This window comes from Denticeps clupeoides, chromosome 3 (genome assembly GCF_900700375.1).
Source record: "Denticeps clupeoides chromosome 3, fDenClu1.1, whole genome shotgun sequence".
NCBI lineage: Eukaryota > Metazoa > Chordata > Actinopteri > Clupeiformes > Denticipitidae > Denticeps > Denticeps clupeoides.
Window position 1 is genome coordinate 24,929,748 of NC_041709.1, and position 138,156 is coordinate 25,067,903.

Sequence of the window (138,156 nt, forward strand, 5' to 3'; positions counted from 1 at the left end):
ATCCATCAGAACTAAGCTATTTGGTACTGTATTTGTGGTTATGGCTCTTATGTCAAACTCTGCTGCCAGTCCTCACTCATGCAAAGTGGGTGAGCATTAAGATTCATCTCTTGGACCGCCAGATCTGTCTTCATCAGGGTGCCAGCATGTGGCAGACTGTGGCTGGACTCGGAGCCTTTTCGTCTCAATGAGCCTGACGGGTCACCCCATCATCTCTGCATGAGAAGGGGAGGGGTCCGGAAGCAGCGACCGTTAGACTGGCACTTATGCCAAACATGTAATGCCTTTTTATCCATCTGAAACATGTAGCAACACTAATGGATCTCCATTATTTGAAAAAGTGTGCGGACTGCATTAAGAGAAACCCACTAAATGCTGAAGAGATACTTCCAGTTCTCCCACTGATAGTGTAGAGAGCTCCAGCTCAAATAAAAACAAGGAGGGGGGGGGGGGGGGGTGGTATTTAATAGGCCATGGATGCTGTGTATCATCGGCCACACAATATCGATTAAAGGGACAGACTTGCATTAGTGAACGCGCCATTCCACTTGGACTCAACACTAATTGTTGCTGATTCTTGGCCTCTCTACATTTTTGCAGCTATTCCATTCATTAGCAGCCATTTTCAGTGCCTCCTTCAAGTAAGGTCAACATTATGGCCATCACAGTACAAAAGTGGAGACTTTTTTTTCTTGCTAAGACACTATGCCCATTTTGTCCCTGAACACATCTAGAGTTCTTTTGGGACCCTGTTGTGTTTTTATGGACTTTGTGACACCTCAAGCTTTGGGCTTTTTTCTTTAACTTCATCAACAGTGATCTTGGGAGCTTTTTACAAGAGGAAAATTTTGGGGACTTTATGTAAAAAATAAATGGAACTATGTCAGGAACTGTGTTTAACAAATGGCATTAATAATCCAAAAACACAGACTGTTCACATAATCACATACAGTATGTCTCAATTGGCTTTGACGGGCCCTACAGTTGACACCCCACACTTGTCCCTTCTGCACACAAGGAAAACGTTTACTGCAACCGGCAGAGATCTTGTAAAATGTAAAAAAATTGTATTCAAATGAATACATTCAGATTCAGCGTGAACAATTCAAATTGAAATATATTTCAGTCAAATTCAGTGTCTACTGGCACAAATCTCAGCCCATAGGTGTGTTCATGGCTTTGAATATCTGGGTGTCTCCTCCCTCAGTGGGGCTCGTTTAGCTGGAGAAAGTAAAGATGCCACCTCAGCAGAAGGGGTGGCCCAATTTCCAGCCCTGGCCGCTGTAGTCTGGCCGAGATTGCTGCTTGCTGGAGCTCAGCACTTAGCCAGCTGATTAAAGTAATGAGTTTCACAATGTTCCCTCACCTTGTCTGAGCTGCTGTCGACTGTGTGGCAGGAGCCAAGGGTTCTGTTTCCCGAAAGCACGATTGCTTCGTTGTTGGATGCGTGCAACTGAATCGGCTTCGGGAAACGTGCCGCAGACCCAATCCGCAAACCCAATCCCATACGGGGCTTTTTGAAATATGCAGAACAAATGGAAAACAACGGTTCTAGCACATATTAACGCATTTTGAATGTAAGCCCTCACCATTGAGATCCTGTATAAACTGGGCTAATCTAAATTAAATTTCTGAAATTTCTTTTTTTTCCCTGCATGGGCGAAAATGAGCCATAATAACATAGCACGTTAACGGAATCTGGGGATTTGTCCTCACCAGGAATAAACAGCGGCCAGATGTAGGGTCATTGTTTTTAAAATGAGATCACTTCATCACTGCCATTTTTATTGCATAATTCGCTACAGTTATTTGACTGCTTTATCATACTTCAAGGATCTCAAAGTTATATTAGTAATATTAAAAGTAATTGTTCCAATTTGTACAGCTTGTGTAAAGTTAACATGTACAGTTAAAATGTTAATAACACTAATGATTTGATTGCCATTTTTTTTTTGTGATTACACACCTTTTAAAGTATATGCATGTGCTCGTGCAACACAACTTAATCATGATTCATAGTTCTGCTATGTTATTTAGGTAAATGTATTAACATTTGATTAATAGACCCACTAGACCGTTTTGGAATGTAGTATATGTGTAATGATTTAATAACAAGGAAGGATCTAAGTGATATACTGGACTGGTTATATATGGTAACATATGGTTACTATTGTCAATACTGTATATGTTAAAGTGCCCAGAACCATAGTGTCAGAAAGAGTTACACACCAAAACAAAGGGTATTTACCTCCTCTTCTCCAACATACAGAGAATTAGCAGACCATCACTATCTGTTTCTATCTGTTTGTTTTATGTAAATCCAGAACACATTCTTGATTTGACATTAGTTGACACTGACCATGTGTTACATCCTTGTAGTGGCGCTTTAGCGGATATCTCCTAATTCCAAGCTGTTAACTACCATAAAAAGTCAGTGATGGAAAAACTCCAACTGCAAATAAACACCAGACTGGTGTCTATCAAAGGGTGACATTTCTCTTGCATTGCTTACTGTGTAAATAAAGAGGGATGGATCAGAGCTGTTTGAAAGGGCTTGGGGCGATATGAAACGATCTTCACAGGGCTCCCTGCCACCCCCTACATGTCACATCAGATGGCCTGGAGAAGCACAGCGGGGCTGGCTTAATCAGAGGGTGGGGGCTCGCCGCAGAGAGCTTCAACCGATTAGCATCGAGCAGAGCATCAAAAGCCACCGAGGCAGACGGTGCTGTTTGGGCTGAAATGCCAACCTGGAAGCAAGAAAATGGCCTCTCCTCCTGTACGCAAATGCCAGCGCTTTATTAGCTGTAATCGGGGGTTGCAATCGAGCGAGTTAAGGTGCCATCGGTTTCATCTGTTGTTCTCCATCTCTGAATCATGTCTTTCTTTTTTATGACTCGCCTTCATTCACCACCTGTGAAAAGTTCACTTCCTTTTCCCCTGACTGTGCTTTATATTTATCTCAACAAGTACATCGCAGGGTTTCTTAAAAAAGAAGGGCTTCCCAAGGTCTGATCTCAGTCTAAATGCCTGGGCTCACCAGGTATGAAGTCCTCTTCCAAATGAAATCCTCATCTTCCACATATATGAGCACTATTTATTCTAGGATGAGCTGTTTGATAGGTAGGGAGGTGATAATATATGGAAAAGAGTCTGGACGATTGTGATATGTTGGAGAAATCCTCCCAGGCTTTCACCAGACCGTGAAAGCAGAAGAAAAGAGAGTGAGTGAGAGGAGTATTTGGCCACTTCTGGATGGGTGGCATTGGACTCGGTAGGGTGGCAGGAGGCAGGATTCATCATTATGGGTGGCCTGGCATTTTAAATATGTCGTATCGACTTTACTTTCACCTGGTATGCACTGGAATAGAAATCACTACCTGTAGGAATGGTTCTAAGGTGAGTGATTCACATCCAAATGGGGGTGCCGTCCTGGGTGACACCCCCAATGGTGTAAAAAAATGGGTTTCAGAAATAGAAATGTGGCACGCGACCATCCAACTAACTGCCGTAAAAAATCATAGGCAACAAAATGCCAACCTGTGGCCTCATAGAAAACGTATGTATCATTATTATTATTACTACTGCTATGTAATAGGCTGTGCTACGCAGGTAAATTCATGTGGTCTTGTTTTGTTTTTTTTCGTATTAAGACACATTAATACCAACTAGTTTTAAGAAACCCAGTTTGTGGCGCCTACTGTATGCAGATTTCTGCGGATCCTTAAAAAGTCTTCAATTGGATTTTCCAATTAAGGTCTTAAATATCATTAAAAATGACTAGTAATCCTTTAAATAATAATTTAAAACTAAATCAAATGGAACAAAGCTTCAGTCTGTCTGCACTTCCGAGTTTACTAAGCACAGCGCACGCATGGACGTAGCCTGTTTGGTGACCTGTGTGACATAAGCCCTCCCCCACCCACATGGTTATAACCGCCCCGGCCCGACAAGGCTTCGTGGGCGGATGGCACAGAGGTTGTGCCTCCCACTGCACTGATGAGCCTAAACAGCGCCCACGTGGACTGGGAAGACTCTGCTGATGACGTCAGCAATGACGATGCTGAGTGGGGGTTGGGGGTGAAGCAGAGTATGCGCTCCCCACCGAGCATGCTCTGACACATCAAAGGCCCTGCGTCATTCCCCCCTGCTCGGACGTCCCCCAGAAGGACGGTAGTAACAGCGCCCGAGAAGATGGCTTGCTTGTCCCAACGGACGCAGTGGGGCTGAGCCAAGAGGGGTCCAGCAATGCCTTGTACCTCCAGAGACAGAAAAAGGGGTGTGCCCCCAGACATGTCCACCCTGTGTTATGTGTATCAGTCCCCTGGCAGTCCGGGACCGCCATGGAGGGTTGGAGTGCTGGAGTGCTGGAGGCAGCAGAAGGGCCATGGAGGGGCAGGGGCTGTACGCGCCCGGAATGTGTGCAGGTTGCCAGATGGGCCAGAGCCGCCGCTATGCTGGTTGATGTCAGGTGGCCAACTTGAGGGTCAAGGTCCTCTAGAGCCAAGTAGGACCAGAGATGCCTGCAGTATCGGAGCCCTGTGGATGCTCTCCACCACCCCACCGCCTCCACCATTGTATGTGCCTGTGCTCTGCGGACGGGTCCTTGGAGGGTGGGCTTTGTCACGGCTGGGTGCCGCTGGTCTCCCGGCCTGCTCCAATCAGCCTGACAACAGGAACAGATGCCGCTGATTAGGTGTCCATGATTAGGATCCTGTTAAAAGGAAAGAGAATGCAGCAGCACAACACTGCTGCATTAAAGTGGGCTTTTCCCTTAGCTCAGGGTCGTCACACACCTTTGGATTGTTTTCTGTTCCCTTTGCACTTCTTTATCCCTTGTTAGCCTTCGTTCTGTGTTTACAACATAAAAACTCTAAAAAAAACTCTGGCTCTTGGACAAATGTAGTTGATGACCTCAATGTAAGTTCTTAAATTTGATGAAAGTGGCCTTAAAAAGGTCTTTAAAAGTCTTAGATTTGGCTTCCTTAAACCTGCAGAAACACTATGGATGGGTGGCACCCTTGGCATTTGCTTATACTGCCTATGCCCTGATAAACTGCCTATCTTCCCTTGGCACAGATGGCACGCATATTCCTTTACAGTTATCATTAGAGTAAGTGGTTTTGCATACAACACCATAATCAGTCATATAATTACATGAACAAAGTGGTACACGTAGGGATGATACAACCTAAAGGGTAGCTTGTACAATTTAAAGAGTTCAACAATGACAGCGGTTGAGGCACAGAGGAATTCTGAACTCATAAAAAAAATGCAAAGAACTGACAGTAAAACACTTTCAACTTCAACACAGCAATAAAAATTTGAAAGCATTTGACATCAGCAATGTGATTTTTTTTATTTTTTAACAATGGTTTCATATCAACTGCAGTGTTTGCAGATTCAAACACTCAAAATGAAAATATTTTTTATAATGAACCCCCCCTTCTTTTGTCTATTTACTGATAATATGTCTTTTCACGTTATGATTACATTCACATTTTACATTTCACATTCTGATTACAGTTTTTTTTTGTGTACCTTCTATGGTGCTACACTCAGCTTCAAACACACTGAGAAAAGTGCAAGCACATTGCACTGGTATGTTCTTTGTACATTCCCACCTCAGATGACACTTGCCAGTTGTCTATTTGATATGTAAGCTGATTTTAAAACATGCATGACTCTATAAACATTGATTATCATTACTTGCCCATCAAAAATGTATGTACCAGTATTATTTGATGAAACATCTGATGTTCAAGATAAACTGATTATTTTGTCCTCATTGTCCTCATAGTCTTGTACAAATAGCCAAGTTATTGTAATATACTCATATATATTCATACTTTATAACCATACACTTTATTAAGCTTGATTAATAATTTAACATAAACTCTCTGTTTGACTCTCAACATGAACGCCATATCATTGCTACAATGAGGTGGTGCAAAGTTCCACAAGTAAGCCACTTAAACTATACAAATGAAAAGGAGCAAAAAGACAACTGAGGTGCTTATTGAAAATCTTTGATTATGAAATGCATGAGGCCTGATGTGAGAGTCAAGGTTGTGTCTGTTTATTCCACACCATGATATATTCTCGGATTAATTCCAAAACCATGAATCTGACAGGGAAGTCACTGCAAAGATGGAAATGAAATTCTAATTTACCTACCTTGATTTATGGAACATCTTTACAGCTCCTGTTTTGATTCTCACGTTTGTGCTCTGACGCCATTACCGGCCTTTCTATACTTTAGATCAATAGCAAACCCAGCTACCATCAGACTGTGGTCAATATTACATAGAGACATATTTGCTATGGGTGGAACACTCTCTCTCTCACTCATAAACACACTGTTTCTATCGCTTTGTGTAAAACAGAGCACTACTACTTTACAAGATTCTAAATTTAAATCCAATCCTAAACATACCCATAAGAATTTTTGGTACGGAAGAATTTTTACTTACAGGGACCTGAAAAAAAGGTTCTCACATCTACGGTTGGTCCCCATAAGATATAAGTACAAGGCTCTAATCAGAAAACTCAATAACACAAAAACACAGTTGTAACATATGTCACAGTCATCGACAATTCAGCATTGATTATTAATGGCCATGTGGCTTTTCTATTGCTAAATTCTCGCTAACTGTCCACAAGCAAACAGTTTGATTGTGAGTATGAGGACAGTGGTCTGACGTACATGTCTTGTCAGTACTGTGTCTGGTCAGTGGGCTGGCAGACCCCGCGCGGACCTCACCAACAAGGCATTTCAGAGTCGGTTGGACTCTGGAGTTCGGGTGAGTGTAGGTGAATCGAGTGTGTGTTCCCCATGTGAGTGAGCTTTTAATTTCTAATTTGTGTTCTTTGATCTTGGTTTCAGAAGCATGGTTGATTAGTCTGCCTGTTTGCATCCCATATAAAAATCTTGTTATGGGACAGGAATTGACTGTGTGTACATTTGTATGTTTTGGGAATGTCTATTCTGTAAGATACATACCTTAAAAACAGATCCGTTTCCTCAGAAAAAAGACATGCACGGAAGAAGACAATCTTCTGCCAGTCTCCTGTGGTCCATTGAATACCTTCAAACTTTTTCTTCTACCATGAGCCAATGTTTTATGCTTTCCTTTGATTAAACAAAGACATAGTCGCCTTGGCAACCTGGACACACAGGACACAGCGGTGGGATATAAAAATAGTCTGAGGCACGACGGCACATCTCCCTACGTTCTTCCAGCCTGCGTTCCTCAGCTCCCGGCTACCTTGAGAAGAAATTCTGAGGAGGTGTTTATTGCTTTGAGATGGAGAAGGAAGGCTACGTTGCAGCCACTTCATTACGTGTAATTGTTTTTGCTGGAGCGGAATGCATATGGGATTGATGAAGGCAATTAAAGATCTTTTGTCTTCCACATCAGTGCAAATAGCCAAAGCATTCTTCATGGTTTTTTACTTTTTTTATTTATTTTTTATTAATGTATTCCTCTATTACGAGCAGTCGCTAGAGCCCATTAGTGCTAGTTGACAGAAAATGGGGCAATACTGCATGGAACATGTCAGGGTCAACTGTAAGAAAGGATTCGGAATATCTTTCCATATAAATCAATGTCTGTGAAAGGAAGTGATCACATGTCCAGACATTTAGTGTGACCATCCCACCACCGCCACTCCAATGAATTCTGAAAAAAAAAGCTGCAGCTCGATTGCCATCTTTTCTGACTTCGGCCATGTTGACAGTGTTGTCAAAAAAAGACTGTCAATCTTACCATTCACAAATATTGCAACAACTTACATTTAAACACATATTAGGGTCAGAGAATAAAATGTATATATTAGACACCCATGCATTATGCCAAGGTTGCCACAAACAAAAGAGGAAAAAAGTGTAATATTACACTATACTTAAAATTAGTTGGAATTAATGTGTCTAAAAATGAAAAGAACAAGCCCACACAAATTTACCTGCTTCGCAAAGCGTATTAAACAGCAGGCCTCCGCCATTTTTCCCTCACTCCCGGTCCTGCATTGTTGGTGAAAGTCTGAGATAAGCACGTAACATCCTTGTGTTACTTTTGTGTGTATGTTCGGCCATCGCGCCAGTTTTCAATTTTGTTGCAGCTGGATTCCCAATTTGTTCACTGTTGTGCTTTTGTGCAAAGTTTTTTCATGACACACTGATGAGATCCAGCTATTCCTATTTTCATCTAATGTCATCCTATTTTCACTACCAGTCAAAAGTTTGTTCACACCGACTAATTTATGGGTCTTGCTTTATTTTTTTAACTATCGAACAAAACTGACTATGAAAAAACAGACGTGAGGTTACGTGATAATTTTTTCAAAAAAGCAAGCAAGACAAAACGTTTTTGCGTCTCTCCAAATCAGGGAGCTTTTGCTGGGTTGGCAGCATTTCACACTCTTTTCTTCTCTCCACAACTTTAAGTTGGACAACAGGGACAGTTTCCAACAGTCCTGAAAGTTCATGCTGAACACTTTATCATTCCCTCATGTTAATGAGCATCTCATGAAGTGGCAATAGTGATCAAAGCAGCCAAGAAGGTAAAAAGAGGCGACACTGATAAAACAGATTAATCAAACATATTTTACTTTATTCTACCACCAAAAAATACTATATAAAAAGAGTCTCCATAACTGCCGCAGAGTAGGTGTGTCCATCCTTTTGACTGGTAGTGCAAATCCTGGCAACATGATTTCAGCTAAATTCTTGATACCAGTATAGCTGAATCTCTGTCTAATAGGGGTTATATGCAAAATAAAATATAGACCTAACACCTTAAATTTCATTAGAAAATGTTAATTAAAATCTGACCTTGAAACCGCTGCATTTTACTGGTCAGTAGGCTGCAGCTGGCCATTGACCTCTGTCTGTAATCTTCCCAGTAGCATGTGTGCAAGCTGAGTCTGAATCTGTTTGTATAATCCTGTTTAAGACTAATTAGCCATTATCTCCTGGCTGTAAATTTTAACATGCAACCACAGACAGAATTCCGATGCGGTAGTCTACTCACTGCGTTCAGGACAGATTTACTCAACAAATTACTCAACAGACCATTAGAGACTGATCAGCCTTGGGTAAAGTGCACATTAATTTGTGTGTGTGCCTGCGATTTTGTGTTTTTTGCTTTTCTCTTTGGACCCAGAATGTGCATTGCAAAAAAATTTTATTTGAATTCTAAAAACTGAATTTGATTTTGGAGAAGGAAATTTGCTTTACATTACATAGGGATGTAAAATGCAGTTTCAATTTCCTTGGAATTCAGATGAAATTTAATACATTCAGATTCAGTTCGTACAATTCAATTTCAGTTTGTGCAATTCTGATTCAAATATATTCACTCCAATTTTTGTTTCTACTGCCAAAAATCTCTGCCCATACAAAACATGTAACATATTAATAGTACACCACATTTGGCATATTCTCTTATCCAGAGTGACTTACATAAGTGCTTTAAAATATCCATCATCGAAATCCCTCATTTGGTTCACTAGGACCTGCTCAGAACCCAAACCCATTTTTAATTTTTTTATTATAAGTGTATGCAAGGGCCCTTTTTCGTTTTTCTCAAAAAGGAAGGTTGTTGCGTTTGAAGAGCTCAGCTGCTCAGTATACAAGGCCTTGTGCATTGCATACACGCTGCAGAATGTATTGTTGCTTGAGCGACACCAACGGCAAGAACCATTGGGGTGTTTGTGTGTTAACCAACTTGACCAATAAACGTGATTCAGATTCTGTCTTGAAGCATTTCTTTATGGACACAGTAGCAGGTCTACACAACAGAGAGGATTATGTCAATTGTCTAAAATCGTCCCAGTTTTTTTTTTCATTAGTTCATTGGTGTGAATGTTTGTAAGTTTGCAAATTTGGAAAGAAAACGCATTTATGTATTAAATTAATTCAAGCAGAATTTAAAGTAAAAGACTTTTCTGCCACCTGCTGTTCAAGTGAATACAGTGCAGGACAGGATACTGATCAACAACCAATCAACATGCAGGTCTAGTTTGTCCAGGTGTGTGCAACACAAAGGTTAAAAACCCACATGGACACTTTGTTTGGCAGCACTGGCAGTGATGGAGCAGTGGTCCTCCGAGCATGAGACAGGAGGCTACACTCACTCTGGGTCTGACTCATTAGGGCAGGCGAGGCTGGGTGCGGGGCGTAGGGCTTCGTTGCCAGTGATGGATTGGGTGAAGGACTGGTTCTGAAGTAGAAGCTGCTGCAGGAATCTGATTAAAGAACACAGCTATGCGCTGAATGAGGCTCCCGGGTCTCTCTGGCCACTGATTTTAACTGTTCCAGACAACTGTTGCCAGTTCGCCTACCACCATTGACCACCTTCTGTTTTATATAGGCCCATGAACAAATGGAGGTCATATTGAAATTGATTTGTCAGTATTTCCTGATAGAAATAAATAAATGACCTTAATCCTCCACATTGTGAAGGCTCATCTGTATCATATAAGGAATCACCACTAGATGGAGGTGTCTGTGAACATGGAAGTCAGTTGTCAGCTCATCAAGTGTAGACACAAACACTATTGATTTTAGATCAAAAGCTATTATTTAAAGAAAACATATTTAATGGAAGATTAACTAATTGAATTGGAAAATTTGTATATAAACCTTCTAACTAACATTTTGGCAAATTTAAATGCATAAATTAGTATTTCTATTGTTGGTCCGCCCTCACGCCCAACGGGATGCAGCCACTTTCAGAACGAACGCGACATGCGCTGGGCTTTGCTCTGAAACCCATTGTTTTTAATGGCTTGGGAGGTTCAAGAGACGTTGTCAGTGCTGAATTCATACCACTTGCCTGATCAGTTCCACGCATGCGTGTGCATTCACAATGGTTAGGGTTTTGCACTGCGGCGAGCACAGAACAAGCGGCCTTTTGACATTCGTGACGCATTATTGTGCGACCAATCGAATGAAAGCATCAAAGCCGGCTAGTGTTCAGTCTTCCCTTTAGAAACGCACACACACAAACCGGGAATAGAAGAAAAGCTGGACAGTCCAGAGATTTAAAACACAACATTATCATCTTACCAGGAGTTTAGAAAACTACGTCTATTTAATTGTACTGAGCCCCACAGCAAGCACATGCCACGTTCGGTATGGAAACGGCTTACTGCGAAGAGGACAGAACTTCGTTTTACTGTCTGGACTGTTGGACTGTTGCATGCCCTTTCTAAAGGACAGATCATTGTCTGTCGAATAGGGATGTGCGTATCGATCCTAAATATCGATTCTATCCATACCAAGTTGGTATCAGTATTGGATCAATACTAGCACAATGGTATCAATATTTTCGCTCTTCTATTTTCGTGTCACGTTCCAACTGAGAGTAAAAGTGCTGGTAGAAATACTCCTCACTCTTCAACCTGACTCAGTGACATCACAGAAAGGAGCGGCCCCAGCCTGTTTAGTACCTTGGGTGAGGGCAAACCCCGTCCACCAGCAGCTCAGTACCCAAGATTAACACCCACTTACTTTCCAATCACATTTCCAATCGACTAGTTGTTGTATAAAGTATTAGTATCGTCAATACAAACCTGAATTTTAAGGAAATCTGAAAAGGAAATCTGTTGCATACTGCCGACACTTCGCCTATTCAGCTGCATTTGCCTGCTCCCGTTCTCCCCACCGTGGTGTCACTGCAACTGCCTCACTTCTGCCTGCCTCCCCAACACTCATGCATCTCACTCACCGATTGTCTCCAGCATCTTCCCGCAGCAACCCTCCCCGGACGCTTGTCATGGCTGCCCACTGCTCACTCAGGGTGATGGGTTAAATGCAGAGGACAAATTTCACTGTGTGCACCGTGTGCTGTGCTGCTGTGTATCACATGTGACAATCACTTCACTTTATCACTTTACAGTTGACCCTGACATGTTCCATGCAGTATTGCCCCATTTTCTGTCAACTAGCACTAATGGGCTCTAGCGACTGCTCGTAATAGAGGAATACATTAATAAAAAATAAATTAAAAAAAGTAAAAAACCATGAAGAATGCTTTGGCTATTTGCACTGATGTGGAAGACAAAAGATCTTTAATTGCCTTCATCAATCCCATATGCATTCCGCTCCAGCAAAAACAATTACACGTAAGTTTGGAGTTGCAAAATCATAGTTGTTGTGATTTATAAAATGTATTTATAAAACTGGGGTGGTACTAGCCTAGTGGGTAACACACTCGCCTATGAACCAGAAGACCCAGGTTCAAATCCCACTTACTACCACTGTGTCCCTGAGCAAGACACTTAACCCTAAATTGCTCCAGGGGGGGACTGTCCCTGAACTACTGATTGTAAGTCGCTCTGGATAAGGGCGTCTGACAAAAGCTGTAAATGTAAATGCATTTATTCAAATCGCGATTTCGGCATGAATTGGAAATGAGATGTTTAGCCCTAGATCTATGTTAATCCTAGTTTACATGTTAGTCTTCCAGCCTTCCTGTGTTAATGTAAAATATATAAAAATTTGTAATGTTTCAGTCCCTAGTATCTTCAAAAGCTGGAAAGGTATAGCATGCCGAAGGTCATAATCTGCCCTTTGTGGCATTGCTGGGTCCGCCCTTTCAAGACGACTGATGGTCAATTATGTCTTCTAGGCTGGATTCTACATTACAAATTTATCTTTGCAAGACAAAAGGAACAGGGAACATACATCATCAAGAATTACACCGAAAGGAGCTTTCTATTGTAAACGCAGTTGGAAACGCAATTTTTAAATAACACACACATACAGTTTTCCAGGGCTGCTGCCATCCCGGGCATTAGCTGATTAGCATATAAGTGATTATTGACTGCCTCTCACCTACCGAGCTCCCCAGCACCCTCCCTCCACTGTTTTAATAATTCATGCGAGGGAAATGAATAGCACAGCGCGCCTGTGCTAGACCTTTCCCTTGGGGAGCACTTTTGATTAGCTCTGGTTTTCCTCAAGCTGTTTTCAGTCGGCCGACTCCCGAGACCGCCACTTCATGCACCAGCCCCGCCCCCACTTGCACACCTCTCCGTTTCAAGATCCATAAATATTTGTGTTTTTTCTGTGAGGGATTTTGAATGTTCTTCTCGACTGCTTCAGCGTTCCTGGCCTTAATGCAAAATGCCACACAAGGTTGGAACAGGACAGCTTAGGTAAGCGGAATAATGCGGTAAAATGTTTACCAATCAGAATGTATTGGTTGCATTTGAGTCCCTTTTGGGTGATTCTTGATGGAGGACGAGAAAAAAATGAGCCCATGGCGACCCATCACTCTTGCTCCTATCCCAAGACATTAAATAATTCATGTCATTATGTTCTAATTAAGGATACTAAAGTAGGTTCATTTGTACTGGGCAAATGTGTTATTTGGGGATGCAAGTTCCATGACAAGTCCCTGTTGATGTGGACTTGCAAATACCTCTGATTGAGGCATCGGAGCTTCTTAGAGATGGAGGGAGGTAGGAAGTCTGTGTGTGTGTGTGTGTGTGTGTGTGTGTTTGTGTGTGTAGTAGTGGGTAACACTTGCCTATGAACCAGAACTCCACAAGTTCACAATCTTAAAACCCCATTTACGACCGTTGTGTCGCTGAGCAAGACACTTAACCCTGAGTGTCTCCAGGGGGGACTGTCCCCGAGTGTAAGTCACTCTGGATAAGGGCCGTAAATGTAAATGTGTGTTGTTGTTGAATGTGTGTTCCTGCGGAGCTAAAGATATCTGATTATTGTTTGATGTGTTTTGATCGCTGCACCACACTGTATGTGTGATGCATATGTGCCATCAAATGTGTGTGTTGCTGCAGTTTTACTAGTGGCATATTTGTTTGTGTTACACCTAGGTGCCCATGGCACCGAATCACAGGCGTGAACGGGTTCTAATCATGCGTTCGAATGTGTTTGGTGTGGGTGATCAGACTGGGGGAAGGAAAGGGTGTCGTGCATTGTTTGTGTGTAGACCCCGTTTGCTGCTTGTTTTGGGGTTTTTTTGTTTGAGTCCTGTTTTCAGGCCACCGTGCCATTGATTCTTTTGTTAATTAAAACTCATTTCATTTGCACACGTCAAGCGTTTGTGCTTCGTCTCCCTTTTCACCCGGTGGCATTTCAGTGTGTTTATGGTGTGTGTGAACGCCAGATGTGCCCTCTTCCCAATTTACACATTAGGCACTGGCCCGGCACGCATGGCAAGGAAGATAAACATGGCACTTGGTGGGGCCTGGCACTGCATTCTCAGAGGACAGGGACATAAAGCAGCAGTGTATTCCCTCATTGTGCCAATCCTGTCTACTAAATGAAGAGGACTGACTCCTAGTAACCCTCTAATAAAACTCTAAACATCTCCTGACAACCTTCTAGCATCTGTGTGGTCAGTGAAGCAATGCCGCATGCCTTCAGCCAAGTATCTGTCTAATCTATCTTCTCTGTCTATCTCTATCCTTTTTGCTTCAACAGTTTTTTCATATTTGCAAGGGGTCCATGTGCTATGTACTTTCAGGTGTGTAGTCTAGATGGATATGAAATGAACACGAGAAAGGGTACAGATTATTAGTTCCACTGGTTAGGTCATGTCGCTCAGAGATGAATGAATTAGCCAGCCCAGGTCCTCCAGTATTCCCTTCACTGTAGCCGACATTGCCACCACAAGAGCTTGGAACACCCACAACTCATAATTAGAATCACTGGTGCACAGCATTGACCAGTGTTGCTGACTAACTCCTACAGTTAATAGCTGAACTTCACTAGATGTCACTGGGTCGTGTAATTCACAAATTTGGATACACATCATGTCGTAACACCAGCATTCTGACAAGACACCCTGTCTGCCTGTGTTAGTCCAGAGAATATTACTTCTGTTTCGAACATTACAACAGTGGGTGCCCTTTATAATGGTGACACAACTAAATGTGTCTTCTACATTTAACCCATCACCCTTGGTAAGCAGTGTGTGGGGACGTTGTCTTGATCAAGGGGACCTCAGTGGCATGGCTACGCATGTGCTACCTTAACCACTAGACTGTGGGGGTGCCTGTATATACCAGCTGGGGACCAGTTTAACACCACTGTTATACCCCCTTTTAAAGCACAACTCTGCTTATCTTTTTATTTTTATTAAATCTCCAGCACTCCCTCAGCCACTCAAAACCCCCTAAAGACATAAAAATGTATTTATTTAAGTGAAGTAGTCAAGCAAATATACAGTTCATTTACTCCACTGTACACACACTTGGTTTGCACTGGACTACCCAATCCAAGCAAGGTTACTCAGGCACTATATGGTGAGAGCCAACACCAGAAACACATATCCAGGATCATTACCTACCCCTTTCCCCTTAAATCTTGGTGACGGACAGTGGAGACAGGGAAGCAATGCACTTCGTGCCAAGAAAATAATGACTTGGCCTCATGGGCCTTGCCCTGGATTGGGTTGAAAATGTTGATGACAAAATGGTTGTTTCCATTGTGAACTATAGGAGCGGGAATTATGAGTGTTGCCATGGTCCAACAATAAAAAAAAAGTAAGCTCCACCCTTGTCATGTCACCTGTCCAGTCATAGATTTTCATCAGTTTTGGACAACAATGTGTGTGCAAGCAAATACCCAAGCAATTCCTTGACAAGGAAAGCTATTTTTTTTCCATATATGCCGCACGTCATAGTGATTCCAGATATGGGCTGTTTGTCGGTTTGAAAAATGCGCAAATTTTCTATTATACTAATTTAGTTATGTTCACAATAAATACCTTTTTATAATGGTGTTAAAACTAATACTCAGATTAACTTATTGTAGAATGAAACTTATTGTAGAGTAAAGATTCAGTCAAACTGAATATCTACAGATCAGCAGTGGCCATTCAACACATGACAGCAGACCAATAGCATTATTGGAAATATTGTTATTTGTACAAATTCTAAAATTATTAAAGTAAAATTATTGGCCCTAAATGTATTTTTAATGACACTTTCCATGAAACATGAATAATACCGCTTTTTCCTCAAAATTAACATTTCAAATGATCATCTCTCTCTGCCCCATTAATCTTCTTTTCTCTCTTGTATACATACCCACTCACACTCACACACACACACACACACACACACACTTTATCATGGAGACTTTATGTATTTAGCATAGATTCGCACATCACACCACACTAATCCCCTGCTTTGATCAGACCTAATTACACCCATCAGCATTGCCTGAGGGGGCTCTGGCTTGGTGCCCGTCACCGCGGGGCATGTTTTTTATCAGCGCATCTTAATGAGTCGACACTGGTGTGTCAGGGTCAAAGGACGTATTAACCCATATATAAATGTGCCTGGCACTCCTTCATCTTGTGTCTGGATTTTGGCCATTGTGATTTAACTTAAACCCTCTTACGCAATATAAAACTACATTACAAACAGCAAAAGGATTAGCGAATAGTACCGGCTCAGTTTTGGATGGTACATGGTAATAGAATTAGAATTAGTATTAATATTTGAATGTTGGCTAGCCATTTAGCCAGCTCTCTCACATATTATGCAGCCTATATTCTATGTTATAGATTGATCGTATTTAGAAGGTTCCCTGTTTGCTGATAAAACAGCGCTGTAGACGTTTCAAGGTATGCTGTGGAATCTAGAACCAAGGGTCAGTAGCAGATGGTGTGATAATACTGATGATAATAAATGTTGTTCTAATAAAGATTCAAAACGTATTTGCAAGTTTTAAAAGTTTGAATTTGAATTCTAATGGAATGTTCCAAGAATAGCATAATACCCCCAAAATAAATGAATAAAATTCAAATTCAAATTTTATTTGTCACATACACAGTCATACACGGTATGATGTGCAGTGAAATGCTTTCTGCAACTGCTACAGACCACAGTATTGCAAATGTTGCAAGTAAACAATGAACCAATATGCAAATATTGCAAACATAACCAAGTATTACACTTTTACGTCTTTAACATAAAATATGTGTAACTGGTAGGGTGAAGGTGTGCAAATGAGTTACAGTTTTTACAATGTTTAAAGAAGGAGAGAAAGAGCCATAAAAGAAAGAGCAGTAAGGACCTAAAAAGTTCAGAGTCATTTTGTGCAAAGTGATTTTGTGCAAAGTGGTTTTGTGCAAAAGAGTTCGGAGTGATTGGAGGTGAAAGTGCATGAGTTCTATGTACTGTTGTTGAGAGCTTGGACAGCCTGCGGGAAGAACACCGTAATACCTAGTCTTGGTATAAAATTTACATTACATACATTGGATTACATTTGGTATAACATACAGTGTCGCAGAAATCATAGGGCCCTTAATGCACCCATTGATAAACTAGCACAAGGGATGGAATGTTTGTTTTAGAAGGGGCTTGATTTTGACTGTTTTTATTTCAGGGGTGATGACATCCCCCTCATCCCACCTCAACTCCAGTACTGGGTACAGGTAACTCTGGACACTGTATGGACCTAACTTTCTGGGCAGAGTTCACCCTTGGGATGGAGCTTGGCTCGTTCCTTTGCGAGAGAAGAGATGACTGAAGCGTAATCCCTTTCATCACTGTGCCTGCAGTCAATTAGGTGCCAACAAATTGAGTAGAGGGCAGCTGAAGGGGAAAAATGGGATCTACTGATGAGAAGAAGCAGTTTGCTTAATTGGCATGCTGTGCAGGAATGTGCAAGAAATCCCAGTCTGATGGAAGAAATCAATAAATGAAAGAATAAATCAATCTATATCTGTTTTGGCACATTGTAAATTGCTTCCAGGTCGTGAATTGAATTTCATTTCACCATTGATACTCTACAGGAACATCTTGCATCCCACAACCGCACTAGACAAATGAGTAGGAATATATTTGGCAAAGTTTTCCCCAGCCTTGATGCATAATAGATATTTCATCTCTGTAATATTAAAATTAGAGATGCCTCCAGGTGGTTGCAGGACTGCTGCTGAATGGCATCCATTACTGAGATGCCAGACACAGAGATGGGATTAAACCACCCAGGAAAAGTAAAGTGGCTTCATGACCTGGCATGAGACAACAAGACTCTGCCCAGTTTAACACGATGCCAAAAGATAATCAAGACATGAGACATGGCCAGCTCTGTCTGTTTTCCATGCACTCCAACCTGAAATGAAAAAGATCTAAACTGCATTTCGTAGAAGAAATGATATGGGATGCAGGTAAACATTGCTCCATGGAAAACCATACCATTCTCAAATGTTTTTTTATATTATTTTTTAAATGTGTTTTAATGCAATTGTCAATGTGCGAGTTTGGTGACGCACTTGCAGACATGCTTAGAGCGGGGGGGCAAGTCATCGTACAGGGAGTGGATACAGGAACGAGGGGACGAGGACCGGAGGCGCTTGGCCAGTGAGGGGGAGGCAGAAGGTGAGTGGGAGTGGAGCAGTGGTGGGGAGGAGCTCTGGCTCCGTGGGGAGCAGTGGGGAAGGAGGCGAGGGGATGAGGCAGGGGTGGACCGGGGCAGAGGAGAACAGGAAGATGGCTGGCTTCAGGATGGCCCGTGAACATGGGTTGGATGGGAGGGCGTCGTGGGTGGCAGGAACTTGGGGTAACAAATACGTATCATCGTAGCAAAAGGGGCAGGCAAACTCAAGGTCGAGGATAGGCAACGATCGTGGTCAAAACGCAGATTCAGGCATTTGTAAAGAAGGCTAGCATCTCTGGGAATTAAATTCAACAAAGAGGGGGTAGCGCCCCCCCTTGGCCACCTGACTTTTTTTTTTTTTTTACTTTGTTTATTGGAATTAGAGCATGAGCAATAACAATATTCTCAAAAGTTAACAAAAAAAGAGATCACAGAATCAGAGATCACAGAATCAGCTTTCTGAGAAAAAGACTGAGGCAGAAATATTGGTATGAGTAGTGAAAACATCTAGGTTTTTTGTAGAGACAAATTACGCCTATACCTGTTATAAACAGTTTAGCTGTTTGTGATACACCAGTTGCGGCAAAAAGGAGAAGGCCTCGACCCTTGGTGAAATCTCTTCAGAACCCTGGTGGATGTGAAGAATATGAATCTGATGGTCGTGTCGACGGTTAACCATTAAAAAAGCAGAACAGACCCAACAAAAGCCACTGACTGATCACAGATCCTGTTGAGCCGTGGCTGTAACACTGAATAGAGCACCCGGTGCTTATGAAGACGGCGGCTGGATCGATGTCTGGGGGTGCAGAATTTGACATACAAACCTGGACTGTCAGTAGACATCCCACCGCTGCAAACCTCTGATGAGAAGGCCCCAGCGGCTGCGGCACATTCGTGCGATGCCTAAAACCTGTGGGCTGACGACAAATTGGATTGTTCAGCACTAAAGACTTTTAAACTCATAAAGGCTTGCACATGCAGAATCCTCCAAAACATCGTTGGTCGATTGCAACGGGAGACCTGTTACGGTTGCATGGTGGACATCCGAGACACAGCATCCATGTCTCTATGAGCCGGAGGGGTATTTCTAAATGGCCAACATGGACAAAATAAAATAGAGACTTTTCCAGCCGGAGACACATCACCTCAATGGAGCCGTGGGGGTGTTCGCCTACGAGTTCAAAGACGACACCTACATACTTGTGAAGTTGGACGAGATGTCTGAGAAGCTTGCAGGTAAGTAGATGTGACAGCCCCGCCCTAGCAGCTCCCTTTAAGCGGGTCGTTAAATGTGGCCAACCTGGTGAACGTGTGAATTGGGCCTGATTTTTCTGGGGATGGATGAATGGGCAGCTAAGTAGGTTGGAGATAGGATGTGTCTGAGGCCTCCTCCTCTGTTGAGTGAGGGTTTGATGATTTGCACATGCAAAGCTTCCCTCACTCCTCTCTCAAACCACCTATCTTCTCTGTCCAATATTTCAACATTCTCGTCCAAAAATGAGTGTCCTTTGTCCTTAAGGTGAAAGTACACAGCTGATTCTGGCCCTGAGGTGTTGCTCCGTCTGTGCTGGGCCATCCTCCTTCTGTGCTGGGCCATCCTGTACAGCTCGGAGCACTCTTCACCGCACTGGACAGCATACACAACATTGCTCTTCTTCTGTTTTGGTGTCCGTCTTTGGCATGGACGAGTCTTTGTCTCAGAGAGTTTGCAGGTTTGAAATGGACTGGTATGGGGTGTTTCCCGAAACTCCTTTTCATGTCATCAATCATTTTTGACATAAAGTATATTATACCACTATTGGTATGCAATGAAATAAGTAAGAAAAACATATTAAAATATTCATTTTCACCGTATTAACACGTGCAGTCAGGGACAGATTAAGAATGGACCACCAATCACAATCCTCTCGAACCTTAGACAGCAAGGAAACAAAAAAGATCCTTATATTTAGTGGTGACACAGATACCAAAATATGTAAGTTATGATGGGCAATTTTGAAGGGTAAGCTATAAACAGGGTAATTCTTAGCAGCAGTACTAATGGGGAAATAATTCACTTTTATTCAAATTCTATTTATAACCAGAAATCTGAGAAAACGATTGAAGGGTAGTAAGAGCAGCCGGGATTGAGACCGGTAGGTTAGAGATATATAACAAGAGATCATCTGCATAAAGGGACACACTCACCTCCCGCCCATTCCTAACAATTCCAGTAATCTGAGTGTTAGACCTAAATGCAATTGAAAGAGGTTCAACTGCAAGCGCAAATAATAATGGGTTTAAGGGGCAACCCTGACTAGTCGAATGATAGAGGGGGAAATATTCCGATTGAGTACTATTTGTTCTAACAGATGCTTGCGGTGAGCAGTAAAGTATCTTAATCCATGAAATGTTTGTTGTATGTGTATGAAAAAGATAGGGCCTTTCCACTCTATCAAAAGCCTTTTCAGCATCCAGTGATATGAGGGCCTCCTGAGATTCAGGATCTGGAGTGTTATAAATTGTATTAAACAGTATTAAACATCTAAGGTTAGAGAAAGAGTGTCTGTTTCAGATAAATCCTGTCTTGTCTGCAGAAATGATTCTCGGAAGGGTAGATTCCAGTCTTACAGCCAACAATTTTGATAGCCGTATAAAATCAGCATTCAACAAGCTGATTGGGCAGTAGGACGAACAACACAAAGTATCTTTTTTTTAAAAGCAGTGAGATGGTGGCTTGTGAAAGGGTTTGAGGAAGGCAGCCAGAGTCAAAAGATTCATTATACATATCTAGTAATAATGGGGGCAGTTTATCCCAGAACTTTCTGTAAAATTCACAAGGAAATCCGTCAGGTCCAGGACATTTTACGCTTTGTTGAAACATCAGTGCCGATGTTCTACAATAGTAATCGGTTTCTCTAAATCCTCAGCAATGGATTGGTCTATGGAGGGAATATGCAGTTTGTCAAAAAAATGATCAAACTCAGAAGGAGATGATGTAAGATAAGAGGAGTAAAGAGACATATAAAATTCCTTAAAGGCTTTGTTAATTTTCAGGGGATCAGAAGTTTTGCCCGATACTGTTTGAATCTGTAGTATTTGACGGGATGCTGCTGTTTGACATATCTGGTGTGCCAATAACTTGCTGGCCTTGTCTCCATGTTCATAATAATTAGCACTGTATTGAAGTATAATTTCTGTAGCTTGATGTGTCAGAAGAGCGTCATACTCTGCTTGCACAGAAAGACGCATGTATAAGTCTGGGGATTGATTGATGGCATATTCATTATCCAAATGAGAAATATGTTGCATCGACTCAGTCTGTTTGCGCTTTCTAAGTTTTTTCTCATAGCCTAAGTAAGAGATAATCTCCCCCTTAAATAAGCCTTCATGGTTTCCCACAACAGAGATGCTGAGATATCAGGGGTTTTATTGAAGTTAACAAATGAGTCAATCTGTCGTGAAAAAAATTTATTAAACTCTTCGTTCAAAAGAAGCCAAGTATTAAGTTGCCATGGTGCTCGACTGTAATTAAATTTATTTTAAAATATATTCATTGAGATTGATGCATGGCCTGATAAGGCAATGGCATCATATTTACAGTCTGATATTGATGCGAGTAATCTATTAATAATCTATAACCTTATCTGACCTAGAAGGAGCACAAACTGCAGAAGAAGAGCGGTCCAAGTTGGGATTAAGCCAGCAATTGAAGTCACCCCCTAATATAAGATAATGTGTAGACAGATCGGGAATCATTGAAAAGAGACGTTTGAAGAAACCCTCATCATCGTAATTGGGGGCATATATATTAATTATTTGGCCAGTACCTCCCATTAGGGTCAGATACACCTGTATGTACAAAAGGAACAGATTTCTGCAGTAGTATGGCTACTCCTCTTGCTTTCTCTGAAAAGGAAGAGTGGTAGGTTTGATTGATTCAACCCTTCTTAAGTCTGACATGGTTTCTTGTAACAATATTACATGGTCACCTACGTGATGAAGATAATGAAAAATCTTACTACGTTTTATAGGATTGTTGAGCCCCGTACAATTGAGACTAGTGAATAAAATGTTACCCCCTGTTACGTCCTGTTATTTTGGGTGTGTTTCTGTTCTGTGTTTTGTGCTGTTTGCAGGTGCCTGGTGATTGTAAATTGAGCCCACCTGTACCTGCTGTGGGACAGACAGAATAAAAGGAGCCTCAGTCTCCTTTTTCGGGGCTGCGCTTGCCGTGCCATCCACCCACCTGCCTTCCTACCCTTTCCCTTTGACATCACTTCCGGTTTCCCCTGCGCTTCCCCTAGGAGGCGACGCAACTTGTTGTGTCGGCCTGCTTCGGTGTTTGTTTTTCTCTGTTTTCCTGTCTTGTTTGCTGTTATTCGTTGTAATTCGTTTTGTATGTATTTCTTTATTTATATATTTAGTAGTTAATAAAATACTTGTTAAAATTATCCGTTTCGTCACAGTAGGGTTACGTTTGTGTCCTTTCTTTTGTTACGGGCCGGAGCCCCTAGACTGGTTCGTAACACCCCACCTAGGATCGATACAGAATTACCCCCGGTCATAAATTTAAAAAAAAGAGGAATGTCATCTCAAAGTAGAACTCTGCAATAAAGTGGGAAGTGCAGTAATCTGAGTGGGAAAAAAAAAACTTTTAAAAAAGCAAAATGAAAGCAAAAAGGAAAAATAAATATCTGTAATAAAAAACAAGGCCCCACCCCACCTAACCTAGCGGAAGCATCTCCCAAAACTGGAGGCGCGCCACCCACCCCATAACACCCCATCTTCTTGGCACGTCCATGGATGGTGCAGGTAAGCAACTGCCCATCACTACAAGACGTTCCTAATGAAGAGTGACAAATTGTAAATCCAATAACCGTGCACAAAAAATATATATTAAAACTAACCCTGAATAACAAATTTCACTAACCCTCAGGAAAACAGGATTAGTAAAGGAAACTTAAACCTACAACTTGAAGACACCGGCCATTTTAATTCACATTCATAACATAGAAGATATCTACTCACAAAATCAAAATTTCAATATTTATAAAGTTAGCACAAAAAAAAGTGAAGATCGATGTCATAGCTCTATTAGAGTGCATAACCAGATATTCTAAAAGTAGAAAAGAACAAAGCTCACCTTGTGAGAAAGTTTGAGTACAACACCGGGAACATTAGCATCCGCGATATTAACTAGTCACAAAAATGGCAAGTTAGCTAATTAGCTAGAGGGAGTCTGGAACCACCCCTTTTCTCACATTCTTCTCAATAAAGTCCAGCGCCAAAGTGGGATCCTCAAACCTGTGGGTCTGACCATTTGCCAGTGTAATACACAGTGTAGGCGAATAGAGAAGTCCAAAATTAATGTTGTTAGCGGATGTCGCTCTTTTCTTCGCCATCGGCGCTGTAAAGCCGGTAAAATAGAAATCTTCTTGCCCATGTAGAGAAGAAGAGACATTTCTCCAGCTCTTCGCAGGATCTGGTTCCGAACCTGGAACAGGTTCACTCTAATAATGAGTGGACGCGGAGGTTCGCCATCTTTGGTCCTGGGACGTAAGGTACGGTGGGCACGATCCAGTACCGTTTTCTCATCCAGCCCAAGTAGGTCTTGCAGGAACTGAGCCACAAACTCTGTTGGTCGTGGGCCCTCCAGACCCTCGGGAAGTCACACCAAGCAAACATTATTCAATCTCAATTATTCTTCCAAGTCTTCACATTTCCTGGACAGGTAATGTGCGGTTTAATGTTTAAGTTGGACCATACCATTCAGAATTTGGCATTTTTGTGGCCAACTGTGCTTAAAGGTCCCATAGCATGAAAATGTTACTATTCTCTAACATTAATACGAGTTCCTCTAGTCAGTCTATTGTCCTGCAATGAAATGGTGATAGGTGTAAAGAGTGGTTTGGGAGTTCAGAGAGTAGCAGCTCAGATGGTCGGATCTGGAATTTGTCCCCTTGAGTTTTAGTCTTTTTCCTATACAATTAGTTCCAAAAATATATATATTACAAATTCTGGAAAAACACTTTCCGTCTGGTTGGTGAATGGTGTGGATGATACCATGCAAATGCCTCCTCACTTACGCTCTCCTCCCTTGTCCTGCATCTCTCCATCTTCATTAGCATTTAAGGCTACAGATATGAAATGGTGCATCCTTCAGAAATCTCATCGTGGGACTGGCTCAAAGTTCATGGGACCTTTTTTATGGGGTAGTCTGAACATAGTTTGTACATTTTACTGCCTTAAAGTTGAAAAGTTTTTTTTACTTTAATACATTTTTAGATGGGTACTTTTACTTAAGTTGAATTTAAGCAGAGTAAAGCTACTTTTAACGTAATTAGATTTTTAAGTTTTTGTTTTAGGTCTTCCAGTTTAAAAATCACTGTTTCTGAATGACCACTGAGGTTATGAGGCAGACCAACACGTCCTGGATCTTAAGGGCTTTGAGATGAAGAAACCTGAGTCACATACAGGGAGTGCAGAATTATTAGGCAAGTTGTATTTTTGAGGAATAATTTTATTATTGAACAACCATGTTCTCAATGAACCCAAAAAAACTCATTAATATCAAAGCTGAATGTTTTTGGAAGTAGTTTTTTGTTTGTTTTTATTTTTAGCTATTTTAGGGGGATATCTGTGTGTGCAGGTGACTATTACTGTGCATAATTATTAGGCAACTTAACAAAAAACAAATATATACCCATTTCAATTATTTATTTTTACCAGTGAAACCAATTTAACATCTCCACATTCACAAATATACATTTCTGACATTCAAAACAAAACAAAAACAAATCAGCGACCAATATAGCCACCTTTCTTTGCAAGGACACTCAAAAGCCTGCCATCCATGGATTCTGTCAGTGTTTTGATCTGTTCACCATCAACATTGCGTGCAGCAGCAACCACAGCCTCCCAGACACTGTTCAGAGAGGTGTACTCTTTTCCCTCCTTGTAAATCTCACATTTGATGATGGACCACAGGTTCTCAATGGGGTTCAGATCAGGTGAACAAGGAGGCCATGTCATTGGTTTTTCTTCTTTTATACCCTTTCTTGCCAGCCACGCTGTGGAGTACTTGGACGCGTGTGATGGAGCATTGTCCTGCATGAAAATCATGTTTTTCTTGAAGGATGCAGACTTCTTCCTGTACCAGAAACTGGCAGTAGGACTGGGAGTTGAGCTTGACTCCATCCTCAACCCGAAAAGGCCTCACAAGCTCATCTTTGATGATACCAGCCCAAACCAGTACTCCACCTCCACCTTGCTGGCGTCTGAGTCGGACTGGAGCTCTCTGCCCTTTACCAATTCAGCCACGGGCCCATCCATCTGCCCCATCAAGACTCACTCTCATTTAATCAGTCCATAAAACCTTAGAAAAGCCCAGTCTTGACGTTTCAGCTTGTGTGTCTTGTTCAGTGGTGGTCGTGCTTTTGAGCACTCCAGTGATGTTGCAGCTCTAAAATATGGCCAAACTGGTGGCAAGTGGCATCTTGGCAGCTGCACGCTTGACTTTTCTCAGTTCATGGGCAGTTATTTTGCGCCTTGGTTTTTCCAAACACTTCTTGCGACCCTGTTGACTATTTTGAATGAAACGCTTGATTGTTCGATGATCACGCTTCAGAAGCTTTGCAATTTTAAGAGTGCTGCATCCCTCTGCAAGATATCTCACTATTTTTGACTTTTCTGAGCCTGTCAAGTCCTTCTTTTGACCCATTTTGCCAAAGGAAAGGAAGTTGCCTAATAATTATGCACACCTGATATAGGGTGTTGATGTCATTAGACCACACCCCTTCTCATTACAGAGATGCACATCACCTAATATGCTTAATTGGTAGTAGGCTTTCGAGCCTATACAGCTTGGAGTAAGACAACATGCATGAAGAGGATGATGTGGACAAAATACTCATTTGCCTAATAATTCTGCACTCCCTGTAGGTCTTATATCCATTTCTGAACACATGCATCTACAGTTATTAAGATCATCTTATTAGTGCTGCTCATTTAGGAGGTGGTAACTACAAATTATTGTTAACATGTAGATTCCACATTAGACATAACAGTAACTAAATCGTAGATGAATATAGTAATTTCCAAAAATTGCATTTAAAAAATGAAACCCAAAAACAAGCACTTGTTATGTCACATGAGCAACAAATAGTATAGAAATTGATGAGACAAAGCTCAGTGTAGCCAAATGGTTGCCCTGCCTAAAACTAAACTCTTTCCCCACAGCACAGGCAAAGGAAGTGCAGATAAAAACATGTGACTTTGAGATTGCAAGACTTATTTGTCGCCTTGATGGGAAATAGATGACTTTTTCAAAATACAAAAAAACATTTAGTATGATGCACAATCAAAGGAAGTCTGCAGATGAAATTTTCAGCAGTGACAGCCACCAATGGGAGCAAAAGTGAGACAAAGACAAGACAATACTTGGCCGGGCTGAAATGACCTTTTTCCTTTTTTTCCCCTTATTCTAATTTTTAAAATGCAGCAGCATACTGTCATTTGGAAGTATTGTGCAGAAGTAGAAGCTGCTCTCCAGCAATCACTCTAATTAGGTAAGATTTGTTTTAACGTGAAACAGCAGAAGGTAAAGTGAAACGAATCAGAATGGGGGAAGATGAAACAAAATGCTGGCAGAGAGGGAAATAAAGGCCGACGGACAGATGCTGTCATACACATCCCGGCAATCAGCCACTAAGACTGCCTCTCAATGGTATGTGTGTGTGTGTTTTAAGTGGTTTATGGGGGGTTGTGCTCAGTGTGTTTGTGGTGCATGTCTGATGGACCCATCCCGAACGCTGATTACCAGCATTAGATGCACCCATCAACTCCCATCACACTTGATTGCGAGTGCAAAACAGACTCTCTGGACCACAATTATAGGCTTGAGGCGTGTGGACTCGTTCTCCGTGGATTTCAGCTCCTGCTGGTCACGTCCCTTCCCTCTCGGGAGAATGTGCAGAAGGCAGAGGCATTCTTTCACAGAAACCTTCAGTGTCAAGTGTTAACAAAAGAGAGCTGAGCAAATAGTGATAGCAAAATTACACGGTTGTCAACTTGAATCAATTTGATAGATTAGGCATGGACACTTATTTCTATATAGGTTTTTTAATTCTTATTGGCTTTTTTTTCTATCCTCTTATATATCCTGTTTTATTGTTGATTTATTTTTGGGTTGAGCTACACTGAAAAAAAAACACTGGTGAACCTAAAAAAAATGTATAAATCTGTCACACCTAATCTTTTAGAATTGCTATAGTGACATCAGCAGAAGGTGACTCTGCTGTGCTTATATTCTAATTTCAGTCTACAAGGAGCCTAAGCCCAGTAAATATTAACTGTTGAAGGGCAGAAATACGTGATGGTTGGGTACGCTTCTTTTTATTCTTTCCTGCCGACTCATTTTCCACTCGATGTCTGAATGGATGTTATTGATATTTGTAATTAGGAAAAATATGTGAAATAAAGTCACTGGTATCTTAATATATCTGAATTAATTCTGCTTATGTAGATGTGAACACATTACACACAACAGGTAACAGTGACAGGCATGTAGGTAATTACTATTACTTTAGCAATGACATATATCAATAAATCAATCAAACCTGTTGTAACCTGTTTCGTTACGTCAATGCTAAAATATTAGGTGTGAGAGATTACTCTGATTTTAAGTTTAGCCAGTGTTCACTTTTTCAGTGTAAATGAACCAGATCGTTTCTTCTCCAGGGTGTGTAGAATAGAATAGACTCATGAACATGTTTCCCATTGCGTGTGTACCATGTATTAAACCCCTGTTTCATGGCGTTGTATGCGTCCTTCTTCCTCGCCATGTCCAGCCATCATGACAAACTCCTTCTACGACAATTATATAGTCTTTTTATGTAACTTTTTTTTTTTATTCTTACTAATGCTATTGTACCACTTTTGTTTCTGTATGAAGCACTTTGAGCTGCAAAGAATGCATGAATTAAAGAATTACGATTCTGTAACGGGAGGGACATGGACATGTGCAGAAATGGTTGAGCGGGACGGGGCTGCAGCACACGGTGGAGAAAAAAAGGCAGTCTCTGCCGTGGCCGTGAGGCGCTGCATGGGGGCATCAGCGTTAAGGGTCAGTACCAGCAAGATCCAACCGGTGGATTCGCGTCAGGGGGCAGGTCTGTATCATCGGAGAGGGCAATCCAAAAAAAAAAAAAAGGCAAGCGGAGAAAACTGGACGAACCACAGCGACGAGCGAGCAAAAAAAACAACATGGCGGCTGGACGCCAACCCCGGCCTCGTCTACATATAAATGGGGACGTATCAGAATGTGGCAGCTACTGTTCTCACTGGGTAAATTCACTTCGTGTTCTTTAACGATCAGCCCAATTAAGAAATTACTGTGTTATGTAAATACAATAATGAAGGTAGTGTTATTAATGCTCAGCATGTCTTTCTTAGTCTGACCATTAAATGTAGAAATTAAACATGTGCTATTTCACCAGGTTACCCTTTTAGGGATCAGAGTAGAAACACAGAGGGACCCATTAAGCATTTAATCAGCCAAGTCGGAAAGACTCGCAGTGTCATTACAGCCGAATCGGCCGTTACCGGAAACGCTAACGATTCCACACAATTACCTCAGCACCCACCCTGTAGGCTGAGCAAATTGCACGGCTTTCGCACATAAGCCCTGCCATTAGTCCCTTAATAATATTAGAGGGCTAATCATCCGCTGGCAGCGTGGCGCCAGTCGTTGGGAAGGAGTGGCCATCTGGAGCAGCTTTCCTCGCCCACTGCATGAGGGAGATGCACTTTTGTTGTCCAGGGCTTTCATGTTTCTCTGCCGTTTCCCCACGGAAATCCTCCTTACGTCGCTGTTAGTGGGCGCTTCCATGGCAACACTGTCTACTTCCCAAGTCTGGTAGGGCTTGTTTTTTCCCCATCGGTGAGCAAGTCAGAGGTGCAAGCCGGAGCCAGTTCGACCACAGCAACACAACAAGTGCAATGGAGGACCAGGTGTTGAGATGTCAAGTTCTGGTTGACAAACGTCAATTTCTACATTTTACACCTACGTACCATGTACAGAGACTTCAGGTTCAGGTAACATCGCATCTTCACCATGCCGATAGCACTCAACACAAATGTCTGATCCCCTGAATGAAAATTGGAAAAGAAATGATATATCACAGTGATTCCAAATGCTTCTGAATTTCTCGCTTTGTTTAGTTTTTGTTATTAGTTTTATAGTTTTTTAACTCTTTGTGATGCACCTGGACAACCTCACAGTTTTTTTCAGCATCATTCTCTTCCTCCAGAGACGCTCGGTGACAGCGAGCGCATTGCCATGCCGATCAAGTCGTTTCTGTGTTTGTTTACCTCCGCACACCATCAGCCCTGACAGAGGGAGACGGACCATGTGGCAGAAGAGGTCAAAGGGCAGGTGCTATCTCTCTCTGTCTCCAACCCGTCAAAGGAGGGGGGCGCCGGGGGCAAACATCTTCCACACGGGCCCATAAATGATAGAGTGAGCAGGGGTCATGTGTCACTGTTCTATTTCTGCCCAGAGATGAAGGCAGCCACAAAGGTTCCTGGCGCTGACTCACTCCATTGCTTTCAGGCTTCCTCCATCGACGTTCCTTTTCATCCCACTTTGCATTAAAACGTTTTCCCGAAGCCCACGTTCATTCACGGATGTCATCAGAAATTCATCTACACTGCGGCAAGTCTGCGAAAAGGGACTTGCATTATTGTCCCCTCACGTTTGCAAGGCTCACCTCATTATGCTGCCGCCGTGGCTGCTGACTCCACGCCATTGATTTCTCCAGATATGATCCGCGGAGGATCTCCGGCCACGAGGGCTGACTGGCAGCTCTGAAGGAAGATTATTCACCCCGTCCCCCTACTGCTCCCATACCCCCTCCGTCAGAAATGCGCTGCTGCAATTTGACACCTCCGATCCAGGGTTGTTCTGCTGTTTTCTTCGATCTCTCACCTCGGCTCCTGTGTACATCAAAGCAAGCGGGCTCTGGAGCGCAGAACAATGCAGTCAACCCTCTAATGATGCTTCACCAGTGTGGATCAAGCTTTGATTTAAGTAAAAAATACTCACGAGCTGTACTGAGGTTGCAGCCCAGTGACTTCATCTGTCACATGACAGAGGAATTGCTCAGTTATCTGATACAACGGCTGGTTCTACTGCATAACTGTGAAAATAAACGAATAAAAATCTCCTTTCGTGGTTGTAGTGTCTCAGCGGCAACATCTATTGATGCACCGTGGACATTTTTCTCTCTGGCATCTGCACAGCGCATCTCAGAGGCCAGCCAGGACCTCTTCAGACAGGCCATCAGGCTTCTGAAGGGCCTTCTCTTCTCCTCTCCCCCTGGACCCTACAATGTCACTCTAAACTGTCACAGCCTCGCAAACATATGCTGGAAACATGTATATACTTTTTATTATGCGTACTACAGACCATTTCTCTGACTTTTCTGGTAACATTTTTTATTATTCTATTTATTTACACTTAATATGTAAATCTGAGGGGGCTCTGCATCTAATACTAATATACATGTCACCTGTAAGTGTCAATAAAATCTTAAACTCGAATCTACCTTTAAAACAACATACTATTTTCTTTTATTCAGTGTTAAGAGTAAAATACAGGGCACACACTAAACTGTGGGGCTTGTTCCCTGGTGTCGTTTACATATATAAATAGATTAAACTGATGTTTGTGCATGAGACATTTTGATGGGGTTGGGTTTTGAAGCCTCCTGAACAAAGAAGTAGCATGAATGAGAACTGTCAGTCATCTGGCTCCTCCCATTTTAAACAAACATGCTCAGGGTGACAGGGGCAGTGGGGGCCTAGTGGTTAAGGCAGCTGGTTGCTTGTTCGAATCCCGAACCGACAAGGTGCCACTGAGGTGCCACTGAGCAAAGCGCCGTCCCCACACACTGCTCCCCAGGCGCCTGTCATGGCTGCCCACTGCTCAGAAGCATTGTTTCACAATGTCTGGGGTGTATGCACAAAAGCAGAGCATTGTTTCTCAAATAAGTGAATCCACACAGTGCCCAAAATAATGGCTTTTGTAACTATTGTACCTGTTACATTTTATCACAGCAGAAAATAATGATGGTGGCAGGCTTTATCTTGCAGTGAATGCAACAGGAAATGCTTGAATGGTTTTATTTGTTTGCTGAGCCCTCCAGTCACCATCTAGAATGCAGAGTACTGTAAATGGCAGAAGGGTGTGTGCCATTACAACAACATTTTGTTTTCAACGGGCACAAAGTAACATGCCCACAGTTACTTTGTGCCCAAGCTACATGAGACCCCCATAATGCCAGGCAAACAAGAGGAATGGTTGTTGGGAGCCACAAACACTGCAAAGCTACACGATTACAGAGGGGAGTTAAAAAAAACTGTCATTGTACCCGTTCTGGAGAAAGTAGTCCATTCTCTGTTCTGGTACTACAGAAATCCCCACTTGCAGTCCCAACAATGACGGCCCAGTCACTGCAGAGTAAAAGCCGTGACATTGTGAGGCATCTTTTCATTGTGAGGACAGCATTAGTTACCGCTGAGGAGTATTAAAGACTCGGTCAAATAGGATGAACTGGTCGCTGGCTCCTAATGAGGAGGGTAAAAGAGTTACGGTTCCCCACCGGTGAGATGCACAGAGTACAAGACTCCATTAAACCACTTAGGATGGATGGATGAATGGAGGCCTTTTCATCAGCTTTCACACATGCTGCAGAGTTGGCAACAGAAAAAAAGACAGAAACATAAAAGATGATTAAGTTCTAAAAGAAACTCATGCAGGTTTACCACACGCACGTTGTGTCTTATGTCCCATGTGTTTTTCTACTATTTCTGCCTTCACACCACTTGGCTAAGAATAACAAGGCATCAACCAGAATGTATTTAAAAATACAGACAAATTAACAGAGCTGCACAAAAAATTGCAATGTGAGAATACATGACTAGCATGACCTGAAAATCCACTAAAATGAACTAAAATGACATTAAACACAAAAGTTACAAAGTAGAATAACTTTCAGAAACTGACCACAAACCCAATGTTTTGAGAGAATGCGATGACTAAAGAGAAAGAGTAATTGTTCGGCCGATTTTGCATGTATGTCTGATTTCTTTTTCCCATAATGCAACTTGCCACCAAATCCTGATTCATCAGTTCAGGACATGGGCATTCTTCTTCTGCGTCCATGTGTCTTGGTATCCATGAGCCAGGTACTGGTTCACTTTTGAGGTCCTGACCATTGCAAGATCTCTTCCAGCATCAAAATAATAAACCGCCAAGGTGCCACTAAGGTGCCGCTGAGCAAAGAATTATTCCCACACATTGGTCCCTGGGCGTCTGTCATGGCTGCATACTGCTCACTAAGGTGGTGATTTAATGCTGTATATCACAATGACAATCACTTCACTTTCACTTTTTCACTTTCCTTCATGTCGCCTGTCAGTGGTGTTATTTTTGTGGCTGTTCTCTGGTTTTAGAGTTACTCTCTGTAAGGAATATGACCTAACGAAAGTCATGGATACCACAGAGGAGAAACAACCCCGTGGTGTTACTAACTCAAACTCAAACCCCGTAAATCGTGAATTGATGATGAAGCTGTTGACAATCTGTTATGCCCAGCTATGATTCTAAGTAATGATCTGGCCTAACACATTATAAATGAAGGTATATTTGGCATGGAGATGTGATCGAGGTTGACTTACTTTGTAGTAAGATAATACAGATTGTTGACAGCCACGTTATCAAGAGAGAACCTACACACTCATTCCACCAACATTTGCTGCACATGGATCATGATGGATCACGGTTGTGCTATTGCTTGCCTCTTCCGTTGGAGGATGTTAGATCTTGGTGATCAGGATATAGGGCAGATATTAGGATTGAAATTCACTTTGTAATAAAGGTCAGGCTTCAGTCAATGTTTTTGCAAAAATACAATAAAAGCTGAACATTCGGGGTGATTAGGGAGAAATTTACACATTTGTCGGCAGAGGCTAGACACATTTGAGCATCTTTAGCACATTTGGCTAAGCAACCCGGTCACGGTGAACCAGACCCGCTGATCTGCTGACGGGAGCAGCCTAGAGCACGTTTGGCTAAACATTTCTGCAATCTGAATTTAACATGTCCACGCATGTCTAGTACTTTATAAAATCTGGTGTCTCAGTTGCGCTGTACAATATAGATAGAAAAATTGTGTTGTCTGAGACTGAAACCGAGGACGTCTTTGACAATGGGAGGCCTTTAGACTTCATGCATGTTGTAGCAGATGACCCGTGCTGAAGTTAATAGACGTGACACTGGGTAATGATAAGAGCTCTTATTTCTCTGAAGCTCTGAAGCCCCCTGGATATGCACCTTGTAAAAGCAGCATGGCTCCTTGAGAATTCCTATTACTGGAGCATGAAAGGGGTAAGGAAAGCACGACTGGGAAATGGAAAAAGAGACATTTGTCTTCATCAAACAACCCCCCACCCCTTCCCACTCCCCGGTTTCATAAAAGAAGCCAGAATGGGCAGAGAGGCGGAGTCGGCGGGTCATCTATAAATTGTTCAGATGGCATCTAAGGTCCAGGCAAGCTGCAGAGCCATGTCAGCTCAAAAAGATGACTGTATTAAATTCTCCTGGAGACCGAACGAGGGGCCGAGGAGAGAATGGAAAGACGAGCTCTCACAGATGTGTTTACGTCTCCATCCCAGCCCCGATTCTCTTCCTTTAGCTCCTTCCCATAAATCACAGAAACGTGTCCTTTCTCTCCTTTCTGCTCTTATCTGCTGTCTTAGTACAGACAGGACAATTTTTCTTAAGCTTAAGGGGCTCTTATGGAACTCAGTGAAGATGTAAACAACAAAGAGTGGAATAAGACCATTCTAATCCAGTACACGTTAAAAAGCGGCGACATAATTAAACAACACCTTTGCTAATAGGGGTGACCAGGCGGCTCGTTCGCCTTTAATTGCATCGGCCCTGTACGGCCTCATCTTGCACCAGGTGCCAGGGCAGGGTTTTCTAATGGGGACAATAGCATGTTCCGAATGAAAAGGAGATCAAAGAGTCAACACTCTTTATCCTGATATTCGTCTCCTCGATCCCCACCCACGGCTGCCACGAACACAAACGGGCTTGATAAACCCCGGCGAGCTTAATGATAACACTTTAATTAAAGATTTAGATTGAATTGAAGCAATGCGGGAGCCTCCTGCACAATAGCGCTAAAGCGATTTCCTCAAGGGAACAAAGGAGTTTTGATTAGTATTTGTGAGCAAATAAAGCTCAGGGAGAAAATATCACAATTTTTTATAATTAAAGGGAATTATTCACACTGGTCAGAGGAAGGACTGACTATCATACATCTGGCTTATTCTTCAGCCATTGTGGTCCATTGTGCGTTGTGAATGTTTAACATACAAAATATAAATGGCTGTTTTATTTCACCATTCTACCTAAAATGACTAATTAATTAAACAATATCAATTAAATAATTTTGAAATGACTGTGGTGGAAATTAAAAAACGTATGTGGTATCTAAGCATGTATTTTTAAAATCATATCATTTGTTTGGAAGAGTTATTTGGAATGTTATTCAACAAACATCATTTTTTCACTCATTTCTCCATCCATGCTCTTCCATTTGAGTCACTGTTGCTATGGTTACCAAGCATACAAATCCTAACCCAATGATCCCAGAATAAAGTTTTATACAGTGTGGTGGAAATGTCAGTAACCCCAAAGGATATAAGTCTTTTAATTAAAAATTCACAAAAATGTGAATATTATGATACATATTAAACCATTATTATAATATTTGAGTTCATATAATTGATATCAAGTACAAATTGTAGTATTACATTTTAAAAGTGAGAAAATGAAGTGATTGTCACTTGTGATACACAGCATCACAACATATGGTGCACACAGTGAAATTTGTCACTCTGCATTTAACCCATCACCCTTAGTGAGCAGTGGGCAGCCATGACAGGCGCCGGGGAGCAGTGTGTGGGGACGGTGCTTTGCTCAGTGCCACCTCAGTGGCACCTTGGCGGATCGGGATTCGAATCGGCAACCTTCTGATTACTGGGTCAATTCCTTAACCATTAGGCCACCACTGCCCCAAACGTTGTTCATAAAGGCCTCTTATTTTAAGATAGAAAAGAATAGTTGACCTTTAAGTTTTTTCTTGTTGGTGTTGGGTTTCTTATTTCTTCCAGTGACGTGAAAGTTCTGTAAACTACATTACAAGGTGAGTAACTTCAAAAAGCATTCACAGAGTTTGCCTTTCTGTAGGCTATATTTTTCTTTTGGTTATGTCTCCATCTACTGGTCTGTGTCATTTTCTAAAACGCAGATTTTTTTTCAATCTTGGGTTTTTCAACGTGTAGCAAGATTTTTGTTTACGTTGTTATTGAAATCGTGAAATTGAATACATTAAAAAACATATTGATTAGAAAATTAATAACCACATGTAAAATGCGGAAAGTATGTCAAGGCTAAACGATTTACATTTTGACATCCATTGAAGGGCCAGTTTCTTAGTCTATGATGCATCTAGAATATTTAAACAGAAACAATATTTGTTGCAATTTCATTATTAGAAATGGTGTTCTTCTGCAGGGTAAACGTCATTACCCAGAAACCACTTGTAACACGTGACTTAAACGATGCCCTTTGATTGGTGGGCAGTGCAATAAAAGACATGTGACCTTTATGGCGTTAAACTTTTTCCTCAGGCACGTCGTTCTTGAACAGAAATGGCTTGTACTGTGCAGCCTGTTTTAGGGGCGAGCGCCGTAATATTTGGGTGAGTAATTAGTAACCATTAGTAAGATGTAACCAGACATTTTTTTACTGCGCGTGATGTTGACGATAGGTGCTAGCTGGCTAGTCGAGCTAATCGAGCTAATCTCGATGCTATGTGCTTGTGTGTTTGGTTTATAATTGTCTTTTTTTTTTTTTTTTAACTTTGTTGGGTTGCGGGACAGTGTTATGTTATGTTATTATAACCAGACCTCAGTCCGAGAATTTTCTTTTTACAATAAAAATCAGTTTCGTAGTCGCCTTCCAGACCACATGAGCAACCCATTTAGTCATCTAGTCTTTGCATTTGGCACAGATGTTTATAATAAGTGTTGCAGTGCTCAAATCCTGATTCTAGCGCCTCTTGTATAGAATTTTTTTTTTTTTTTTATATATACCATTCCAATGGTCTCCTGATCAGCTGTATGATTTCACCCTTTTGTTTACAGGTCTGTGCAATCTTGCTTGAAGTGAAGGATGTGAGTACTTTGCTTAATCCCCCTTGACTGGATTTGGCAGTAAGTAACTTGTTGGGACTGATTTGGTTCTTTAATGTGGTCCTGGGTGTGAGCTGCAGTGTTGTGCGGTATGCTGGAGATCACCCCGCGCGACCTAGATTATAACAAGGTAGGGCCCAGAAGCCCCACCTTGGCGGTTGCAGGTGTGAGCATTCATACAGCTGTTTGATGTTCATGTATGATACTGCAGACAACACTAATGTTCTCTTTGCTTGAGTAGCATTTCTAACATGCCACTGTTTTTTCCCCTCCCTTCCAGATGAGACTTAATGCAGAAAAACTGAGGATGTGTTCCATGTCTGGAGAGCAGACTGGGACACTGAAGCCTGCTTGTTAACACAATACCCAAATCCTTGTGACTGCACAACCTTTTCAGATTTCTAAGTACTGATCACCTAAATGCCTATCTCTTAGGGGTGTTTAACATCCCACAATGCAGCACACTCCCTCTGATTGTCTAGAACTGCTTGCCTGGTCCCACCTTTGCTGCAGATCCAAGGAATGTGCATCTACACTTCTCTGTGCCAAAGCATAGAAGTGACTTTTGAATCAATTGTTTGGACGTTAAAGTGGCATTGTACAAATGCTAAAATGAAATAAATCTAATTTTAATGTCTCCTTTTTATTTACTGCGTTTATTTTATTTATTTATTTTTTAATGAAGTAGCAGATACCAGGCCCTGTGTGTTAAAGGTTAGCAACCTGTAGTTCTGTCATATGGTCACTAAGCTTGATGTCCCAGAGAACCAAATGCTTTTTCTTAATGAGAATAGTAATCAGGTAGTTTTAGACTTATCTTTAGTGTGTGTATAATTTTACGTTTTCTGGATGGGGAAAAGTATTTGATCAAAATTAAACAATATTAATATGCTTACTGTTACAACGCAAGTTCATTATCTTAGTTGAATGCAGGAAAAATGGTGACGTATGGATTATTTGGGCAGTGGTTGCCTAGCAGGTAAGGAAATGGACCCATAATTGGAAGGGTCACCAAGGGTTAGGGTTTATTAGTTAAAAACAGAGGACCTATTTTGTTGTCACCATGTGCTGTGCTTTTTTTACAATGACAATCCACTTAAAAATCGCATTTGTCAAAGGCTAGATTGTGATTGTCCTGTGGACATGCCAATATGTGCAATAATATATATATATATGGGGGGCTTTTATTAGCCTTTGGATTGTCAGTGTTGGCAATTCCAACCTCTCAGCATCAATGTTTGTTCACTGCCATGATGATGCATATTTGTAGTATATTAGGGCTGTGTGTGTCTATACAGGGTGCGGACAACAGCTGATATGTAAAAATAAATATGAAGGCAATTAAAAGCATTGAGCAGATTAATGAAAGCTCACACTTTGTTACCTGATTGTGTTATAAAAGGTTAGGTAAAGTGGGATACTAGACAAATGTGTTCTACAGAGTTCCCCACCGGATGCCGAGCTCCACTTCTGTAATGACTGGTTCCAAACAAAGGAGGGCAGTGGCACCTCAGACCTCCCTTTACAGCCCAGAACGTGTGGCAAGCCAGATAGCCCTTTAATCCTCTCGGATCCGTTTTGGATTTACCTTCCGATTCAGTTTCGGTCACCACCCAGTTTTTCAATTAGTGGAACAGTGAAAGAACTACGGTCTGCACAGTAGTAAATAGTGTATTTGCACTAATATTGATGGTAATAATTCACGTAACAGAACAGTTACCTGAATATCATTTACCATATCAGGCTACAGATGATGATAAATTAAGAGGCCGAAAGAGCCGGTTCTTCTTCGTATGCTGTTTCGATCTGTAAGAACTTCCCATCACTATTGGGCTCAAGGAGGCCGACTCTAATAACCTTCGAAGAGCGTGCGTGGTTGCATTAAAGGCCGCTCCGGCTTGCCGCAGTCCATGTGGCAAACTGCGTCTGGAAAAACACAGCGGGCGAAAACGCAGCGAGGGGCGGAGCGACGCGGAAATTTATCAACGAGCGGGCGGAGGAGTCGGTCTCCGCAGACAGCTGACCTCGTCCCGGGCTGGAGTCCTGCCTCGGGAGCGACATGAGAGGTGTACGGGGCGTCCCCGCTTCCGCGGCATAAACGTCACCCTAAAGCGCCCAGTATGTTTTGACAAACGTTATCATATTAACAGCAGCAATAATATTTAACAATAATTAATAACAATAACAAGAGTAGTACCGTTGGTCGTTGGAGAACCTGGAATACGCCACTTTTTTTCTGCTGGTAAGTAAACGCTTTTCTGCCGCAACGCTGCCTGAACACACGGTGTAGCCTCGTTAGCTTCGCTGTTTTAACCCCCCTACGCGGCCACTGGTGTAATTCACTGCGGACGCGGCTACTATTCTTCTATCAAATCGCCGGCTTCCCCGCACATTTCCTCTCGTTAATCCGCCGGCGGCCGACTAATCGCCCGGCGCCGTGCCGGTTCGGCTAGGTGGCTAGCATGCGCTAACTAGCCGGCTGTTCGCCTTGACTAGTTTCTGCTTCAACACACACGCGACCATTAACAAGTGTGTGGACGTTGAGGACTTCTGTGATCCCTAACCTTCTTCCTGCCTGTTTCAGGTGTTTCACAAACTAACCATGCTGGTAAAACGGCCATTTTTTATTTGCTGTGTAGATTCTAGAGACCTAGAAGTAATGTAGAGATTAGCCTTGCCAGCAGCAGTGCCATTTTTGTCCGAGTTTAGTTTGTATTTTCCCCCGTAGCGCCTTCGTACCTAATGATGTTGTTCGGCGCAGTGAGAATGCAACATGTTTCGTCCTGTACGAGGTGGGGGAAAAATCACGCCATCGGTGCAGTCCAGAGCAAAACAACATTCCTGAAAAGCTGCAGATGTTTCTGAAACTCCACATCTGTTTACTCAGCCAGGTTCCTCCCCAGAGGGATGATCACCCTCCTTTACTGTTAATGTGTACAAATTGTGGCACATCATTGGTACATTTAGGTACATTTACGGTATTTATCAGATGCCGTACAGGGACAGTCTCCCCCCTGGAGCAACTTAGGGTTAAGTGGGATTTGAACCTGCGTCTTCTGGTTCACAGGCGAGTGTGTTACCCACTAGGCTACTACCTCCCTGGCATCATGGTTCACTCAACGTTAAACAACATAAACAGCAGAACGGATCCATAACAAGGCAATGAAATCTGTGTGCTGGAGTAAATAGATTTTATAAATAAATGTAATATAAATAAATTTATGAGTATTATTCTGACACAAATGGGCAATATTTCTACTGTGCAATAACATGTAACTTACACACTATAAATATTAAACAGCGTACATAAAACAATACTCCATTGTTTATTCTTCCTACATGTATATAGCGCATGGGAAGAATATAACGCTGTGTATAGCGCTGTCACTTCACTTGTTATTCCTGCCCCTTATTGTATTGTATTTTTCTATATTTGTATTTTCTGCTCTATTCGCTACTTTGAGGTCTGCACTGAATGAGCTGCTTTTAATGTTATTGTATAGTAACATGTTAGAACATTGATTTTTTTTATTTTTTTTTTCTTGCATCCAGCGCCCAACCCTGCCAGTAGTCTAGTGTTAGTGCCCATGCACCACTGCAGCGAATGAATCACTGCCGCTGCGTTTATCAATGGCAGGGCCGGCGCCTTCACCCGAGACGGCTCTGAATGGCCAGTCGCAGTATTTCTCAGCCGACTGGTGCATTCAGCTGGCAGCCTTGCCGCGGCCATTCAGGCTGTCTTTTTAAAAGTCTGGTCACTTCACTCCGCCATGTCCTTGGTGGTGCCCAGGACAGTGAACATTCCTGTGGCTGCAGGCCCCGGTGAAAGCATGGAATATCACTTGCAGGATTGGATGTGAATATTGAAGATATTCAACGCGTATGAATTTGGAATAAAAAAAAAAACAAAAAAAAAAAACGGTTAACTTGAATTATTTAATGAAAACATCAACATTAATCAAAAACCTGGGTGGCTTTGCATCATCGTAGGCATCCTTTTTCCAAACTGCTTTATTGTTATATGAGTGTAACACTTCTGTTTTTTTTTTTTTTAAACAGGTTGTGGGCATCCCTGAGACTTGTGCCATGGTGCAAAAATACCAGTCTCCCGTAAGGGTCTACAAGTACCCTTTTGAGCTGGTCATGGCGGTAAGTGTTGTCATGGTAACGCCTACTTTGTTCCAGGACCTCCTGAACATTTTTTTTTGGTCTTTTTAAAACATCTGTTTAGCTTCAGATGTGGTTATCTCTCTGGCTTTTCGGGTTGTCCGCACAAACGCACAGGATGGTTCGGGTGAATGACTTCAGTGCAAATTAATATGCTAAACACATTCAAATAACATTGGACTGCACTGTATCACCCTTCAGGCTTGTCGAGCAAAAATGCGGTGGCTTGAGAATATGCAGCGCTCTTAAACCACTGCAGTGAGCCTCGACTGTCAAAAAAATGTACAGTGGGCAGTTTGGAAAAAAATGAAGCATGCAGGTCCACCTGAGCTATGCGACACTGTCATGTGTTTAAAGTGCCTCTTGGCTTTTATAATCGTTGGTTGTCATGGTGTGAGGGAGGCGGGGGTTGTCTGAAAAGCACGCGGTGACTGTACTGGTTCGATGACTGATTTTTTATTTTTTTTATTGTTATTATTATTAATTTAGCACAATTAACTGGGGCGTTGCCAGAACCTCACATGCATTAGGATTGGTCTAAATGTTTGGTAATATTTGGATGCTAACACTGAAATAAAGCTGGGGCAAATTGCCAAATGTATCTATTGGGATTTTTGTGATAGATTTCTGCATTTTACCCTTTTTTTTTTTTTCCCTCTGAGATCATGATCATACCAGTCATTTGTGTCATAATGGTAACTGTTAATCTTCATGGACATACTGCACAATTTGTGCAGGCTCTAATCTTTTTATGTAAGAGAACTGTGGCAGAAATCTCTGGCCACGAGTTCATATTTGTAGACATATGGACAGTTTGTCAAGGACTTTCTGCAGTCTGGACTTTTACAACAAATCGTCTTTACATTCTCACTATTACTTCGTCTGGCACTTGGTGGTAATAAATCTACAAACCAGAATTTCTCCGGCTCCTAGCAACCTATATAATATCTCTATAAACACACACACACACACACACACAGTGGGATTCCTCTAAACCTGCCGCTAACAATAATCACAGCGGGTCTCTGGAATGTTCTGGTCATTTCCAACTTCTTTTTTCTTCCCTCCTCCTCCCCCACAGTACACATCGACATATCCATCTGCTGAGTTTGGTTGTGTTTTCTGGATGTCAGATTCTGATCAATTTTTTAGAAATGTTTTTGTGGCGTTTCTTAGCAACGGGTAGACTGCAGCATTCTGAGTAAATGCAGCAGGTTATTGGTCTGCAACGTTATTGCGTGGAAATAAAATACAAAAGGGCCATCATGAAACCTGTAGTGACCGGACTGCCGTACCATGTTTTGCCGATGTTGTCTGTAGGTTTCACACTGAACTGGGGAACTTGTACTTCCTCTTTTCACCAGTTTTTTTCCACCCTCTACAGAGAAAAGCTTTTCCTTCAAGGCGTTCCTTTTCGAGGGAGACGAGGACACTCTTGGTCTCACAATAACAGGAAGTGGGTCAGATACTGTTGTTGCGGTTACAGTGCTCGTACAGTTCATTCAGCGACGCCTCCCGGGAGACACGAGGAATGTTCGGCCGGAGCTTTCCCCGGTTCTCGCCCCAGGCCCGTTCGGCCTTGTCGGCAAGTTGCGCCTGCAGTGTCCATCACTGCAGAGGGGCATTAGCGCGCCGTAAGCCTGCTTTGTCCATTGAAATGAGGGCTGCGCTAATCTGCTCCACACAAAAGCGCCATTGGCTCCGGTATTAATGCTCCCGGGGACACGATGTGCTGGAACGTTCCTGTACACACCAGGGTCCCGTCAGCAGGAGGGGGGCTGTATTTGACCATTTTAGACAAATACCCCCACACGACAAGGGCACATCTGCTTTGATGCCGCTCCAGTAACCACATGTGCTGAAAATGTGCCAGGGCAGATCTTTTCCAGGAACTCCGACTGCCAGGGAGTAGATTCTAGGCATAGTCCTGTCATGATTCATACTGGTTTTTATTTCCTTCATCAAAATGGCAGTGTGATGGGGCAAATACATATTCACAAATGCATTGGTGGCGAGTGGTGACGGAGGCGAGGGCAGTGAAAGGGCTGCTTGACGTGACTTGGCGTTGTGGCGCCAGTTGTGTGGTGATTTGTTTGGTTATGGTACCGGTTAAAAACGCTAAGCTGAAGAAAATAGTGATTTTTAAAATCCGTATGTCAATTTAGAAAACCTTTATGTGATCTGTGATTTGTTTTTACAATATCGCCCAGCCATGCTTCATGCTTAGTTAAACCTAGCAGGCGTTAGTTGCGTTAGCTCTAGTTTAAAGACTTTATTGTCATTGCACAGACGTACTTAATACAACAGTACAACAAAACTGAGGTCCAGTGCAGAATTCCATGAAAGAAAAGAAAGATTAAAAGGTAGTAACATCAAATAAATACAAATCTTGAATGAGTGAGGTAGCGTACTGGTGTGAACTGTATTATAATGTAATATAGTGACATCTGAGCAGATGCAGTGTGTATGTTTCCAGTTTGTGTTTTAGTGCTATTGCCTGGTTGTAAAATCTGTCCTCTGCGCCCCAAACCTCCTGCCAGAGGGCAGCATCTGAAACACCCCATGTCCCGGGTGTGTGTAGTCTCTAGTGATGCCGCGGGGCGTCCTTTAGGGAAGGAAGCGAGTGACCAATGGTTTTCCCTGCGGTGCTGATGACCACCTGTAGTGACTGTCATCGTGCAGCTCGAGTACCACACAGAGCTGCAATATGTCAGCGCGCCCTCAATGGAGCATCGGTAGAAGACGGTCAGCAGCTCCTTCCCCATGTTAACTCTCCTGAGGATCCTCAGAAAATGGAGTCACTGTTAGGCCTTCTTTACCACCACCACCAAGGTGCTGGAGCTGCATTTCAGATCTGGAATCAAGAACTTCTTTTGTAGATGGGTTGAAGGTTAGCTGTTGCTAATAACAGCTCTCTGCACCCAACAATGTAATTTCGGCTGCCACATGGTGACCAGTGTTCAACACGGTGCCACCTTCATCCCCTGTAATGAGTATTTGCGCTCAAGGTCCACAATTATGACTAGTGCCATCTGCTCTGTGCGCACGGGCCGGGGATGAAAATGGTACCTTCCCTGGATTATTTCCCACCGCTTCAAGATAAAGTCTCAGCCGGCGCTTTTCAACCGTCCTGACCCATTTTGATGCCCTCACATAATCCACCAGGCACTGCAGCAACACTGCAGTGTTTTTTTTTTTTTTTTTTTTTTTTTTTTTTGGGTTCTTGCTCCTATTGAAAAGGGTCTCATTTTGTAATTTTCACCATTTTACTTACTGCTGGAAAATACTGTCGTCTTTGGCTTCAATATCAATTTCAGGTCCAATATGGTGTGGATTGTGAATCTGATGTATGCATTTACATGTGTTTTACATATGAATGATTACCTCCAGTTCTCTTGTTCTCTGTATACAAACTGTCCCAGAAGAAGCATGACTGTCTTTAAAGGCGTATTTATCAGTTCGAAACAACGCAGGTCCAGCTTCCAAATAGCTTGGAGGCAAAACGAAGGAATACCAGTACATGCGATAAAATTTCTGTGTCGAGGCAGCAGAGGTGTAACAAAATTTAAGTATGATTATTCATCGTACAGTCTACACAACTTTATTCCCAAATGCTTTCGATCCATTTTACACCGTGTGATTTTTGTAGTGATCTGATGAGATCGTGCAGTGCCTGTGACGAGGAGGTAAAGTAAAAATGAGCAGGCATTTGTGGAAATGATGTAAACAACACCATTCACTAACCACAATTTGGCACAGACAGGAAGTAGTGTCTGCATTTTTCCAGAAAAAATAAAATGAATTCCCCCAATGGTTCCCCCACAAACATTTGTGCTCATTTTTACATTGAATCACCGAGCAACTGCAATGATTCACAATTTCGGACGCCACAGTCGGTGGAGTTACTTTTTTAGGGGAGTGGTGGGAAAATTCTCTGGGCGGAAAAATCATGAGAAACGGGAGGTAACCTTTCCCTTAATGATGTCATAAGAGGACAAATTCCAGATCTTACCGTCTGAGCTGCCACTCTCTGAACGGTGAATGACCAAAGCTATCTTTTAAAAGACTAAAGACATGGTTTTATTCACTAGCCTTTTTTGGACCATTCATTTTTCAATCTGTTGTCATGTATAGCTACACTGCAAAAAAAGCTTTTCTTACCTAGTAATTTTGTCTCGTTTCCAGTCCAAATATCTAAAAAATCTTAAATCAAGATTACTAGACAAGAAAAATGGCATGAGAAAATTAAGTGATGCTTAAAACTTCTGTTTTAATATTATATCTCATTAAGATTAGTTTTCTTACCCCATTGGCAGATAATTTTGCTTGTTTTAAACAAGCAATCTCTTAATTTTGAGATGTTTTATCAGAAAACAAGACATCATTTCTTATGCTATTTCATGTGTCTAGTAAATGTATCTTGATTTAAGATTTTTTAGAGATTTGGACTGAAATCAGGACAAAACTACTAAGTTAGAAAAGCATTTTTTTGCTGTGTGTGTGTCAGTGTGAGTTTGTGTGTGTGCATCTGCAGTGTAGTGTAGTTCTGACATTCAAACAAATCCTGTTAAATTTTCTGATTTGTATTGTTCTTTGTTTTTTTTATTAATTATTTATCGTTTTGGCAGCTCAGATGGCACTTTATTTAAAAAAAAAAAAAAGTATATTTGGCAGATGTAAAGCATACACGTGTATGTTTTTTGTGTTTATTTTATTATTATTATTATTATTATTATTAACAGCTCAAGGAGCAACATGTTTGTGCACTTTCGAAAGATTTTGGTTCTGTTTTTGAATAAAGGATTGGAATAGAATGCTTTTCTTGTTTTGTTTTGATCCGATTATACGATTAATAAAAAATATTTGACAGATTAATCGATTATTAAAATAATCGTTAGTTGCAGCCCTAGTGTGTACTGTAGTGTTTGACCATAAACATGTCCCACATGTACTCAATTGCACTCTCTCTCTCTTTTTTTTTTTTTTTTTTTTTTTGTTTTGTTTGTCTGTATGTCATGTGACACGAGCTGGCATCATGCGCTCTTTGCAGTCGCCAGTTTCATCTTTCATGTTTTTTATCTGCAAAGCTTCCAGGAACTTGTGCCCTGTCAACAGACTCAGTGTAATATAACTTTAAATTTTTATTCATAACTTATATAATATTTACAGCCCCCTCACCTTTTTATTTCTAACATTTAAAAAAAAAAAAAAAATGATTGTAAGCAACTTTTCAGCAATAAAGGCATCATCCTTGTAACTGAGTTGGTTTATGTTGTGTTGAATAAGACCATCCTCAGACGGCTTTCTAAACTCGCAGCTTCTCACGCGCCACACTTCCTGTTTTGGTTGTGGAGACAGTCTGTGTCTGTTGACTGAGTACTTTCATCCTGTGTTGCGGAGCCAAGCCTCCCCAGCCCCGGGTTGGGAAGGGAAGGAACCAGTTACTTGATCTTCCTGAAACTGGTGCCATGTTTAACTCCATGTAAGGAAATATATTGATGGCAAATGAGCGTGTTTCCTTAATATCATATTTCTCAATAATCTGTAGAACGTGAAGAACCCTTTTTTTTTTTTTTTTTTTTTCTCCAAATGACCTACTTCTGTTCGTGGTATTTGTATCAAATTACAATACATGCGACTCTGGGGACGGTTGGGGATTTATTATACTCGCAGATTTTTCTGGTTGTGTAACCACGCGTCAGCAGGGTCATTTCATGACTAATACCCGTTTCCATGAATGGACAGGGAACTGTGCCACGTTTAATGGGCTCTTATGGAGACGCGGTGCTAAAGTGGTCGGGGTGGGACGACGACGACAAGTTGATCCTATTGATTGACGCGTGCCTCGCCTCCGGCGACGAGTGCCCCCTTAAATACATGACGCGCCAGTTCGAGCGAATAAAAAAAAAAAAAAAAAAAAAAAACACGTTCTGGCACCTTCTTTTTCCCCTCTGGTAATTACAAAGACAAACACAGAAAGCCAGTTTTAACAATGTTCTTATATGCACTAACCGGTCTTTTTTTGCTGTGGACCGAATTTCTCAAATGAAATGTGGGTTTTGTGTTTTGTTGAATGTGTAGGGTCTGAATTTTTCTTTCCTACTCCTTTGAACATGTAATATAATCAAAACAATCATAATCAGGCATTGATGAAAAATGGCTTTTTCATAATAAGGCAGCTAAGTTCAAATACATAATATTTCTGTAATATTTAAGAGATTGAAGAGACCGCAATGGATGCTGCAGTCAGAGGAGAAAAAAAAAAAAATGTTACAGAGGCAAGGTATTCCCACCCCAAAAGATTTGAGGTAAAAGTGGAATAAACCACGAGAGGAATTTTGATACACTGTCCTGTGATCAAGTACCAGTGTTTTAGGATACCCTAGGTACAAAAAGCATACTGGTTCAAATGTAGGTCAAAAATGGGTAAGGGATCCAGTAAACCAGAGCCAAAAGAAAAACTAAAATGTAAAAACTGGAAATATGTAGAGCAGGGTTACTACCCTGTAACAAATGTTTACAGGGTAAACCCCATTTACTACCTGAGCTGGACTGTCCCTGTAACTACTGATTGTAACCCGCTCTGGATAAGGGCGTCTGATGTAATAATGAAGGAAGTGTTACATGCGCTCAGTGGGACAAGAAGCAAGTGTCCTGCAGGAATTTACTTTTTAAATCTTTGATAAACTGCCCGCCATTATCATCACTGCTTTGTCCCTGCTTGGTTTACCATGTGACCTTCATGCAATTTTTTTCCCCCTCAATGTTTTAATGTTGTTCCCACAAAAGCAAACAAGGTAAACGCAAGGTAAAAAGTTCACACGAGTTATATGCTGGGAACTGTAAGAACGAACATGATTACGTAAAAAGACGTTAATAGAATGTGTACTTGTGAGCTTGTCTCCCGCACTTATTAATAAAGTCATTTAAGCGTTATGTTCCAGAATTCATTGGAACAAATAGATTCAGTTGAATACCCACCCCGATTCTCTACATTTTATATCTTAAGTGCCGTTTGTTCCTGATGCCGGGCAGGGCTTTATTAATAGCCTCTGACCTTCCCTCGGGCTTATTACACAACGGCCACTTCAGAGGCACTGCTAAGCTTTCTGTTATCAACGGGTCCAGATGACTTGCGCTGGAGGTCAACTGATTACCATTTGCCTACCCACAATTATGTGTTATTTCTGTTCTACACAATACCTTCTTATCCAGACCATTATGGGTCACAAAGATGCTGGGTCGTCCCCGTAGGTTATTGTTTTCACCACAAGTCTACTTGTGGTAGGTAATCAGACAGAGCCCAAAAATAGCCTACGTCACATACATATGACCTTTCATGTTTACAAAAAAATACACTGTTATCTGAGCGCTTCATCTATTCATGAATTTGGAAAAAAACTGGTGAATCTTATGACTAATTTGTGAAATGTCTCTTTCTTATGATATCATAAACCGATATGAGTTTGTCTATTTGTGACTAAATTACTGCCTCTGTCTGTACTTAAGTATTAACTTCTGCACATATTGACACCAGCATTTACCAGACACCCTTATACAGAGCAACTTACAACCAGTAGTTACAGGGACATTCCCCCCCTGGAGACACGCAGTGTCTTGCATTTCGTATAATTATAAATTTGTATGATTACTAATATTGGTTTATTTCCAGATCTAGTCACGCTTCATAAACATTTATATCAACCTGGCTGTTTCATTGGTGCAGATGCTTAGCCATCTCGTTTTTGTTGTTAGTGAATATCAAGGGTTATTTTGCTGCAGTGGGTGAAGTAAATCTCAATTTGTGGCGAGTACCATTGGAAATACCAAACTGCTGGGATAACAATGATTTACAGGTCATCTGTAATTTTGCTGTCAAAAAAAGCTTGTTTCTGGAGACCAGTGGCATCCTTTCATCTGAAGTGGTTATCTTTATTGCTTAATTCAATTTTGTTTGCATCTGATAATCTCATTAGATCATTACATAGTCTCGTCATAGAATCTCGTCAGCCTAATTGACTCCATGGGGTGTTTTTGAGCCCTTCCCCGAACTTGTGCGTCAGCGTAGAGCAGTTTTAGTCACCAATGGCCGATGGTGACGTTAGCTCGCAGACTCAATCCATTCCAGGCATACCAGCTGATCTCTGATCAGTTTAAATTACAAAAATCATGGGTGGGTTGTTCAAAAATGGGTGCATTATTGCACATTTTATTGGTCTTTAACATTGTAAAACACTTCAGAAAGTGTGGAGATGACGCATGGCCACCATTTGTGCACGTGGATGTAGACTGTGTCTGTGGCTTCTTTGCTTGCGTGTGTGTTTAGGCTCTGATTGGGTCGTATTGATTCACGATAGTGGCACAGAAGAGAGGAGCGCCCGCGGCATCGACACCGCAGTCAGGCGTCAGCGGGGACCGTGTGACCTTGATGGGGCTTTTTAATTAGCGCCGCTTGCGCTCGACGATCACATGATCACACAAGCCTTTTTGAATGTAATTTCCATAGAAAGCCACGCCGATTTTGGAATCATTCTTTATTGTACATGATCAGCGATGCAGGAACCCACACAAGTCTCCCTCTCACCACATCTGACCAGAAGCAGCATTCAAGCATTCACCACCCCTCCAACCTCCCGCCAACAGATCTAACGCCATTGAAGGACTTGCCTTGTTTGAGTGTCTAGAACAACCGACGTCAGGCATTTTTGCATTGGATCCCGCTCGTGGCCAAAAACCCAATGTATGTTGTGCCAGATTTTGCTTATGTCTGCACACTAGATGTTTCTGTGTGTGAATTCCAGTTTATTTGTTAACTTGTTTATGGGTAGGGATGCACCGATTCCAGTATCAGGTTCTGGCCTGAGACCAGGCTCACTTGCGGAAATTCCTGCATAGCTAAAACTGACACTAAGCCGTATCTGATGTGTCAAAGGCGGGGCTTGCTTTGTGATTTTGCTTGGAGTCTGGAGTAGACTTCTTGCCCAAGACACAAGATTATTAATTAATACGCACCTCTCTGAGAAGTTCCACCAATGTCCCGCAGGTTGATGGTGGATTGATCTCGGATCCTGGGATGTTTTATACCATCTCCTTGACCTAGCATTGATGCATTTAATAGGACTTCAGATCTATCTATGTAACTGAATATTCTGAATATTGGGCTTTAATTCTTTGGAATGGGAAGGTAAAATTTGACAATTTTATTTTTTGAGCCTGAAAATAAGTCCATCTCAACAGTCCAACCCCAAACAGGAAATATACAAAACACGTCTGCATTCCTTTGTTTTTATGTGTTTTATACTTTTTTTTTTACTTCATTAAACCTCTTAAGTCTAATAATTCATGCCTGTATCTAAAAGCAGCTTTGCATTTAGCGGCCTTACCGTTTGGCTGTGTTCTCAGCTTTACGTTAGTGTTTATGCTAAGTGGCGAAATTCGCAATGCTGCAAATAAATTGGAAGGAGATTGAAATGTAATTCCGCAGCAGCATAGGCCAGCAAGGCCCGATTACAAGATTACATGTGCCTTCCTGCCCTCTGATCCCACCCCATTAGCTCCTCAGGAGGCCCGAGTTGCGTAAGTGCGGCCATCAGATTGAGCTTGCGGAGCAGTTAGCGGTGAAGTCTGCTGCCCCTGTGGTTAAATATCTGGCACTGATTAGCGACAGCCAATGAGCGCGTAGGATGCAGGATGATGTAAAATGCCATGCAGAGCAGATCAAGGACCCGATCAAGCAAATCGTGGCGCATCCAAAATATGTTTATGCACGAGCTCTTAAAAAGAAAAATCCAGTGTTTATTTGCCATAATAATTCCACATGTGAAAAGATTCATTTGTTTTAGTCTGTAGTGACTTGCTTGCTGAGACTTTGTGGGTCTGTCATCGCTGGAAACCCCCTCTCAAGTCAGTCTTCAGCAGTTGGTTTTTAAACTGCATTTTGAGGCATTTTGACCAAAACAGTACGCTTGCAACCTGGACACAAAACATCAGGTAGACGTTGTGGTCCAGCATCTGTAGAAGAAGTCTGAAGAGAATCTGTTCTGTGCGCCTCCTTCCAGGCATATGAGCGGCGGTTTCCCACCTGTCCGCTGATCCCCATGTTCGTGGGCAGCGACGTGATGAACGAGGAGGCGAGCGAAGATGGCTGCAGCCACAACGTCGAGAGGCGATGCAAGCTGGACGTGGACGCCCCACGCCTTCTCAAAAGGGTGCGTTTGTTATGATGAGCCTTTTAAGGGACCGTGTTCCATTGTGAGGGAGCAGTGAGTTCAGAACTGAGAGGCGGTGGCCCGTTCCGTTCTGTGTTCTGTCTGCAGATTGCGGGGGTGGACTACGTCTACTTCATTCAGAAGAACTCCCTGAACCGACACGATAGAACGCTGCACATCGAGTCCCACAACGAGACCTTCTCCAGCCGAATCATCGTCCACGAGCTCTGCTGTTATTCGGTGAGCCCACAAAACCACACACACCAAATCTTTAACACATTTGAGGTATGACCTGAATGTCAACAGTTTCCTGTGTGTGCTGGAAATATTTTTGCCCGCCACGATTGGTGATGAAAGGTCTCGTTATCTCCACGCTGGACCTTTCAGTCAGCCCCACATAAATCACGCTGGACCTCTGCTGACTGCTCTCACGTGCCAGCGGTTCAGGCATCCCGACGCGTCTGGGTCTCGGGTTTTTGGAGTGAACGGGGTCAGCCACGGGCTACAAGCGGTGCAGCGTTCCAGCGGAGTTGAGTCAGAGGTCAGCCTGGAGACTGCAGTATCTGGGCATGAGTCCACAAGGGCGTCTGTGCTGATTATATTGGGCCCTGAAGATGTCATATAAGGGAAACAATCCTCAATCTGCGGTGCACACATGAAGTTCTTGTGTTCTGATAGCCATTAAAAGTTCTGACACACTGTATATCAGAGCTTGGTCTTGTTAGAAGGGTGACCAGATGCAATCTGAACAAGTTGGGGACTATTTGGCACGGGTCACCAATGTAAATGAGTCACGTTTTTGAGTCACCTTGAGCATTGTTCCTTTCTGTTGTTGAAAGCATCCTGCACACAGATCTGAACTGGCAGGTTTCAGATTTATCCATCCAAGAGTTATATTCTCATTTTACCCGCAAAGTCGCAGCAGTTTGACCAATCTGTGAATTCTGCACAACCTTACAACATTGTCCATTCAAATATGAAACTTCAGCTACACTTCCTACCACAATTTAAACCTTGAAGAAATTGGTTAAAAGCATTGCAATGTCCATTACAATTTATTGTTTCTGTAGAAAAGATGTATTTTATGCACATGTTTTACACACCCACACATACACAAGCTTGTGAGCTTCTGTTTACCGGAATTGATTGAGGGTAATAAAGGGCTGTTGAAGCCGCTGCTCTCGTCATACTCTCCAAGCTGATGTCAGGATGGGATTTTATGTTTATTAGAAATGTTGCCTTGTCCGTATTGGTCTACTCTTACTTCAACGTAGACCGTGCGAGTAACTTAGCTAAGGTCGTGTCCAAGGCCTTCATAGTCCCGCCTCCTGAGGCACTAGGAACAGGTCAGATGGCCCAGCATTGGCCACTGAGCACCTGAGCAGCCGTATGGAAAGATCATGGTCTCACTTTACATGAATTATGCTCGGTGTGGCGAACGCACAGTGGATGTAGAAAAATAAATGAAAATTCGGGTTGTGCCTGCAGGTGTCCGTCTGGCATGCAAATAGAACAATTTTTATGAGAAGTGCGGCCTTGCATGGATTTCATCTGCTGAATGCGGTTGAGATGCAAAGCAACATTCAAACCTGCTGTGGATTGCTGAGCAAACACGGAAATATGTGCTGCTTTGAATGAGTTCCCTCCTCTCCCACCGGTTATGTAAGTGTTTCCATAGTGACCATGTGTTCTATACGGCCGGTGACAGGTGCACCCGGAGAATGAGGACTGGACATGTTTCGAGCAGACGGCCAGCCTGGACATCAAGTCTTTCTTCGGCTTCGAGAGCACAGTGGAGAAGATCGCCATGAAGCAGTACGCCAGCAGTATCAAGAAGGTGGGCGTGGCCAGTCACTGTGCATTACAACAATCCCTACGGATCTTAGTTCTAATCACAGTCAGTGTTTTTCGATATTGTGCAAGCAGGCAGTTGGCAATTTTAATATTAGAAATAATAAATCACAACAACAATAAATCACAAGCTAGAAGGACAACAGTGACATCCTCCATGCATCAAAAAAAATTGATGAGGCGTAACCAACCCTGGAAGGCACTTTATATTACACATTTTTGGGTTTAACATTGGTTTTAACATTTTCTGCATATATGATTTTATATATACATTAGGAGTTGTTTTTGGCTAATATTAGCAAAAAAAATTATTTATTTTTCTTTAAAATGCTCCTGTTACTGTAGCGTCCTCAGTAATTGTTAAAAGCGGAAAAACTGCTTCATGTCTACTGCTGCAGAGGTTCTTCTATGAAATAAATATAGTGGTCCTGACATGATCACATTTTGTTCTAGGTCATCCACTTGGATTTGTGTAAATTACTATCAGGATTTTGTACAACGTGTGCAGAGTAAAAGAAGAACAGTTGGGGTGTGGCGTGTTGTGACTTGTCATGCCGGGTCTTGTTCCTGATGGTAATTAGGTAAACGATCGCTACACGCACACTCACTCACACTCTCTGCCTCCCTCATGTCCCACAGGGCAAAGAGATCATAGAGTTCTACTTGAAGGAGTTGGAGGACGAAGGGATCACCTTCATCCCCCGCTGGGCTCCTGCCACTGCCTCCCCAGTTAAGGCGGTCGTCACGGCGGCCCTGCCCTACCTGCCACTCACCCCGGCCATCTCGATCACCGCCCCCACTGACGGCGCCAACGACAGCTACGCCTGCAAGGAGGGCAGCAGCCCACCCAGCAGCCTGAACGAGGCCGGGGCTTCCACCCCAGATGGTGAGGAGGTGGTTGGTCTTTGTAGAAAAGGCCGTTATTCCCGTTCTCGTTAGATTTGCTTCACTTTTAATGCAAACGGACCAAAATAGGCACTGAAGTTGAGAATCGTTCATATTAGTTCCTGCTTTTTCCACCTCGGCATCATGGGACATTCCTGTTTTCCATAAAGTACAACTGCTGTAGAAGCACCGCTTGAGCTGTTTGACTTACAAGTGAGTTTGTCGGGTAAACATGACCTATAGATTTATCACCCATAAAGTTATAATTCCAGACAATATTAGCAGATAATGTTTGAATCATTTTGTAGGTGTACATATTGTATAGATATTGTTTATAAACTCCTAAAGCTTGGCAATTTATACGATCTCGGTTAATGATCGTGAAAAAATATGGCCATTAATGTGTGAATGCAGCATAAAGCCACTGCTCAGAATATTTTGTACAGTTGATCGTGTTTTTTGGTTCATAGTTGTGAAGACTGAATAATTTGTGTGGCAGATAAACTGGATGCAGACTATATCAAGCGCTACCTCGGAGACCTGACACCTTTGCAGGAAAGCTGCCTGATCCGCCTCCGCTGCTGGCTCCAGGAGACGCACAAGGGCAAAGTAGGATGTGATTGTATACACACACACGCACACACACTTTTCCGGCTTCATTGCTCACACACCCAGAAGCTTTACACCGCTTTATGCATGGCTGATATTTGTCAATATTTGTATATGCAGGCTATTGCAGATAACTGCTGCCTGGTGGAAGACCTGTGCTCTATGTGTCTTTTAAAAAATGGATTTTAGATTTTTGTTGTTCTAAAACTGAAGTAATCATGGTCAGGTAAAAAGTTATTGCATGTTTATTTAATTAGTTTAGGCTCTTGCTAATGGCAAGTGACACGTAATTGAAAATTGCATATTTGAAGATGCATCCTCGGTACACACTAACTCACTACTACTGCGGCTTTTCCCTCAGATCCCTAAAGATGAGCACATCCTCCGTTTCCTGCGAGCTCGAGACTTCAACGTGGATAAGGCGCGGGAGATCCTGTGCCAGTCCCTGACCTGGAGGAAGCAGCACCAGGTGGACTACCTCCTGGACACGTGGAGCTGCCCTCAAGTCCTGCACGACTACTACACAGGGGGCTGGCACCACCATGACAAGGGTGAGGCTGCAGGCGCAGTCACATGCCATAATGCATGTTACGATAATGCAACACAACACATCTTTGTAAAAACAGAGATGCATATAATTAAGTGTCATTGTGAAACACTGCAGCACAGCACACTCTGCAGTGGGCAGCCATGACAGGCGCCCGGGGAGCAGTGTGTGAGGATGGAACCTTGATCAGTGGCACCCTGGTGGTTCAGGATTTAAACATGCCTATATAAATAGGCATGAATGAATCATTGTATATTCAGTGTTTTATGAGCTACCAGGTTAACATACAGACAGGTTGTCAGGTGATTCAGGTATTTTGGGATTTAGAAACATGAAACAAAAACCATGAATTTAAGATCATGCCTTCATGGACTCCAAAAGCTGTTATTCTATCCAGCAGAACTTTGGATAGTACTCAATTTTAATTTTTAATATAGTGATTTTTCTAAAAGAAAGTACCATTTATGATGATTTATTGACAGATGTTGTAGAGCATTTGTAGTATCTAGAATTCGGGTTGTTATTTATAAACTGACGTATTAAAGTAGATTGACAGGACGTGTGTTTGTATAACCTGCTGTAACCTCAGCAGTAAAGAATTAGCGTTTGCTGTTTAATCCTCTCAGCACCTGCAGCCCGAATGGACTCTTTCTTTTACGTAACGTATCCGTGTTCTTGATCAGCCTCCGCTGCACGTTTTGTACTGGCGCCTCCGCTGCCAAGGACACGGCGTCTCATATCAGAGCGCCATCTGTGTGGCTCTGTGTGTCGTCTCCATCGACGAGAATCTATCACAACACACATAAAAAACACACACACACACACCAGCATGTCAACCCTCACTCACGCACTGACATATCCAGTTAGCGGCACCTCTAATTATCAGTAGTGTGGCTAAATTTAGCGGAGCCCCATGAGCCTGTGTGTGTGCCTGTGTGTGTGACCATGCACACACACACACGCAGATACACATCTCATACACAGGTATTGTTTCTTTTGATAGAATTTGATACACACATGACTTCAGTATATCGTTTTTCAGTTTATTCACACAGTGATACTCAAAGATATAAAATATTTATTTTTATATTAATCCAGTATTATTCATTTGTTAATGATAAACGAAAGTGAAACAAATCATCTGAGGACAAATACACGAAACCTTGACAGCTTAGTGGTCCCAAAAAAAAAAATAATAATAAAGGGCCTGTGACCGACCTCCTTTTAAGGAATCTACTATGACGTTTTTAATAATGTTTCTTTATTCTGCAGTTTAATAATGTGTGCTGAACTGTCTTTTGAGAGTAATATGATCTGCTTCCACCTAGATGGACGTCCCCTCTACATCCTGCGCTTGGGTCAGATGGACACTAAAGGCCTGGTCCGTGCCCTGGGAGAGGAGTCGTTGCTCCGACATGTAAGAGCTGCGCCTATTTTGTCTCCCAGAATGCATTCTTAGCGTTTAATGTCGATGATGATGAGATGTAACTGTCGTGTGTTCTTATCTAGGTGCTGTCCATCAACGAGGAAGGCCTGAGGCGCTGCGAGGAGAACACCAAGGTATTCGGCAGACCGATCAGGTAAAAGGTTCTTTTTATGTTCCGCGGCATCTTCTCTCACCACAAAATGTGCCTCGTATCGAACCCTGCTTTTTAGTTTAAAATTTTATCAGCTGTTTTATCTTAACTGATGTTTGAAATACACTGGCGAATGTTTTTTTTTTAATGAAATATACACCCACTCAGCTGCTGGACATGTCTCGTGGATCTGGAGGGTTTAAACATGCGCCACCTCTGGAGACCTGGCGTGAAAGCCCTGTTGAGGATCATCGAGGTGGTGGAGGCCAACTACCCCGAGACCCTGGGCCGCCTGCTGATCCTGAGGGCTCCCAGAGTCTTCCCTGTGCTCTGGACCCTGGTGGGTTAAAAAAATGAAATGAAGGAAATAAGTCTCATATTTAGCTGGTAATTAGGATCAGATTTCCCTTCACACAAGTGAGGGGGAAAAGCTTATTTACAAATGTTTTAATAAAAAGTGAGCATGAAGGGATAGGTCAGTCTTATTAGATGCTTTTTTCTCCAGGGTTTGAGACATACAGAGATGTATAGTGTATATGTTACATATTAGTTACACTAGGTGTTTGGAAAGTTACAACGACAGATGTCTGTCTGTGCGTTTATGGTTTATGCACTTGTCTGGAAAAGCCTGCAATATTTTGTTTGGGTGCAGAAGCGTCTCCCGGGGAAACTGAAGACTGAAATGTTCATAATTCATTCAGCAGCAAATGTATGTGCATAAAGAGCATAAAATGTCATAATGATAGCAAAATAAATGATTGCATCCATGTGCCCTGCCTGGTAGTAAAGTGAGTGTTTCAAATGAAAAAAGAAATCTAGTTTTGGTTGGAAGTGTGGAGAATGGTAAATGGAAGAGAGAAAGATTTAAGAGTAGCCCACTGTGTATGAGTCTACTGTGGGCTTAGAATGTGTGTGAATTGGTTTCTAAATCTGTATGTGCATGTGTGAAAGAAAGCGTTAGTCTGTTTAATAAATATATGGACTATGGTTTTGTCACGTTGCTGATTTGTTCTTATTGTTCCTCAATTGTAGGTCAGCCCGTTCATTGATGAAAACACCAGGAAGAAATTCCTCATCTACGCAGGGAACGACTACCAGGGCCCGGGCGGTCTGGTGGACTACATAGATAAAGAGATCATCCCTGACTTCCTGGGAGGCGAGTGCATGGTGAGGACAAAAGCGAGTCGTTATTTTCTGAACCAACCCTGCAGTCGTCTGCGTGTTTTGTTTAAACTGTTCTGCCTCCGGTGTAACGAACTTGAGGTTTGAGTGGATGAGGGAGAACAATAAAGGCAGAAGGGTGAGATATGCTGACATGTCCTGAAAGTTCAGGCACACATGCAGGCATAACTTCAGCCAAGTGCATGTATATTGGCCACAAATGAAGTGAAAGTGAAGTGATTGTCATTGTGAAACACTGCAGCACAGCACACGGTGACACAACGAAATGTGTCCTCTGCTTTTAACCATCACCCTTGGTGAGCAGTGGGCAGCCATGACTGGCGCCCGGGGAACAGTGTGTGGGGACTGTATACAAGTTATCTACCCTTCTACCCAAATCTAGGTTGTTGGTCTGCATTACCATTAGGTCTACATTTTTGCTTGAAATTCATATATGCACCTTTCTACTAGCAAAGGGATAATAAGATATTTTAATCGTTGTAGAGTTATTATACAAAGCAAAAATACTTACTAGAACTACAAAAGACTTGATATTTAGAATTTAGGGAGATTTGTTTTCAATAGAATATTGTTCATTGTGTATATTCAGTTTTACTCTGAAAGTTTGCACCACAAATAAATAAATAAATGAATAAATAAATAAATAAATAATCAAGGGGTGTTTTAATTTGTCAATGGAGTTTAGTTGAGAAGGAATATAGCGCATGGTGCTTTGCTCAGTGGCACCTTAACCACTAGGGCCCCACTGCCCGCTATGTGTGCTGTGGACTTCACCTAATGGAACCTGTAGAGACAGCTTGTAATGAATTTACACCAGTTACACTTGTTGATGTGGAGTGGTCTGTCTCACTGCTCTTCCAATCAGTGCGAGGTTCCGGAGGGAGGACTGGTGCCCAAGTCTCTGTACCGCACACCAGAGGAGCTGGAGAACGAGGACCTCCGCCTGTGGACCGAGACCATCTACCAGAGCGCCAGCGTCTTCAAGGGCGCGCCACACGAGGTGAGGACGCCCCCACCCCACTGGAGCCCACTCTCAATCCACGTCTTGAAGTGGAAAGTTTCCGACCAGCGTCCTACAGCTGTGGAACGTTGGCGCCTCCCACTGGTGGCAAATGCAAACACGGTTACTGCAGTTTTTTTTACCGCAGTGAGAGTCACGTGAATCGAATCATGATTTCTTTCCCCCAAAAAAAATGTCCTCATTTTGAAATGATTATCTTGTGTTAAGTCTGCGGCTCCCCGTCCACAGGTCCACATCGAGATCATCGACGCCTCCTCTGTCATCACCTGGGACTTTGATGTGTGCAAGGGCAACGTGATGTTCAACATCTACCACTCCAAGCGCGCCCCGCAGCTGCCCAAGAAGGAGCCGCTTGCGGCCCACACGATCACATCGCCCGGGGGCAACAACGTGCAGCTCATCGACAAATCCTGGCAGCTGGGCCAGGACTACAGCATGGTGGAGTCGCCGCTCACGTGCAAGGAGGGCGAGAGCGTGCAGGTCCGTGTGGGGCGGGGTCAACCGGTGTCACATGAAGCAGTCTTTTTCTTGGTGTGTTGACAGTGCGCTACTTGATCCTCACAGACTGGAATTAAAGGCGGCTTTCCAAGGATCACCTGACAGTATCCCACAATAACACATCATGTATTTAATTTCAGGATTTTATTGCGCTAGGCCTGTTTATCTCTAATTATATAATCTATTAAATAATCTAATTATGAAAATTGGGACGCTGCATTTTAAAATCAATTAAAATTTTAATGGATACAGTTAATGGCCTGGGCCTCTTTGCCACCCACACCTTGTTAATATAAAAAATGTCAATCTTTAGTCTTTTTCTAAATGCTTTATAACATCCATTCTAGGTGTGAAACAACATGAGGTGTGGTGAGGTTTTAATTCACCTAATTTCCTGACTTTTGTTCTTCTGTATTTTTTAATACATTTTCCTTTTATTACTGTTTTTATTGTTCCTTTTTAATAGACCTCAACCCCTCTATTTGTCTCTGGCTTCTGCAGGGCTCCCACGTGACTCGGTGGCCGGGTTTCTACATCCTCCAGTGGAAGTTCCACAGCATGCCAGCCTGCGCCGCCACCAACCTGCCGCGAGTGGACGACGTCCTTGCCACCCTGCAGGTCTCCTCGCACAAGTGCAAGGTCATGTACTACACAGAGGTGCTGCGCTCAGAGGACTTCAGGTATGAGAATCAAGTCCACCTCATCAAGTCAGTATCCCGCTCCTCATTAACTGAAACTGTGCAGGACATAAATTCTGTTTTCCCATCATTCTGATCCACTATAATCCTCCCATAATGTCACAGCATGTATGAAATAAGACACAGTAAGCAGTCCTCTTTGTTCCCTGTGTTGGAGACAAGAAACTAACTCCCTGCCCAGCCCTTTTTGATTGTGTGATTTATTTCTGGAAGATAAAGTTTTGAATTATTGTAATGATTATTCAGGATCATTTAAACCTCCTCCTATCAATATGTCCATGTCCAGGTGTCCTTCTCCCTTCCTTAGTTTCCCTCTCTTCTCTAGACTCCTAATACCCTTTGTACACAGGGTTTATCAAGGACCCACAACCAACATGCAGGTTATCAATTCTTTCAGTGGTGAGGCAGTGGTGGCAGTTGGCACTATGTGCTGTGCTGCAGTGTTTCACAATGACAATCACTTAATTTTCATTCAAGCGTCCTGGTGGGGGAACTAGTGAATGTGATGTTGGTGAACATGACCCACATGCTTAAGTAGGGAAAGTGAAATATCAAATACAAGAATACAGACAGTTGAAAAAGCATCTTGTCTCTCACACACACACAATGTTAACATACAACAAATGCAGCAGTTATTATTAAAATAAATGTATAAATATTTATTTAGATCTAAGTTCAGAAGGTTTTGGTGCCAGTTTTATTTCAATAAGATGAAATAATTTTCCAAGTTTTGTGTTCCTGTGTTCTAGATGTATCCCTGGTGTGTGTAATTTCAGTGTGTATTGAAATATTACAGATTACTCTGTTTAGAAACTGCTAGTTATTACATTTTTCCATAACCTTTTTTTTTATGTAATCTGTACCAGAGCCAGGCCGCATTGGCATATTTTCTTTCAGGTTAACGTCAGCCAGGGTTCAGCGAGGCGAGTTAGTGCAGTGAAGCCATGTCTGCAGCTGCTGCTTCACCTTTCTTTTCCCACCTCTCTCTCTCTCTCTCTCTCCCTCTATGTTCTGTTGACCGGCCCGTTGTTCTCTTGTCCCTCCTCCCCCACCGCAAAGAACGGCTTGCTGTGATGTGCACAGTTTGTAAGTGGACTCGTGTTTGCCGTTAGCTTATCTCCCCAGCGCCATGCTCTGCTTGCTGTAATATTGTCCTTGCGCCACAGTCACTGTACGGTACACATCCGATTCACGATACATGATCGACAATAAGGACAATATTTAGTTCCTTTTCTTCCTGCCGGAGCCGACATATGCTAGCATGACTGTATAAGCTCCATTTTAAGGCAGTTTGGCTACTAACACCCCTCCCCGTGCTCGCTCCCCTACGCTTACTTCAATGACTGCTGCTTTTTGCCAATGCCGTGGTTGGCTGTGAGTACATCTGCACACACATACACACACATGCACATTATTTCTGTGCAGTTTGGTAGAGCTGGGTGATCAACGGGTTGAATCAATTTTAGATTGTCTGAAAAGAATGAACCACGATGTTCACGCTTCCTTTTATGAACCCTTGACGTTCATTTATTGTGGTCAAGATGCCCCGCCCCCTGAAAAAACAAAGGGTTGTTTACAAAGTCAAGAATCCTCCCTTTTGTAGGATGATTAATTCCAAGTTGGGCCCTTCTGCGTCAAAGCAAAACTCCATCCTAGCATGCCATTTCTGTAATTTGTCCATGCAAGGATCCATTCAGGAGGAGTGTGTCAGACGAGTCAAGACTGCTGCTAACTAATGCGTCTTCTGGGAAAAAAAAGTATTTTGTGTATTAGAAGTTATGATGATGCTACATTTTGTTTTTTTTTTTTCCTTTAACATCCTTTATAAGATGCCCTTATGCAGAGCACTGTAGTTGCAGGGACCATCCCCTTGGTGACACTCGGGGACATCGTGGTACTAAGTGGGGTTTGAACCTGTGAACTCTGGTTTATAAGCTACTAGACTTATAGACTATACTGAAATTTCAAACCTTGATACAGACACTAAGGATGATACTTCTCCCAGTGTAGCATCAAGTATCGTCCTCGTTATCATTTTTTAATATTAAAAGAAACGTTTTAATATATATTACAGGTGCAACAGATCATATCACAGTGTTATGTCGCGGCTCATGCCAAATCGAGTCACGGTCCCAGGCAGAGGTTGTGGTCCTGTAGTTTGTGACAGCCTGGATGCCCTGCCACATGCGCCGTGTCCTCTTCGTAGGCCACCTTGTCACCCTTACGGAAGGCGGAGGCTCGAACTGAGCAGCTCACGTACCTCTGCAGTCATACACAGCTTCTGGTTGGGAGGTGAAGTGATGAACTTGGAGACTGCGACGTCATCAGTGCATTTGCGGATGTAGCTGTTGACTGAGGTTGTTACTCCTCCAACTTGATGGTGGTGTTGCCTCCCTGAACATTTACCAGCCAGTGAACTCAAAACAGTCTCGATGAGCAGAGATGGAATTTAGGGAAAACTGACTTGCGATTCGCACGGTTGAATATCCACGAACTGTCCGTCAGGGTGTATATTCTGCAGATCGCCAACAGCTCCGTACAGCACGCAGAGCGCCTCCTTCACATTAGTGCTGAGTGGAATGTTCACTCCGGTAATAAAAAAAAGGTCTCAAACAGCACAGTAGAGAGTAGCACAGCGTTCTCCACCATTCCGTGTTAAAAAAACACACGCCGCCGTCGCGGGGTTAACCGCCCGGCGCGGCATTCCTGTCGCGGTAAAGCCGTCTCAGTAAGGATTAGCACTTAGCATAGCACGGACCGCCGCCTTCTCCCCGCACGTCCGGCTTCTAGCGCGCCGCTTGCGGCGGCATTTCCCTCGGGCACAGGCACCAGGCGACACCCGGGCCTGGGAGCCTGCTCTCCGCAGCAGTCATGGAGGTTAGTAGGATGGCGACGCTGGAGGAAAATTTCCCATTGCAGACATGGACTTTGTTTTTTGGCGTTCTGAGACAAAACCGTACACAATAACACCATTTAAAATTCGGAGCTGCCGCCGCACCGCCATCTTGGTCCTGATGTGAGTCCTTATTGACTAAAGCAAGTGGCATTTATCGTATCGTATATCGCAGTATTGATCTCAGTAATAAAGGGTCTTAAATTAGATGAAAGTGGCCTTAAAAAAGGTCTTTAAAAAGTCTTCAATCTGGCCTTTTTTAAACATGCAAAAACCCTGATTCAAGAAGTTAAATGCGACCAATCAGAGATGGCCATTTTCGACCAATCAGAGATGGCCATTTTCGACCAATCAGAGATGGCCATTTTCGACCAGTCAATGTAGTCCTTCAATCAGATTCGACCAATAAAATAGATGTGATCTGATGACAGCTTCACCTGAATAGTATATAAGGGTCTGCAACGTGAAGGGGGGAGTAAGTGTTGGCTGAGCACTGTTCTAGGAAGTTCTAGGAATAAAGAAGTTACTAATTATTGCTTATACAGTTCAGGAGAAATGGAGAAACCAGAAAATAAGGCTGGTGCTGTACTGCAGCAGAAGAGCCAGGCGGCTGTGCAGCTATCGTCTGCTGACCAACAACTGGTTGCTCTTCTTAAGAGTTATGATATCCCAGTCAAAGACCCCCTTGAGGACTATGTGTTTCTGAAATGCATTGGTAAGGGATACTATGGCAAGATATTCAAGGCCAGGAACCGGCAGACAGGACAGCTGGTTGCAGTGAAGATCCTGGAGTGCACACCTGAGAACCCTGAGGGAGCCATAATAGAGAGTACCTTCTTGCAGTTTTTCGAGCACCAAAATGTCATCAGAATGGTGGGGAAATGTCACTGGAAGAACCAGCTCTACATATTCACAGAACTCTGTGGGAAAGGGGATTTGTGCACCCTCCGGACTAAGACAGGGGCCTATAAAGAAACTGAAATTGCATTTGTGACCAAAAAGGTGCTTGAAGGTCTACACCACATTCACAGTAACGGGTATTTGCACTCTGACATCAGACCCCAAAATATTTTGATCAGTGATGCTGGTGAAGTGAAGATAGCCGACTTGGGTGACGTGACCCATGAAAGTCTTGCGACTGAAATTTACGGCATATATGGCTACATGGCGCCTGAGATGGTGAAGGTAGATCGAGAGTATGCCTACGATCAGAAAGTTGACATATGGTCCCTGGGAATGATGATGATCAATATGGCTGAGGGCAAACCTGCCCTGACTTTTGAAAACATACTTTTGACCACTGAGCACTGGGTCACCAGTGAGCCCCCAACAATTAAGAAGAAAAAGAAGTGGTCTGGACCATTCCACGACTTTGTGCAAGCCGCCCTGAGTAAGGACCCTACGATGAGGCCAACTGCAGAGGAGCTTCTGCAGCACGACTTTGTCCGCGACCTGAAGTGCGAACCACATCCGTTTGTAAAACGCCTGCGGCAGGGCAAGTTCCAGAAAGCCATCAGGAAGTTTTTCTGTAGATGAAGACAGGAACAGGGACACGTAGAGGTTACAGTTCCGGATTCTGCCATGCTTATGTCCAGCATGCCAGGACGCATGGACTGACTTCATTTACTCTGGACACTCTACACTTCAACCTTGAGACTGAAATACTAGCCTTAAGAATGAAGTATCAAAGTCAAGTCAAAGTCAAAGTCAGCTGGTGTATGTACAAATGTAATGTACAAATGTAAATATCAAATAAAACAGTCAAAAATAGTTATTTGTGCATGTGTGTTCCTTTCGTTATGCATACTACAAGAAAAATCGATTTTTAAAAAAACTTTGTATACAAATGAAACTCTTAACATAAATATAATAGAATTAAATCTGTGAGAGATGTTGACTACATATTGACTGTAGTTTATTGTTTAGAAATGAAACATGCACATGTGAATGAATCCATCTTTGTACATTCACTGCATATTTTCCGTACACCTGCATGTGCCGAACTGTGGAGACACTCCGGGTTAAGTGTCTTGCTCAGGGGTACAATGGTAGTAAGTGGGGTTTTATTAATTAATTGTATGAATCCCCGTTCTACCAAACGTCATCACACGGAACATATTTATGTACAAAAATGTCATCCACGATAAGTTTAACTATCAATCATCACCACCCCTTCTATTCACGCTCGCTCGTTCATTCTCTCTTTTGTTCAATTTGATCTTTCTTGTTTCAGATTTTAACGTAAACCCAGAGGCCATCTTTGATTTTACAGTAGTAGTACAGTAGCCCCATGCTTAGCACGAAACACCAGCTTGAAAATATGGCCCTTAAAAACACCCGATACCAGACATAAAACTTTTAAAATTTAATTTCAGTTTATTTTGTTTTTTGCATTGTGACTAACTGAGGTTGCATGCCTTACTGTGGGTGCTGGACTGGGCATGGGGTGCTGACACATCGTGCATCGTGGAGTGTGATGTTTTAAGTCACAAATATATCCTGTTTCTCTCTGTCACAGGGGGTCCATGACCAGCCTGGAGTCCAGCCACAGCGGCTTCTCCCAGCTGAGTGCCGCCACCACCTCCTCCAACCAATCGCAGTCCAGCTCCATGATCTCCAGGTAGAGCCGGAGGTGAGGAGAACAGGAGAGCCTCCCCGCACATGATCTCCTGACATAGTCCTAGTTTTTTCACCACCACCTTCCCCGACCCGGTGACGTGAAGCAAGTAGTGTGAAGCTTGCACAAAAACTGGAGATTTCAAAAGACAATAAAACAGCAGACAAAGAAAACAACACACTTGCACATAGCAACGTTGCTTCAAAATAAATGACTAAAACAAGGGCTCCGACCGACGTTGCCATAGCGCGCTGCGGGTCTGCACACAGGCGGACCCCGCCCGCCTCCTGCAAACCTGGGCGACGTACAAGGCATTTCAAATGCATACTGGACAAAAGCAATATTCCTCCCAAAAGAGCTGCCCTGTGACTGACGCCGAAACAGGACGCGCTGTTACACGTGCTCCCGCACGGATGTACTGTAAACGCTTGCACAAGGGTCCACACGGAACGGCCATATCACCAGTCAAAGGCTTTGTCTGCTGGTTTTGTGTTTAGTTTTTTTTAAAGGTCAAGTGTGAATTCTGTAGGTATGGTGAAGAGGTATGTGCTTAGAAGCAATAAGTTTCTACTGTTAAATATTTTGTCAGGAACGTGTTACTGAGGAGGTGTGTGTGTGTGTGTGTGTGTGTGTGTGTGAGAGAGAGAGAGAGAGAAATTGTCATGGCCACCTGCCTCGGCATCCACAGTCAATGTGCTACTGATCAAGCAGCCAATGAGGCGCCTGTTTGTTCTTTTTTTTAATAGGTCACCGCGCACACAAAAATAGAAGAAAACCAGGCGTGATGCTTCTGTCGTGTGTGTGTGTGTGTGTGTGTGTGTGGGGGGTGAATCTCAGTGTTGGTTCTGAAGTTTATTACAAAATGGACACTTGAATGGAGACGAGTTACCCTGTAGTTTACCTGAACTACAACATATGAATGGAAAAAAAAAAAAAAAGGTTTTGGATTTACAATTCAGAATGTGCTATAGAATTTTAAACATTAACACGTTAGCGTGGTACATTTTAAATGCCACCTTTATTTAAAAGAATAAATAAAAATGACTACTTATCTGCATGCATCTGACTTTTTTTTTCTTTTTTTTTTGTAATGGCTGCTGTTATACGTACTGCTCAGTTTGAAACTGGCAAAACACTTGGGCACATACGGTCAAACTAGATATTTTCAAAACTGGCGTTTAAAATAAATGACGCTAACGTGTGACTGCTATATTTGTTTATGTAAATATGGTTGAATAGTTTCATTTTGCAGGTGAGAGTTTACTGCGTTTACAGCATTTATGTGAAAACTGGACACAATCGAGTGGCATTTGAAAGGCGTTTCTTGAATGTTCGTCACATGTATGGCGATCAGGGCTGCGCTCGAACCCAAACCCGCACAAACCCGCCTAGCCGTGAAATTCCTGCTCCTGAAAGTGCATACATTTTTATTTATGAATTTTCTCACAGGTGGGTTGATTTTGCAACGCAGAACCAGACCTAGGGCTTAACTTAAAAAAAAGAAATAAATAACCTTTACGAGTGATGCCATTGTGAACACAATGGTGTTGGTTGGTTACCATTACCAGGAAATGCTTTACTTCTGTCATTTGAGGGCTGTGCTTTTGCCGTTCTGGGTTTTGTTCTCATGGACCACCTCAGCTGGAACTTTTACCTCATGGATCCTCATCCCTGCCCCAGTCCTCCCAGCGCAGCACGCAGACGCCCAGCCTCACTCCCACCTGCCCCTCTCCCAGGGGGACACATGCCATCATCTGCCATCAAAGCCTCAGTCTTGTCCTCTTTCCTGTCCTCGTCCTGCCAGCCGGAGGGAAGCGTTACAGGAAACCTGCCTCATGGTTTCTGTCGTCACCACGAGGGCTAAAAGTGTTTTGTGTCTAAAACATTTTTTCTCAACTCAGCCTCCATCTCTAATATATTTACCTGTACTGAAATTGCATATCTTTACCTCTTGAGAGATTATTATTGTTATTATTATATATGTAAAAAGAAATGTTTGATGTACTATACAAAATAGCGCCTTTACATTTTTTGAAACTATTAAACTTGAATTATAAAGGTTCAGTGTGTCCTGGTTTTCCTCTGTGTTAAGATGCTTCATCTGTTTTTTTTTTTGTTTTTTTTTTTATCTCTATATATTTACATGCTTTATCAGATGTAACTATATAACAGGGACCGTCCCCCTGGAGACACTTGGGGACACCGTGGATGTAAGTGGGGTTTGAACCTGTGACCTCTGGTTCATAAGCTACTTGACTTGTCATGGTACTGAAATTTCAAGCTTGATACCGATACTAAGGATGGTGTGGAGGGAAAATGTATGGTCCTGAACTTCACGTGTTATTTGACCACCACCTTTGGTCATGAAACAATCGGAAGACAACTGAAGTGAAGTGATTGTCACTTGTGATACACAGCAGCACAGCACACTGTGCACACAGTGAAATTTGTCCTCTGCATTTAACCCATCACCCTGAGTGAGCAGTGGGCAGCCATGACAGGCGCCCGGGGAGCAGTGTGTGGGGGGCAGTGCTTTGCTCAGTGGCACTTTGGCGGATCGGGATTCGAACCAGCAACCTTCTGATTACGGGGCCGCTTCTTTAACCGCTAGGCCTTATGTCTGACATTCTTTATTGTAGCTCCCCAGATGGGAAAATTCCCACCACAATTGGCATCACGAACAAGATCCACGTGAATCCGCCAGGACCTGACCAGAGGGCTGATCACCCTGGGTCACCAAGATCCATCTCCAAAACCTCGTTTTAGAGTTTCAGAGTGACTGGGGCTGCGGTCAGCGTCCTTGGCCGATTCCGCCGGGATTTTCCTTTTTTTTTGTTGTCTGGGGACACGAGTCCAGTGAGCTAAAATATTCCACCTCTCAAAAATTGTATTAAAACTAGAATCTAGAAGATTAATCAATCCAAAACCAAATTGATAAGGGAAATTCTGTAGTCAACTGAATTGATCCAAGTAAAGGGGTGTCAATTTTCTTATTTGTTAACAGAGTACTCTGGCGCTGGGGGGCAAGAGCAGGTTTAAAGTCCTGTGAGCCAAACGATCTTGGAGATCGAGTGTGTGAGATAAGAGCAGTTTGCCCGTTAATCAAGACCACCCAGTGTGAGCCTTTCTTAACAAGATCAGGTTCGCGTTTCTCTAACTTCCTGTCTTATACTCGTCATTCCGCTTAACCCTGCATTGTCAGCTTTTGCCTGCTGACACTCCAGCCCCTCTGTGTGTGTGTGTGAGAGAGAGAGAGCGTCTGTATGCATTGGCAGACCTTATCTCTCCCTTTCTCTCTGGTGTGTGTGTGTGTGTGTGTGTGTGAGAGGCGCCTCTATCTCTCTCTCTCTCTCTCTCTCTCTCTCTATATATATATATATATATATATATTACACCTAAAATTTTGGACTTTTATATGTGCACTTTTTTTGTTTTTATTTTACTTTATTTAAGCAGGGAGATTCTCGGTTGCACTGTTTGCCTCTGCTCCTGTGTCTTGGAATCCCCCTTTCGCAGAACTCTTGGACCTGCAGGCCGACTGGAATCTGAAGCTCCACATTTCCGCCCTACAACTCATCATGACCCCTGCTGGAGCCTCTGTCCATTGCAGCGCCACCACAGCATGATGACGTCACTGCTTCAACTCCACCGTCAGAGCAGCTGCCCCATTTTCTCCTCCCAAGACTCGTTCAGTGGCAACTTACGAGTTGGATGTCTCACCATCATCTGGACAATCAGGACCCTCAACTGCAACCCTCCCCATGGACCAAGTGGCCCTCCTGAACTCTTCCAAGCACCTCCCTAATGCAGAGCCCTGTCCAGAGCTGTGAAAGATTTCATCAGAGAATTCACACCGACATCCACCAAAATATGCTTCAGTGCGTCTCGCTGACGTTCTGCGCCACGCCCAGGCCAGACAGGTTGAAGCAAGGGTCAAGGAAGACAAAAAAAAACAAAGATTTGACCCAGAGGACCCAACTCACTCTTTTTTCAGTATGCTGCTTCCACCCCCACTTCACATCGCGGACAGGATGTGTGCTTCAGCTGTGACCAAATGGGACACTGGGCGAGAGAATGCCCGACAAACACAGAAGAAGAGGATTTGGTGTTCCCGGTGACGAGACACGTGGACACAGAGGAGGACAGGTCCACCACAGACATCCCCAATTGGACTGAAAAGGTGAAGCGGGGTGGAGCTCCAGGCGAAGGCGTGGCCGCAGTCCTGGAGGCAGTTTCAAATAAGGTCATGAACACCTTCACTGACACTCACACTGAATGCGGAGTGTTACGTCCTGGTATTTTGGGTGTGTTTCTGTTCTGTGTTTTGTGTTGTTTGCAGGTGCCTGGTGATTTTGTAAATTGAGCCCACCTGTACCTGCTGTGGGACAGACTGAATAAAAGGAGCCTCAGTCTCCTTTTTCGGGGCTGCGCTTGCCGTGCCATCCACCCACCCGCCTTCCTACCATTTCCCTTTGACATCACTTCCGGTTTCCCCTGCGCTTCCCCTAGGAGGCGACGCAACTTGTTGTGTCGGCCTGCTTTGGTGTATGTCTGTTTTTCTCTGTTTTCCTGTTTTGTTTGCCGTTATTCGTTGTAATTCGTTTCGTATGTATTTCATCTTTATTTATATATTTAGTTGTTAATAAAATACTTGTTAAAATTATCCGTTTCGTCTTAGTAGGTTTACGTTTGTGTCCTTTCTTTTGTTATGTGCCGGAGCCCCTAGACCGGCTCGTAACAGGAGACATACACACATTCCACACGTCCTGCTCCCTCTGAGAAGTGATTTTTTTTCTTTCTTTTGTCATTGTAAATTGTAGTGCAGCCTTGTAAAAAAAAAAAAAAAAATCTGATTTGTCTTCGTGAAGCACAGTGGAAGATATATTGAACAAAACAAAACCAAAAAAAGGCTTCACATTCATATTGTACTGCCATTGTGGGTTTTATTTTATTGTGTTGCCCCAGCCACAGCATTTTGATGACCAATATGACGCTGTATTATTTTTTCATGATTTAAATGATAACGACATTGTTCTGGTTATGACTTGCACTGTGCCCTTTTTGTTTCCTTGAACCCAGACCAAGAGCATTTTTATTTTACCTGACTGTTACCTACATGTTTCACTGGTAAAAATCATGTTGTGATGCAACTGACTGGACTGATCTCTTTATTTACAGCTCTCTCCATCTGACCCCCCTGAATAAGCCCACCATCGCCCATTTTAAGATTATTGTCTCAGTTTTGGTTTGCATTTCAGTTGCATTTTGCCTCCAAATATGATACATTTCTAGATCACATTATTAGTGAAAAAGACAAGGACCTGTCATCCAAACACCTTACATCCATTACTGTAAAACAGTTGTTGTCATTTATTGGCTTTTGTTCCTACTGTAGAATGTTTGATCCAAGTTTCTCCCGAGTTCTGTAAGCCTTTAACTGCCCTCACTCTCTCTAAACCGATGTCTTCTCAGGTGCTGTGGAACCCTGATGCAGAGAAGGCCCTCTTCGCTTTAAACAGGCCCTGCAATCCCCACCCACATTAGGCTTGCCCGACCCCTCCAAAAATATGGCCATATGACCTCTTTTCTCCTACAACCACACGGTGATTCGCTCCGTCCTGTGGCTTATTTTTCATGCATTCTTTTATTTTTTATGTACTGTTACAAGGTCTATTTGAATGTACCAAACGAAAAGTTACTGCTATAATAGCCTCGGATTTTCAGCATGACTGAGGATGATGTTTCTACATGGGGTTTTGATGCAATTTGGATGTTACTTTATCGGCAACTGTTAATTTCACGTTTTTTCCTTAAGTCACAGCAGTATGGCATTATTCACAAATACTCTGAAATTTCCTGTATAAAATGTTACTTTCACTACAGGGACCTGTTCGACTTTTGCAAGATATTAAGATATTATAAGGTCTTCTCAATGTTAGTCAAGAAATTTTAACTCTCTTCACATAGCGACCCCACAGAACACGCAGGGGAATTGTAACTTTCTTTGTCATGCTCTCCTAGGCCTGACCTCTTGACAGTCCTGATTTTTGTTCTCTTTGTGGATCGATCGCCTTTCCGCCTACCTGATGGTTCTTCTTGCATTGGGTATGCATTCTGTGATGCCCACTCCACCTTGGAATCTGGGTTCCCGCTTCCCTTCCTGTTACCATCTACACTGACTCACGTTATGCTTTTGGTGTTGTTCATGACTGTGGTACGTAGGGGTCTCTTAAATCTGATTTTGCTTCCATACTAACAGCTCTGATCCCATCTCTGCAGGAAATGCACTAGCGAATGCAGCTGCGAAGACTGCAGCACGTTCACCACTTCTAACTCTTCCACTCAACTCACTTCGGTAGCCTAAATTGCCCATTTATGTTCAACTGACCCATGGATTGGATCATGTGTCAAAAGAAGGGATGATGTCTGATATTGCAGCTCATTGGTTCACAAACAGATTTCACTGTTTTTACACAAAATACTGTCGATCTTGTATGATTTGCGCTTCACCTAATGTAGGAAAACAGCTCCATCTAGGCCTTTTGAGCATGTGATGCTGGATTTCAATGAGCTCTCTCCTGCCAAAGGACAAATATTGCTTAATAGATATGTGGTGAAAGTGGGTGGAGGCATTCCCCACATCTAAAGCTGACGCCTCTGCGGTGGCACGAGCCCTGCTGAGTGAGAATTGCACACTAAAAAATAAACTAAATGTAACTGGCTAATGATGTACATAAGAATGAGAAAAAGAAGCAGAATTGGCTTGAGTCCATTTGAAATCTTGTTTGCAACGCCACCTAACACAGGTCTCCCCTCCAACCCGAGCAGACAGCGAACCAGAAACTCTTGTTTATAGTGATAAAACCTGCTTTGAATCGGATTCCTCCTCGGATGAGAACGATACAGACATATAATTCTATATCTTGATTGTTTTGTTTTTAATGAATTGTTTTCATTGTTTTGCATTCTTTTACTGCTTGCATTATTATGTACTTATGTAATTTTGTACTCCTCACGTTAGTGTCATATACATTTTTGTGCCTATAGTGGTGATCATTTAAATGATCAAAAGGAGTGAGTGTAGAGGGAAGAAACGTATTTTCGTGGAACAGCCAGAAAATAACTGTATCTCACTTTAAACCTTGCTGATGTACAATGCCAAACCAGCGTACTCAAAACAGGTTCTGGTTTCCTTGTCCAGGCGACTATTACGAAGCTGGCGTGATTCTGCTTTCCTACCCTTCCTTACCCACAGTGGTATAAATATGCTTGTGAACTTACTAACGATGGGAGTTCTCTTGCGAGTCCCCCCAAATAAATAAACTCGGATAAATTCAAGTGACTTTCTTCATTTGCAGCTCCCCAGATGGGAAAATTACCACCACAATATACATGTAAATAAAAGACATTTTTATTGTGATGATGTCCCAGTACGTGTTCAGGTTCCTGCATCGCTCTGAGCGCGGCTTCTGTCTGGCGTCAATGCGCCTTGTCAGTGCTCTATCGGTTCCACGCATGCGCACTACAAAAGCAGTCATGCGCCAGTAATTTCTACCAGCACCTTTACTCTCAGTTGGAACGTGGTAGAAAATATCGATCCAATACTGATACCAACTTGGTATCGATAGTATGGATATTTAGGATCAATTCGCACATTCCTAATATTTATATACAGTCGGAGGAAAGTATTCAGACCCACTTCAATTTTTCACTCGTTATATTGCATTTAAGTCAATTTTTCACACAGCACCCCCATATTGACAGAAAAATGCAGTATTGTTGATATTTTTGCAGATTTATTAACAAAGAAAAACTGAAATATCACATGGTCCTAAGTATTCAACTCTGGTTCTGTCCATTTCTTCTGATCTTGAGATGGTTCTACACCTTCATTTAAGTCACGCTGTGTTTATACTGATTGGACTTGATTAAGAAAGCCACACCCCTGTCTATTTAAGACCTTACGGCTCACGATGCATGTCAGAGCAAATGATAATGGTGAGTACAAAGGAACCGGTGTTACTTCCAGAGGCGGCAGAACATATGGGAGACAGGTGTGGAACGGCATAAAGTGGAAACTAGCAACTGTTCCAAAACAAAAAATATGACGCAAGCTGTGGGGTCTTGCGGGTCATGCGGGTACAACTATTACACTGCGGTTTCTTATTGTGTGCATTTCATTTATTATAGATGGCAAAGAGGCAGTGAAAGCTTTTCTGCAAACATCCACCACATTTTGCATAAATCCATCACAGATTGATATATTGATTGATTTCCTAATCTCAGGGAGGAAATGGCAGAGGAACTACTGTCTGCACCAGGTCATTATAACAGTTATCTGTGTACACTGCACAAATGATGTCTGTAAATATTATTCAATTAAAGTTGCAGACTACAGTAACTACTGTAAAACTCTGAAATGTGTGTCTTTACTCCTCTGCGACATGAGTTACATGTGAAAGTGAAGTGATTGTCACACGTGATACACAGCAGCACAGCACACAGTGCACACAGTGAAATTTGTCCTCTGCATTTAACCCATCACCCTGAGTGAGCAGTGGGCAGCCATGACCAGCGCCCGGGGAGCAGTGTGTGGGGACAGTGCTTTGCTCAGTGGCACCTCAGTGGCACCTTGGCGGATCGGGATTCGAACCGGCAACCTTCTGATTACAGGGCCGCTTCCTTAACCGCTAGGCCACCACTGCCCCACATGTTATACAAGTTAAGTTTTCTGTTATGTAACAAAGAGTATTGAACCTTGGATTTCATTTCATTACAGACCAAATGTGACGTTTGTGGACAGTGGTTCCATGATCTCTGCATTGCCCAAAGCCAGACGGCACAATTTGATATGTGGCAAAGTCTGTTGTGTGAACTACAGTTGGCCAAATATTGATTAATTGGTCCACAGAGCATGATGATGTGGCAAAATTAATTTGCAGTTTTAAAGTACTCAAATTTTCTGTATTTCTGTGTCCAAAAGGACACTTTGAGGACACTTTGCACTAGAACCCTGCAGCTGTGACCCTGGGTTTCCCTATACAGAACGAGCAAGCTTGGCCACTGGTACAAAGATGAAAGCAAGCATAATACATTTATTCATAAAACTCTACACTCGTACTGAAACTATATCAGCACGTCCTGGCATCATTATAACATGTTAATCGTATAAAGCACTGAGCACAAATAAAACGTGAAGTACATCGCAGTTGGTTTAAGTTGGGGACGGTACTTTGCTCACTGGCACCTCGGCAGATCGGGATTCGGTCGGGCAACCTTCTGATTACGGGGCCGCTTCCTTAACCGCTTGGCCACCACTGCCCCACATATCAAATATAAATGTACATTCCGGTACTGAAAACTGAGGGTATAAAAAGTTCACAAACAGCGCAGTAGCTACAGCCTAGTACAGCGTTCTCCACCATTCCGTGTTAAACACACACGCCGGCGCGGCATTCCTGTCGCGGTAAAGCGCGTCCAGCTGAACGGCGGCGCCACGTCTCAGTAAGGATTAGCACTTAGCATAGCAGGGACCGCGCTTCCGGCTTCTAGCGCGCCGCTTCCGGCAGCATTTCCATCGGCACAGGCACCAGGCGACACCCGGGCCTGGGAGCCTGCTCTCCGCAGCAGTCCGCTCATCATGGAGGTTAGTAGGATAGCGACGCTGGAGGAATATTTCCCATTGCAGACATGGACTTTGTTTTTTGGCGTTCTGAGACAAAACCGTACACAATAACACCATTTAAAATTCGGAGCTACCGCCGCACCGCCATCTTGGTCCTGATGTGAGTCCTTATTGACTAAAGCAAGTGGCATTTATCGTATCGTATATCGCAGTATTGATCTCAGTAATAAAGGGTCTTAAATTAGATGAAAGTGGCCTTAAAAAAGGTGTTTAAAAAGTCTTCAATCTGGCCTTTTTTAAACATGCAGAAACCCTGATTCAAGAAGTTAAATGCGACCAATCAGAGATGGCCATTTTCGACCAATCAGAGATGGCCATTTTCGACCAATCAGAGATGGCCATTTTCGACCAGTCAATGTAGTCCTTCAATCAGATTCGACCAATAAAATAGATGTGATCTGATGACAGCTTCACCTGAATAGTATATAAGGGTCTGCAACGTGAAGGCGGGAGTAAGTGTTGGCTGAGCACTGGCAATTCAAAGAGCTCCAGCAAATTCTTCAAGGATTAGTTCTAGGAATAAAGAAGTTACTAATTATTGCTTATACAGTTCAGGAGAAATGGAGAAACCAGTAAATAAGGCTGATGCTGTACTGCAGCAGAAGAGCCAGGCGGCTGTGCAGCTATCGTCTGCTGACCAACAACTGGTTGCTCTTCTTAAGAGTTATGATATCCCAGTCAAAGACCCCCTGGAGGACTATGTGTTTCTGAAATGCATTAGTAAGGGATACTATGGCAAGATATTCAAGGCCAGGAACCGGCAGACAGGACAGCTGGTTGCAGTGAAGATCCTGGAGTGCACACCTGAGAACCCTGAGGGAGCCATAATAGAGAGTACCTTCTTGCAGTTTTTCGAGCACCAAAATGTCATCAGAATGGTGGGGAAATGTCACTGGAAGAACCAGCTCTACATATTCACAGAACTCTGTGGGAAAGGGGATTTGTGCACCCTCCGGACTAAGACAGGGGCCTATAAAGAAACTGAAATTGCATTTGTGACCAAAAAGGTGCTTGAAGGTCTTCACCACATTCACAGTAACGGGTATTTGCACTCTGACATCAGACCCCAAAATATTTTGATCAGTGATGCTGGTGAAGTGAAGATAGCCGACTTGGGTGACGTGACCCATGAAAGTCTAGCGACTGAAATTTACGGCATATATGGCTACATGGCGCCTGAGATGGTGAAGGTAGATCGAGAGTATGCCTACGATCAGAAAGTTGACATATGGTCCCTGGGAATGATGATGATCGATATGGCTGAGGGCAAACCTGCCCTGACTTTTGAAAACATACTTTTGACCACTGAGCACTGGGTCACCAGTGAGCCCCCAACAATTAAGAAGAAAAAGAAGTGGTCTGGACCATTCCACGACTTTGTGCAAGCCGCCCTGAGTAAGGACCCTACGATGAGGCCAACTGCAGAGGAGCTTCTGCAGCACGACTTTGTCCGCGACCTGAAGTGCGAACCACATCCGTTTGTAAAACGCCTGCGGCAGGGCAAGTTCCAGAAAGCCATCAGGAAGTTTTTCTGTAGATGAAGACAGGAACAGGGACACGTAGAGGTTACAGTTCCGGATTCTGCCATGCTTATGTCCAGCATGCCAGGACGCATGGACTGACTTCATTTACTCTGGACACTCTACACTTCAACCTTGAGACTGAAATACTAGCCTTAAGAATGAAGTATCAAAGTCAAGTCAAAGTCAAAGTCAGCTGGTGTATGTACAAATGTAATGTACAAATGTAAATATCAAATAAAACAGTCAAAAATAGTTATTTGTGCATGTGTTCCTTTCGTTATGCATACTACAAGAAAAATCTATTTTTAAAAAAACTTTGTATACAAATGAAACTCTTAACATAAATAAATATAATAGAATTAAATCAGTGAGAGATGTTGACTACATATTGACTGTAGTTTATTGTTTCCAAATGAAACATGCACAAGTGAATGAATCCATCTTTGTACATTCACTGCATATTTTCCGTACGCCTGCATGTGCCGAACTGTGACACCCCACCCTTAACAAAACCAGGGATTGTGTGCAAAGTTGTTAAAACTTTGCACACAATCCCTGGTTTTGTTAAGGTTTATACATTTCACCAGTCGCCCCATGTTAAAAAACTCTTACACAGAAAATCACCTTATCATTTTTAAAGGCATTTCAATGTACATAGACCAAATACTCACAAACACAGAATGTGAGAAAAAATACCTTTTTAAAAACATCTCTCAAAAATACACTATATATTCTGCTCTTCTAAAACAGCATTATTCTGAACCGTCTTACAAATCCATTCATGTTTAATGCTTTTGCTCATCAGGTGTCAATGCTCAGCACCCCCAGATGACACAGACACTCATCAAACTCACAATTCCTTGAATGACCCTAGGAATACAACAAATTCTAGAAGTGTAGTAGGCCTCTGGGTGGTAGTGGCCTAGTGTTTAACACACTCACCTCTGAACCAGAAGGCCCCAAAGTCCACGTACTATCATTGTGTCCCTGAGCAAGACACTTAAAAGCTGAGGACACATGTCATTGTGAGCTGCGCTGTGTATCACTTTCACTTCCAGATCCAGCAGATTCCTTCTGATTGGTGCCTCTAGTGGCTCAGCAGAATGGGGGTTATGTCACCAACTCCCCTCGGATACAATATAAAAGAGTTGTGGTAGATGGGATGATATACATAAAAAATATAATAAAGCCAAATAAAGTCATGGTAAATCTTATCAGCATTGTTGCTCTGCCTAAATGATTTCCGACCTGATCAATTGGGACTGGATTCCTGCTCCTGACCAGCCCCTGGTGTCTCTCTCTCTCTCCCACGGGGACACATGATCATCTGCCATCAAAGCCTCCGTCTCGTCCTCTTCCCTGTCCTCGGAGGGAAGCGATACAGGAAACCTGCCTCATGGTTTCTGTCGTCACCTTTTTGTTTGTTGCACGAGGGCTAAAAGTGTTTTTTCTCAACTCAACCTCCATCTCTGTTATATTTTCCTGTACTGAGAAACTGCATATCTTTTCCTCTTGAGAGATTATTATTGTTATTATTATATATGTAAAAAGAAATGTTTTTAAACTATCAAACTTGAATTATAAAGATTCAGTTTTTCCTGGTTTGTGTTTTGTTGGTGCTGTATATTCAAATGATGAGACCACTTCATTTTGGTTTTTGATCAGAACCTTAATACGTCCACTGTGGAATTATTAATGTTCATTCCTGTTCCACTAATTGAGTTTCACTGAATATTACAATTCAATTGCTGACCGCTAGGTGGAGATCACACTGCGGGGCGCATTACATCCGTGCGGGATCGAGCATGGCGCTTCCACCCGAGCAGGACCTGATCACGCAGTGGGAAAGGTTAGGAATGAGCAGTTCTCCTCCTGTCTTCCCTGAAATCGTGGACCGTGTGAAACTGTAACTGCCGCCACGTCGTAAGATTGCCTGAATAATGTCTGTATGAACGTTCGTCTATTTCGTCCGACCCCTTAGTTCATTGATTGGTAGGAAATGAATTCATGAGAATTACCGAATGCGAGAGGCCTGCTGCTTTTACTTTGACACGCGGAACGGGAAGCTGCGAGCCAGCGCTGGCCACGTGACCACTCCTCGACGGGGCGTGATTGGGTGCCGAGTTTGTTTGATCACATGGGTTCTCGGGGATGGAACGCGATTGGCCGCTGAAATTGTTATCCCGCAAATATCAGTAGATTTCGTCAGAAAGCTGCTTGTAAGTATAATTATTGTGACAATGGCGGATATTTCTATCTTGCCTCTCTGCTAGTTTTTACTAGATTGTGTCTCGTTTTGACAATGCGTGTATTTTCCACTGAATGCAGTCTGCAGTAATACCTTTTGGAGACCACAAGGGGGCGACATACATCATTTAAAGTATAATTTAAATATATAATATAAACTCTATGCAGATTTTACTATCATGTATCTAGCGATCATGGATGTACTTTCTTGCATTTGTCCTGTTTATTTCTAGCTGAAATATGCAGACAATCATCAATTATAAATCATAAAACAAAGCATCAACGCCTAGCCAGATACTCTGCCCCTTATGATATTCATCTTTGGCTGTAACCCCAACAAGGGAACAGTCCAGCCTGAAGGAACTTCTGCAGGATGGGGACACCGAGAGCTGGCAGACGAGGGCAGACTTCACGGGGCTGGAGAGGGTGGGCGGGGTGGACCTGTCCTTCATCAAGGGGGACGACGCCAACGCCTGCGCCCAGCTGGTGGTGCTCAGTTTCCCCGAGCTGAAGGTAAAAACGTAGAACATCAATGGTGTGGTTACAAGTGGGGATGTGAAGCATATCTTGATGAGCTATATCTGTCACACGTCACCTTCTTTCCTCAGGTTCTTTACGAAGACAGTCAACTGGTGACCCTCAGTGCCCCGTACGTGGCAGGGTTTTTGGCCTTCCGGGAGACGCCTTCCCTGCTGGAGGCCCTGAAGAAGCTGGAGAGGACACAGCCTGCCCTGATGCCCCAGGTCGGGACACCACAAGGTTCCATTTCTTTTAGAATCTTAACATTGAACAACTAGTGCAAGTTTATGCACTGGTCATGCAGGGGTTCCCAACCTTTTGTCCCTGAACCCCCCCGGCCTGAATTCAAGACAACCCCAATTCCTCTCTACCTGCACGCATTAAAGGGATGAATTGTGTGTAACTGCAGTTGTAGGTTGTTACTTGTTTTACACTGCAGGCGGTGTAGTCTATACAGTATTTTGGGAGTGTTGTTGGGATTTTATAAATGTAATGTTTACAAGTAGAATTTTGGCACTGACAAAAAGGCTGTGTAGTAGCCTAGTGGGTAACACACTCAGCTGTGAACCAGAAGACCCCGGTTCCAATCCCACTTACTACCATTGTGTCCCTGAGCAAGACACTTAACCCTGAGTGTCGCCAGGGGGACTGTCCCTGTAACTACTGGCTGTAAGTCGCTCTGGATCAAGGCGTCTGATAAATGCTGTAAATGTAAATGAAATTGTGTGGACCCCCAGCGATCTGAATTGTGTCAGCGATATAGTAACATTAACACAGTGTCTATATTCTAATCATATTGACAAGTGACCACAATACTCATTGAATAAAAAAAATTAAATATAAATTTATGTCATAAATTTTATATTTCGATTTGATTTAGTTTAGGAGTGAATGTGGATCTGACATTGATGGAGTCTGTAATGTCCCGGCTCACCAGGTGGCGCCAAATGATTGTCTTGTCTGCATTATTACCTTCCTTGTGTATCTAATTATTCATAATTTCTTCCTTATTTAAGCTCCCATGCTTCCTCACTGCCCTTGTTACCTCTATTTACTTGTTGCGGATTCCTTTTAGTTCAGACCTCGCCTGGGAGAACTTTATCTTCTGTTTTATGGCCCTCATGCCTTTTTCTGTTTAATTCTCCATTAAAGTCACACAGTAATGCTTCATGCCTGGCGTGACAGAGTTGTTCTGAGCTTGCAGGTTCGGGTGTGGTTCTGTCAGAGGATGCTAATAATTCAGGTGGTGACATTTCTTCCCTTCTAGATTTATTCTACAGTATTGTTGTTGGCATTATATTGGAGGATTTAGAATGTCATAAAAGTTTCTTTTGATTTAAAGGACAGCTGTTTCAGTACTTCTGAGTATATGGTGGACCCTTAAACTTGAATTTGACGCAATTTATACTTTACGCCCTTATCCAGAGTGACTTACAATCAGTAGTTACAGGGACCGTCTCCCCTAGAGACACTCAGGTTTAAGTGTCCTGCTCAGGGACTCAATGGTAGAATGTGGGGTTTGAACCTGGGACTTTGTGGTCTTCAGGTTCATAGCGGATTGTGTTACCTTAATACCACAATGTTTACTTCTGACCGAGTAAACTAGGTGTGTGATTCTCTCACAGGTGGTGTTTGTGGACGGAAATGGGCTTTTCCACTACAGAGGTGAGTCCGATCCACCCTGGCACACATTTCTCCTCCATTATTATTGTGAGGAATTGTTCATCATGGAATCAGTGTGAATTGTGCAGTCTCTCTCCGTCAGAGTTTGGCCTTGCCTGCCACCTGGGGGTGCTGTCTGGGCTTCCATGCATTGGTGTAGCTAAGAACCTGCTACAGGTGCAGGGCGTGGCCAAGGACAAAGAACATGCTTCTCAGGTGAGAGCCGGAATCACCCATCTTCTGAGATCGCATGACTTGTAGTCTTGTGATTTATGTGCTAGTAAGAAATTGCTGACTGATCCCAGACTTACATGAATGTAAATGAGTGCACATTTCGTTGTGTCACCATGTGCTGTGCTGCATTGTTTCACAATTACTTCACTTTCACTTGTCGAGGCAGTTAAATACTTAAATTCACAGCCCTTGAGATCAGGACTGGAAATAAGGCCTGGGTTTGAAATTTGGAGTAAAGTGATTGTCATTCATGAAACACGGTGTGCACAACACACGGTGAAACAAGTAAATGTGTCCTCTGCATTTAACCATCACCCTGAGGTAGCAGTGGGCGGCCATGACAGGCGCCCTGGAAGCAGTTTGTGGGGACTCAGTGGCACCATGGTGTTTTGGGATTCGGACCCGCAGCCTTCAGATTACGAGTCTGCTTACTTACCTTCTAGGCCACCTCTGCCCTGTGACAGGTGACTGTGACCTTTAAGTAGCGAATAAGCCCCTCAGATCAAATATGTGATGCTAATATGATTCTGAAAAGAAAGGAAATTAAACAGATGCAAGAAACCCTATACATCACCGCTTTTATGTTCCAAATACACTCCCTTCTTACCTCTGTCTTGATGATCGTCTTATGAGTGTCGGGAGATGTTGTGACAGCAGCCATAAAACCAGGCCTCTTCACGGGATCTGAAGCTCGCAAAGATTTTATGGCCCTTCCCTCCGAGGAGATCGCTGCCATGACAGGGTTATTGAGGTGTTCCTCAGTTCCCAGTCCCTCCATTCTAGTCGACTTGCCCCGAGATCCCTTGAGCTTTGAAGCAAATTGAAAAATGAGAGCTCCTTGTCTGGCTGTCGAGGAAGCATCCCTGGTGGGCTGTTGATTGTTTGAAGTTGCTTCCCAATACAGAAACATGACATGATCGCTACCCATCACCAACATATGCGCTTGGGCTCACAGAGACTGGGCTGAGGACCACAGCTCTGGACCATTGTCTACCTTCTGCATTTGTATCCAATAAGGTCAGGGCTTCTAATTTTGTTGCATTGCGTGTGAGTTCAAAATGTTCAAAAATACAACTTTACAATTTTTAAAACACAAAATTCTATTACCTTCTAATACGACACCTTAATGGTCTCGTATCATAAATTTGACTTTGTGAGATTATTTAACATTAATACAAGTTCCTCTAGCCTGTCTATGGTCCTGTAGTGGCTAGAAATGGCGATAGGTGTAAAGAGCGCATTGGCCATTCTGCTTCACCGTTCATGTTTTTTCTGGCCAGAGAATTTCCCTCCCCTCCCCTAAAACATTTTCTACCAATTGTCAGGGCTTCCAGACCTGCGAAGCATTGCAGTTGTTCGGTGATTGGGTGTAAAAATGAGCACAGGCATGTGGCATGTCAAAACAGTCCTCTGAATTTACATAAATGGTACCACCGCACCCAGTGCTGTCCAAGGACTGGGAGGCAGTGTGTGGGGACGGTATTTTGCTCAAGGGGGCCTTGGCGGTTTGGGATTTGAACCCGCAACCTTCTTGATCTAGATGAAGTGAATGCCACTTGTGATACACAGCAGCACAGCACACCGTGCACACAGTGAAATTCTGATTACGGGTCCTCTTCCTTACCTGATAGGACACCACTGCCCCTGAATCATCTTTAATGGTGTTTGTGAGAGCCATTAATCATTGCATACACACCAACAAGATACAGAAAACCATGTTCTTCATTCTTATGAATCCTGAGGACACTTGACCTTACACTACTGAACAAGCCCCATGCTCAGTGAGTAGCAGTCAGCGTCCTGTCCCCTTTATCGGGCCACACACTGAGATGGCTTTACCCAGATGGGGTTAGGGGTGGGGTGAGTGATAAAAATCCGTTCGGATTAGTGGATCAGGAGTTAAGTGCTCACGGCCGTGCTGCTGAATGAGTACCAGCAGCATACCATACTAGGCAGCGGACGTCATTGATCATTTTTCATATATTTACTTTCAGGTGAGGTCACATCATGTACCTCAACAATGAACAGAAAGGAAGCAACTTTGCATCATCGTGTAACTGAATTTTATTCCGAACAGATTATCCAGAAACACATCAATTTAACTCTGAACGGATTACATCACAATTTCCTCTTGCATCTCTCTACACTGGCAGATCCAAGCACTGCAGAAAGGTGGAGATACGTTCCCGCTGATAGCAGAATCCGGAAGGGTGTTGGGAAAGGTAAGCGTGGGATTTAAACTGTAGAAAACTGCAATGTCGTGTCAAACCACGGATCTACCATTTTACGCTGAATATTTGTTTCAGTTTGCTGGTATTTCATGAGTTTAATTCAGCAGAGCTGCTCTCTTCCCAGGCTTTGCGCAGCTCGGACTCTAGCTCTAAACCAGTGTACGTGTCGGTGGGCCACCGAATCAGCCTGGACACAGCCGTGCGGCTCACCCACGCCTGCTGCCGCCACCGCGTGCCTGAGCCCATCAGACAGGTGGGGTTTTTACGATTGTGAAATATTCTGAATATTACTACAGGGCGGAGCTTCTGCGCAGACTCACACTTCAAGTCATGGACATTTCTCCCCCATCAAGAAAAAGCAACGTGGAATTTTCGATGATGCAGGTTGTCATGGGTGCCACCAGGTGGCGCTGCTGATTTACAGATCACTGCCACTTTGGAACCTCCTGCCCTCCCCACAGCGTTTCCTCCACTGCTGCAGTCGCTCCAGCAGCTGCGCCCATGAGACACCAGAAGCCCCCTGGACGTCCAGAAGAAGAGGTGCGGAACTACGTCTGTGGAGACGTGTTAATCACATTTTTTTAATCTCCTGCCTGTGCAATGAAAACCTTTCTCTCTTTCCTAGTCTGTAAGTGGTTGTCAAGGTCAGTACCCCCCTTCCTCTAAAGGACGTTTTTGAGCCCCGCCCCCAGAGAGAAAACCTCTGGGTTTTTTTAATCTGTTTGAGAATTCTGGATTGTGCGATAAACTATTTAACTTGCAGTTGGGGGGGGAGTCTGTCACAAGTCCCCTCTGTTTCTGCTGCTCTTCCACATGGCTAGAATATTTATGCGGTTCATGCAATGGAATGGGTAGAGACAGCGAGAGCAGAGGTGGGGGGCTGTGAGAACAGATAACGAAAATAGCAAGAGAAGACAGGAGAGATGTGGGAGAGATTCTCATGCTGAAGGAAAAAGAGGCAGGAAGTATGTGAAAGAATACCAAAAAAAAAAAAATATTCAGACACCCGTGTATTGCTTTGACAGGGTGCAGCAGAAGCCCTCATTCCCACAATGAGCTTGGAAAAGCAGTGCTGAAGTCCATTTTGTGTGGAGTCATCATGATCTACGCTTGGGTTTCTTTTATATTCAGAATACGTTCTGATCAGCATTATCAAAAAAGCATTTTTTCCAACACTGTCAGAGTCATGCATAGGTGGCCCGCTGTCTTTCGTAAAGGTGGATGCGTGTTTTTAGCCAGTCTTATGTGTCTATAAACTCTCTGATATAATGGTGTTTTTTTTTTTTTTTTTGTTATGAAACATTCCAAAAATCAACAAAAAAATGATTGTGTTTACATTGTCTAAATGTTGCAGTGTTACAAAAAAATCTTTACTGTAGTCGGCATGCTGACTGGCCCCGCCCTGTCTTACAGTAACTCTGTGCATTTACATTTACCGCATTTATCAGACGCCCTTATCCAGAGTGACGTACAATCAGTAGTTACAGGGACAGTCCCCCTGGAGCAACTTAGGGTAAGTGTCTTGCTCAGGGACACAATGGTAGTAGGTGGGATTTGAACCTGGGTCTTCTGGCTCATAGACGAGTGTGTTACCCACTAGGCTACTACCATCCTCGGGGCGATGACCGTGAGTTACTATGCAATGATGTCTGACACAATGTCAAAAAACACGGCGCCGTGACCACGTTCACACGGCTTACAGCTATTCCCTTCATGGGTACATGGGGGTCCGAATGGGAGGCTGATTCCGGTTATTTAATGTGATTGTATCTACTGTGCAGAATCTGACCATGCGCGACATAAAAAAGAATGGAATTGATCATCTTTAGAACATCCAGACACCCATTCCTCGGAGTGCTATATCCATTTTAAAAATGTGTTTTTAAGGGATTAAGATTGCAGTTAACCCTTACAGAACCGTTTCGTTTGTTTTGGTGGCTTGGCACTCATTCAGGGGTTCCTAGAAGCTTTCTGAGAGGCCCTATGAAGGCTTGTGACTTGAGCAGCTGCCGCTTTTTCAGCTCCAGCTGCTGAAACCTCAGAGCGTATGTTTGCAGCGCCTATCCGCGGAGCAATGACACGCCCGTTTCACACCTCGTTCGCTGCTGAATTGATGGAAGAAAAGGAGACTATTCACTTTTCTGTGGCTTCCAAAGGCGCCTGCGGGGGAGAAACGGTCCCACTGCGCCGCCACCGTCTTTCAGAGGCCGGGTTGTACGTCTCGTTGTTTAACAGCACAGCTCTGTTTCTTCGTTGTCTGTCTGTCCCGGTGCGCTGCAGTTTGGCACCGCTGCGAGGTTGGTGGCACACCACCGTGCCTCTCCTTTGTAAGTAATCCCGAGCTAATAGCGCTGTAAAGTGGGGGAAAAAAAAGAAAAGTTCTGGCTTCTTTCCTCAGTGGCCACCTTTTTTTTTTTTTGTCGCAGGACTTCTCCATCTGCATCCCCTCCATCTGCATTATGGACACAAATTGGGGCACATTTAGCAGGAAAAATAATAAACACACATAGTGAGAACGCTTAACTGTGGGTAATAATGACAGCCTATAATCACTCCTTCGGTTCCATTTACCCAACCATCCCATTATGCTAAATACATACTGCAAATGCCTTAAATGCATAAAAAATGGTCTGTTTGAATGTGACAGACCAGCTTTCTGATTGGCTAAAATGATATCACCACTCTTACAGTATCATTTAAATTTACCTGCTGAAAAGGACAGCTGGGTAAAAATTTAATAATAGAATATTATTAATAGCCAAGCAAACACACGTATAACTATTATTAGTTCTAGTTGTTGGCACCCAGTAAATAATGAGACGTACATGTACAATTTATTACAAAATATTCAGATACTGATATAACATGTACACATTTACTGCAATTCTATTGTTCAAAATCACTTAAAAATATTGATATATAATGGACCTTTTTGTCTGCTGTGATCAGGCAGTTCGTATTAACGTGAACCAGAGCTGAGTATTTGCACTCCCGTCTCGGCTGTAGGGTCCCTGTACGTTGGGTGCAGAGTGGGTGACTGGCTGCAGCAGGGCTGTATCAGTAGCGCTATTGGTGCGGCGTGTTGAACTAGATTACTTCAGTAAAATGAAGTTAGGGAATAGTATATCGTTATTAATATTTTCTGATGACAGTATATCGAGCACAGCCCTACCTTATAATAACCATTTATGGCTTAATTCATTTTATACCATGGCTTCATCTGCAGTGATGAGGCAGCTAGCTCACTTTTTAGCTGTAGTTTGGAGAAGAACAAAGGTGAACAAAGAGAAGCAACTCGAAAATAGAGGAGCTGTTTGTGGAATCTCGCCCGAGGCCATGCAGAGCTGCTCCGAGGCCCGAACAAAACCCACAAAGCTGACTTCAGGTCCTGTGAAGGCCACCCGTGATATCGTCAAGCCTGGCCAGTAAAGCACAAGGCCCGAGGTTGGAGGTGGAGTGGGTGGCTGGGTACGCCCTCGCGCGTGCTGTTAACGCCGGGAGAGTTTCGTCCACCACGCCGAAACTCCCACTCATGCGAAGGCAGCGCCACACAAGCCCGCTTTAGTTGTCCAGGAGTTTGAACGCCTGCTGCGTGCCCCGCTGCCATGATGGCACAATAGACTGCTTGCTTGGATATGAATGCTGATTTTCTCCTCGCCTCCCCACAGCTGACTTCTTCATGTACCACAGGACATAATTTAAGTGCAACTTTGCGAAGTGGGTGGTGGGCAGTTTCTTTTACTCACACCTTGTCCTGAGGAACAGAATACCTATGGAGCTTTCACAAAAGATTTATACATTATAAAATAGAACTTAATGTAGGTGGGGCTGTCTACTCCAAATGTTTACCCCTCCCCTTCTCTGAAACACCTATTGATCATTATAGTGTGTAAGGACTCACTGGGCAAATTTGCACCTTTTGGGAAATATTTTGGATCATATTAAAAAGAAAACACTAGGTCGCATGGCGACATTGCCTCACAGTTTGCATGCTCTGCCCGTGTTTGCGTGAGTTCTCCGGTTTCCTCCCACCGTACAAGTGAAGTAGGCAGATTAACGACTCTGAATTGACCAGAGGTGTGAGTGTGTGAATGTAATTTCAGATTCATAGTTTTCACTTCATAAACTGGACTACAGTACATGTGATAGCAGGTTTGTCAAGTTAAGAGCGTTAACGACATTTAATAAATATGATTTACGTGATTCAAACGTGACTCATATCCACCCACATAGGTTGTTACGCTTCAGCCTGTATCTATTACAGCTGTCAAAGTTGTTAATTATTAAGTTCATTTTTATTTAAACATTCAATTTTTATGCCGCATCAACAATGGTAGTTGTATGTGTGATTGCAGATGGTCCAAAAGATCAATTGAAGACTTGAAAATCTGGTGATTTAGAAAAACAAATAAAATAAAATGTATGAAAATTTTAAACATTGTTCATATTTGACAGTCTGAATGCTTCAAACTGAGCTTTTACCGGTCAAAATGGATTTTAAGATGTTTCACCATTGAATGAAGGGATTTGAAGGGATTTACCTTTTTTAGCATTTTTTTTTTTGTTTATTTGTTTTTCCATTTTGGTCTTTGCTAATATGACTAGTTCATCTAGCCTCCGTCTGGACCAAGTTAACTCAATGGGTCTTTGATCCCTGCAGAACTGTATAATGAACCATTGTAGTACTGCAAGAGAGCACACGAAAATGTATTTTTTAATTTATTATTAATTTGTCATTTATTTTCATATGTTCCAGGGCTCAGTGCATGTGAAAAGGTATTCTTCATGAAGAGTGTTTGGCTTGTTCTAAAAATAATGGATAAATAGTTACATAGACACATCATCATCTGATTGCCCTTAATGACTTCTGCTATATCCCAGCTCTTTAAACAATCATGAATGACATGGATAATAAAGAAATCACACTTTTACTTTCTGAAAAGGGAACATCTAGAATTCTCTCACTGCTGAAGACATAACAGTTCGTAACTTACAGAATTTCCTGACATTAGTAGAAATGGCGATAATTTATGCTTGTGTTGTACTGTTCACCCTGGTGTCCACCATTCCAGGCCCATGCATTTGACAGCCCTGACAGTGAGGGGTGCCTGTGCCTGAGGGTGTGTTGTACCCCTGTAAACTAATATCTGTCTGTTCTCCACAGGCCGACATGCTCTCCAGAGAGTTCCTGCGCAAACACTTTCCCTCCACAAACTCCAGAAAGGAGGAGGACAAGCATGATGCTGGTAAGAGCAAATGAGAAAGTTCACACATTTTAATAACATGATCTCTTGCCATTTTCATCAAATGTGTGTTAAAACATAACCTTATATATATTTGAAATATTTAATCATATATATTTAAAACATGCAATGTTACATTAGAAGACTTATTAATATTCACATCATAATTGTTTATTAATTTATGCTAACATGTTTGCTGGAAAAGATGTAGTATTTCAACATTCTTGAAGATATTTTCCTTGCTATTATTACCATTTATTATTAGTATTATTATTGTGTGAGTGTGGTTTGGTTTCAAGGACATTTGGTTTAAAAGCATTTTTGAAATCAGACTTTTTGGTCGATGTAAGCCGTTGATTTAGGATGAGTGGAGCTCCACCACACCTCCAACAAAAGTACGAAAGATCCATCTCACAGGATTATCTCTGACTAAGAAATCCTAAATATGCAATTTAACATTATTAACTTTTATCACTGTCACCTCAGTTAAGTTTGTGACATTAGAAGAAATTCTACTGATTATCTGTACTGTGAGGTCAAGTCAAGTCAAGTCAACTTTATTGTCAATTCTGCCACATGTACAGGACATGCAGAGAATTGAAATTACGTTACTCTCTGACCCATAAAAGTAACATTAAATACAAAAACAGTAACAGTAACGAATACAGAGTATAAATACAATTTAAAAAGAAAGGCACAATATACAATTTTAAAAACACCATATACAAATAAGGGCACATGGTGGAGAGTGCAACATCAGGAGAGTGCAAAAACCAATAGTGCAACAGAGTTTTAAGTTTAAAGTGACGAAGTGAAAGTGAGGTAGATGGCAGACCAGAGCTGCACAGAGTGACTGGTGCATGGTCAGTTTGTGTGATTTAGAGTTCAGAAAGTTTGTGGAGCAGAAGAGGGGAGTGGGGGCAGAGCCGGGAGGGAGTTGAGTTTCCTGACCGCCTGATGGGTGAAGCTGTCCTTCAGTCTGCTGGTCCTGGCCTGGAGACTCCGCAGTCTCCTCCCTGATGGCAGCAGGCTGAAGAAGGTTTGCATTGGGTGGGTGGGATCAGCTGCTATGCCGAGGGCTTTCTTGGTGAGGCGTGTACTGTAGATGTCTTGGAGGGAGGGGAGAGGGACACCGATGATTCTCTCAGCTGCTCTGACTATGCGTTGTTTTTTTTTTTTTTTTTTTTTTTTTCCACCATCTGCTGAGGTGTGTTAGAAGGTGCAGAATCACCTACTGGCTGACCACAGTTTGCCTGTTACAACCAAAATGACCTCTTCTTCTACTTTCAAGACAACAACATGTTAGTACCAAAAAAAGCTGTCTTACAAAATTGAAAATGGTCTGAATTGAAACTGGTAGTGGCACAATATTCCAGGTCATCTTGTGGTATTTTGAAGATGTTAGCTTTGCCTTTTTTTTTTCTACAACTAGTTCATCTATCCTCCATCTGGACAAAGTCGACTCCTAGGCCTGCTTATTGAAAATGGGTCCTGACCTCTCAAATGATATGTAATATAGCAGAAATTAATAATATACCATTGTTGAGAGATCACAAAAAATGCACATTTATTTTAGAAATGCAACTAGAAATGATTATTCGTTTGATGAAAGAGAAAACACTTGCTTTGTGAAGTGAAGTCTTGTTTTTTTTTTTTTTTTCTCTTTTCCCACGCCACTTCCTTCTGCCTGGTCCCTGCATGATCGGCAGCATCCCGCTGCTCTCAGGTAATGAGCCTGCGTCCTGTCTGACGACCAGCAGCAGGAGGTTGTCCCTCGACGTCCAGATGAATGGGATTCCCGGAACAGCGGAGGGGACAGCAGTTGGAACAGCGGGAGTGGGGAGGAAAGTCAGGCGAGAGCGAATCGACGGCAGTCATGTGCAGCAAGGACACAGACAGAACTTACAGCTCGAGTTTGATAAGATTTATCTTATTAGTCCCACAATTGGGAAATTTACATTGTCTCAACAGAACCGTGCAAGAAAAGAGCAGCTAAAAAATAACTAGCATAGATAATATGCCGACTAATAATAATCACAAATAAATTGTCTTGTAAAAAAACAGTGGATGAGAGTATTATTTTTGCCCTGGTAAAGGTCTTATTGGTCCCCTAATACAGTGTCTGAAGTCTCTTTCCAGAATTACTGCCACTTTGATCACAATGAGATTCCCTCAGGATGTGCTGTTTCTGTAGCTTTAAATGCAAATAAGGAGAAGAGAAGCGGGATGAGGAGGAGAGCGGCCTATAGCAGTTGAGTGGGCATTCACGGGAAATGACTTCATCAACACCGTTCACCAACCACAATGTTTGGAGAAGACATGATGTCGTGTCAGCATTTTCCAGAAAAAAATTAACCCACTGTTTTTTCTCACGTGGTGAGAAAAAAAACATACATTTGTGCTCATTTTTACATACAATAACGGAGCAATTGCAATGCTTCACAAGTTTGGAAGCCATGACGGACGGTGGAGTTACTTCTTTTTTAGGGGAGGGCTGGGAAATTCTCTGGTCGGGCAAAGCATGAGAAACTGGAGGTAACCTTTCCCCTTATTACATCATAAGGGGACAAATTCCAGATCTGACCGTCTTAGCTGCAGGTCTCTGAACGGTGAAGCGAAATGGTCTAAGCACTCTTTATACCTATCACCATTTCTAGCCACTGCAGGACCATAGACAGACAGCAACTCGTATTGATGTTAAATAATGTGCCACTGCATTGTATTGGTAAAAAGTGTGAGAAAGGGGACAAAAACTGAAGTGTTTCTCTTTAATTGTTTCTTTCTTGTTTGTCTTGCATGTGGCACTAAATATGAACAAGATCCATATTTAGCACAATACTCTAAATATATATTTTTTTTTTTAAATGTGACAGACTATAAATTCTGGAAGTGTTAATTAGCCCCTCCCATTATGGCAGTGGCATGGCGACAGCATTAATGGACTCGCCAGGCATGATGGATGGAGTCATGCGCCTTGTAAAGCGTCTGGTCACTAACCCCCCGCAAATTGTCCCACCACTTGGCTTTTAGCTTAGCCGCTCACTTGCGTTGTTGGAAGACCTGTTTTAATTAAACTCACGCTGATATACACATTATTCCTGAACGGCCAAATGTCATGCAAATGTTAAGGAACGTGTTTTGAATACCATTCCGCTGGCTTTTTTGTTGATTGTCTTGGTTGGGAGTCGCTGGTCATTATCGGCCCCTCGGCAGGGGACGAGGTTTATGCAAAAATGACCTCAAGTTGCGGGAGGCAGACTCTCTGAGGGTTTCGTCAACTTTTCTCCACGGAGGCATTGGCATTTCAGACCTCACATTCCTTTGCTATACTGTGCAGAGGTCAGGTGAGGAGAAAGCCTCCTTTGGACAAATGTCATGCTATAATGCGCATGAACATCCCTCCTTACACTGACCTAACCATGGCATAACCAATCAGCTTCAAACTGGTAACCACGGTGACCTTCGACCACAAAGATGAAATCATTTCACAAGGAGATGAGATCACTGTGACCGTGATCTGCTGAGCTGTGGTAGAAGGTGCAAAATAAGGGTAGATGCAATTTTTTTTTTGAGAAAGTTGTCATTTAGATTATTTAGTCAAGATTGGTTTATTGTCAGTAAACCATGTATTGAAATGTTGTTTCACACAGACCCTCCATAGTGCAAATGTTAAAGAAAGAGAAATATAAATGTACATACACACTAAACTAAACTGTACTAACTAAAACTAAAATACTGTACAGGACTAGAAAAGAAAAATCTTTCTGTACACTGAACAAGGACAAATATCATCTAAGCTGCTGAAAAACTTTTTTTTTTCTTCATTAACAACACAGTTCTCTGAAATTATGATGCTGTCCTCCAGTGTAACTGCTGCCTCTATCAGTGGGTTGGAAGAAGGTCAAGCTGATCATTTCCTATCATTGTCATTTACTGTCATTGGCTTGCATTGAATCTTGGGTATTGAAGGCTCCTCCTTAGAAGAATGCAGGCATATCTACAGGCGTCAGTTGGGGTCTGGGAAGACCTCAACGGCGTTCCCGCCTTGAACAGGCGGTGTTAAAGGGGTTAAAGGTGTGAAATGATAGCGAAGACTAAAGCCCCCATTTTTCATGAATAATATAACATTTGCTGGCAGAATCGGCATAGTGGAGGATTGCTTTTGCTTCCCGCGCACTTCAGTGCTGAAAATTCTTATGGAATATGTGGCTCCTACTGGGGGAGGGCTGAGGACTGACAGCTCCTTCCCCTTTAAAAAAAATGTCCCACTGTCCTGTCACTTCCTTTCTACAAAACACACAAGCATCGATTCCTCTGGCTTTTTTCCCGCACATACATAATCGGTGACTTCTTGACATTTTATCTCTGAGCATATGATCCGTGAGTTAATGTATGTTCAATTTCAGTCAAAATGTGAGATTTGAAGAAGTCATTATAGATATATCATGCTCTATAACTCTATAACTGCAACCTTGGCCTTGTATTACCAATATTTGATGAGTTATTCATGAGTCCAAGTGAAGGTTCCTCCATTGAGAATGTGATGTCAGACTGACAAATCCTCAACAGTTTATCTTTGTACCAGATTAGAAGAGAATCCTTTTAAGGCCTAAAGGTTGACCTTGACCTTTGACGTCCAAATTCTGAACATGTGTAAGTTAATATTTTGACAGTGACTTTTAACCTATGATGAACAAATATTTAACCAGCAAAGGGTGAGGAGACAGCAGGTATTCTCACAGTCGTCTCCCAGAACCCTTGAGTCTGTCCCTCGAGATTTAATATGTCACTGTCAGCCGCTCATTTCTCAACGCCTCCCCACGTTGACAAGCGATCGCCGAGCTGTTCCCCCGCACAACAGACAGAGCGAGGGTGATGCCAAAAACCAAATCTTCTGGCCAAGTCATTGTGACTGTGTGGGGTGAACATCATGCAACAAGACAGAGGAGAAGGTAACTGTGAAGACCTCTGAAGCCTTGTACTCGTCTCTGTCCCGTCCGAAGCCAGAGCTACCTGCCGCGTGGTAAACTTGCCTCTTCTCTCCATGCGTTACTGCTCCACAAACTCTATCTGTGGACAGTGTGTCTTCATAGCCATCGTTGTAACATGCGCATGGTGTTAATTTAAGAGGATGTGCAGAACAGGCACAGGGAACACAAGCAAATATATTGCAAGGTAACATAGTGGGGCTAGTACTGCTGACAACACATGGGTCTTGTTTGGTTCATTTTGGTTCATCTGGGGGTCAGAGAGCAAGGTATCTGCAGAGGAAATTTGCTCCACACAAGGAGGGGAAGAAGTAGTTACCAGATGAGTTTATTGAGAAGATCTCTGTGCGCGATGCAGGATGCTCTGAAAATAAAGTCTCCTCTCTGTTCTCCTTTTATTTAGGAAATGCTCCCTTATCCAGAGCGACTTACAACTAGTAGTTTCAGGGACAGTGACCCTGGAGGAACTTAGGGTTAAGTGTCTTGCTCAGGGACACAATGGTACCAAGTGGGGTTTGAACTTGGGTCTTCTGGTTCATAGGCGAGTGTTTTACCCACTAGACTACTACCACCCCTAATAAGAACTAGTTTGGTATGCACTGTGGTGCCTCTGCTCACAATTGAACTTGAGGTCACATGCAAATGCAGCACAACAATAAAATACTCCACACATTGTATAAATAAATAATATAAATTAAGAATTCCATATAAACATGAATACATATAAACATGTAATTAATGAGGTAGAAACGTTTCCTTTACATATCTGTGTAGTGAAGAACACTATGAAGCTTTACATTTACCAGATGCCCTTATCCAGAGCGACTTACAATCAGTAGTTACAGGGACAGTCCCCCCCTGGAGACACTAAGGTTTAAGTGTCTTGCTCAGGGACACAATGGTAGTAAGTGGGACTTGAACCTGGGTGTTCTGGTTCATAGGCGAGTGTGTTACCCACTAGAAGACTACTTCTGAAGTGAATTGTGGGGCTGAGGGCATATGGCAGGGACAGACTGTGGCACAAACTCACCTCCAAGACCCGGACGCATAGTGCAGGCCTGAGCTGTTATGGAAAGTGGATGAATGAGAGTATATGGCCTCAAAAACGCACAGAACATCTCACAAAATGTTTATGTTTCAAGAGCATGCAGGAAGTGAATAAACACTTCAAGATGATGTGGTGCAATGGCAAATGAAACATAGTAATTAAATGCAGTAATTAAGATGGGAATCTTAAGTCCTGAATCTAAATGGTGGTTTGCAATGCAGCATTAATATAAAGGTATGATGAATTTAAAAAGTGTTAAAAGTGTCAGACTAAAAAAATAGTCTGAGTCATGCTAAACCTCTTTAATCAGAAACATTTTGATATTCACCCCATATCACTGACCTAATCACATTCTCCAGACGTGCTTAAATTGTTAAGTTCTCAAGATCAGAAATTAGCAGCAGACTGTTCCGGTAATGCACTGGTAACTCAATAAGAAGGGCGTAGAGGATCCTGGGCATGAGACTGACTCAGGAAGTGAATTTATACTGGTGGTAGAGGGAAGTGCGAGATTGAATTTAAAGGGGTGAGGGTGTTGAGATTATGTGGAACCTGGTTCAAATAGAAAATTAAGGATTATTGTGATTAAGGGCACTATTTTCAAACTGGCACAAAGCGCAGCATGCAGCATGCACTAAACCTGGTGCTCTGTTAGAGTTGTACGCCGTTCCAACACTTATAAACCAGAGAAGAATGACACGAAGAAGTTGAGTTCTTTTACTTGCAAGGAGAGCGATCAGAGACGACCAATACAGCAGCCTCCAAAAAGCTCTACCGTCTCTTCCGCTTCCTCTCTTTTTATTCAATAATAGGGCGGTACATTCATCACAGGATCACACCAAATAAGCTTATAATTTGCATGTAGGGTTGTCTCTTTGGTAGACGCTCCATCGCCAAGGTCTTCTTGTTTTTCTTGCTTCTCCGCGGCTGCAGGCCTCCTCTTATCAAGTCGCGGTCATTCTGTTCTGCAAACAGCCTTTAGCCCACCAGTTTCTGAAGAGACTAATGATTCAATGTAGTGCGCATATTAAAAAGATTAATATAGTTTAATGCATGCGAGATATATATATATATGTCAAAAGGATTAATAGAGTTTAATACATGTGGGATATATATGTCAAAAAGGTAGTAAAGGTTAATAGCATGATAACTTATATACATATCCATGTGGAACCTGGTTCAAATAGAAAATTAAGGATTATTGTGATTAAGGGCACTATTTTCAAACTGGCACAAAGCGCAGCATGCAGCATGCACTAAACCTGGTGCTTGTTCATTTAATGATGTTTGTGAATGGGAATTATTGACTGGCATGTTTTGTTTTTATTACTAGAATGAGTAAGAAAAATATGTGAGAGCTGACAATCATCAGGCTCCTCCCACTTTAAACTTAATTTATAAAAACATGAGTAGTTCGTTGCTCTTTAAAATACAGTGAACTACACAGAGTTGTTTTATATATTTCTGTAAGTTTGACTTTACAACAGAAAAACAAGCTATCAAAAATAGTGCCCTAAATGACACTGACAAATTCATATTTAATCATCAGTATCAGAAATTAATTCAAGCTACCAATGTTAAATGGGGCCTCTAGGACCCTTTGTTCACTATGGGCCAAGTAGGGTTTTAAACATTTAGGAAAACTCATCATTACAGGTCCCCTGACACGATAATTTCACTCTGTGAGATTATTTAACATTAATATGAGTTCCCCTAGCCTGTCTATGGTTCTGCAGCGGCTCAAAATGACGATATGGGCTTTGGTCATTCTGCTTCATCAAGGCTGAATTTCGGAAAGAGACTTCAGATACAGTATTCTGGGACCAACAAGACCTTTATAAAATCATGGGACCTTTAAAGGTGATTATGATTGATTAATGAGGACCACACAGAGTCCCTTCAATTATGGCAACGGAAAGTAATTTTTATTTTTTCTGTCTTTCTTTGGCACTTCGGACATTGAAGACATATTTTTGCTTTGCATCTAGCAGTGTATACTGATGATTCACGCTGTCCCTGCTGTGAGTCAGCTGCCATTCTGTTACATGTCCTTTGGCAGGTCTTGGTCTTGGCAGGACCGCGTAATTAATAAATTGCCATTCTGATTAAATCAGTCTGCGACCATCATAACATCAGCACAACTTCGCATTCCTTTTACTTCCCATCATGCTGTCTGTGTAGCAACATCGCTTTTTCCATCAGGTTCTCGCCTTGGTGCTGGATTGAAAAATCAATTCGGTTTTGTTATCTTTTAAGGCAAATCAATGGAGTCTAATCTGTTGCAATAACAGCATAACCACTTCAGGTGGAGGTGAGGGAGGGAGGAGAGATGCCGAGCATTTTCCATTGCCCACACATCAGAAACGAGTCTAATAAATGAATGTGCATAAATTAATTTCAATTATTAATCCTTCATCCCTTTTCTTCCAAAATCTACTCAAACCTGACAGTTTCCAAATTCTGAGTGGTATTTTGCTAAAAAGGAGGAGAAATTCATGAGTGGGAATTTTAAGACACGCCCCATGCTGTGAAAAACTAATTATCAGACAAATGAGTTAAATTGTCTCCTGATGTCGATTAGTTTGTAAAATTGATCCACTGTGGCGACCCCTGATTTAAAGTATTTGAATATCAGCATAATGTGATCATCATGTTGATTGTAGTTTGGGAGCCATATCTAGTAAATTTGAGGTGATCTTGTGCTGAAGCGTCCATTCAAGTTCTGTTTGCATGCAGTTCCTAGCTGCAGACGTAAGTTCCGTATTTTAAATGCATATTCTCTGGTGTTTTTGATAACTTTGGAGCGTTAACTTTCCGCATTATTAGGAATAATTCATATTCCAAGAATCCCGGTGTCAGGATTGCCTGCAGCTGGGCTCCACACCGGAACCCAATCCTGACGCCCCATAAATGCCGGAAGTTTCTGCCCGTTCGGGGTCGCTGGCATTTTCGTGAACTCTATGCACGAACTTGACCTTGTTTAGTTTTATGTGTTTTGAGTTCTGGCAATCGCCACACGCCTACGGGTTTGTTTCAGTTCGTTATTTAAGTTAAATCGTTTTCGGCCACCGCGCCGCTGTTTATTTGTATTTCTTTATTGTTTGTATTAATAAAACCCCGTTCCCAGCATGTCAAACCTCTGCGCTTCCTTCCCCCGTAAGTCCGTAGACGTGACAGAATGCCAGCGACCCACCCAAAAGCGCAGAGGTGGAAAGCAGAGGAGAAGAAACGCCGCGAAGGACGCAGCGCGGCGCGGCGAACGCGGACGCCAGGGGAGAGACGCGCCGCCTGTTCTGGTCGAGCGTTTTCTCCCCGAGAAGCCGTGGTACGCGGCGCCGCGTGATGACGTCACCCCCGGGAAACTCCGCGAAACCCGGAAGCGACAACGTCGGCGGGTGAGTGGGCGGAGCGAGGACGTTGGCATCGGCAGCAGCGAGGAAGTGACGTGGGCAGCGAGCGCAGAAGATGCGACCCCCACGATCTTCGCCATGTCGAGCCAAGAACTCTGCGCTCTGCTGGCAAGGCTCCCTGTGGACTGGGACGACACGGACGACGACGAGAGCACGGAAGACGAGAGTTGGGCTCCGCCCATCGCGCCAGTCTGCGATCGTCGCAAGGTCCGTGGGGACCCACGTCACTTCCAGGGGGGTGAGAAGCGGCAACAACGGCGGCGTTCCTCCAGTGAGGAGGTGGGCAGCCTCCAGCCCGAATGGCCAGAGTACTGCCCATGGGAGCTTATCGCGCCATGGGTCCAGGATGTCCGCAGGGTGGACGACCCTTGGAGTCACCGGTGGGAGGACACGGATGACGAAAGCGATGATGACGTGGATTTTCGGTGGGCGGTCGTTGCCGGGATGGCTCCGCCCAGCGTGCGCGTCCGAGATCATCGCGGCGTCCGTGATGACCCATGTGACTTCCGGGGGTACGAGGTGGACACGGACGACGACCAGGATGACGCCGTTTGGGCAGTCGGTGCCGGGATGGCTCCGCCCATCGCGCCCATCCAGGATCGTCACGAGGTCCGTGGAAACCCACGTCCCTCCCAGCAGTGTGAGGAAAGCTGGTGGAAGAGGGCGACGGGAGGTCGCCAGCCAGCAACTGCGCTGCCGGGACTGCCTCGCAGGGAATCCTCCATTCCTGCTCCAGTCGCCGACCCGCCTTCCCTCTGCCCGGACGTTCCCCAGCGAAATGGCAGCGCAGCACCAGCGCCCACACCTGCTGGAGAAGACGTCCACCCCCCTCCACACCACACACCTACCACCATCTCCAGCGCCGTGCCCAGCCCCGTGTGGGACAGCCCAATTGTCCCGGGACCCTTCAGTGGGGCAGCAGACACTGATAAGACCACCACCATCCTCTCGTGTCTGCTTGGGTCAGCATGGGGCTGGAGCGCAGCCCTCTGGCAGCAGGGAGAGACAGACCGCAGTTTTAGGGACTTCCAGCAGAGACTGAGGGCGGAGTTTGATCGGCCAGAGCCTGAGCCAGGGATCGAACTCTGCCCCTCCACCACATCCAGCGCCAGTCAGGATCCGGGGCAAGAAGACCAAGCACTGGCGGGCGACGAGAAGGTTGCGCCTCCCGAGATCCTGGCTGTGCCCCCTGAGGAGGTCCCGGAGTGCTCAGAGAGGGAACTAGACAACCCTCTCTTCTGTCTGTCTCTGTCTGTGTGTGTGTGCGTGGCATATGTGTCCGTATGTCGCCCCCACTTCCCCTCTTTGTGTCCACCAGATGGCGACCCAGCCGCGGAGCCGAACCCCAGGGAGGAGGTTCCTGACCCGAATGTGCTGGTCCAAGGCGAGGTGGACAAGCCCCAAGGTACCCCTAAGTCCAGCCGGGGGGGGTGCTCCCCCAAAGAATTTTTTGGGGGGGTGCAGTTTGGGTTGGGGACTCCTCCTGAGGGGAGGGGAGGTGGGGAAGCGATGGAGCTGGGTCCTCCGGTAGCCAGTGAGGAGGGCAGGCCAGGCATGGGCCTGCGTCTACCTCCAGAGGGGTGGAGCGCCATAGAGCCCCCGGGTAGGCATGAGGACCCAGCTGGGACAGGCAGGAAGAGGGCCTGCTTGTCCCAACGGACGCAGAAGGGGCTAGCCGGATGGTCTGGCAATGCCCCCCCCTTGGCACCAGGGCCGTGCAGCGAGAGGGGCTGCATAGTCCCAGAAGGCACCAGCCTGGGGTGCCTGGAACAGTCGCCAGAGGCTCTGGGACAATCTCCCTGCGCGGTGCAGGGGGTGACACAAGAAGTGTCAGAGGGGATGTGTGGAGACAGGGCCCACACATACCCAGATGGATCGGCCCTGATTATTGTGTGCAGGTACGAGAGTCCGGGGCCGCCATGCGGGACCACGCCGGGGAGCCAGGCCGAGGGTCCGGGGCCGCCACGCGGGACCACGCCGGGGAGCCAGCCCGAGGGACCGGGGCCGCCACGCCTGACCACGCCGGGGGGCCAGCCCCGAGGGACCGGGCCGCCACGCCTGACCACGCCGGGGGGCCAGCCCGAGGGACCGGGCCGCCACGCCTGACCACGCCGGGGGGCCAGCCCGAGGGACCGGGGCCGCCACGCCTGACCACGCCGGGGGGCCAGCCCGAGGGACCGGGGCCGCCACGCCTGACCACGCCGGGGGGCCAGCCCGAGGGACCGGGGCCGCCACGCCTGACCACGCCGGGGAGCCAGCCCGAGGGACCGGGGCCGCCACGCCTGACCACGCCGGGGAGCCAGCCCGAGGGACCGGGGCCGCCACGCCTGACCACGCCGGGGAGCCAGCCCGAGGGACCGGGGCCGCCACGCCTGACCATGCCGGGGAGCCAGCCCGAGGGACCGGGTCCACCAAGGGGAGGATACAGCAGGGCAGGAGCCCTGTGGTTGCCGCCGTCCGCCCCGCCGCCTCCACTGATGGTACTGTTGGGGCTCCGAGGACGTAGCCCTTGGAGGGGGGGCTCTGTCAGGATTGCCTGCAGCTGGGCTCCACACCGGAACCCAATCCTGACGCCCCATAAATGCCGGAAGTTTCTGCCCGTTCGGGGTCGCTGGCATTTTCGTGAACTCTATGCACGAACTTGACCTTGTTTAGTTTTATGTGTTTTGAGTTCTGGCAATCGCCACACGCCTACGGGTTTGTTTCAGTTCGTTATTTAAGTTAAATCGTTTTCGGCCACCGCGCCGCTGTTTATTTGTATTTCTTTATTGTTTGTATTAATAAAACCCCGTTCCCAGCATGTCAAACCTCTGCGCTTCCTTCCCCCGTAAGTCCGTAGACGTGACACCCGGTTTCTGCCAACTTAACAATGACATTGCCTGTTCTTTTGACACTGTCCAAACAGAAGATCATTTTTGCTGGTCTTGCTGTTTTTTTGTGGAATGCGGAATTTTACCCTATGCTTTAGAAGTTGCTGTCTGTTACGCACCCTTGTAATTTTTAATTACACTCTCCTTATGTGGTGTGACCTTTTTTTTTGAGGTGATCTTGGGCAGAAGTGCTGTTGGCGTAGAAGCTAATTAGCCATGCAGATATATATATATTTTTTTTATCTCCCAACAATTGCCACATATAATGTAAACTATTCACTGCAGTGCATGTGCATACATTTTTCACACTGAAACCACATTGATCCCAGCTGAATATTTTAACATTGTTCTTTCACCCGTATGAATATGATATAATAACACCGTAAAGACCATCTGTGACCCTCGGATGATGAACGTAAATGTCTGGCGTCCCCCATTATGAAACCACTAGTGTTTCCACGGTGCAGGACCTGATGAAGAGTTTAATCATCACTGCGGGTGGGAGCTGTGCCGGGTATTTATCAGTTATGTGACTTTGTGGACTTCTGGCCTTCTGGTTCATAAGCGAGTGTCTTACCCACCAAGCTACTACCAGCCTACTAGCATCCTCCAAAATAAGTGGATGAGAGATCTTAAAAAGAAGAACAGCATTAATGTTGAGATTTCCCAGATTTTTATTTGCCGTGTAAGTTCCTCCAAAACCTGGAATATAGAAATATCCAGAGTGTTCAAATGAATACAGATGGTTTGGAACGAGCCACACACCATGCGCTGTTCTTTGAAGAGTCACATTTGCTGTGACTCTCATCAGGCATGCTTTTTGAATACCATTCTTGTGAACGTTCTCGGGAATTTCTCCATATTTGGTTTAAAATTCTCATTTAGACTCAAGGATGAACAGAATACAATTGCAGTGTTTGGGAAGAATCTGGTCTGGTTTCAGTAACTGGAACCATGTATTGTGATTGATTAGGTTGCCTTTGTCTGATATGTGACATTTCACCATTGTCCTTTTGTAGGCGGTTTTTGAATCCTTCTTTCTTTTTCTCGGCTGCTATTTGATGCCCTCTGATGCCCCCGTGTGCCGGTGAAAAGAGCACTGCGTTATCTCTGGATCCGCTCCATGTCAGCTCTGCCTTTTCCGACACAACCCCAAACCCCTGCAGGATGATTCCCTGTCTCTTTTAAATTCTCCCTGTTCTCTCTGGCATCTGTCTGCAGCGCCTCAGATCAGCGTCTCTCTCGTCTCAGAGAACGCGGCCGGTGGAACCGGCTGACCCAATTAAAGCCGCAGGAGTTCTGCCTGACCACCGCTCTCCTCCTGAAACTGGATCCTTCCCAGTCTGTCTGTTGCAATCTGACACTTGCATAAAAGATGACATCACACAAACATTTGCATATTTGTTGCATATTTGCATGTCATGAGACATGAAAGGGAGGCTATTACATTATCTATGCATAGATTCTCACTTATTTCAAAAGACTCAAATGCCTTAATGTGGCTGCTAGTGACTGGTAGCTAAACAATATCTGCCCCTAATGTAAAATAAACTCATGTAGAGATTACTAATAATGTCTGAGAAGAAACACCATTTTCATTAGTTGAATATTTATTTAGTATTTAACTATAACAGGGATAGCCCCAAATAACAAAAAATTGACAATGTCATGTTGTTCTGAGGCAATACGTTCCACTCTTCCTCAAGTGCTACACGCAGTTCTGCTTCAACTGGTCCCAGACGTGGGGACAATTCTGCCACAATGTGGTGGAGCATAATCACCCATGAACAAAAAGTTGGGTGTGTGCTGGCAGAATTGGGGAATGATGATGGGTTCTATGATGTCTCTGAGGTAAAAAAGGTGCAGAGACTGAGCCATGTACATTAACGAAATCTGTGCGCTGACTGGTGATGCCTGCCCAGACTGTTGCACCTCCTCCACCAAAGCAAACCCTGGGGACCATGTTGACCTCAGCGAATCGCTCACCTCGCCGTCTCCAGCAACGCTGACGCGACGCTCATCAGTAAACTGGATGGTAAACCACTGCTACATTGTCCAGGTCACCTGGTCTTGTGCCCACTGCAAACGTTGACGTTGGAGTCAATGGAGTCACCAGCAACGGTCATATGGTATTCAAGCCAAAGCGGTGGAGTTGGTTGCGAATGGTTTGCCTGGAAACCCTAGCACCCCTCGCATCTCGTAAACGGGCCTGCAGCTGTGTGGCAGTTGCATAACATGGGGTTCCACTCCTGCGTCTGTCATGAACTCAACCTTCCCAAATTCTCCCACACCACCCCTCTGCTACGTTCCCTTCACTGGCTCCCAGTAGCTGCACGCATCAGGTTCAAAATACTGATGCTGGCCTACAAAGCCAAACATGGAGTAACACCATCCTACCTCACAGCCCTTATTACACCTCACACTGCCCCTCGTATACTCCGAGCCTCCAGTACTGCTCGCCTGGTCCCTCCATCTCTGAAGGTAAAAGGAAAACATTCATCTAGACTCTTCTCCATCTTGGCCCCTCGGTGGTGGAATGAACTTCCCCTCGAGGTCAGAACAGCTCAGTCACTGAGCACTTTCAAACGACAGCTCAAGACCTTCCTCTTTAAAGAATATTTAGATTAAATTGTAATTTTCTTGTTGTCGAACTTTGTGTACAGAATCTACAACAGAGTGAATTAAATAGATGTATTCATAGTTGGGGTCCTAGTGAACCGGAATTGATCGCTTCATCGATGGTAACTTGAAAGCACCTTGTAAGTCGCTCTGGATAAGGGCGTCTGCCAAATGCCGTAAATGTAAATGTAAATGTAAACTCTGCCAGTAGTTCTGTGTCTTGATACAAGTCTGCTGATGACACTTTAAGACACATCAAGTTCACGAGCAACATCTGACTGCCTGCTACCGCCCAATATAATGCACACCAGTACACAATGAGACCATTACATGGAAAACACAACATGAGGTGTCTATCACCCCAATACAATTACCAAAAATGTATGAAGTAAAACAAACACAGTATCTATGATATCCACTATGTTGGACTTCCTCACAGGAAGACCACAAGCAGTACGGGTTGGCAGTAACACATCCAGCACCATCATTCTAAACACGGGGGCTCCTCAGGGGTGTGTGCTGAGCCCCCTTCTCTTCACTCTGCTGGTCAGCATAACTGCACTCCGTCACACTGCTCCAACCTCTTCATCAAGTTTGCGGATGACACGACTGTGGTGGGTCTCATTAATAACACGGATGAGTCTAACTACAGAAGCGAGGTGAGCAGAGACAACAATCTCTCTCTGAATGTGGAGAAGACGAAAGAGATTGTTGTTGACTTCAGGAGAGGAAATACTCAGCATGCTCCTCTGACCATCAACGGTGCATCTGTGGAGAGAGTGAGCAGCACCAAGTGTGTGCACATCACTGAGGATCTCTCCTGGACAAATAAAACCACTGCACTGGCCAAGAAAGCACAGCAGTGTCTCTACTTCCTCCGCAAACTAAGAAGAGCAAGAGCACCAGCCCCCATCATGTACACATTCTACCGGGGAACCGTCGAGAGCATCCTGTCTAGCTGCATTACTGTGTGGTTTGGATCCTGCAATGCGTCCTGCCATAAAACTCTCCAACGCATAGTCAGAGCAGCTGAGAGAATCATCGGTGTCCCTCTCCCCTCCCTCCAAGACATCTACAGCACACGCCTCACCAAGAAAGCCCTCGGCATAGCAGCCGATCCCACCCACCCAATACAAACTTTCTTCAGCCTGCTGCCGTCAAGGAGGAGACTTCGGAGTCTCCAGGCCAGGACCAGCAGACTGAAGGACAGCTTCACCCATCAGGCTGTCAGGAAGCTCAACTCTCTCCCGGCTCTGCCCCCACTCCCCTCTTCTGCTCCACAAAAAAAACCTGCTCCAGGGCGCTCTTGAACTCGGACTAGGGAGACAGTTCATCTTACAGCAGGACAACGACCTTAAGCACACAGCCAAGGTATCAAAGTATTCATATTCAAAAAGACTTGAGGCTGTAATTTCTGCCAAAGGTGCATCAACAAAGTATTCACCAAAGGCTGTGAATACTTAGTACGTACATGGGATTTCTGTTTTTCAATTTTTAATAAATTTGCCACAACGTCAATTGAATTTTTTTCCCCACATGGTCATTATGGGGTGTTGTGTGTAGGAATTGTGAGGGAAAAAAATTATCCATTTTGGAATAAAGTTATGCGCTGTGAATATTTTCCTGATGCGCTGAATGTCAGAAAAATAACAAAAAGTCATTTCTACCATGCAGCAGGAAATTTTGTATAGTTCATCTCATTCTTCTTAAGAGGAGATGGCTCAGCCAAGATTGGCTGTCAGGGTCAAAGACTGCACTTAGTCATGAAGCTATGTGGTGCTAATTTCAGCTCCCTTTTGGAAAGCCACTGATGCGCTGTAATGACAGAAATGCACCTACCAAAGCATGAGACAGCACAGTGTGTTGACAAGTGGCAGAAAAGAACAACACTTTCACACAAAAATGCACCGTTACGCAATGGCCTCCAGAGGATATGAAACAAACCGAGGACATAAATAAGACTCTGCACATAAAGCGATGGCTGGTAATGTTTTGAACGCTGCCACCCACCCCCCCCCCCCCCTCCCCCCATACAGCCCCCCCGCCCCGACAAGCTGTGTCTTTCTCAGCAGCTGATCATGTGAGAGCTCGAGCGCACGCAGAGTATGCATTAGAACATCTTATTATTATCATGAAACCATGATATGTGTTAAGGCAGCATGGAGTCCAGCAGTCCATTCCAACACAACTTAAATATACAAGTATTTATTTTGCCAACTTGAATGTATATGTAGAGAGTTACGCTGTTATTGATGGAAAACAGAACATTTTTATCTCAAGAAAACTATGCTGTTCATGTCATAAAAAATATATATGATCAAAGTTTTCAGTGTAAGACAATCAAGAGATTTTTTTTTTAATGCTTTATAAAGTTTTGTCTATGTGCAAGCAGATGACTTTCAGAAAACCCCTAAGTGCATGCTCAGAGTTGAAACTTGAAACCTTTTTTGCTTCAAAGATTCTCCTGCACTTAAGTCTGAGTGTTGATTGAAAAGGCCTGCACTTCACTCGAGGAGGCACATCTCTAACCACCCTATACTTCCATCCTATGTACTGTTCACCAAGAGAGTTCCACTTGAAGCTTGAGTTTAATTAAAAATGGGACACATGCTGTTAGCAAGCTCACCTTCTACTCACAGCCAGAGATTGGAGCTGGTGACAGCAGGAAGAAAATACCAATCATTTACTACCACATTCACTGGGGTGGAACAGTGATGTGCCAGAAGTAGACTGTGATCTTCTAATGTGAAACAAACACTCATTCAGAAATGAACTGATTGTAATTTGATGGTCAAAAAGTGGACAAAAAATGCCTGAAGATTCATGGATGAACTGATCAAAGATCAGTAAGTGTAACTGTTATCCTATGTAAAAAGTTCTTGGAATAAGACCTGAACCTATTAGAATTCAATGATACAAGGTCCATATGATTTATAGTTTTATTAAATTTGGAACATGTTTTCATCTCATGGCTGAACTTGAATGAACAAACTTGAACTTGAATGAACAAAGGTCAAGGTCATAAATACAGATAATTCTTCAAATTTACTGCTTTAAGGACAAGTTAACCTGTGACCTCACATTCTTTTGAGGAATGGCTCCAGGAAGCTCCTCTAATTTGGAGCAATTTGGATTAATTGATTAATTGAAATGTTTGGAATCAAAGGTCTAGGCCAGGGGTGTCAAAGTCAAATGGACAGGGGGCCAAATGAAAAATTTAGGAACAAGCCAAGGGTTTGGACTGATCGAATGTTCATTGAAAAAAAATAAAATGACCGCATATCCCCATTAAACAGTCTGAAAACCTAAAAATATATTACTATATGATCAAATAAATACATTATTTCTTATGGCTCTGTCAGTAAATTTTAATTTTCAACAGGGACAAAAGATTTATGTAAAAATCCCCAAAACATGAACATTAAATGAATGAAGGCACCATCAGTATTACTTCTCAGGGAAATAGCAAAAATGGCCTAAATTTACTTCAAAGAAATAAATAATATCAGCAATTTTCTATAATTCACTCAACTGAAATATTTTTAAAACAAATTGGATTGAAATACAATAATAAAGTGCAAAAATCTATTAACTGGAAACATTTTTTTCTTCAAGGAAAAGTCACATGTGGTGTGAAAACAAATATTTCACTTTTAAACTTTAACTGAGTAAAAACTCTAAATACGTCATTGGACAGTAATGTTCACTTTTTTGAAGCTGTGGCTGATACTTGGTGGTGTCTCATCTCAATGTTCGGGGCCAGGCTCTGGCGTGTTTTGTCTCATGATGCCGTCTCAGATTAAACTCTTTCATCACCGCCACACTTTCTCCACACAAAAGACACACAGGTTTTCCAGCTACCTCCGTGAACATGTACTCCGACTCCCACCTTGTTTTTAAAAGTCCGGTTCTCAGTGTCCACCTTCCGTCTTGCCATTTTTGAAGGGAAGGCTATCTGAAGGTTGACTTTTGAAGTGATGCTAATGCCCGCTGATGAATAATGAAAGGAAGTGGCCTCCCGCTCGGAGCGCCACCGTTGAATTGTGGGAAATGTAGTGCTTTGGCGCGTGTAAAGTACCTGGATGCTGCTGGCGTGCAGTAACCTGCGGGCCAGTTCTAATAATACATTTATATAATCCCGGGGGCCAGAAAAACCCATCTCGCCGGTCGGATGTGGCCCGCGGGCCTTGACTTTGACATATGTGGTCTAGGCCATGGATTTGATCTCCTGGACTTATTTGAAAATGAAATTGCGAATTCTCAGATGAATTCCAAGAAAGTGTGGTCTTAACAATGAACTCATTAGAATTTGGTGGTCATAGGACAAGGATAAAGTAAAGTGAAGTGATTGCCATCACCCTGAGTAAGCATTGGGCAGCCATGACAGGCGCCCGGGGAGCAGTGTGTGGGGACGATGTTTTGCTCAGTGGCACCTTGGCGGATCGGGATTTGAACCGGCAACCTTCTGATTACGTGGCCGCTTCCTTAACTGCTAGGCCACCGCTACCCCGGCAAGGCCACCATTGCCTAATAACCACAGGTTGGTATGAGTACAGATGATCATGTGCATGATGTATCAGCACCTTGAGGGAATGTATTCCACTCTGGTTAGGGTTGTTGCATCCACCAGGTCCATCTGCTGCTGTTCCAGTTATACATCATGTGACATGAATCACTCCAATTGTTCTTCACCCAATGCTGCCCTTGAAGTCTGTTTTTGCGAAGTCGCCTAAATCTGTAAGACAGTGGTGCCCAGGAGTTATCTTCACTTTTTTTGTTGTTTGGCTGTGGTCTGTAAGTACCTCCGTGGTGTTATTACCTTGAAACTAAAATATCTCAGCATTGAAATTACCGGTTTTACAGCTTATTTTTTACCTACAGTGACAATTACATTCTGACAAAAGCTACTGCAATAAACTGATCTTTAACATCCAACACTGTCTTGTATTTCTTTATGATTAAATCACAAACATTTCATGTTGATCCCACAGTTAATGAGAACACTGAGAACTTTTTTTTTTTTTGCTCACAATAATAACAAACGTTCCTGTCTCATGTGGCACCATGTTTTCACGCTCTGAGAAGAAGGTGTTGGTTGCATAAATTGGAGTTGGACCTGCACGCCGTATTGTTGTGTCAGTAGGCAGGCGGTGTGTTACATAATGCCGGAGCGTCAGCTTATTTTAGCTGAGCGGAGAAGACCGCCGCTTGATTCAGCGCTCAGATCGACATGTCAGCCAAAGCCGCCTCGGTCCGGAGAAGCAGAGAGAGCGATAAGAGCACCCGTGTGGGTAGCGTCCGGCACGTGGAGAAACGCACAAGCGCTGACGCAGCTTTCCGAGTCTGGGTTCGTATCATTATTGCATAAGGAGGTAAAGCATCTCTGAACCCACGGCCCATCCCTGCCACCTCCCATGAGTGTGGGAGCTACACTTTTTCCCCAAATTGTTGAAAAAAAATGGCACCTATAAGTAAAATAGTATCTTATTGGCTGGTCAGGTCAAGGTCAACTTGCTGCGAGAGAATTTCTTTTGATTTTGATTTGACACAAACATTCATTTAAACTGACGCATAAACTGTTGTGAAGTTGAGGCTCATTGGTTTTTCAAAAATGCTCAATTATTTTGTTTGTAAAAATGATACAAATTTGGGGGTCAAAGGTCAAATTCACTATGACCTCACAAGTCACCAGAATTTCTTCCAGTTTGGCAGAAATGTTCACGTCTGCAAGGCTGCTGTGACCTTACGTTCACTGTATTAGAATCCTGACGTAAAAGGCACCGGCCGCTTCAATCCGGCAGTGGGGATGCCTCCAACTTTTGTAATAGTGTAATAAAGTAGAGGACAAAGTTTGGGTGATAGAGCAAAAATTTTGGGTTACCTGCTTTGCCTGTCCCACATTGTCCCACACAGACGTACTTCTCGTCCTACATTTGGTCTGTTTGCATTTGGTTACTTTAATCTTTCATAAAGTTCTACTTTCACCTCTTTATTTTCATCCCACCATCCATCGTTTTTGTTTATTCCGGCACATTCCAGAAAACAACCTTCTTTCTTTGCCTGTCTTATCCTGAATGATAGGGGTGTCAGGTGCTGTGAGCCCAGTTGGAACTGCATCATTCCTCATTCCTTTGCATCACTGGTCGTGAAATAAGACCTCAGCAGAGCAGGCAACTCGACTGGGATCAGGATGTTCTGTCATTTCACAGCCCTGCTGGACCAAGGTCTTCTCCTGGGGTTTAGAGGTGAAAAAGCAAAATAACCACAAAACAACCCACTGAACAACAAAGCGGTGAAAAAAACGATCGGAATGGCTCATGGGGGAATATAATGGTGAGGGTTCAGCTGTCTCCCAAATGAGCGAAAATCCGGCATGATAACGACACCGGCAGCATCCCAGCAGGGTGGCATCCATTCATATTTGGAGGATTGAGCTGCATAAGCAGACGTTTATACTCCGAGTTTGGATGAATTGTGGGAAATGACTATGCTAGTAGAATTTATATAGCCAATTATTCCTTCTCAGAGGCATCCTGGGAGAATTTTTTACACTGCTTACTGTTACAGTGTCACTATGATGCCTCAGATTTGGGTTTTCAGGCCCGAAGGAGGCGTTGCCGTTGCCCTTATATTATGCTAGCTGTACATAAGAAGTGGAAGTTGAATTTCTAAATGACTTTCTGGCTCCATCTTTGCTTGTTTGCTAAAATTCTAATTTTAATGTTTTGATATTTAGGCATTGCTATTATTTGTTCATTTAAATGAACAAAATGAATCAAACACAGTAGTAAAGTCAACAAAAGCAAAAGCTGGTGAGAAGGAACTTCTAAACTACACATACAGTAACATTTTAGAGAATGATGTGAATGATGTCTATAGTTTGAAAAACAAATAGGAAATCATTTTTTTGTATTATTATTATTAATTCTTTCTGGTCAGAGTTTAGACAGTCTGTTCTTGAACAGAAAAACTGCCCGTCTGGTTCCATCCAGCGCACCGCTGTGTCATTTTGCACAGGTTTGAAAGGCCAAGCTGAATATACCATCAAATTTCCAAAGCAACTGGCGAGTTGAAATCAATGGATTTGGCACCCTGTAATATTGGCGCAATGTAGCCAATTAGTGCCTTCAGCCATTTAGCCATGCTATCATGTTCCCTTGTTTAAATAGGTTACAGCTCATTTGTAATGGCTGATGAAATACAGTGCACATCCAATGGAGCGCTTCCCTGCTGTTATTGCATCGCAAACACTAGATGGGTTTCACTCCCCCATCGTCAGCCAGCCTGGGCGTCGCCCTCTTATTCTGTCCGCATCATGGAGCCATTATGGGTGCCCCAGAGTTCTGCGTTTTATCACGCCGCGGACCTGTTAAGTGTCTGAGTGTAATGGACAGGGAGAGAAACTGCGCTTGCATGTCCATTTAGCCCGCAGATTACAGTCTAATGGAAGCAGAATGAAGATGTCCTCCAGCGGAGCACAAATCAAGCCGTTCGCAAATGGACCTGGCCCGGTTCGTTACTGCACCCATCTCTCTTTCAGGATGGAGTTTCTGCACACTGCTCTACTTTAAGAGCTGCCGACCTGCAAAATGCCCGTCCTGCCAAGTCTCTGAAAATCTACTCTGGATCGGTTATTCAGCGTATGTGAACAGTGTCCCACCCTGCCGATTCCATTTTCCAATGACTCCTGTCTCCTCCCCACAGGTGACTTTGGAGGAGAAACGTAGTGAGAGGTGTCCCCTCGTAGAGACGTCCTGCCTGCATCCATTTTATCACTGTTCTGTCTTTGCTTCTTTTTTTTTTAAAGCCTCTGTTTCTCTGTTTTGAGCTACGTCCTGTTTGCCCACATGCCCTCTGTTCCGGGCTGGCATGCTCAGCCGAAGCAGCGGAAGGGCGTGGGGCTGGTTTCAGTCAGGGCTCTGGCCTGGCACAAGTCACGGCACTGGGAGGGCAGGGCACGTGCTTTACCAACGGATAAAAAACAACAGTGAATGTGCTTCGTAGGATTCACATCCAATTCAGGGAGGTGGAGCGGATGCCACCGCCGGTGCGGTTACGTAAGAGATGCACAACCTTAAAAAAAAGCACGAGATCCTCTATGGTTCTCCATTGCAGTAGACAGATGCTGATCTCTGTCTCACTCTCTTGATTTTTCTCACACACATAAATACTTTTGTGTCTTTGTGGGGACCTAGAGTCCTATATGCATGGAAAGAAAACACATGCTTGTATGTGTACATATGCAGTACCATAGGAATTATACATATGTAAGAAATAAGATATTTGCAATACAAAACCTAACAAATGGAATCGTTGAATGTAATTTTATAAAAAAATGTCATATTGTCTTATAAACTGTGAGTCCCACTACAAATATACACAACATATATACATGGATAGCAAACACATGCGCATTCTTTGGTTTAATACCTTAGGTCGACATATGCCATAACTATGTAGTTTATGCAATTAAATGTATGTAATAAAATGTATATCAAGATCTTTCTAAGCATGTTACTTTATCACTTTATGTCCCTAAACCCATTTGTTACGTCCTTTGGGCCACAGAGTGGTTTGGGTGCTCTGTGTCTGGTGTGTGTGTGTGTTTCCCTGGTCGAGTTTGGGATTGATGGTTACGCCTACCTGTCCCCTCATCATCCGTCTACCAATCAACTCATCAGACAGGAGCATTTAAGGACAACTCCAGCGCCCATACAGGGCCCTTGTTGTTGAGCCGGAGGAGGATAGAGAGGTCAGTTTGGGAGTGTCGGAGCAAAGCTTGAGAAAAGCCCATGTTGTGTGTAAGTGTGGCCAGTGTTGTGTTAGTTGTCGCTTTTTTTTCTATGTATTTAAACTATGATCTGGTGCGTGTGAATTTCTGCCTCACACATCCCTCTCCTCTCTTGTCACGTTTCCCAAACTCTAGCAGTGAATCCAGGAAAATGCATGTTTTGTGAGACTTTTAAACATTTAACATGCCCAATCGGGCAAATTCAGGATCACTGTCTGCATTCAAATATTTACAGTGCATTGTGTTCCAGCGAGGCCGGGAATGTGAACTTGGCTGCAGCTGCAGCGGCTCATTTTCATTCTGCCCAAGTTCAGCTTTGATGTTCACAGGGACTCTGAACTCCCTGAGGTTGGATTTGTGGTTTCACCTCAATTTCTTTCCACAGTATTTGCTTGGTTGAGCTTCAGAGACCTGTGTGTGTGTGTTTTAACGCCGCCGTCTCCTCTGGTTTTTCCTCACCTTGCAGTTAAAGTGGATTGTCAGAGAAGGAGCAGGAATATAGTACACCTGTCTGATGTTTTTTCTTCACCCGGATTGAGCCATGGGAAATCAAACACAAACGTCTGCAGGAAGGAGCCATTTCCACTGGCTGATTGATAAATGCTAAATGTCAGAATCTCATTGCTTGAGATTCTTAGATTTGCATTTTTAATAAGAGTAGGAATCACTCATGAGCTCCTGATTGTGACATTAACATTCAAATTTTAGTACAGCGTGCTACGTGATTCTCCGATTGCATAAAGTGAAGTGAAGTGATTCACGGCAGCACAGCACACGGTGCACACAGTGAAATGTTTCTTCTGCTTTTAACCCATCACCCTTGGTGAGCAGTGGGCAGCCATGACAGGCGCCCGGGGGGCAGTGTGTGGGGACGGTGCTTTGCTCAGTGGCACCTCAGTGTCACTTTGGCGGATCGAGATTTAAACCGGCAACCTTTTGATTACGGGGCCGCTTCCTTAACCGCTGGCCACCACTGCGCCATAATTCCCTGATGAGACCTCACCTTGAATACTGTGTCCCAGCCTGGTCATTTTGCCTGAAAAGAGACACTGCTGCTCTCGATCGAGTTCAACACAAGCGTACAAGAATGAATCCTGGCCTTCCAGGGATGTCTTTAGAGCAGACATGCAGGTTTGATGGGCAAGATGATGGAACTTTCTCATGTTCACTAAGGCCACACTAGATGGATCTTCTCACAAGCCATCTCTTTCTGTGCTACTCTGGATCCTGACAGCTGATGTGGGGCAGTATGAGATGTTACATCAGAGGGTTAACCCAGCCACCCACACCAGTGATGGTTGGATCAATATTGTCAAAATGGACATACACTGTGGACCATTAGACTGGATTAGTTGTAACCTGCTCTTCACTGTCCAGCATCACTCTGCGCGTGAACTCCTTCTGTCTTCAGTCCACCATGTTTGATTCCAACCCTGCTATCACAGACTCCCTCTAGGCTGGAAGGGGGTCCCACTCTGATAAACTCTTTCAAGTTTTTTGTCATTTGTTTTCTCCATGTGACTTTTGTGTGTCTTTGTGTTCAGACAATATCCAGGGGCATTTAGACAAACTGTATGTGGTTTTGTCCTAAACAAGAAGTTAATTTTGTTGTGTAATGAAACCAGGCCCTAGTTTAACCAGTCGTGCCATTTTTGTGCAATTTATACATGTACACCAAGCACACTGATCCAAGCTCTGTCCATTCAGTGGTATGCATCCCCAACCTACACGCTTAAATCGTTTTGCATTGGTGATTTATTTATTAATTCTGTGCATGTGCATTTGAAACTTTTCAGCATCTTCCATCAGCACCCAGGGGCCTCTGAGGAGGTCTCTGTCCAGGCCTGAAGCGGATATCATCTTCGTTTCATCAGAATATGCATTTTTGTGCTGCTTGGCTTGCATTTCACCGCTCAGGAGGACGTTCTGGTGGAGCTTGAGTTACGTTCCCAGGTAAGTTCCTCCCTGCTCGGCTGCGTCTGCTGAAAAAATAGATCCAGCGGTGCTCAGATTTCGGTAGGTGTGCTTGTGTGCTTTTGTTTTATTTAGAGGGGGACAAGCCACCTCCATTTGTCCTGCCCATGTGAGGAGTTTGTGGAGGATGGGTACGTCCACATTTTTCGTTGACCTAATTAGGGGACACGCCCGCTGGCACCGCTCCCAGCAGAAGGGAAGAGATGTCAGGGGAAAAAAAACATGGCTGCATCGCTCCCCCACCTCCGGCAGACGCTGCTCACGATGGCCACAGGGGCACAGCAAGGGCGGGGCTGACAGAGCAGCACTGCTGAGTGGCAGATTCGGGCCAATTAAACCACGGCTCCACGGCAGACCTGTTGCCTGCTGGGACGTCGGCTGCCATATTTACCCTCGCGTGTCCGTTCCGGAGTGTCTCTTGCTTTTACTGGTCCCTTTCTGCTCTTTCTGGGCCACTGGTGCTCGGCCTGTTGCTCCTCAACCCACATTTCATACCAAAGAATGTTCACTTGAATGCATAACGAAGCTTGTGCGATTGCCACAAGCTGTGTAACGGTCTGTGCACATGGGACGGGAACGGCGCAGATGGCTCTCACCTGTCCAGGGTGCAGGCCGATGACATTCGGGATGCTGCGTAGGCGGAGCTGAGCTGTTTGGACCATGCCGGCTTGTTAGATCGCAGCATGTGCTTTCCTGCTGTGTGGGCTGGAGTGCAAATGCGAGGCAGGCAAGCGAGAGCACCACTGCAGGGGGAGTGGACCACAGCTGTCCAGTGGCGGTCGGGTTGTCCAGAAAGTCCTCCGGGGCCTGGAGATCGTGTAGAAGAGCATCAGTCTCCACTGTACTTCTCATAATCCCCTGCCTCACGTGTCATGCTATATACAACCAGTAGGTTTAATCAATTTCATTTGCATGCTTACTTTCCATTATTAACAATTTTACGGTGGTACAATAATAAATGTTCTCATTTGGCAGTGGTTGGGCAGTGGTGGTCCAGCGATTAAAGAAGCGGCTCCATAATCAGAAGGTTGCCGGTTTGAATCCCAAGCCGCCAAGGTGCCACTGAGATGCCACTGAGCAAAGCACCGTCCCCACATACTGCTCCCCTGGCGCCTGTCATGGCTGCCCACTGCTCACCATGGATGATAATTAAATACAGAGGACATGTTTCACTGTGTAACAGTGTGCTGTGCTGCAGTTTCACAATCACTTCACTTTAGTTTTTATTGACATTCTGTATCAATTGTTACATGTACATCCGTCTTAAGTATTAATCACAAAGTATCAACATGAAATACAGAACATAAAAAATAAATAAATAAATAAAAACTAAAAAAACAAAAACTTGAACACTTAGGGAGTGAAGTATATGGTTACTGCTACATATACAACATATTATTGTCTCAAGTTAAGCAAATCAAAGTCTGGCCTGTATTGTGTTATATAGTCTATCCATTTCTTCCAACGTAAAACAAACAAGTCCTTCTTATAGTTCAAATCTGCTGTTAATTTCTCCATCCTGCATATATCCATCGTGATGTCCATCCACATGGTCAATGTTGGATTCTCCTGTGAAAGCCATTTTTTTGTAAGTGCCTTTTTGCCTGCCACTAACAAAATACTAAACAAATGTTTGTCTCTCTTTGTCCATCCATCAGGCATGAGTCCAAAAAAAAAGACTTTGCTTTGCAAGGGCGTGTGGCTCCCAAAAATTTCTTGTATTGCTTTATGTATTTCCTTCCAATTAGTTTTAACAACCTGACAACCCCAAAAACATGATAATGATTTGCATTTATATTTCCATAATTTCGCCAACAGGCTGGGGAGTTACCTTTATAGTGTGGTTTTTGATAAGGTGTAATAAAATATCTTATTAGGTTCTTCCAGCCAAACTCCTTCCAACTCCACGAGCTGCTACATTTCCATTGATATTCCCAGATTTTTTCCCATTCATCCACTGACTCTATTTCTCTATTTCTCCTTCCCTTTCCCACTTTACTTTAATGCACAGGGTTGAATGTTCTTTCTTGTTTATAAGCACTTTATATAAACCTGAAAAAATACCTCGGATAAAATACTCTCATCTTTGCTGGGAATGGAGTTTGGAATCGGATCTTCTCCTCTTTTAACACAGATTTCCCCTCTGCATATTCCTTCCGTTGCTTCAAAACCTCAGCTACATAGTCACGATCCGGGTTAACTTTGTTTCCGAGATACTCAAACCCACGTTTGTGCCAGGCTAATTTTAATATTTCTTTCTTTGTTCTGTAGCTGGCCATTTTGGCAACTATGGATCTTGGCGCCACATTTGGTGGTGGTTTTGGCACGAGGGCGCGGTGCGCTCAACACGCACTTCAGCTGACTCGGGCAACTCCAGTTTGTGCCTTAATAAACACTCCACGAAAACAACCATTGATGGTGCATCGTCTTCCGATCCCTCTTTAACACCGTGTATCCTAATATTTTCTCTCCAGATCCGTCAGCTTTGCGTCCATTTCAATGTGCAGTTTAAGCATCTCCGTTACTGCTTCCTCGTTACTTTGTATTCGAGTTTCAGCATCTTTGATCCTTTCCTCCATCTCTTCCACTCTCGTATTTGTCTTATTTATGTCCTCTCGGATCCCCTTTAGCTGCGTGTCATTATCTTTCCTAAATTCCCTCTGAGTATGAGGTCCAGACTTGTGTTGTTAGCTTGTTCTCCTTCGTCTATTAGCACGTCGTTGTCCTCCATAGCGCTGCTAGCGGGCGAGGTGTGTTCGTCTCCATCTCGTCTCCATAACTCACTCTGTGTAGATTTCTTCTTGCTTTTGATTTTGGCATCTTTAAGCCCCCTTCTTATTTTTGCTTTTTGCAAAAATCTTTGCGAATTCGAGTTACTGTGGGCTGTTTTCGTCTCAAAGGTCGGGAGCACGTTCTCCTACGCTGCCATCCTCTTTCAAGCCAAACCGGAAGTCCAATCACTTCACTTTCACTTCACTTTCAAGCCATAATCATAGATTTTTTTACTTCTTACATCCTGTATAGCTCTCCAGCACTTTCATATGTTACCTAGAATATTAAGATTGGCAACCTCTCATAATCTCCAAAAACCCTGGGTCAATAAGTAAGGAATGCAGCTTTTAGTTCTAATGATCTAAAACTTGTAGCAAATAAAAAGTAAAATCTATGAAAAGTTATAGCTACTGTGTATTGTTTTCATTTTTTTAAATTTATTTTGTAATTTGACTATTTTTGCAAATGAAAACTTACACTGTTCTCTTTTTCTCCAGGTTTTTTTTATCCAGGCTTGAGAAGTGCCGTGTGTGAGCGTGTTGAAATGTGTGTGTCTTACCCTCAATGCATGAGATTCTCTATAGAAATATTCAGGGCATAGCCATTGCTTTACAGCCTACTGAGTATAATTATCTGGCAGTCTTATTTTCCTTAATGGCCTAGACCTGGTGAGACAGTAACATCCGCGCTGGACATTCAAACACAAAATGTGAAACCTGTTAGATGACAATGATGATTTGAGGTGATTTCTGAGACTTTATCGGTTGTTATGTAAGGTCATCTGTCGAAGTTGACTTGAAGTGGGAAAAGATAATATTCCAAAGAATACTACCCCTTAGTTAAAAAAAGAAGAAGAAAATGGAAGCTTATGACATGGCCTTGTCAAATCCCTGATCTGAGCCCCACTGAACTGCTGAAGGATTTCTGAAGGACTGAAGTTTCTTTACATGGTGGAGTGGTCCAAAATGACAGCTAGGCATTGTCAGAGACTGCTGCACAAATATGGATAACATCCACAAGAAGTTAAAGGGGCCAACAATGGCTTCAATGGGCGAAGTGTGTAGTTCTTTCACAGAAGTGAGTATTGATATTTTGCAGAAATGATTTAGTGAGTTTGTTCAATAATATAAATGATCATTCTTTTTTCACTCATTATACAGACAACTTGAAATGTACAAGTTGGTGGATCATGGCCCCTTTCCCAAATTAGTTGCTGACTATACTACTTTTCAAATGTTCGGAGTCATATACAAAACAATTGTTTTGTCATAACATCAAATGTCCTGACATTGTTCACTATACTAATGGCTGTTGATGCATGGAACATTTTTTCATTTTCTAATTGATTATTATGACCTTAGTACATTCATCAGACTGTACATTTTGTAATGTAAACTTGCTTAATGTTTCTTCATTTACAGAAAAACGTGGTTATTTCTAAAAAACAGATAAATAAATAAAAAATTTGCGCACATTACATGCAATTAAAATATGACTCTGAGATTGAGTTTGGACCTGAGGCCCAAAACACCGGTATAAATGATGGTGGGAGAAGCAGGTCACATGGTCTGGCCGGGCTGCACTGAAAGGTCCCCTAAGAGCCCAGTTTTTCCTGGTTGTGATTCCCCGAGGGAATTCCTCAGAGACAGAAACTCGGAGGAGGCGGGAGGGAGATCTCCACACGAAAAGCTGTCTTCCATTCCTGACCAGAACGCCTTCAATTATTCATCCCCTCGCCCGCTGCAACGTGGCTGCTAAAGTCTGTGCTAGCTTGTGATGAGGACGGTGCCTTTTTGTTTTAATATTCAGCTCGTCTGACATCCCCACAGCTTCCTCTTCTTCCCTGCGTCGTAAATAAGCTCTCTTCTCCATTCTCTCCTCGGCTCCATCGCTGATCCATAAACCGACACAGACCTGCCATTCCCGGGAGGCGAAGAAACTTTCGGATTCGATCTTGCATGTGGCAGGTCGGAACAATGGAACAGGCTAATCCATATGTATGATTTAGCTGTAGTCGAGGGTGCTACAGTTATTTAAGAGCCCAGGAGTATCTGAGGAAGGTACAGATCAAATGAAATTTCCTGTCAAGGAAGGGGGGGCAAACTACACGATTCGCTTCTTAATGATATTTTATGTTAAGTAATATATTATTGTTAATTTTCCTTCCAAATATCTGATATTTATTATTATTATTACCAAGCTAATTTAACCTGTACTGCAGCAAGAATACTTTCAGTTGCGATTGCTAAGTTCAATATTGCAATATGCGATTGCAATATGATGAATGGCACTTGCTTACCTATCAATAAAAACTCAGATAAAAATGATTAATTAAGAAGTCTTTACATCACTGCAAATGTTAATTCACATTACTGCATTATTTAAAATCAATTTTAAAAAGCTGTACTACATATAGTATAGTATATAGTATATATAGTGTATAGGAACTGCTGGATATAAACAGGACATTTTAGGTGTTGATACAACTTTGTCACGTTGCATTTTTAACTGCAAGTTCACCGTCTCCCGACTCCGTATCCAGAACTAATGTTTGGTGTAAAAACCCTGTGAAAAGTAATAAGCTCCCTGCAATAATAAATTCTCTGTATTTATTTGGCTCACCACCTGCCACGAATAACATGCTTTAGCCCCCGAGATTTATATATGTTGTATATGCAGCCACCATCACCTGACCATGGTGGCCGAGATTTTCAAAGCAAATTAACATTTAAAATCATTTCAACATTTCGTACATAAATTTACGACCTTTAACAACTCACCAAAAAATTTTACAAGCGCTGAATCATGCGGGAAGGATAGTTACTATAGTCCAGAAGTTCGTGTTTTATTGTGCGAGCTCTACCTGTTCCCCTGACTCCAGTCAGGAACCCTGAAGTCAAACTGAGCAGCCGGTGTCAGTCTAGTCAGTTGGTAAACTTTGAGAAAATGACATAATACATTGTCGCTTCAGCACAAGTGCACATCTAAATCATGTCATTTTGTAATCATGTAATTGCAAGATCTGATATCGTGATTGCACGGCACTACACTTGATTTAGAAGAAAAGGAATTGAATTCCCTCCTCACTACGCCATACCTGGTTCCGTAATGTCTGAGAAAATGTTGATATGAGGAAAACCCCCACTCTCAGAACACGTCTTCCGGTGAGTGCAAATTTAAGCTGTCGTGCTCCAAGACCCGCCCCTTCCCAGTTTCTGATTTGCTTATTGGTTGTGAGTGAAAGCTGCGCTCTGAGCAGTGCCTCTGATATCTAGTGTCGGAATCACCGGGAGAACCTGATGTTTATTTATTTCTTTATTTCTTTATTTTGCAGCTACGTCAGTTCACCGGGAATCCGGTGTGGCGGCTGAATGCTACCAGCTCTGAGAAAGAGAACTGGTTCTTAAAAGGATCCTTTCACAATTATTTCAAGTATAATGCTATCTAACAAACAAGCCACTAAATTGTGCATCACCTATCAATTGTGCATCACCTATGGTTGGTACATTTAGAAATCCTCATCTTTTGGTGGAGAATTCAGGGTCATTTTGATGGGGTCTGAACCTCCAGAGTCAGGAAGCAGCATGAGCAGCATCCTCCCTCAAAACGGTGTGGCTCGCTCCAACAGACGGTGACTAATTTCCATGATGTAAGGCATGAGGTAAATGCTCCGGGGAGCCGACAGTGTCATCCCACCTGGCATTTCACCATGTTGCAATATGTTTTCTGCACAGACACACACACACACACACACACACACACTCATAATATGTCATCTGTTATCCTGACCAGCATCTCAGAGTCTTTCAGCCCATTAGAACTCTAATAAGAACCTTTCACTCTTTCCAGTCTGACTTCCTTCCTGTCTCACCTGTTCCCCAGGGTTCTCCGGCTCTCATGCATCTTTCAGTGAGAAAGACGGGTGGGAGAGCACTGCTGGGACTTATCAGCCATTCACTGCAGAGGGGTATGAAATGGGGGCTACCAACACAGCATGCGGCCTTGCACCTTTCTGGGGGGGGGTCAAACCGCTGGAAACTGCTGTGTTGCACCCGTCAGTGACATTTCCCCTCACCCAGAAGGCACACGGTATGTTGTGAAATAATGAGCAGTGCAGCTTGCACTAAAGAGATCGAGCACCATGGACCAGCATCTGCATGGTACGAATATTCATCAGGTCACACTCTACATTCAAACCGCCAGAACACAAACTGTGTAAGACAACGATAGGCCCTCCAGCCAGCGCATAACCTGATGAGGCTAATACAAATGCTACAAGCGTCACAGGTTACTGGAATCGAATGGCAAAAATGTGTTTCTGCCGGGCGCTATTTTTAAACAAGTGCTTCAAAGACAGAGGTGGTAGTAGCCTAGTGGATAAGATCTCCACAAAGTCCCAGGTTCAAACCCTATTTGCTACCATTGTGTCCCTGAGCAAGACACTTAACCCTGAGTGTCACAGGGACTGTCCCTGTGACTACTGATTGTAAGTCTCTCTGGAGTAGGGTGTCTGATAAATTCTGAAAATGTCGTTTAGTGTGGGTGTGTTCACTAGTGTAAGTGTCACAGCCGCAACGCCACCTCAAGCAGACGAGGCCGTGTATAAATATCCGGCTTGCCTTCCTTATTCTCATGGACCTTGCTACACATCGACTGCCTTGCCTGATTCTTCTCTTAGATTTGCCCTTTCCTGTCTCACGTGTTGGACCCCAGTGTTGCCAACCTGCCCCACGACTATTCTCCTGCCTCACCCTCAGATCCTTCTGCCCTCGCTGTTGCCATCAGACGCCACCCGACCATTCTTCTTCCTTCAGCTACAAGTACGCCACGGTAACCACAAACTCTGGTTTCTCCCCGCTTAGCAGCCTCCTGAGCTATACTATGCCAGTGAGCAGTCTCGCTCGCTGACAGAAAGGTCAAATGCTTCCTTAGGATTTGCATAAATAAATGGATAAAACAAGAATGAAACACAATTTTGATGAGGTTGTACAGGCTTGTGTTAAAATCATTCAGAATGAGGAAGTAGCATGTGTGAGAGCTGTCAGTCTTAGGCCTCCACCCATTTTAAAGATCATTAAATTCTGTGTTCTATGCGACAAAAATAATTAAAAAAGGATAGTTACTATCTATTCTTTGAAACTTAGATAACTATTAACCTCTTTCTTACTTATTATTTATCTTTTCATTTATTTAATTAAATCCTTAGGACTTATGCTTAGCTTGTACCAGTTTCAACACATCGACTCAATATCTTTATTGTAGAACAGAACTGAAGGTTGGAAAATAGCATGTGAGATTAAACAAGCCAAATGTTTCATATTTGAGCTTCTTCAAAGCAGTGAACTTTAAAGAGACTCTGAAGGACTGCCGTTGTCAATCATAATTTAATTCATTATTTTAAAGGTCCCCTATTATGAAAATTTCCCTTTGAGAGATTATTTAACATTAATTAATATGAGTTCCCCTAGCCTGTCTATGGTACTGCAGTGGTTAGAAATGGCGATAGGTATAAAGAGTGCTTTGGCCATTCTTCTTTACCGTTCAGAGAGCGGCAGCTCAGATGGTCGGATCTGGAATTTGTCCCCTTATGTCATCATAAGGGGAAAAGTTAACTCCCGTTTCTCATGCTTTGCCCACTCAGAACATTTTCCACCCCTTCCCTAAAAAAGGAACTCCACCAACCATCACGTCTTGAAAACGAGCAAAGCATTGCAGTTGCTTGGTGACTGGATGTAATGTTTCTTTTTTTCTCGTTCCGTCACACGAAACTCTGAAGAACCATTGGTTTAATTTCATTTTTGAAATTTGAAACGGCGTCCTGGGGACATCTCATTGTGGGACTGGATCAAAGTGGCTGTAATTCTGCAGGCTGAATTTTGGAAAGACACTTCAGATACAGCATTACAGTATTACAGTATTAGACAACAAGACCGATATAAAAGCAGAAAAAAATTATAATACGGGCCTTTTAAGGACAAAAAAACAAACATGTTTCCTTCACGAGATTCTTTAGAATGGACCTCGTCATCATCTCCGTAGAGTAGGTGTGTCCAGACATTTGACTGGTAGTGTATACTATGGTCACGCCCACTCACTCACAGTAATGGGTATGGTGTATTAGGAAACCAAAGCATTAGATTTTCCATTGTGCAAAGTTTCTGGTGACATTGAAACTGAACACTGACACTGACACCCCCAACTGAGACTGATGACACGGATTCATTTATCAGTGCTGCAGCGGTGATCAGTCTTGGCAGCTTTGTGCCCTAACCTCCTCATGGCACCTGACGTGGTCCGTGCCACCTACACCAACGAACTTTCTGGCTATGAAGGCACCAGTCATGGCAGGTAGAGCTACTCAAAGCTAGATATGCATCATGTGTCTCTTCCAGCTTTGGTGCTCGTGGCGATCTATAGCAAAGAATGAGCAGCGCAGTATCTGCACTTTCTGTATTCATCTTTTACAGGGAAAGAACACAAGGATGCATCTCACGTCCAGCATAGACAGCATTGACCTCATTTCTAATCTGCTGAGCCAAGAGCAGCCAGCCGTAGACCACTAAACTTACTATTATCCTGCCAGGGAGCCGGCCATGCTCATTAAATGCCATGAGCTCTGCTGCCGTACCTACCTGCAGGACCCCCGTTTCAATGTGGGTGTGTAAGTGAGGACATTTTCTTCTCAGACTGATGAAGCAGGCTTTTTTTACTGCTCTAGTTTCAGATGTTGGCTGCGGTTAACATACGCTATTTGCAATTTGATGAAGTTTGTAAGATCAGTGGGAACAGGCAGTTCAGTAGAGCTCATGTTATAATAAGGCTTTCAATCTATAATAAAAAAAACAGCAACAGAATGGTTCATGTTGTCGAGCATATTTGGCACCGGAAGACAATGTTTTGCTCTCTCAGGAAAATTATGTGATTATCATGAGAATTCTTAAGATCTTGAGAAAGGATGTGAATTTCCTTGAGAATATTACATTTGTATAAATGTTTACACAAATAATTATATACAGTAAATTATTCTAAAATCATGTGATCTAAATGTTTCATGATGCTAATGTTATGGGAAAACTTGTTTATCATAATGTTAAATTAAAGACTAAAATAAATGATCACAGGAATCTTAGCAAAAGAACTTAACATGTAAAAACAACATTATCTTGTAAATTACTTTATGTTCCAAAAATAACAAAAAAATGACTCAACCACAAATGAGAAAATGTCTTGTCACGACTTCTGCACATTATGAAGAGCCCAATAAGCACATTTAGGAACTTTTTCAGGATATGCTGTCCTTCAATACTTGGTCACTGATCTAAAAATTCCTGCTAAATATAAATGTGAGCAATAATGGCTTCTCTGTTGTCATGGCGCATTCTTGGAAAAGATCAAATTTACTTTGATCAAATTCATTTGGTGCTTTTTCCTTTGTAGGTCTCCATTTTTAATGGTACAATCTGCTGAGGAGACAGACGTCTCTCTCAGACGGAGAGAGACAGCCTCAGCTGCCAGGACGAAAGTAGGACACCGCAGTGACCTTGAGTTTGATGGGTCTTCTGATGTTTTGGATCCATGGAATGAAGCTGACACAGAAGGGGAAAAATCTTGCATGCATGTGCATATTGTGTTTATAACATGCGAATTGAAGGCGTTTGCCGGCGCGGTGCTTAAGAGTCGCTTTGGACTGACTGGTGATCTGCTAAAGAAGCCTTGCTGCTCATGACGGAGTTAGGCCCGCCAGGCTTCCTGACAGCAGTGTGTTCTGCTTAAGCTGCATTATGCTAAACAAGGAATTAGCCTGAGTGGATTAAGCAGACAGGCAACGATGGAAGCGGCGCCATTGACGGGTATTGTGGTTGTGTCGCGGTGACGCCGTCTGACCAGTGGCCTGCCCGGTTTCCACGTCCCCCTTCTACAAGAGAACCGGAAACCGGTGGCTGATCCACGGCAGAGGGCACTGGGTTATTCCAGCTATTCAGACCACAAACAGATTGGTCCTCACACAGTAGATCACATTTGCGTTACATTGGAATATTCATAGAAGAATAACAATATTTTAATTTGAGTTAAGCAAAATCACTGAGTGAAAACTATCAAACAGCAGCTCTGTATTATAGGTTTTGCTAGTGGATTTTTGCAAACGTGAACTTAAATGAAACAGGAAGTCACAAAGCACTGCAAAATATGAAATGAAAAGAAAGTACCTGGGGAGTGGTATATGGCAGAAATAAGCAAGCTTGTTTCGTTTTGCATGTGCATGCTCCTCCATCTCCCTTGTTGTGCCCGGACTGACTAACGATTGCAGCGGGATATAATGTGCCACTTCTCTTTTCCTAGAGAGCTCTCAGCCGACGTGCCACTGCCTGACACATGCCACGTTCTCAGCAGCTCACCACCACATCCGCCTCAACTTGGGACTTCCTTACGACACGGTTTTATCATACTGTGTGCTGGTATTTCAGTGGTGTTTTTGGCGTCCCATTCCCATGTTTTCCTCATATAAGCACAGAAGCCCAACTTATCAATCTAGTTAAAAGGAGACATCAAATTTTCAGATTATGACCCTCCCCTAATCAAACAGGGTTGATCCCTTCATCCCTCCTCAACGCCAATGACTTCTAGAGCCAAATGAGAACATTATGTATCACAATTTTATTACAAAAATTAGATCTTTGTCATCTTTCCGTGGTGCCATGCTTTGAGCATATAACAATACAGTAAAAAAGACCCAACCCAGAGGGATAGTAAAAGCAGATGTCGACAACGACGCTGTCGCAGCATTTTGTCAGTCATGCTGTTACTATACAGAGAACATTCCTAATACAGTGTACAGACACCTGCCAAACACGTCATGTCCGCCGTCCAAATACATATAACAGACTGAACGAAGGAAGTGAAAACCATACAGAGAATATGCAAACGAGGAAGGAAAGTGTGCTGAATACTCTGCAACAGCCCAAGGCACCCAGGCTTGTAGCATGTTGGCATATATTTTTTTTTCTGCCGAAAATGACATTCATACAGGATCTCTTGAAGCAAACAAGGAGAGGAAGTTGGGGAGGAGCGGTCCTTCCATCGTGCCTTCCACGCCATGTCCCGTTGGCTGGCAGGTCATTCACAGTGCAAGTTCCGGAGAGGGGCAGACACATTCAATCGGACCTTTTTTTTTCCCCGCACATTGTTGGGACATTGGCCAACGTACTGTAAGGCTTAGGTCGCCCAGCTGCCGGTCCAAAAAAGACGTAAGCGAAATTCAAAGCAATGAAGTCCAAATAATAAAGAAAGAAAGGAAAAAAAAACAATACCAACACAATCTCACTGAGGTTTCTAAGACAAATGATTTTGTTTTGTACATAAATATTTAAGATAGAAATTCCAGCTTTTCTCTGACCTCAAATGATTGGCGCATAATTATTTTTTTTCATAAACGTCAAACGAAGACAAGAAGGACAAAAGCTCAGAAATACGTCATCTCGTACTGCGAAACGTTCAGTTGGGCTGGCGACATGGCTCAAATGTCCACTTGGTAGCTCCACCAAACACCTCAATGCTGGTCTCCGACCAGGAAAAAACATTGCCGGCCTGTGCTCTGCTATTGCAGGTTGCCAGGTTGTAAATTTCCCCGGTCGTCAGCTTTCGATCCCACACGTTAAAGTTGGCCAGCTCGCCCACAAACGCTTGGGTCGCATCAAATCCTCCTCCTAAGGTGTCCTGTGGGAGCATAAATGTTGACATTATCATAGTGTACACATAGGAAGAGACTGTGAGTGATGTGATAGTAAAAACTGGCAACATGAAGTGACCAGACTCTAAGGCAACGTTATTCAGACGAATCCAAGTGGGCACGCACTAAAACAAAACCTAGAATGTTAAATTGCAACCAAACTACAGAACTTATGATCACATTACATGATGTAAATTTGAAGACGATTTAAAAATTTGTGTTCAGCATTTATCGCCAAGCCAACAAAAGGCCACTTAACAGATATTCCAGCTGCATGAGCAAGTGAAAAAGTCTCACCTGCTCTTGCCCCAGGATGAGGACCCCATGTGGTTTGATGGGATGGTAGGGCGCCAGGTTCTCGCCAGTTCCGCGCTGAACGCCATCCTGAAAGGCCTCCCACACTCCATCTCGTGTGGTCCAAGTGACACAGATGTGATGCCACTTCCCATCATTGATCAGAAAAGGCAACTTGGCCACCTATCCCAAACACAAAGAAATATATAAAACACAATTCTAATAAAAATAGATATTTTAATAAAAAAATTAAAAAAAGGAACATATTAAAATAGATTTTATTATTTTTTTTAATATCATAATACAATAGTTGGTCCACATAGCTGCACTGTAATGCCGATTCCTCTCGTATAGCCACGGTGTTCACCTTGTCGTTAATGAGAATCTCCATTGGGTTATTCCCCCATTCTATCAGCACCAGTTCGTTGGCCTGGCCTGGAACGGCGTAGGAGAACGGCGTCCCAACTCCCGGTGACGCGTTGGACTTAATCCACATGCAGAGGGTGAACGCGTACATCTCAGGTAGACTTTTCTTCACCTTTGCATACATGTAGTTGGTGCGTAGTGGGAAGGTAAGCTGGAACTTGTCCAGTGGTCTGTTGCTTTTCTGGCCTGGGGAAAGACCAGTTGTACATAAACAACCAAAAATCTCATTGGATGCTCGCGCAAAGAATGGCCGTTTGAAACAGAAAGAACTGCAGTGACTCTGTAAGTGAAGGACATAGTACTTAACATTATTAACATTATTAGTTCTAGCTAGTCTACGTCTATGTTTTTGCTTCATGCAATCCCGCTGTCTGTTTGAATCAGACCCTTAGTCAGCCCCGATCTCGGTGGCCTTCACAGCACACGTTCTGCCCACGTCTGATGTTGGATGCATTTTTTTATAAATCAGCAGTCCTTTGTTGCAGCCGTTTATTTTACACTGGCAGCTGAGAAGATGCGAGGGGAAATATGCAAAGCAATGCAGCATCTGCCCCCTCCTTACCACCCACTCTGCGTCAGGGATGGGGCAAAGCAGCAACGGTGAGCTGCAGAGGTCATCTGCACACTACGGGCATCCGTGTTCCTCACAACATGGGCTTCAATTGAAATGTGCAAGGGGATCCTCACCTTTCTCCAGGTCGGTGATGCGCTGGTGGAGCGAGGTCAGTGTGGACTCCACCCTGTTGCGCTGGTCTGTGTCGTTGTGCTGCCCCTGCCTGCTCTCCTCCAGCGTGTTGACGCGGGACAGGACCTGCTTCTCCATGTCCTCGATCTTGTTCTGGAGCAGGTCCTTCAAGCTGTTGGCCTGCACCGAGCCGTTGCTCCGGCTGTATTGCTGCGGCAGCACAGAACGGGTGGTGTTAAACGGTTAAACAAACACTTCTGCACGTGGAAAGGCGAGCTGGGGCTAAGTGGATTTAGTGTCTGTAAGCACATTTGTGCCCACAGGTCATCGACGTCTTGAGCTGGACCAGTGTGTCTAAAGCATGCAGCCATCACGCCTCTGTCTCGGCAGAGTTAAATTAACCCCACTTAACAGGGACCCACGCTGCATTGTGGGGACCCTCAAACACTCATGCACTGCTTTACAGGGACTGTGCACACTATAAATAAATCTAATGTCACTCAGGACAGCCATTGCAAATACTTCTCACTGTCAGTTACTGCATAATATAATCGTAGGTAGTAACGCAGCAACCGAGGACGTGTGGGACTGTGTATAGTGCCAGTCCCAATCCCGGGTAAACGGTGAGGGCGGCGTCAGGAGGGGCATCCGACGTAAAACTTTTGCCAAATCAATTATGCGTCTGCATAACCAGACCGGTTGATCTGCTGTGGCGGACAAGCGCAGCCAAATGGAGACGACAACTAATAACACGTAGGTCTATGTTGCAGATTCATATAAAAACGAATTATGATCAAATCTGAGCAAATAGTAATCATAACATTTCTAGATAGAGAGAGAGAGAGATTTTTATTGTTTATAGAGGGATGTGCACTTCTATTGTTATAATTATCATATCATTGTTTTTTTATTGTTTGTTTTTTTGCATAGATGGCAAAAACTAGCCTCTAAAAGCAACGTGGAGTCCTTTTTCAATCTCTGAACTGCATTTAAAGTCGAGACTGACTGCGAGTGCGCACCTACCTCCAGGTTCTCCAGCCTCTGTTTGAGGGTCTGTAAAGTCTGTCCCAGCTGGGCCAGCGTGTCCGTGGGACCCCTCGACACGTCCCCCATGGTGTTTTTGGAGCCCGGCTCCTTCCTGCGGCCCCCCGCGCCGGGCTCCGGGAGGCTCTGGCTCTCGCAGCGGTTCAGCTTGGACGTTAGTTCCCTGATGGTCTCCTTCTGGTTCATGATGGTCTCCTTCTGCTGCAGGACGGTCTCCCGCAGCTGCATGACGGTGGTCTTCAGGTCCTCCGCCGGCCCGCTGTTCTGCATGCTGGCCGCGCACAGGTCCACGTCCTTGGGCACGGAGGTGCAGATGAACTGCGTCTGTCCGAAGTCCTGCGTGGATCCGTGCAGGAGCGTGAGCGAGAGCAGAAGAAGCGTCCGGGAAACGCGCTCCATCCTGCCGCGTGCTTTCCCCTTTTCTAATAGACGGATAAATATATTTGTTTTTTTCAGAATGATTGTACTGATTCTTTATCTTGCTGTCGTGTAATCAGAAGAGCCGCCGTGCCGCGTTCTGCACCGCGCCGCTGTCCACCGGAGCTCTGCAACTTTGGCCGGCGCGCGCCCGCTTTTATGGGAGCCGCGTGCGCGCGCGCGACACGCCGCCTAAAGGTGGCACGCGCGGCGCGCTCCGCAGGGGTCGCGCTTTCGCCGGGTTTAACGCGGAGAGAGAGGCACGTTTATAACGCGCCCATTACGCGCAGAGTCTGGAAAATCATTCCCCGAGAGCCACCTTAAAAATAGAAAATTATGGGGCTCACACATGGCTTATGTAGACTGAATACAGCTTATTATTCTTTTTTATGTATCATGCAGTTATCAGTTTCACAAAATTATCAAGGTCTGTACGCGATAGTGCAGAGCAAATTTTGACAGAACTACCACCTTATTCCTTTATGTCATTAGAATTTATATATATATATATGTGTGTGTGTGTGTGTGTGTGTGTATACTGAGCCTTCAGGGGAAAATAATAGATTATGAGAGAGAAAAAAAAGAATAAAGATGTAGCAGAAACGGTCCACCTTAAAACACCCCAGCCACTCTCTCTCTCCCTCTCTCTCTCCCTTCTCTCTCTCCCTCTCTCACTCTCTCTCTCCCTCTCTCTCTCCTTCTCTCTCTCCCTCTCTCTCCCTCTCTCCACCAAATTTACTATGTCGGGTGGGAGCGCGCCACGTGAAGATCCACTGGCGATCCCCGGTGCAGACAGTAGGCCGAGGAGGGTCAAGTTCAAGCCCTTTACCTCCACATGCTTCTAAACATGAAGACAGAGACCAAAGTCATCCATGCGTACAAAAGACAACAAAATAAAAAAATAACCAACTTTCCAACATCCATAAATGCTGTTTACAGAATACCTCAGATCAACTCATATCATACAAAATATTTTAATTAAGAAAAGGGCTGTTAAATGCCTCACATCCATTTTGCAAAGTTAGAGGATTTAATTATTGGATTGGATTGATGATAATAATTGTATGAATGTGGTTGAATACTGTAAGATGTTCTTTTTTGTCAAAACAGGTCTGACAGAGTGATGTCATCTTATATTTGCACTCCAGACCAAAAAAGTAACGCAATACAATAAGGTGACGGAAAATATCATATTTTGCATCCAATTTGTCAAACAAAGGGGGTAAATTTTTACATTTACAGCATTTATCAGATGCCCCTAATTCAGAGCACCTTTCAATCAGTATTTACTGGGACAATCCCCCTGGAGACGCTCAGGGGTTAAGTGTCTTGCTCAGGGACACAAGGGTAGTAAGTGGGGTTTGAACTTGTGACTTTGTTGTCTTGTGGTTCATAGGCGTGTGTGTCACCCACTACCACCCCTTTTTTCTTAATTCCATATTGGGGATTTGACTTGAGTTTGTATTCAAGTCAAAATGGGCAACTATTATTTGAACGTTTGCAATATTTGCATATTGGCTATGTATGTGACAAATAAAATTTGAAATTTGAAACAAAAACCCTATTAATAAATTGTCATGAAATATTAATGTCTCAGTTCTTTTAATCTGTGTTTGCCATGTAGCATTGTATTTTGAGGCATTTGTCCATTTGCCAGACCTGTAGTGTTTTACTGATTCATGTCACTGGCCTTCTGTGCGATGTAGTCTACAATACTATGTCCTCCTAGTGGTGCTTCCTTATATATTCACTGAAATTAAATCAATTTTAAAGATTATTTTTTCATAACAGATGACTAGGCCAGTATCACTACTTTTTTTTTTAAAGGGTTATTCATCTTCCATGCAGCTGCACATTTTTTTGATATTTAGGCTGATAACATGAACAGACCCTACACGTGTCAGATCCACACCCTCTTGCCCGGAACCGGAGCGCAGGATTCACCGAGACCCTGGCAGCGGGATCCCGCGCGGCTTCTCCAAATAATTAATTTATCGGCCTGTTGCGTAACAATCCTCAGGCTGCGGCATTAATATTCATAAGACGTGCTGTGGTGTGGAAACGTTAAATACTGCAACATCTGGGGGCTGAGTTTATTCACGTGGATGAAACAGCGGATACTACGAGCAAGTGCGTGTGTGTGTGTGTGTGTGTGTGTGTTTGTGTCGATACTGGGTTTGTCAGCATCTTTAGTCTGAGATTAAAGCCTCAGAGGCGCTTCATCGAATAAGAGTAACTAATCACCAGCCAATAGAAAAGCTGGGCTGCATCGTCATGTGGGCCGCGGATAATTTGTTAAGTTATTGATTGTGTACAAAACTCGTGGCAAGGACTAGTCAGGGTAATAAATGGTTAAGCATGACGTAGTGGCCTGAGGAATAACTCGCTAATGATGAATCCCGTGATGTGCATTTTCCCCAGCAGGTCCATTTTTATTCATCATCAGCGTCCACACATGGTTCATGCATTAGGCAGCAAGTAAGGTCGGTTCTTGAAGAGCCTGAAGCTGGTGTTGAAACATGGATCTGACAAGTGCATGTCATGTTCCCAGGTTCCATAGTAACAAGATCATCAATGCTGATCTCCTCTCTGTGTAAGTGTGTCTGCGGCAGTGCCGCGACTTCCGCTATTGAACCATGAACTTGTGAGCGAAGAGAGAGAGCTAGTCATGGTTGAAAGCAGAGGACACGTTTCATTTTGTGCACCGTGTGCTGTGCTGCGGTGTACCACAATGACAATCACTTTCACTTTCACACACAGCACGAGACACGGGGAACCCTCGGGCCTCGTGCTGCTTTCCGTTCTGCCCCATCCACGGTGCTTGGAGGGCTTGCTCCTCAGGCGCGCCTGCACCCGCTCTGGCGTCCAGGGGAAGCTGATCCAGATGGCTGAATCACTGCAGAAGACGGCATTTTTGTAGGCAGATATTTGACTTTTCACTTTCGTCTGTGCACCATCTTAATTTTGCGCCATCTAAAGATATTTGCTCATTCCTACACCTTTGCAGTGATCTAAGATGTCTTGTTTATATACACCCTTCTCCAGAGCGCCTTACAATCAGCAGTGACAGGGACAGTTGTAATGTTGTAAAATTAGAGTAATGGCCCCTGCAGTTGCTGAGATGTTCTCAGGAGGTTTTTCCAATAGCACCATCTCTTAGCTGGTTTAACGCTCACAAACTCATGCACCTGACCGAACCAGACAGAAGTGAGCAGCGGTTAGACACCAGTGCTGGACGGTAGGGTCCAGTCCTCCTGAATAATGCATCTCCTTATAATAGAACACGCTGTTAATGGCAGAGACGGATCGGAATCATTTTGCACGCTGGCACTGTGGCCGCTTCCCTCTGTATTTCTTCCCGGGGACTGCAGGAGACCATTAAATCAGAGGTGAGTTCACAAACAAACGAGCTGCATAAAGCATTCCAGGCGCAGGGCTGCTGATTACAAATGATACAGAGAGGACTTCATGAAATTTTGTTAATTTATCAGCACTTTTTTGGTGAATTATCAGTCTGTACAAAACCGTCTGACATCTAAACTGCACAAATTATAACTCTGGTTATAGCAGAGACAACACGATATAAAGTCTATTGACATGTGGCTGCCGGAGCCCATCCCGGGGCACTGGGTGCAAGGTGGGGACTCACCCAGGGCGGGGCACACACACACACACACACACACACACACACACACACACACAGACGATTCAGAGACAATTCAGAATTCACCCATTCGCTTTGTGTACGTGCCTTTGGAGTGATGACAATGTCCGAGCTGGGATTCGGTCTGAACATTAAATGGCTCTCCCATCAGATGAGCACTAAACATTGCCAACACACTGTCTATTTGATCTCCAGGAGGTTGATGAGGTCCATTTAGACTCGCAGCATTCCACGTAAGCCCAGTCCCATCATAACAGCTAAATGGAGTCTTTGCAGTTTTCCCTGGTGCGGGCGCGGGGGACAGCAGGAGGAGTTCATCAGCATCGGGTGCCTTCTTTTTCCACTGCGAAACGAACGGCCCGTTCTTGACAGCACCACACAGCGCACTGGTCAACGTGGCACTCTGTTTTGTCGACAGTGTTGTAAGGTGAGCGATTGCCCGCCATGCCACCTGAATTATTTAATACGCGGCGCAGCATTAAAAAACGCACTGTTTTTGCGAGCGTGAAATGAACCACGTCATATTTCTCCCTGGCGTTATATATATTTGGGAAGCCCTGTCAGGGGGTGCTGTTTATCAGGGTTTCGCCATTGTAGCTCTACCGGCCGATAGGGTCGGCAATAACAGATGCCTTCAGACCACTGACTGTAATATGTATGCGCTGTCCACTTATTAGACACAAATAAACGTAAATAAACATAACGTTTCTCCGGAACCTGGTGCTACATGTAACATTTAAACAAAGTTGCATTCTGACACAAGACAAACTGGGCTACATAAAGTGCAAACAGGGGACACAGGCAGTGCAAGAGTAACAATTAACAAAAAACAGACAGACAGCGCTAAACTAGTGAAATGAACAATAAATGTGCAAAGTAAAATAGTGCAAATATTGCAGTGCAAAATGGAACGGTGCATTAATAGATAAAATGACAGATAGATAATATTACAATATAAATATATACAATATCTATAGTGCGAGTGTGTGTGTGTGTGTGTGTGTGTGTGTGTCCAGATTGGTGAATCCTGAGTGTTCAGGTGTCTGATGGCCTGTGGGAAGAAGCTGTTGCAGAGTCTGGCAGTGAGGGCCCGAATGCTTCGGTACCTTTTTCCAGATGGTAGGCAGGTGAAGAGTGCATGTGAGGGGTGTGTAGAGTCCTTCGCAATGCTGGTTGATTTCCTGATGCAGCGTGTGGTAAGTGTCCTTTATGGAGGGAAGAGAGACTGATGATCTTCTCAGATGTCCTCACTATCTGCTGTAGGGTCTTGCCGTCCAATGTGGTGCAGTTTCCAAACCAGACAGTGATGCAGCTGGTCAGAATGCTCTCAATGGTCCCTCTATAGAAGGTGGTGAGGATGGGTGGTGGGAGATGGGCTTTCCTCAGCCTCCGCAGGAAGAAGAGATGCCGCTGGGTTTTCTTGGCTGTTGAGCTGGAGTCCAGGAGAGGTTCTAATCTAGATGAACACTGAGGAACTTTGTGTTTTTTAAGATTTCCACACAAGATGTTCAGTGGAGAGTGGTCCCTCTGTTATCTTCTGAAGCCAACAATCGTCACCACGTTCAGAAACAGATTGTTGACCTTACACCAGCCTGTCAGTCGTTGCACCTCCTCCATTGTTCTTGCTGATTAGACCTACCACGGTCGATTCATCTGCGAACTTGATGATGTGGTTGGAGCTGTTGTTCGCTGCACAGTCGTGGGTCAGCAGGGTGAACAGCATTGGACTGATCACACAGCCCTGAGGATCTCCAGTGCTCAGTGTGGTGGTGCTGGAGATGCTGTTCCCAATCTGGACAGAGTATTGTCTCTCAGTCATCAAGTCCAAGATCCAGTTGCACAGGGAGGTGTTCAGGCCCAGCAGGCTCAGCTTCTCAACCAGGTGCTGAGGAATGATGATGTTGAATGCTGAACTGAAGTCTATGAACAGAATTTGTGTGTACGTGTCCTTATTTTCCAGGTGGTTGAGAGAGCAGGGTGGTGGCAATGGCATCATCTGTGGAGCGTTTCGGATGATTGCAGTGGGTCCAGGGTGGAGAGCAGATGGGTTTCCTGACCAGCCTCTCAAAGCACTTCATCATGAAGGGTGTAAGTGCAATTGGATGGTAGTTATTTTGACACGACACTGAAGACTTCTTTGGCACGGGCATGATGGTGGTGGCTTTGAGACATGGCAGTGCTCAGTGAGATGTTAAAGGTGTTAGTGAGAACTTCTGCCAGCTGATCTGCACATTCTCTGAGCATCTTCCAGGGATGTTGTCTGGTCAAGCTGCCTTTCGTAACCTGCAAAGAGTTTTCTTCACGTCCGCCGTGGTTGGACACAGCACCTGATCACTGGAAGGAGGGTTGGTTGATAATGGCGTGGAACCAGCCCAGAACTACTCAGGAGGAACTTGTCAGCACTTGTCATGGCCAACATACCATCTCCCGCCCTACAGAGCATGATCATCCTGGGAGACAGAGATCCAGAAGCGGAAGTGAGCGGGGTCACCATCCAGGGTGGAGGGTGGTAGTAGCCTAGTGGGTAACACACTCGCCTATGAACCAGAAGACCCAGGTTCAAATCCCAGTTACTACCATTGGTTCCCTGAGCAAGACACTTAACCCTGAGGGTCTCCAGGGGGGACTGTCCCTGTAACTACTGATTGTAAGTCGCTCTGGATAAGGGTGTCTGATAAATGCTGTAAATGTAAATCACATTGATCACACTCACCAACAATGACCTTGACCGTGAGTTTGCCTGTCCCCTTTGAAACATCTAAAGCTGCATGCTGCCACACCTTTCTGCCACCCAGAACCAAGCAACCCTGGGCCACCCAAGCACCCCCACCATCTGACCCACACTCATGGGTCATCCTCAAGCCAGCCGGCTTCCTATTCTCCCCTGCCGCGGTTCACCCCAGCAATATTCTCAATGTATTACAAATAAACATTTCATTATACTAGCAACCTAGTGTATGAGATCCTATATATAGTATACATAGGATAAATCTTGATCTGATCTGTAAACCTCTACATTTAGATCTCATTGAAGTTCGTGGCTAGAATCAAAATCTTTCTTGATTGGACACCGTGTGGCAGGGTGATGGCGTTGTTCCAGTAAGAGCAGTTAGATGAGACTGTCCTCATCTGTTTGTCAGGGGTCTGTAGTGTGCCCACCACTCCAGCAAATGCTTCCGAATGTGTCGGCGGGCGGCTGTAACCATGGCAGAACAGAACATCATGCTTTCTTTTCAAAATCTGTTTTATTTTGTATGCTAAAAAGATCAGTAGGAAGGATGAGAAGCAGTGCGATGTGATATGGTTTGACAGTCGCTTCAATTACCGTCTTTAACTTGTCAGATCAAGGGCATAAGCCAGGAGTGCCGGGCCTCCAAGAAATTCCTGCAGTGTGAGGTGGCTGTGTGTGACTGGAACAAGTCAGGACAATTGGCAATTTGTCACTAAAACATACGAGAATGACTGGATCATTCTAAATTGAAAACACTGTACATCAACCAACCAGAAGGGCACAAGACCTGTTGTAGTTTCACAGTTTAGAGGAGTTGTCACCAACCCTGAACCTGAATGGCTCCAGTCCTGCACAACTTAGATCTTTCCATGTTCATCACCCCTGGTTCAAACTGTGCAGCGATGAATACAGAGAATGAATGAGGTGTGTAAAATGAGGGTGAACCCAAAATTGCTCTTGAGGACCAGGTTTGTGGCCCTGATATTGTGTCCATGTTTTTTTTTTATACTATCAAAGACATAAACACCCAAGACACATGCAGGCAAATCCCAGATGATCCAGAATATCAATATATTCATAAAAATACAATTAAGGAAATAATCTCAGCAAATGAAACTGGGTGAAATTTGTTTCCCAGGAACCAACTTCATCAGGCTGCAAGAGGAAGAGGAGGCATGTTTCTGTTTATGAAGGATTATGAGATACTTAATGTTCTCTTTCATTTGAGTGAATTTAGATTAACAGACTCCATCTGCTTTAAATGTGTTCATGTTCTCACGTCTTTGCTGGATTATGTTGGATATTTGAAATAGGGTTCAAGAAAAAATTGCAGAATTTCAATAAAGACCAATAAAACAGCAGGTCTGAAGCAGACATGACCAGCTCTTGGAAAAGGGTCAGGTCAGAAGTGGAAATGGTGCCAGGATCAAAGGATCGAGGATCAAGTCCATAAAAAAAAAAAAAAGTTAAAAATCAATTAAGCAAATAAGCAAAACAATAAGCACAGACACACCTTCTGCATCCAATAATGCAATGCTTAGTTGAAATTTTATCTACCAAATAATTGACACTTAAAAGACACTGGAGAGAAAGAATCTGGAAATTGAGATTTTTTTTTTTCAATTTTTTATGTTCTTGTTAGGGATTGAACCAATGGCAGCATACATTCTTATTAACAGCTAATTATGTATTTACAGTACAACCCATATTCTGCAGTAAACCCAATGTTATGTATTTTAATTGGATTAAGGTTAAAATGGCAGAACCCACACAACATCAGAGTTTGTTGACAGCATGTCCAGATAAGGGATCATGAATAAACTAACATCCAGTTATCTTCTTGAGGCAGTTTGTCATCAAAGAACTACATGCTGATACACTGGAATTTACATTTTCTGCAACAATTCGTTGGATATATAA

The 138,156-nt window shown here is 43.5% G+C and overlaps 4 protein-coding genes and 1 long non-coding RNA gene across 11 annotated transcripts; 4 read left to right on the top strand and 1 right to left on the bottom strand.

The window, feature by feature from the left end:
- The first annotated feature begins 36,062 nt into the window (after positions 1 to 36,062).
- Positions 36,063 to 37,322, top strand: LOC114786877 (uncharacterized). Its single transcript, XR_003749260.1, has 3 exons — positions 36,063 to 36,186; positions 36,632 to 36,700; positions 36,960 to 37,322. It is a non-coding gene; the product is annotated as an uncharacterized LOC114786877 (long non-coding RNA).
- A 1,088-nt stretch (positions 37,323 to 38,410) lies between these two features.
- LOC114787101 (SEC14-like protein 1) lies at positions 38,411 to 66,489 on the top strand. Of its 3 annotated transcripts, XM_028974873.1 has the most exons (18): positions 38,411 to 38,921; positions 39,264 to 39,287; positions 40,739 to 40,828; positions 50,905 to 51,054; positions 51,163 to 51,294; positions 52,763 to 52,891; positions 53,545 to 53,791; positions 54,290 to 54,399; positions 54,761 to 54,950; positions 56,275 to 56,363; positions 56,456 to 56,526; positions 56,692 to 56,863; positions 57,556 to 57,690; positions 58,571 to 58,705; positions 58,955 to 59,206; positions 59,726 to 59,904; positions 60,982 to 61,008; positions 65,334 to 66,489. In XM_028974873.1, exons 2-18 carry the CDS (start codon positions 39,282 to 39,284, stop codon positions 65,437 to 65,439), a joined length of 2,220 nt encoding a protein of 739 aa, XP_028830706.1. In that variant the 5' UTR covers positions 38,411 to 38,921; positions 39,264 to 39,281; the 3' UTR covers positions 65,440 to 66,489. The 3 variants fall into 3 exon arrangements, with proteins under 3 accessions (XP_028830706.1, XP_028830708.1, XP_028830707.1); XM_028974875.1 differs by lacking the exon at positions 39,264 to 39,287 and having other exon boundaries at positions 38,412 to 38,921; XM_028974874.1 differs by lacking the exon at positions 60,982 to 61,008 and having other exon boundaries at positions 38,420 to 38,921.
- LOC114787102 (mitogen-activated protein kinase kinase kinase kinase 3-like) lies at positions 61,017 to 77,042 on the top strand. The gene is made up of 2 exons (XM_028974876.1): positions 61,017 to 63,327; positions 75,635 to 77,042. The coding sequence occupies exon 2, from the start codon at positions 75,678 to 75,680 to the stop codon at positions 76,656 to 76,658; it is 981 nt and encodes a 326-aa protein (XP_028830709.1). The 5' UTR covers positions 61,017 to 63,327; positions 75,635 to 75,677; the 3' UTR covers positions 76,659 to 77,042.
- LOC114787103 (endonuclease V-like) lies at positions 74,986 to 90,818 on the top strand. 5 transcript variants are annotated; one of them, XM_028974877.1, is made up of 11 exons: positions 74,986 to 75,078; positions 78,400 to 78,489; positions 79,229 to 79,400; positions 79,496 to 79,630; positions 81,032 to 81,071; positions 81,172 to 81,284; positions 83,456 to 83,524; positions 83,658 to 83,786; positions 83,887 to 84,073; positions 88,698 to 88,779; positions 90,486 to 90,818. In XM_028974877.1, the coding sequence occupies exons 2-10, from the start codon at positions 78,446 to 78,448 to the stop codon at positions 88,772 to 88,774; spliced, it is 966 nt and encodes a 321-aa protein (XP_028830710.1). In that variant the 5' UTR covers positions 74,986 to 75,078; positions 78,400 to 78,445; the 3' UTR covers positions 88,775 to 88,779; positions 90,486 to 90,818. The 5 variants fall into 5 exon arrangements, with proteins under 5 accessions (XP_028830710.1, XP_028830711.1, XP_028830712.1 ...); XM_028974878.1 differs by having other exon boundaries at positions 83,938 to 84,073; XM_028974879.1 differs by having other exon boundaries at positions 83,995 to 84,073.
- Positions 90,819 to 125,882: 35,064 nt separating this feature from the next.
- Positions 125,883 to 129,985, bottom strand: LOC114786326 (neuronal pentraxin-1-like). Its single transcript, XM_028973347.1, has 5 exons — positions 129,404 to 129,985; positions 128,383 to 128,590; positions 127,637 to 127,881; positions 127,273 to 127,452; positions 125,883 to 126,962 (listed from the first exon to the last, which is right to left on the bottom strand). Exons 1-5 carry the CDS (start codon positions 129,821 to 129,823, stop codon positions 126,741 to 126,743), a joined length of 1,275 nt encoding a protein of 424 aa, XP_028829180.1. The 5' UTR covers positions 129,824 to 129,985; the 3' UTR covers positions 125,883 to 126,740.
- Positions 129,986 to 138,156: the final 8,171 nt, after the last annotated feature.

Bases quoted from the DNA above. Each gene is read 5' to 3' on its own strand.
- LOC114786326 (XM_028973347.1), bottom strand. From the start codon at position 129,823: ATGGAGCGCGTTTCCCGGACGCTTCTTCTGCTCTCGCTCACGCTCCTG. The intron at 127,882-128,382 runs GTGAGGATCCCC...GTCTTTCCCCAG, and splicing joins CATCACCGACCTGGAGAAAG to GCCAGAAAAGCAACAGACCA. The intron at 126,963-127,272 runs GTGAGACTTTTT...ATGCTCCCACAG, and splicing joins TCATCCTGGGGCAAGAGCAG to GACACCTTAGGAGGAGGATT.
- LOC114787103 (XM_028974877.1), top strand. From the start codon at position 78,446: ATGGCGCTTCCACCCGAGCAGGACCTGATCACGCAGTGGGAAAG. The intron at 79,631-81,031 runs GTCGGGACACCA...ATTCTCTCACAG, and splicing joins AGCCTGCCCTGATGCCCCAG to GTGGTGTTTGTGGACGGAAA. The intron at 83,525-83,657 runs GTAAGCGTGGGA...CTCTCTTCCCAG, and splicing joins CCGGAAGGGTGTTGGGAAAG to GCTTTGCGCAGCTCGGACTC.
- LOC114787102 (XM_028974876.1), top strand. From the start codon at position 75,678: ATGGAGAAACCAGTAAATAAGGCTGATGCTGTACTGCAGCAGAAGAGC.
- LOC114787101 (XM_028974873.1), top strand. The intron at 53,792-54,289 runs GTGAGGAGGTGG...TTTGTGTGGCAG, and splicing joins CGGGGCTTCCACCCCAGATG to ATAAACTGGATGCAGACTAT. The intron at 56,527-56,691 runs GTAAAAGGTTCT...ACACCCACTCAG, and splicing joins GTATTCGGCAGACCGATCAG to CTGCTGGACATGTCTCGTGG.